General features: G+C 33.9%; 12 protein-coding genes, 1 long non-coding RNA gene and 2 other non-coding genes across 17 annotated transcripts; 6 read left to right on the top strand and 9 right to left on the bottom strand.

The window, feature by feature from the left end:
- Nucleotides 1-11,837: 11,837 nt before the first annotated feature.
- Nucleotides 11,838-13,395, bottom strand: LOC131607685 (uncharacterized). The gene is made up of 3 exons (XR_009285380.1): nt 13,181-13,395; nt 13,017-13,072; nt 11,838-12,301 (listed from the first exon to the last, which is right to left on the bottom strand). It is a non-coding gene; the product is annotated as an uncharacterized LOC131607685 (long non-coding RNA).
- Nucleotides 13,396-39,638: 26,243 nt separating this feature from the next.
- Nucleotides 39,639-45,119, top strand: LOC131603032 (copper-transporting ATPase RAN1-like). Its single transcript, XM_058875272.1, has 9 exons — nt 39,639-40,071; nt 40,187-40,807; nt 41,297-41,726; nt 41,899-42,224; nt 42,559-42,617; nt 42,723-43,065; nt 43,291-43,488; nt 43,715-43,972; nt 44,450-45,119. Exons 1-9 carry the CDS (start codon nt 39,802-39,804, stop codon nt 44,924-44,926), a joined length of 2,982 nt encoding a protein of 993 aa, XP_058731255.1. The 5' UTR covers nt 39,639-39,801; the 3' UTR covers nt 44,927-45,119.
- Nucleotides 45,120-52,440: 7,321 nt separating this feature from the next.
- On the top strand, nt 52,441-70,581 carry LOC131603030 (E3 ubiquitin-protein ligase UPL1-like). Of its 3 annotated transcripts, none has more exons than XM_058875271.1 (15): nt 52,441-52,701; nt 54,120-54,215; nt 54,322-54,528; nt 54,784-62,751; nt 62,850-63,161; nt 63,682-63,883; nt 63,981-64,539; nt 64,719-65,856; nt 66,045-66,191; nt 67,324-67,404; nt 67,598-67,823; nt 67,901-68,040; nt 69,632-69,738; nt 69,845-70,016; nt 70,102-70,581. In XM_058875271.1, the coding sequence occupies exons 1-14, from the start codon at nt 52,669-52,671 to the stop codon at nt 69,945-69,947; spliced, it is 11,319 nt and encodes a 3,772-aa protein (XP_058731254.1). In that variant the 5' UTR covers nt 52,441-52,668; the 3' UTR covers nt 69,948-70,016; nt 70,102-70,581. The 3 variants fall into 3 exon arrangements, with proteins under 3 accessions (XP_058731254.1, XP_058731253.1, XP_058731252.1); XM_058875270.1 differs by having other exon boundaries at nt 63,978-64,539; nt 70,105-70,581; XM_058875269.1 differs by having other exon boundaries at nt 63,978-64,539.
- Nucleotides 70,582-75,383: 4,802 nt separating this feature from the next.
- LOC131603029 (uncharacterized) lies at nt 75,384-78,664 on the top strand. Its single transcript, XM_058875268.1, has 8 exons — nt 75,384-75,745; nt 75,827-76,038; nt 76,131-76,560; nt 76,635-76,842; nt 77,152-77,259; nt 77,332-77,481; nt 77,569-77,638; nt 77,986-78,664. The coding sequence occupies exons 1-8, from the start codon at nt 75,513-75,515 to the stop codon at nt 78,054-78,056; spliced, it is 1,482 nt and encodes a 493-aa protein (XP_058731251.1). The 5' UTR covers nt 75,384-75,512; the 3' UTR covers nt 78,057-78,664.
- Nucleotides 78,665-83,446: 4,782 nt separating this feature from the next.
- Nucleotides 83,447-86,439, top strand: LOC131603027 (polygalacturonase At1g48100-like). The gene is made up of 6 exons (XM_058875266.1): nt 83,447-84,417; nt 84,505-84,672; nt 84,909-84,953; nt 85,060-85,267; nt 85,390-85,471; nt 85,632-86,439. Exons 1-6 carry the CDS (start codon nt 84,031-84,033, stop codon nt 86,137-86,139), a joined length of 1,398 nt encoding a protein of 465 aa, XP_058731249.1. The 5' UTR covers nt 83,447-84,030; the 3' UTR covers nt 86,140-86,439.
- A 2,453-nt stretch (nt 86,440-88,892) lies between these two features.
- On the bottom strand, nt 88,893-90,012 carry LOC131603028 (1-Cys peroxiredoxin). Its single transcript, XM_058875267.1, has 3 exons — nt 89,698-90,012; nt 89,474-89,617; nt 88,893-89,389 (listed from the first exon to the last, which is right to left on the bottom strand). The coding sequence occupies exons 1-3, from the start codon at nt 89,962-89,964 to the stop codon at nt 89,144-89,146; spliced, it is 657 nt and encodes a 218-aa protein (XP_058731250.1). The 5' UTR covers nt 89,965-90,012; the 3' UTR covers nt 88,893-89,143.
- A 344-nt stretch (nt 90,013-90,356) lies between these two features.
- TRNAE-CUC (transfer RNA glutamic acid (anticodon CUC)) lies at nt 90,357-90,429 on the bottom strand. The gene has a single exon. It is a non-coding gene; the product is annotated as a tRNA-Glu (tRNA).
- Nucleotides 90,430-92,083: 1,654 nt separating this feature from the next.
- On the bottom strand, nt 92,084-92,533 carry LOC131605678 (RING-H2 finger protein ATL73-like). Its single transcript, XM_058878007.1, has one exon. The coding sequence runs from the start codon at nt 92,531-92,533 to the stop codon at nt 92,084-92,086; it is 450 nt and encodes a 149-aa protein (XP_058733990.1).
- Nucleotides 92,534-95,225: 2,692 nt separating this feature from the next.
- LOC131603026 (lysM domain-containing GPI-anchored protein 2) lies at nt 95,226-97,127 on the top strand. The gene is made up of 3 exons (XM_058875265.1): nt 95,226-96,087; nt 96,339-96,665; nt 96,762-97,127. Exons 1-3 carry the CDS (start codon nt 95,415-95,417, stop codon nt 96,890-96,892), a joined length of 1,131 nt encoding a protein of 376 aa, XP_058731248.1. The 5' UTR covers nt 95,226-95,414; the 3' UTR covers nt 96,893-97,127.
- A 114-nt stretch (nt 97,128-97,241) lies between these two features.
- Nucleotides 97,242-99,987, bottom strand: LOC131603025 (polygalacturonase QRT3). The gene is made up of 3 exons (XM_058875264.1): nt 99,679-99,987; nt 99,365-99,589; nt 97,242-98,713 (listed from the first exon to the last, which is right to left on the bottom strand). Exons 1-3 carry the CDS (start codon nt 99,847-99,849, stop codon nt 97,664-97,666), a joined length of 1,446 nt encoding a protein of 481 aa, XP_058731247.1. The 5' UTR covers nt 99,850-99,987; the 3' UTR covers nt 97,242-97,663.
- A 4,783-nt stretch (nt 99,988-104,770) lies between these two features.
- Nucleotides 104,771-108,068, top strand: LOC131603021 (UDP-D-xylose:L-fucose alpha-1,3-D-xylosyltransferase MGP4-like). The gene is made up of 4 exons (XM_058875262.1): nt 104,771-105,462; nt 105,754-105,915; nt 107,204-107,419; nt 107,516-108,068. The coding sequence occupies exons 1-4, from the start codon at nt 104,980-104,982 to the stop codon at nt 107,723-107,725; spliced, it is 1,071 nt and encodes a 356-aa protein (XP_058731245.1). The 5' UTR covers nt 104,771-104,979; the 3' UTR covers nt 107,726-108,068.
- Nucleotides 108,069-108,193: 125 nt separating this feature from the next.
- Nucleotides 108,194-108,265, bottom strand: TRNAG-UCC (transfer RNA glycine (anticodon UCC)). The gene has a single exon. It is a non-coding gene; the product is annotated as a tRNA-Gly (tRNA).
- A 152-nt stretch (nt 108,266-108,417) lies between these two features.
- LOC131603022 (uncharacterized) lies at nt 108,418-110,793 on the bottom strand. The gene is made up of 7 exons (XM_058875263.1): nt 110,424-110,793; nt 110,094-110,266; nt 109,676-109,769; nt 109,381-109,491; nt 109,102-109,277; nt 108,939-109,003; nt 108,418-108,766 (listed from the first exon to the last, which is right to left on the bottom strand). The coding sequence occupies exons 1-7, from the start codon at nt 110,679-110,681 to the stop codon at nt 108,660-108,662; spliced, it is 984 nt and encodes a 327-aa protein (XP_058731246.1). The 5' UTR covers nt 110,682-110,793; the 3' UTR covers nt 108,418-108,659.
- A 5,570-nt stretch (nt 110,794-116,363) lies between these two features.
- LOC131607684 (protein UNUSUAL FLORAL ORGANS) lies at nt 116,364-117,886 on the bottom strand. The gene has a single exon (XM_058879663.1). The coding sequence runs from the start codon at nt 117,873-117,875 to the stop codon at nt 116,544-116,546; it is 1,332 nt and encodes a 443-aa protein (XP_058735646.1). The 5' UTR covers nt 117,876-117,886; the 3' UTR covers nt 116,364-116,543.
- Nucleotides 117,887-127,675: 9,789 nt separating this feature from the next.
- LOC131605677 (uncharacterized) lies at nt 127,676-128,644 on the bottom strand. Its single transcript, XM_058878006.1, has 2 exons — nt 128,318-128,644; nt 127,676-128,215 (listed from the first exon to the last, which is right to left on the bottom strand). Exons 1-2 carry the CDS (start codon nt 128,642-128,644, stop codon nt 127,676-127,678), a joined length of 867 nt encoding a protein of 288 aa, XP_058733989.1.
- Between the last annotated feature and the right edge of the window lie 14,984 nt (nt 128,645-143,628).

The raw sequence follows: 143,628 nt of genomic DNA, 5'->3' as shown, positions 1-143,628 counted from the left end.
CATTTTTTGAAATAAATTTTTTAGTTAAGCTTGAAATTACACTAAAGTTTGGAGAATTCCTAATTAATCTGAATGACCAAGAATCAATCAATCGATCGATTTCGCCTCTTGTTCTTCACTCGAGTGAATCAACAAACCTTAATTACAAGATAATTCTACTCACAATCGACAATAGAAGAAGACCGAAAATATGAATTGAAAAAAAAAGAAAGAAGAATATAATATCTGCAAAGTTTCTCTCACCTCTCAAAACTGAAACTTATTAATTATACATTTGCATTAGTATATTATAATGATATAAATTAGGCTTAAATGCAGTTTGCCCCTCAAATTTCTCAATTGCTTGATTTTGGTCTTTCATGTTTCAATTACTTGATTTTGGTCCCCTAAGTTTTTTAATTGCTTAATTTTGGCCCCCAAATTTTCAATTGCTTGATTTTGTCACCCCTTTTATATTTGATAGTCTCCTAATGACATGTAGACTAAATTTCTTTTTTTTTCTTTCTTTTTTTTTAAAAAATTTTCTTCTTTACAATTATATTTTTCTTTTCTTTTTAATAGTTAAGTTTTCAATGTAATATTTTGAAAATCTTAAATACTTTATTCAACTTAGAATATACGGACAAACATGTAATATCCCTTATAAAAATTGGAATTCTAAATGTTTGATAGGATTGCTAGACTTTGAGACTTTTTGCTTAACTATGAGGGAGTTATTGGCCAAAGAGTTTGTTGTTTTAATTAGGTAGTGGTCTATTTTATTTTATTAAAATAATTTTCCATTACGCATAAGTTGAATGAAATATTTAGGCTATGTTTGGGAGTTTGGAGGGGAAGAGAGGGGAGAGTTTTGAAAAATATGAAGAATTGGGTGAAAAGGATAAAAGGATTTTGGGTAGGAGGGTTTTGGAGGGTTTGAATTTATTCATAACACCAAAAACCCCATAAAATGGAGGAACTCAAAAATTGTATTGAAGGAGGGTTTTGAAGGGTTTTGAAGGGCTTACATAAATTTTCCAAATATCTTTTAGGTTGTTATAGTATTTTGAAAATTAAAAATTTAGTAATGATAATGACTCTTTTATCATTCTAAACAAAATCATTTTTTCAAAAATGTCAAATATTTTTCTATATTTTTTTTAAAATGTTGTTTTTGGAAGCCTTCCCCTCCCCTCCCCTCCAAACTCCCAAACATAGCCTTAAGATTTCATTCGAAATTTAACTATTAAAAAGAGAAGATAAATGAAATTGTAGAGAAGAAAATAAAAAATAATAATAATAAAAAGCAAAAAAAAAAATTAATCCACACGTCATTAGGGACTATCAAATATAAAAGAGGACAAATTTGAGGAGTCATAATCAAACAATTGGAATTTAGGAGGCCAAAATTAAACAATTAAAATATGGGAGGACTAAAATCAAACAATTAAAAATTTGAGGGTCTGAAATTACATTTAAACCTATAAATTACTCTCTATTTATAGGATGAGTTTGCTTGCTACCTAAACAAACTTCCAAATAACTTAATTCTTCTAATATTATAAAATAAAACTAAATCAAAATTCTTCTCTAGACTAACTCCTTCGATATTTCACCATCTACGCAACTTCTATATACTAACTATTTCAATATATAATATAATTTCAAGTTTTCAACACATGAAATTACATTTTCAACTTTTCAACTGTTACCTATTTTACTTTTTCTTTTTGTTGTTTTCCACCACTTTTTATTTTGTAACTTCATTATTGATGATGCAGCATCAATCTATATTTTTGTGGTCCCATTTTCCCATTTATTTCGTATTGGAGTTCTTGTAAATCCAACATAAAAATGGAATTAAAATAATGCAAGTGGATTGGAAAGTCATGGTGAGAAAAAGTTGTTTTCGTGGATACCACATCTGATGGTAGTACACAGTATTGTTTTCAGTGGAAAATACCTTAGATAAGATAGCCCATCGTTTTTAAAAAAAAAAAAACTAAATAATACCCTCTCCGTCATAAGCAGAAATAAATATAAGGAAATATTAACTTATTATTGTTATAAAAAAAATACTTTTACGTTAACTATTAATGTTGTAGGGAAATAACTTTTAATAGTGAAAATATCTTTGATCATGATGGACATTTTTAATAGATAATAAGGATTTGTTTGAATTAATGGAATCGGATGGAGCGGAGTAAAATGAAATGTAATAAAATGATATTTTATTGTTTGAATGATTTAAAAATGGATGGGACAGAATGGAATTGAGTTATATATATTTCATTCTATTCCATCATTTATTATTATTTTTCTTTCCCTCAAATTTGGACGGAATGAACAACTTACTTTATTCCGTCCTTAAATTTCTATACAATGAAATGATATCTTCGTTGCTCTCCACTCCATTCCGCTTCATCTCCCTCTGCTCCGCTCCATTCCGATCCGTTAATTTTATGATATCTAAACATAACTTAAGAGTGTGTTTGGATGAGGCAATTAAGAATTTTCAAGAAATTTAAAATTCTAATCAATTCAAATGATTCAATTGAAATTCATTCAATTTTAAATTCTTTTGTTTGGATAAAGTATTAAAAAGATTCATTGTTGAATTTTTTGGTCATTTTCATCAATCTTAAAACTTTTGGGCTAAATTTGAAATATAAAAAATAGGGACTAATTTGCAATTTTTGAAAATTTTAAGGGACTATTTTGTAAATTTGGAAAGTTATTAGGGACTTATTTGCAATTTTATGAAATTTTTGGGATAAATTTATAATTTTAAGAAAATATTGGACCATTTTGCAAATTTAGAAAAATTAATAATAAACAATTTAACATCTAAGTTATGGAGCAATTTCAAATTTTTAAATTTAGAGTGTGTTTGGATGAAGTAATTGGAAATTTTAAAGGAATTTAAAATTCAAAGCAATTCAAATGATTCAATTGAAATCCATTCATTTTAAATTATTTTGTTTGGATGAAGTAATAAGGTAATTCATTGTTAGATTTTTGGGGTCATTTTTTATAAAATATAAATTTTTTGGACCAAATTTAAAAAATTGAAAAATAGGGACCAAATTGTAATTTTTAAAAATTTGAAGGACCAAATTGTAAATTTAAAAATTATTAAGGACCAATTTGCAATTTTTGAAAAAATTAGAGTCAATTTTGTAATTTTGGAAAATATGAGGACCAATTTGCAAAATTTAAAGAAATAATAGTAATAAATACATTTTATGGAGTATGAAGGAATTTCAAATTTTTTGGTTTTTAGTGTCATTACAAAATGATTACATTTAACTTAGATAAAATACTCCATAAATTTCCATCATTTTAACAACTCTTCATTTTATATCCGAAAATAAATTTTGTCCAAATTATTTTGAATTCCCTCAAAACATTACATTACCTCATTAAAATGCTTTATCCAAACACACTCTAAAGGGTTTTAATTTTATAGTATTATGTACTTACAATAATACAATAATATACTTAGATACTTATTTGGTCGTATGGGGTTCGGTCAAAAGTGGTTATCTTGGATGGAAGGAACTGTTTTCTCTAGTTCTCTTTCTATTTTGGTCAACGGTAGTCCTACTGCTGATTTTACGGTTTCTAGAGGGCTCAGACAAGGTGATCCACTTTCCCCTTTCTTATTCTTGTTGGTTGCAGAGGGTTTATCTGGTCTTATGAGGAATGTTGTGTCTTTTGGTGGTTTCCGTGGTTTCCATTTTTCTGATTCTATTCACTATGAGTTGCTTCAATTTGCCGATGATACGGTCATTATTTGTGATGGTTCATGGAATAATTTATGGTGCATCAAGGCTATTTTGAGGGGGTTCGAACTGGTTTCGGGTCTTTGTATCAATTTTCTCAAGAGTAAGGTTTTTGGAATTCATGTTAATGAAGACTTTTTGAATGCGGCGTCTGTTTTCTTGCCTTGTGATATTGGGGCTCTTCCGTTTTCCTTCCTTGGTATTCCGGTGGGTGCTAATCACAGAAGGAAGGACGTTTGGTCTCCTATTTTGTTAAGGCTCAAGAATAAACTTGCTTCTTGGCGTGGCAAGAATCTCTCTATTGGTGGTAAAGTTACGCTTTTGAATTCTGTTCTTAATAATATTCCTATCTTTATGCTTTCTTTTTTCAAAGCTCCTCGAGTCGTGTTGGATGAGATGATTAGAATTCAGAAGAATTTTCTGTGGGGCAAAGGAGATGAGAAGAGAAATATGTGTTGGGTTAGTTGGGACAAAGTGTGTTTGGCTAAGGAGGATGGTGGTCTAGGTGTAAGGAATTTGGAGTTGGTTAACCTTGCTTTGGTTAGTAAATGGGGTTGGCGTTGTCTTATGGAGCGTGAAGTTATTTGGTCGGAGTTGATGTTGTTTAGGTATGGCGATCCATTGGTTAATCTTCATAAGGATTTGTCTGTGAATGTCTTGAAAAAGGCATCTTTGTGGTGGGGAGATGTGAGGATTGTTTGTAATTTCAAGTTTAATGGTCAGCCTTGGTTCTCTAGCAGTTTAGCTTACAAGTTGGGCTCGGGGCGGAGATTGGAGTTTTGGAATCATTGCTGGATAGGCACTTCGCCTTTGAAGTGTTTATTTCCGACCCTGTTTGATAGTTTTTCTTTGAAGGATTGTAAAGTGGCGGATATGGGTTATTGGAATGGTGATAAATGGATGTGGGATTTTGGGCCGGTTCCTGTTGATCCGTTTGGAGGCTCTAGTGATGCTTGGCTTGAGTTATTCTCGTTCTTGGTGGGTGTTGCTCCCTCTCAGAATATGGGAGATTCGGTTGTGTGGTGGCGTAACCAAGATGGGTTTTCAGTTAGAAATGGGTTTAAAAGATTGTATGGTTTGAAGGTGGAGAGTATTTTGGTGGATAGTGACCGGCTTCTGACGCTCAGTAGCATGTGGAAGGCAAAAGTTCCGTATAAAGTTAAAATTTTTGGGTGGCGTTTCATTCTGAATAGCTTGCCTTCCAAAGTGGAATTATTTCGGAGATGTGTCATTCGAGATGGTTCTCTTTTATGGTGTCCGGTGTGTGCTTTGGCTAACGAAGATTTGAAGCATCTTTTCTTTAGTTGTGTTGGTGCTAAGCAGGTTTGGGAAGCGGTGGTTATTTGGCTTGGAGGTGACTTCACGGTGTTTAGTAATATAGATCCGGATCTTTCTCTGGTTGATCAGGTTTGTTGTAGACTTTCTATTTTTGTCCATCCTTCCTACTCCATGTTCTTCTGGCTTTTGGTGTCCTGGTGTATTTGGCGGAGCCGGAATTATTTAGTTTTTTGTAATAAGAGTTGGATAGTTCAGGATATCCTTAGTTGCATTAAATCTTTTGGGTGGGATTGGTTTTCGATCATTGCCAATAGAGGTTTAGATTTGGATAAGGATAAGTGGTGGTCTCGGCCGTTTGAGTTGGTCGGTGTTTAATTGTTCTACTGTAGGTGTGTTGCTTTTTGCTTTTGTCGTTTTTGTATTGGGTTAGCACCCCTTGTGCTGTTTAATACAAAGTTGCTTATCAAAAAAAAAAATTATAAATATATGCAATATAAAATTTTGAGTATTATTTAATTTGTGGTTTAAAAGTATGATAATGATTAAATTATTGTCCTCGAACTCCATACCCCTATAATATTGGTAGAGTAAGGGGTGACCCCAAAGAGGAATTTATCCAACGATATTGAAATCGTTATCAAGTAATAATAACTTTTTTCAATAATATAATTTGGATCATTTTAAAATTTAGATATTTTTTAAAATTACAAAAATGAATATTTCTAATTTTATTAAAAAAAATACTTATTTTTATGGACTTATTTAAATAAATATTAATCAATCAAATTCATCCTATATATCAAACTGATTTTCATCAGTCAAAATTAGACCTTTAAAATAAAATTGTTGTTTGCATAGAATCTAAATTTTGAGTCTAATATTAATATGAATCAACCGATTATTCAATCCTAATTGAGTATGAACTCTCGTAAGAAAAAAATGTTTATATCATATTTATAGTATGTTATAAAATTATTTTTAGGTTTCAAAAAATCTATTTAAAATGTTAACAAATTTAAAAAATTATTTTATTTAAAAAATTAAATACTTAATCTTATTCATGTTCAAATAAATTAGCAAATTAAAAGAATAATAAGAATAGAAATATATTTAAATTAAATTATTTAAATTTATCTAATAACATAATTTTGTTGGTTATTTGTTCAAACAACATAGGCTGTGTTTGGCTTGTTAGTTTTTGAGCTTATAACTTATAAATTCATATGACAATAAAAATTTTGTTTGGTAACCGTCTTTTTATCACGAGCCTATAGTTTATTTAACTAACTTTTAGCTTATAACTTATCATTTTTTATTTCACTTTTGTCCTTACTATTTTAATTAAAATCCACCACAATTCTTTATAGTTTATTTTAAATTAAAATAAAATAACTATATATTAAATATATTTTATGTCATTTTAATTTATCAACTAATTGAACCGCAAATTTTCCCAAACACTTCAATTAGCTTATCATGTATAGGCTATATAAGCTATGAGTCATCAGCCATCAGTCATAAGCTATCATTTAGCTTATTATTTAACCGCTATTTTTACCAAATAGAGCGTTAGTTGTTATTTATGTTTTTTATTTTTTTTCATAATTTTTAAGAAAATTTAAATATATTTAAATATTTTATTAAATCCAATTATACAAAATATATTTCTATTTTAATTTATAATAATATGTTTAAATATAAAAAAAATGTCAATGTAGGTTAATAACTTAAATTATTAAAAAAATTAATAAACTTATAATTTAATTTAGAGATTAAAATAGTATAATAAAAGTAGTTATAAAATACTTTGACATTCGTGCAAATAAGTCGATATGATAATACACGTATCATGATTAATTTTATTAGTTAATGTTCTAGTAAAACTCAAGTTTGCACCACTACGGTTACAACGTATTATCTATTTTTGGTGTGAGAATCATTAAGGCTTTGTCCTTTAGAAAAGAAGTCTCGTTAAGTTGAGGTGTATGAATGTTATATATTAACTACTTTCAACCCCAATTCTCAAGCAATATGAGATTATTTTGGCCGGATCATAACAGCTTCCCCTAATCGATACTAATATGCATGTTGAGATCTTTGAATTCCCACAAATAATGTTAGCTAATGTTTATGTGGATCTCAAGTCCGCGCCAATGCGACTACGAGGTATTATCTGCTTTAGATGTGAGAATCCTCACGATTTTGTCTTTTAGAAAAGGTGCCTCGTTGGTTTGAGGTGTATGGATGTTGTATATAAACTGCCCTTAGTCTCGATTCCCAAGCATTGTGGGACTATTTTGGCCAACTCAAAACACTTGCCCCTAATTGAGACTAAAAGGCAGGACGTGAACTTCGAATCCCCATAAACGACGCCAATATATTTGGTCGACCTCAAGTCTGCACCACTGCGACAATGATGTATTGTTCGCTTTGGATGTGAGAACCCTTTAGTCTTTGTCCTTTAGAAAGATGCCCTGTTAGATTAAGGTGTATGAGTTTTATATATAAATTACCCTTAGACTCGATTTCTAAGCAATGTGAGACTAACTTGGCAATCATGAAACTGTTGCCCCTAGTTTAGGCTATGGGTATGGTGTGAACTTTGAGATCCCACATACAGCCCCAATGTTCTGGTAGACCTCAAGTCGGCACCACAACAACTATGAGGTATTGTCTGATTTGGGTGTAAGAAACCTCGCAGATCTGTCCTTTAGAAAAGATGTCATGTTGGATTGAGATGTATAGGTGTTGTATATAAAATACTTTTAACCTCAATTTTTAAGCAACGTGGGACCATTTTGGTCAGTCCATCACAACTGCCCCCCAATTGAGATTAACGGGCACATTGCGAACTTCGAGTTCCCATAGACGGAGACACTATTGCGATAGGGAACCAAAAATGTATGGTGAGGTGATGGAGTAGAGTCTTGGTGCAGTGGAACAAGTTTTTGGTACGAATAAGAAGGGTGGACATGTAATATTAGTAATTCAACGCTCACCTCAGTGTGTGAATGACAAAAAGAGAAAAGTAAATTATGGTTTGAATGTATCTCAGATCTCGTGTAGGATACCTTACATATGAGGGACATCTAGAGATGCCTCTTGCTTCCCTGCGTGAGATACGGAGATCGTTAGATAATATCCAAAAAATGAATAATCATTTGTGGCATGAATTGAGTATGAGTCTCAACATTATGGGTGCATTGTACTTTCTCCACTTTATGAACTTGGACTGATGACTAGGCGTCCTCTTGATTGGAGTTTTGGTCGACCTGGAATAATTTTATATATAAAAATAAATTGACTAAACTTTTCCTAATTAATGGTACGCGAATTTGAATATTTGATATTTCACTTTTTCTTCTTTATAATTTTAAAGAGCCGTCAAATTTTCTAATTCTTATTAAGAGTGAAAATGAGTCGGAAGGTTTTATACCTTAGTCTACATCAAATGTAACTCAAGTTAAATTTTATTTAAAAATAAATATTATAGCGTGAGTTTGAATCCGCACGCATTTGTGGTGGAATGTGTATTCACATCTACATTATATATGAGAACCTTAGTCAACTCATTTGTTTAAAAATGAAATCAATATAATTAAATGACATACTTAACGTATCATTATCATTATTATTTTTAATAATGTAAATTGATTTATTTAAGTATAATTAAGGTCAGTTGTTTTGGTTTACCTCGGTGGAGTGTGTTTTCATCCTATTTTGTGATAAGGTATTTAGTGGAAGAAAATGTCATATTTCCAACAACATTTGTCTCGTACGATAAAAGTATTTGGCTTTAGTTCAGCTTTCCCAATTTGACCAAAATATACAAGTTTCTTGAGTTATTTATTATGATTCTTTACTCTCAATAACAATTTCAATTGTTGATGGAACTTTCAATAAAAGTTTGAATACGATTGTACACGAAATAAAATGAAGACCGTTGACGTAAAAGGATAGATTGAAAAAGATATAAAGTTTTTCTTCATATAATAAAGGTTGTTAGATCAAATTTATGCTTCATTTTATTTTATTTTTAGAGTGAAGACCCATTTTGGTCCCTCACAAATATTACACGAGTCAAATTAGTCCTTCACAATAAAATAGACTCAATTTAATCTCTTATAAAATTTAACCGGATCATATAAGTCCTTCTGTTAATATTTTTTTCAAACCAGTTTTTTCCTAGTTTTAAACCGTGACTGGATTGCCACGTTGGATTTTATTTAATTTTCATTTTTTAATTTCATTTTTAAACAATTATAAATTAATAATATAAAAAAGCCAAAATTGTTTCTTATAAGGAGTTCAGGCTCATGTGGTTAATCTTAAACAATTCTAAATTTAAAATAAAAAATACAAAATTTGTATCAATATGGTCTCGAACCTAAGTCTCTTTAGATTAAATGACAGTCAATTATTTAATAAAATAAAAATTGATTTGTCTATTTGTAAATGATAGTCACTTTACTAACAATAGAAATTGATTTGTCTAGTTGTTATTGATAGTCACTTTACTAACCGTAGAAATTGATTTGTCTAATTGTAAATGATAATCACTTTATTAACAATAGAAATTGATTTATCTAGTTGTAAATGATAGTCACTTTACTAACAATAGAAATTGATTTGTCTTGTTGTAAATAATAGTCACTTCACTAATAGAAATTGATTTTTCTAGTTGTAAATGATAGTCACTTTATTAACGATAGAAATTGATTTGTCTACTTGTAAAGTGAAAATCATTTAACTTGAAGGGACTTGGATTTGAGACCTCATAGATAAAAATTTATGTATAAAATTTGTTAATATTAGTAGAAATCATGAAAATTACTTATTTAAAATTACTTTATAAGAAATAATTGTGGCTTTTTTGATATTATTCATTGATAACTGTTTAAAAATGAAATTAAAAATAAAAATTAATTTAGTATTTAAAAAATAAATAAATAAAATTCCAACGAGTCAGTCTAGTCACGGTTTAAAAGTATGAAAAGAACCGGTTTAGAAGTAGGAAAAAACCAATTTGAGAAAAATATTAGCATAAGGACTAATATGATCCGGTTAAATTTTGTAAGGGATTAAGTTGGGTCAATTTTTTTGTGAGGGACTAATTTGACTCATGTAATATTTGTGAGGGACCAAAATGGGTCTTCACTCTTATTTTTATAAGTAATTTACTATATTTTCCTTCTATTATTGTTGCACATATCAATTTGTATACGCCATTACAAACATATACAGTTTGTATACGTCGCATTATTAACATTTTCTGAAACCATTTTAAAAAACATTTTCTGAAACAAATCACAATTATTTTCTTTAGTCAAAATTTATTTTGGTATTCTCCAAAAGTTACATAATCAAACAGAGACAAAGACTTATATCTATTATTAATCCCATTTTGTTCTAGAACAAGTAGTATTCACAAAAAACTCAAAAATTTGTAGAATGCGCCAAAAAATTCAACGAGAAACGATCAAACTAAAAACGAAACGAACCATCCTTTTCTTTGTGAGGAGGATAAAATTAAAATATTCATCTTGATGTTTCACGTTACAGTCACGTGGGTCACGGAACAAAATGTTTTAACTTAAGAAACATGCATAAATATAAAAATAATAATTTTTTAAAAAAATTAGTAGAAGAACCGTGCGTCTGCACGGGTGCCGTCATTTATATCTTAGATAATTTGACAAGGTTTGATCGCTTCAAAAAAATAAGTATTATGGTGATAGTGACCTATGAGCTGCACTGAAAAATTCGTTCATATCTTTCATTTGATAAGGCTTGATCACTTAAAAAATTAAGTATTATGGTGTTAGTGACCCGTGAAATTAAAAGTTTAACTAAATTTGAATGAGTGAGGTTGAAATTTATTAGACAAATGTAAACTTGAAATGAATGATTTCATTATAAATAAATAATAATCATATAAATTTTACTGTATTAAATAATCATATAAAAAAGGACATAAAATATATCTATGCTTAAATAATCATAGTTTTTTTTTTTTAACAAATGCAAAGTTTTAGATATAAATATCTTAGAAATGAACTTGAAAAAAAACTCAATTGCCAAAACAAAAACATTTTAAAAATTATCTATGTAAGAACCAAACCTTACTCCAAGTGGAGACACGTTAGAGTATAAATTCAAGTATGTGGTAATATTAGAGTATAAATTCAAATGGAGAAATCTTCAAAATAAAATGAAACACTTTTAGTCATTTGTATAAGTGTAAAAATAGTAATATATAATGAAAAATAGTCATTTCAATAAAATTTAATTAAAATATTTATGTTTGATAGGATGATAGTGACCCGTAAAATAGAAAATTAATTGTTTGCATGACTATTTAGTATTATTTAATTTGATAATTTTTTTTAATTTTATTAATATTAAAAAATAGATTAATTAACATTTATAGTGATATTAAACAAATAGAATTGGTTAAATATGTTATAAATTTTTTTTAAAATCATAGTTATTTAAGTGTAAAAATAGTAATATATAAAAAAATATTTTAATTTTTCTAAAAAGTAGTGGACACTTATTTATCAATCTTCAATTTACCAATAAAAGTTTAAATCATTAAAATGATTTTTGAACGCCAACTTCATATTTAAAAAACACATCTACCATGTTTTAAAAACAGTTGGTTGACTTCATAGAGAAAGGCATCCAAGTTATCAAATGAGTGTAACCTTAAAACAACTAAAAACGAAACATGCATTAGCAACAATCTACAAAAGAATGTGCAATCAAGACAAAATTTATAACATTGTAGCCCACTTTCTCTCTAGATACATTGCATCACCACTATTTCAAAAACGAAATATACAATTTAGGTAAGATTGGTGTCTAATCTAAGTTCTTATAATTGTTATAAACCTGTCAACAATAAATTTCATAATGCATTTAGAACAACAGCAGCTAATCCAATAGGATTAGAAATCCGAAATATAACTTTGTCCATATATTTATTATCTATAATGCATTTATAATAGCTCCGGTTAGATCGATCCACCATATGTACTTGACAATTAGAACAACAGCAGCTAATCCAACAGGATTAGTAATGACATTTAGTGTTGATGCACGAGTTCCAAAAGATAATCAGGTGTTGATGCAATGATTGCAAATGATCTCACTCGATCGCCAAGATCCTGCAAACAACACCAGGTTACATGTAGTTGACACATGAACCAACATCCACCCCCTCTTTAGAAGTTGCTTCATTTCATCCTTAGTGAGACCTGTAGGGTAAAAAATAGTTTCATGCATAGCCTCTATTTCGTTAATCTTGATTGAAGGAATAGGCATAGTTAAGCACACCATTGACATGGACAATTGTATTACAATGAAAAAGTTAATCAATATAGAATATAGGATACAATGATAATGCAGAAGATGCAAGACATAACAGTAACAGACATAGTTAAAAGTAAAAAAACATGTTATTTACGCATAATCATATCACAAACATAACAAAAGAGAGTACAGAAAAATGAAGAAACGCAAAAAGCAGAAAGGATGAGCATCATTGGTCACAAACACGAAAAGAGAAAAGTGGAAGAAACAAAGAACATAAATTTAGAAAAGATAGATAAAGCAGATTTCATGAATACAACCAGAAAAGGAAAATCACAGTTAATTAATCGCGTAACATTGTCACGCACAATATAATAAACTAATTAACCCGTAATTTGTTGGAGCCCTGCTACGGATGCCTGTCTAGCAGCAGTGACACACAAATATTGATGAGAGTGATAACAAAATGCTGCCTAAAATTTTTAATGAGCAACATTTATCCACCTTTGATTTCACATATCAAAGGATCATGTTCTCTACGGGAACATGCAGACAAAGAATCTACAAATTGCCAATGTAAGTAAATAAAAAATAAAACCATGAATGAACCAAAGTAATAATGACTGAATTTAATTTCCCTATATCAGTCAAATGATTTACCTCTTATAAAGGAGATTGAATTTTAGGAGGCACTTTTGAATGCTCTTTAGTGTACACTGCAAAATGGCCCAATGCAGACAAAAGAGTTTGGTTATCACATTTAATGTTCAAGTATTTCTAGAAAACATATCCAAGAAGTAATTAACAAAGTAACAATCACCCACCAGATTATTATGTCAATAAAAGTACAAATGCATATAGACATATAGGTTCACGGTCAGTTGCAGGGAAAAGAAGTGACTTTATATGATTCTTTCTCTTCTCTTGACTGTTTTATCTTATATGAAGATCCTTTTGATGTCTAAGCCTTTTATCTACCTACAGCCAGCAGAAAGAGAGGAATATTGATTTTGCAATCACCCATAAAACAGCTTATTCACACAAGTCTTGACCTGCACACAAGAAATCATACCACAACATCATAATAAACTCAAACATATGTGAGATAGAAAATAGTGAAGATCTTCAAATTTACTTTTCTTAGTATTATACTAAATCAAGGGCTTGACCTATGAGTTAATTTTGAAAAGATACCACTCATGAAGGATCGAAACTGGAAACACGACACTGACACGTCGACACCGATAAAAATAAGTTCTTCGACATAAAAGCTTATTCCATTTCATAAGTGATTGTTAAAGCAAAAAATCTACATTAAAAAATGAAAATTCAGTAGGTTAAATGTTTCTCCAAATGTCAGTAGTAGATATTTCAACTCACCAAACTACGACGTCTTTGTAGATCAAGGCACGGTCAAGTTTCCAATCTCAAGTTGCATTCCATTTTATCCATGTTTCCATGATAAAATTGCATTCCTGTAAAAAAAAGCAAAGTAATGTAAACATTGAAATATATATTTAGTTATACTATAATAAACAACACACATTATGTAAAGCATAACCTAGAGCTCAAGACAATAGTAATGAAATTGTAGCTCTCAAAAAAATCAAAAATAACTAAGGGATCTTTAAACATGTAGATTCAAAATCACCAACACCTGAATAACTGCAGGTAACTGTAAACCTGCTGAAAATATACACAAACCATTAGGAGACACATCACATAATCAGAATCTGGAAAATAGTGAAATGCCGAAAACAACATAAAATTGCTCCAAAATAAAAGATGTTTGGGTCTCTAAAGAGAGCATTCGGAGAAGAGAAGGGAAAATGTTTTCTTTTTCTGTTTCGAGCTATGAGGATCGGAGAATGAAAATGGGTGCTCGAAGACAAGGTTCGCCGAAACAAAATACTATTCGATTTATCAAGAAGGTCGTGAGATGGGAAGAACGGATATGCGTTTGGTTTTGCAATCGGGGGTGGTGATGGGGTGGAGAAAGGGCGACGGCGGGCTAGGGTTTAGAGGAGGGAAAGAGAGACGTGAACAGAAGGGGTTGTATGGAGAGAGAAGTAGAAAATGAAGTACAATGAGAGAGAATAGGATTTGAGTCTGAACAATGAATAACAATGATGCCACCTTGCAAAAGCATTTAGTGTGATAGGTCAAGAAGTTCTTATTTAGTTAATTACTATAATGTCCTTTTGGTAGTGTAATTTTTATTTTAGGAAAGGGCACTATTGGTAGTTTGCTCAATTGATTAGTAATGGGTAGATAGTTGATATCTTGACGTATTCACAATTACTATAGACATCAAATAGAAGATATTAATTAGAAATGATGGAAATAATATTCACAATACATTTTTGTTCCATTCCAGACAACTCATATATATTATACAGGTGTAAAAGTATTTTTGACTCGTATAGACCAAATATACAACTTCAAAACCATATTAAGTTTTTTTTTTTGACAAAAAAACCATAATAAGTTAAGAACTCAAACATTGGACACATTTTCTAACCCTAAATTGTATTATTTTTTTATAATTATTAACTTGAGTGTTAAAATATATTTACATTCTTAGCGTGTACAATCACTCAGTCATTCTTAGCTCAGTTCCCCATCAACAATGTGAATTCGAATTATTCATCTCAACACTTTTTATAAAAAATAATTTTATATTTGAAATAAAAATTAACACTTATTTCTTCTTCTTCTTCTCGATCATGGAATAATTAGTAATAATTTCATGTCCATATTTTATTCAAACTCAACTAAACCTACTCATGTATTGATCACAATTGAATAACCATCTTCTCTAGAAAAAAACATTTTGTGATTAACAATATTTGTGATATCCCTTGTTGTCAGATTCCCCAATCAATTATAAAAGGGGATATAATAGCTATAACAACTCTTGAAGACGGATATTTGACCGATCTAGAAAATTGAAAGCATAATCTTCACAGGAGAATCATCTAGCCTAAAGGGTCGGTGCCCTTGAAGGTTAATGCCTTGAGGTTAAAGATATTTTCAATATGGAAATCCTTAGGCAAATGGAGGCTTATTTCTTTGGGAAAATGTTTCTAAGAGTTCTCCTTTTCAAATATTGAAGACTTACAAAGAGTTAGATTCAGAAACTCATGGAGCTTAAACCCCAAACTTTTACAATAATTTGCTTGGGAAAATAATTTTAATCCCAATGAGCAACATCATTTCCCTGCCCAAATTTGGATCAAAATCTCTAAACTTTCTCTGAAGTATTGGAGATCTAAGATCCGATATGCAATTGCAAGCGCTATTGGTAGCCATGTTTGTATGGATGATACTACAACCAAATTCATATTTTACAAATCTTTTGATCATTTTATCCACATTTCAGTGGACTGGCCTGACAAGGGAAATTAGGAAATAACATCCTCGTTGAAAAGAGGAGCTTTGCTCTTTTTTGTGGAAGTCTCCTATGAAAATATACTTGATTTTTTAACCTTTGTAGATTCATATGCCATAATATAGGTGTAGTGTTATACTTGTAAGAATCTCAAATAGGGACGACTCTAGGGTCTTTCTCCGGTAAAGCATCTCCTAGGCGCTACCTTTACATAGTCACTGCAAGAAAATAAATTTTTAGCTTCGGCCAAAAGCCCTCGCTAAAGGAAGAAAAACCGACGCTAAAGGGTGTTAGCGTCGGTCTAGCGTTGAGGTCAGGACAAACTCCTCAAGGCCGAAAACTAAGCATATTGTTGAGCCGACGCTAAACCTGTGTCGGTTTTAATGAACACTAGATGGAAGCTAATTAATGGATGAAGACACTAAATAATTAATAATATTATGTATTAACGTTGGTCTTAGACGACGCGAGTTGGTACACGTGTTTCGATCACGTCGGTTGGATGCAAGGCTAGCTTGTTACATGTGTTTATGTAGCGTCGGTCGTTTGTGACGCTTGAATGTTCCACATGTTTAAATAGCGTCGGTTTCCTGCGCCGCCAACTTGTTATGTATTTATTTAACGTCGATATTGGCCGACGCTAGATTCAAATTTTTTTTATGAATCAATTCTTGGAATATTTCGCTACTTATTTAAAAGCCTGTTTTCACATATTTATACATAAACAAATATTGGTCTAACATACTAGTCTATCCATTTACAGTTAGAACAACATAATTCTAACTACAATTCAACTAATACATATGTCTCCATAAATTATATGTTGGTCATAATAGTTAAGAATTTAAAATCCTCAAATAATATCAAATATAGAAACACCAATGTTTTTTTGATCGATGAGCTTGGTAATCAATGCTCTTCTGACCAATGTCTTTTCTAGAGGTCCATCCGGAACCGTAATACTTTGGTGATCTGTTTACTCCTGCAACCATAATTCAAGGCAGATTTATGAGAAATTTATGACAAACCCATAGTATGGGGTCTCGCCTTTGGGGGACAGGTTACATGTATATAATATTATCTCCCTCACTAAGTCATCTACCCTTGTAAGGGTACCACACACATCTGTACTTTTTGACCAGTACAATGTCGTTCACTGTGGCCCCCCGATAAAACTAACCTAGGCCATACCTTCTTCATTACAATCACCATACTTGTTGTTATTCTCCGCTCCTATGCCTAGCCATCTTCACCCATGGTTAACAAGAGAGCTTCATCCCTTACACTAGAGGATATTAGTGGTAGCGATGATGCCAACACTCTAGTTGAGATGTGTGCTGCCATGCACGAACTACATTGTCAAAATCAAACACTTGAGTGCAACATCCACAATATTAATTAGCGCAAAAAAGAGACCAATCCCCTAGGGAAAATGGAAGTGTTAGATCTTAAAACACTCTTAGAGAAAATATGCATGGGAAGCATTTGTCCTTGAAGGAATCAAACATCCTTCTCTAGCCAAGTTTGATATACGTATAGTTGTATATGTGGTACCTTGAAGTTTATACAGCTTAATTTATTGGTGTGAATTCTCACCCCTTTGTTGTTGTTATTGTTGTTGTTGTTGTTGTTGTGGTTTGTGCTCATCTTTGGAGTACATACAAGCAGGTAGTTGAGTAGATGCATAGAGCTAGATGATGGCATTGAAGTTGTTCTTCTCTTTTCTTTTGCTTACGCTCTTAGAATTACATTGCTCGGATATGTAACACTGGGTGAGGTGAACGATGATTATCATTTATGTTTATGTTGATTAGAGAGTCGGATGTTATACTCTCACCGTTGTAACACTCATGTTATTTTGTGACGTCTTTCACAGTATTTGTTTAGTTTTAGTAAAGTATTTTCATGAGACTTATATGATTTGTGAAGCATGCTTATTTGTAAAATTCCAATGCGATGATGCCCTAAGTGAAGATGAGTATGCGATGACAGGTGTTGACTGTTTTATTTTAAAATATGTGTTATAGACCAGGTAGTGATTTAAGATGTGTGACATCCTAATGTGAAATATGTGATATATTCTTGGTTTATTTTGTTATATTACGTGCGGGTAAATTAGGGTGTTACATATTGGTATTATAGCAAATCGGTCCATTCGGCCAGGTTTTTGTATGATTTCCTATTATGTAGTATGCGGAATATGTATGAAACACAATCGGTACTCGCTGCTTTTCTAACTGTTTATCTCCAAAAGTGGGAATGAAATAAGTGGGGGAGAAGCTTTTGCTATTATGAGATGTTTTAGTTGTCGAGTGTTAGTTCAATGTGGTGTTGATTGCAAGAGTGCAAGTGTTGTTGAGGTGGTGTTATTTCTCGAACCCGAAGAGAGTATGAATTCAAGATTAATGTCTATTGGTTAAGTTTAAGAGTTCTTGAGAGGGGATGATCAGGTACTTGTGTGGTTCGCATCTCTAAGAGTGGAGAGCAATGTTGTGGCTATTTATATGCTTGTTGTGTGTGAGTTTCCTGATGTTTTCCTGAGGATATTTGGGACTTGCTGCCAGAGCGAGAAGTTGAATCAACTTGATGATATCATTGAGATGAACTGGTTGGAGTTCAACCACATTCATATCAACTGATATGCGAAGACGGTGATGTTTCTAGAGTTCGTGGAAGTTATATATGCTAAGTAAGTGAATGAGTCTATGAAATATAATGTTCTCGTGTTTATGATGTTAGCTCCATTGGATGCAAAGAGTGAAGGAGTAATTGGTGATCTACCTATTATTTACAATCTTCCAGATGTCTTCCCTGATGATATCAGTTACCTGCCGCCAGAGTGTGAGGTGGATTTTTTTATAGACTTGGTACCCGGTACTAGTCCTGTTTCGATGGCTGCGTATCAAATGTCTGCTTTAGAGTTAAGTGAACTGGAGAAACAACATGAGAATTTTCTTGAGAATATATTTGTTCAACCGAGCGTTTCTCCACAGGGTGTGCCAATTCTCTTAGTAAAGAATAGAGATGGTAGTATGCTTACGTGTGTTAACTATCGATAGCTGAACAAAGTAACTATAAAGAACAAGTATCCACTCTTGAGGATTGATGATTTAATGGATCCGTTAGTAGGTGTGTGTGTGTGTGTGTGTGTGTGTGTGCGCGCGCGTGTGTGTGTGTATGTGTGTGTGTTTTCAGTAAGATTGACTTGAGGTATGAGTGTCATCAGATTTGTGTGAAGGATGAAGATATTTCGAAGACAGTTTTTATGACACGGTATGGTCAATACGAGTATTCAGTAATGTCATTCGATGTGTCTAGTAACGCGCCTGAAATGCTCATGGAGTATATGAACATAAATTTTCATCAGTGTTTGGATAATTTTGTGGTGGTGTTTACTGATGACATTCTGGTTTATTCAAAGACAAACGAAAAGCATGTAGATCATTTGAGAGTTATGTTAAAGGTTTTACAAGAGAAACATTTGTACACCAAATTGCCTAAGTGCATATTCTGGTTAATAGAAGTGAGTTTTCTTAGCCAAGTGACTTCTAGTGGAGGTATTGTTGTAGATCCGTTGAAGGTAAAGCTTTGATGCAGTGGGAGACTTTGAAGTTTGTCACTAAAATTTGAAGTTTTTTGGGCCAGGTGGTTATTATCGCATGTTTATGGAAGGCTTTTCTAAGTTAGCTTTATCGTTGACTCAACTAACTAGGAAGGTGTGGCAACTGGCTTAAAATTTAAGGAAAAGAGTCGCCACCATTAATTTAATCCTAAGGGGAGGGAATGAAATTGATTACCCTAAGTTCAGAGATTCTACATTCGCGAGTCGGTTAGACGGAGGAAAGGTGTTAGGCACCCTTCATCTCCCTTGTATTCAAGGCGGGCCCTTCTAGGTTTAGGCTTCTTATAAGTTTTAAATTTGAGATACGGTAAACGTAAGTCTACCTATATCCTAAAAAGGTTTTTTTATTGATATTTTAAGAGAATTAAGTTAAATGTTAGTTTTTTATGGTTTTACTTGCTAGGGTTTCAAAATCCTGTGTCTACGTATCCTCTAGTGCAATAAAGAATTCAGAGTACCGTAGTTCATAATTATTGTTTGGTTCGTTGTTTTTATGAATTGTATAAATATTTTAGAAATCTCCTTTAATTTTGTTTGGGTTTGAAAATAGCGTAATCGTAGACGAGATTCGTAGTTGATTTAAAAAAATAGATCACAATCCTTTTTATGAAAATGATATTGATTTGTGTTATGTTAGTAAAAAGATTTTTAATTGGTTAGTTATTTTAAATGTGTGACGTAATTTTAGAAAATAATTGGATGATGTTTATTAAAGAAATTAGAAAATAGATATTAGAAGTTAAAAAAATGGTTAGTAATTATTTTATATTATTTGTTCCTAAAGAAGATAAATTATACATAAAACAATGGATAACTTACTTAAAAAATAAATAAAAACAAACATGCTAAAATAGCGGGTAAATTTATTGAATAAAATTGAAAAATAAAAATGATTAATTAAATCAATTAAATAAATGATAATAAGTTAAATAGATAACTTAAATATATAAATATGAATTATGTTAAATAATGATTTAATTATAGGCATATGGGTGTATTTTATCCAAGAGTAAGTAAAATCAGGGTATAACTAGTAAAAATCCTGGCCCAAATGTATATTTGGGGTCCAATGGCGTTGGGGGTGCATTCTCATAAGAGATAGTAAAAGAAAATGGGCTGGGGTGCCTATAGAAGGATCTTGACCCAAAAGAAATTCCCTGATCTGTTTGGATCAGATGAACATGTGGCATACAATTTTGGGGTGTGCTAGCGTGGGGCATGACCATCATATCTAAATTAGAAGGCTCGTATTGAACTAATCATAGGCGTTGGCTAAGGTTGACCTCCAAGACGGGTGAGATTGAATGTTGACTAAGGAATATGGTGGAATACACGCATGGGATTGAAAACGGAAAGAGTAAATGTGTTTCCTCTTTTTACTCTTCCCACTTTCCTTTCTTCTTTCTCTCTCTTGCTCTCTGTTTTCTCTCATCTCTCTCTACTCTCCGTTTTCTCTCATATCTCTCTACACTCTCCATCCTCTCTAAACGACACCACCAAAAACAACTCATCCCCACCATGAAAACGTAGGTTCCGATTGAATATCAACCGTGAACCTCAACAGAACCCAAAAACCACCGTCCTTTTTCCAGATTCCGGTTGAATGTCAGCTGGAAAACCCAAATATTCAAACATTTAATCCATAACCCCTTAGAACCTTAACCCCATATAAGAACTGCAACATCCCTATTTTATTAGTTATTTTTATTAATTAATTATTTTGGTGTTTTTATTAATTATTTATTTTAATTAATTACTATGTGGTATAATGATTATTTAAATATTTAATTATGTGTGTATTTGTACTATTTGGGTTAATTGAGTTATTAGGGATATATATCTAATTGGACCTAAGTGGTAGAAATATAACTCTAAGAGGGTTAATAGGTTATTCCCAAGTTAGAGAGAAAAGAGTAGTATGTGGGTTAGGTCATTTTCATAACATAACTTTAGTAAGAGAAAAGGAGAGTAGAGAAAGAAGAGAATATAAGAGGATTTGAGGGATTCTTGAAGATAGAAGGATATTAATCTAAGGTAAGGGGGAGAATTCCATTATCTTATTTGTATGTATGCAATGTATGATAGTATATTAGATAATCATCTCTCAATTTCATAAATTTGGAAAAGGCTAGGGTTTATGTTAAATCAATGAGATTTTGTGATTTATTCATGTTTAATGTGTCATATGGATGACCCATAACTAGAAATATGAATAGGAACCCATACCATGTGATAAATTGCTATTTGAAATGAGTGTGGTTGGTTAAAAACCGGATTTGGTTAGGTGTTGGGATGCTGATTTCGCATCAGCATTTTTTCTGTTTCTGGTGTGCTTCGTCGGGCGAGTCGATCCTTTCATCGGGCGAGTGCGCATTTTGTGACCTTCGCCGGGCGAGACCAGCGGGTGAGAGGGTGGCCAAGTTTCTGCCTTGGAGCGTCGGGCGAGACAATTCTTCCGCCGGGCGAAAGTGTCCTATTTTGCCTAACTTCTAAACTTCAAAATTTTTATCTGTAACTCCTTTTTACATGTTGTTCGAAGCATTGGGAATCTAAAGTAATTATCTATATGATAGGATTGGATTGGGTAGAATTTTATGGATTAATTATGATGTTGTTGTGTGAATAATATGTAATTATGTGTTTGTGCGTTATGACTTTATAAGACGTGAATAACAATTGTTTGCATAATATGTGGTATAATATTCATGATGAATGTGAAATAAATATATGCTAATTGTGGTGCATTGTTATGATTGTTATATGATAAGTGTATTGTACAATTTGTGGATAATTTATTGTGGAATTATTGTGATATGCGGTATGTTAAAATTGTATGATTAATCTTAATTGCATACGTGTGTGATAATTGTACATGCATTCACGGGGAGTTGGAACTCCGGTTAGCTTTGATCCTTGTGTGGAAACATGAGCGACTTTGTTCCCTTTTGCGGATTCAAAAGCAGTGAACTATTGTTCATATTTTGAGGGCTTTAATTTTGTCCGAATCAGAAGCACGACTCTGGTTTTTAATTGGGAGCAGTGAGCTTGATACTCACAATGATACCACATGCATAGAGTCACATTTATTACATTCGAGTCACGTTGTGTGCTAAATGTGATACAGGAACTCTAACCGGAAACCACCATGGACGGCCGTTGAAGCCGTCGTCAGAGATGAACCCTATGAACCCTAACCCTAAGTCTGAAGAACCATTACCTTACTCTGATGAATCCTAACCCTAACGTTGCCCAGATCGACCCCAAAAGCTACATGCAAGCACAAATCACGACATAATTTTAAGAGCTAGGTGTGGTACCAACCTTCCTTTGCCTTGAATCTTTATGTGAATCTCTCCTCTTCCTTTTTATGCTACGATCTAATCTCTCTCTCTTTCTCCTTTGTTTTGCAGGTACTAAAGGATGGAGGCCAAGTTGAAGACAATTAGGGTTTCAACGTGAAACCTTAATTACTTTTGGATGAATAACTTTTTATTAAGGATTTGGATTCATGGCTTCAAGCAAGGATTTCTATCTCAGAATTTTCCATCCTCTTTCAATTAGTTTTAGGTTTAATTCATAGATTAGAATAGATTTTTATTAGGAAATTTTAGATGTAGTTCTATTACAAAATTGATTGAGATTTGATCTTGTTTTAAGGTTTGATTCGATTTCGTTGTAAATTGATTTATTTGTAATGTTTTGTTCCGATTTGCACTTGATTAAATAAAAAAAATCTTTTTTCATACTTGTTTGTTCATTTTTTGTGGGCTTGGATTTGAGAAAAATTTAGAGTTTGTGAGTTTGGGGATGGAGGCGCCGTTTGGGGAGGAGCAAGAAAACCCTAGTTGACTAAGTCAACTAATTCTAAAAATATTAATTAATAAAATAATGAATAATAATAATAATATTAATAATAATAATCAGAATAATTAATGATGATAACTTTCTAATAATATTGACAATGTTTTAAAAACCGGACCGGACATCAAACCGGTGAGGGTACTGGGTCACTGGTTTATTGGTCGAACCACTGGGTCACTGGTCGAACCGCATGACTAAACCGGGTTAAACCGGATAACTCGGTTGAATAGACCGGTCGTTATAACAAAATTATATAGGAAATATAACTAGTACTTGTATTTTTTTGGAAATATCATATTATAAAAAATTTCACAAATTCATAATCTAAATGTACATAATTATAAAATATAAACAAAAGTTTAATCGCAACATAATTTAATTGAATAATTTATAACAAAATAATTCCATTGTCTACTAAATTTAATTTCAATAAAAGAAAATTTGTTTCAATGTTGGGATCTCCTTTTTCAATATCAAAATCATCTGTAACAAAATCAACCGCATCTACAATCATTTTTTTTAATTTTTTTATATATTTTTTAATTTTTTTAATTTTAATTTTTAATTAAAATAGTCAAAATAACATTGTTTTAATTTTTTAAAATAAAAAAATAAAACAAAAATGAAAAAATGCATTTAAACCACCGGTTCACAAAAACCACCGGTTTTCCCGGTTTTAACGGTTTACACCGGTGTTGACCGGTTCACACCGGTTCAATGACATTCCCGATCCAGCTATTGAACCAGACCGGTTACCTGTCCGGTTCCCGGTTCGACCGGTCCGACCGGCCGGTCCGGTTTTTAAAACACTGAATATTGGTAATGATAATTAGAATAAAAAATATTAAAATTGTTAAATACTTATAATACTAATAGCTGTATAATTTGATGAATAAATAATATTAAACAAAAATATAACAATAATTATAATGATAACAATAATATAAATAATTATGAGAAAAACACGTTGACCTCGGTCAAGCTCTCTATTTAATTGGCCTAAAATCTTAATGGATCACTTGGATTCAATTTTAAAGATAACAGATCTCTCTAAAGAAACTACACCCCTCTTGGTTACAAAATTAAATTGGCCTCTTAATACAAATTGGACCTACATACCTCTTTTATAAATTGATAAATACACCCCTTCTTCTAAACTTAAAAAGACCAATGATTTAAAGATAATGAAAGTTTAATATTATGACTTTAAACAAATGTGTAGTGACGCATCAAAGCTTAATAGAAGTAAGAAGATTAAATAAAATATATTGAAACATTAGTGGGAAAAATTTGGGGTATGACATAAGGGTTAAGCTTTTATTTATGATATTAAGTGTGAAGAGAGTTTCCAAGAACTTAAGAAGAAATTGACGTCGACTTCAGTGTCGATTTAACTGAGTCCAACTGAATTGTTTGTTGTTTATTGCAATGCTTCTAATATGAGTTTAGGAGGTGCATTGATGCAAAATGGACAGACTGTGACTTATGCGTCGAGGCAACTTGAGGTTCATGAGCGGAATTTCCCCATGCATGACTTAGAGTTGGCTGTTGTTGTGTTTAGATTTAAGATTTGGAGACATTATCTGTTTGACTCTAGATTTGAATTATCTAGTGATCATAAAAGTTCGAAGTACATGTTCGATTATAACGAGTTGAATATGAGGCAGATGAGATGATTAGAGCTGCTAAAGGATTATAATTCTGGCTTGAATTACCATCCTGATAAGGGCAATGTCGTAGCTGACGCGCTAAGTCATAAGAGATTGCTTTGATGGTTCGAGAGATGGAATTAATTAGCAGTTTAGAGATATGAGTTTGATATGCGATACAACTCTTAACAACGTGAAGCTGGGTACGCTAAAGCTAACTAGTGTTACTCTTGACGATATTAGAGAAGGTTAGAAGATTGAATTGGGATTGGTTGATCGATTGACTTTAATCAATAAAGGTCTAGGTCGCAACTTCAGAATAGATGAGAACGGTGTTACGAGATTTCGTGACCGTGTGTGTGTTCCAAATGTGCCTAAGCTTAAGGAGAATATTCTCGAGTAGGGTCACAGGAGAGGTTTAATATTAATTCTGGTGCTTCTAAAATGTATCAAGACTTTAAAAAATATTTTATTGGCCATGAATGAAGAAATATATTGGTAAACTTGTGTGTCCGTGCTTGACTTTCCAAAAGTCAAAGATCGAGCTTCAGAAGTCATTGAGTTTGATGCAGCCGTTGTCTATTCCTAAGTGAAAATGCGATAGTATTTCGATGGACTTTGTGTTTGGGTTGCCGAGGACAGTGAAGAGTTGTGATAATATTTGGGTTATTATGGATATGTTTATTAAATTGGCTTATTTCATTCTGATTCAACTTAACTATCCGTTGGAAAAACTAGTCGAGCTGTATATTGAGAAAATCGTCAGTCTACATGGGATTTCATCCAGTATTGTGTCTGACATAGATTTGAGGTTCATGTTGAGGTTTTGGGAGGGTTTGCATAAATATTTAGGTACGAAGTTGCATTTTAGTTGTGCTTATCATTTGCAGATAAATGGTCAGACTGAGAGGACTATCCAATCCTTAGAAGACTTATTGAGTGCTTGTGTTTTAGAACAAGGAGGTGCTTGGGATATCTTTTTATTGTTGATTAATTTTACCTACAACAACAGTTTCTATTCGAGCATTCAGATGACACCTTTTGAAGCTTTGTATGGTGGAAGATGTAAGACACCTTTATGTTGATATGAGTCAGGAGAAGTTGTTTTGATTGGTAAGATTGTCCAATAGACCACAGAGAAGATCAAAGTGATCTAGGTGAATATAAGAGCTTTGCAGAGTATCTAGAAGATCTACCATGATAAGCAAAGGAAAGCACTTGAGTTCCAGGAGGGAGATCATGTGTGTTTTAAGAGCTACTCTGGTAATTGTTGCTGATCGAGCTTTGAAGTCTAGGAAGCTCACACTGAGTTCCATTAGTCCATACCAAATTTTGTAGAGGATATGAGAAGTGGTCTATCATATTGCTTTGCCACCATCGCTTTCTAATCTTCATGATGTGTTTCATGTGTCTTAGTTAAGGAGATACATTCAAGTGATCTAAGTGGACGATGTGCATGTGAGAGATAACCTGGTTGTTGAGGCATTACCCACACAGATAAAGGATCAAGAAGTGAAGCAATTGTGTGGTAAGAATATTATCTTACTGAAGGTAACTTGGGGAGGACCAACTGATGGGAAGATGACTTGAGAGTTTGAGAGCTAGATGAGATAGTTGTATTTGACTCTGTTTACTTAATATAATTTTCAAGAGTGGGAATTCTTTATGTGGGGAAGAGTTGTAACACCATAGTTTTCATTTGATTATTTGTTTACATTATATTGTATGGTTATATGACTTTATATGTTTTATTTAAAACAAGTGAATAATTGTTTTATGCTATGTAAGGTGTAGTGAGTAATTGTAGGGTACTTAGAGAGTAAAATAGTTGTGATAATTATTTAGAATAATTAAAAAAATTAGTAATAAAATAAAATAATATGAGGAGTAATATATTATTATTATATATTATTATTAAAATTAAAATAATAAAAGTAGAATAGAAGAAAAAAAATAGAAGAGGAATCATGATGTTGAAATTTTGTGAATAAGTGTGGGTAGAAGGGAGAAATCTAATATAAGTATTTTTTTTAGTTATTATAAGAAGGAAAGTTAGAGGTTAGAGGGGATTTTTTCATAGTATGTGAAAGTAGAGAAAAAGGCTAGATGGAAGAATAATACAAGAGAAGACAAGAGGTTGGGGAGAGGAGAACATCAAACTAGGATCATTCAACAGCAGCTAGGATAACTAGGTAAGGGGAGAATTGATTCATTAACAAGTATATGCATGAGGGGTAGAATGAGAAGTCATTAACATCCGGTAGGACATTTGAGATTTTGCTTAAATATGATATTTTGATTATATTTTGACGTTACATGCTGTCAATGATGATGAATTTTGTGTGCCTATATGAGTGATGATTATGTTTTTGGCTGTTGATATGTTGTCCATCATTGTTGAGGGTTTTGAAGGCTTGGAGCCAATCTTGATTTTGAGGGATTGATTGATTAAATATGTAAATGTATTAATTTGTTGTTTTAATTATTGGATAATTTTCTATGTTGAATTTTGAGACCAGCTTTTTACGGAATCGAAATCAGAATTCTGGAAGGCCTCAAATGGTGGAAAGTTGCATTCTGAGTTGTGTAAGTTTGAGCGTTTTTTCCCGGCGACACCAGAGACTTGCTTGATGATTTATACAAGTAAAAAGGGGGTTCTAGGGTTGAAACCTCTCTGGGAGAGCAAGATTCTCGCACGACGAAGCTGACAGCACATCATTTCTTGAAAATATCGTAACTGGGACTCCTTAACTTCGTTTGACCTGCGGTTTGAAGCATTGGAAAGATAACGCGTACAACTATCTCATGGTGATGCCTTAAGAGGCTGAATGTGATGTATTAACTTTGAATTATTTGATAATGTATTGATTGTTGTAGATGTCTTAGTTGTTTATATGGGACTTGTTTATACGAAGTTGCAATTGTCGATTTCTTGATTTTTGTTGGTTGTTTGGCTACTGTTTGGGATTGTTTTAATGTAATTGATGATTAAAATTTAATTTAATTATTTTTTTGAAATATTTGACGAATGATGAATAGGTGAAAATGTGTTGATAATGTCATGTTGAGTTGTTATGGGTTTTGTCGAGTACTTATTGCTGTGTGAGCGTAATTTTGTTGTGTTGTTGTTGTTGGTGGTGGTGATTGTTGAATAATAATTCGGTGCAAAATTATTATACTATTGTCAATACATGTTATCTACAATCAATGTGGACTTTAAACGTTGTAGTTATTGTTGAATTGTATTGACATTGTATAACATGTATCATATGTCGTTGTTGTTGTGAAAGAGGCGAGTTTGTTAGAACAAGATTTGTTCTTATCAATTATCTTAGTTTTGATGATAACAATAATATGAATTTTGCTTAAGATAATATGGTACTCTAATCCAATGCAATTTCCCTTTCAGGAAATATATAAAGAGTACGCATAATTCAGCGCTCAGAAGATGTGTCTCAAATGGTTCAGCATGCAACATCAGAACATGGTCTGGCAAGACATCAGAAGATGGTCGAAGCAGAATCAGAACATGGGTCTATGGAAGCATCAGAAGAACATGAGATCAGAAGCACTGAAGATCAGAAGATGGTATCACGCTCAGAAGCACTTCAAGGTCAGAAGATCAGAAGATGCTATGCACCAAGCTGTTTGACTCTGATGATATTCAAACGTCGTATTCACAAACATCAGATCAGAAGGAAGTACACGTGGCAGACTACGCTGACTGACAAAAGGAACGTTAAAAGCTACTAAAGGCTACGTCAGTAGACACAGCGTGAACAAGGCTCGAGGTAGTTGACAAAAGCGTATAACATTAAATGCAAAGCTGTACGGAACACGCAAAGCATTAAATGCATTCAACGGTCATCTTCTCAACGCCTATAAATATGAAGTTCTGATGAGAAGCAAGGTTAACGATCCTGAACAAAAACAACTTATATCAAACTTGCTGAAACGCTGTTCAAATCAAAACTCAGAATCTTCATCTTCATCAAAGCTCACTACATTGTTGTTGTAATATATTAGTGAGATTAAGCTTAAACTGTAAGAGAAATATCACAGTTGTGATTATCGCTTTTAAGAAGCATTTGTAAACTCTTGAATAGATTACATTAAGTTGTAAGGAACTAGAGTGATCAGTGTGATCAGTATACTCTAGGAAGTCTTGGCAGTTGGCTGAGCAGTTTGTAACTAGAGTGATCAGGTTGATCAGAATACTCTAGAGGAAGTCTTAGGAGTGAACTAAGCCTAGAGTGATCGTGTTGATCAGTAGACTCTAGAAAAGTCTTAGGAGTGAACTAAGCAGTTGTTCCTGGAGTGATCAGTGTGTGATCAGAAGACTCTGGAAGACTTAGTTGCGGCTAAGTAGAAAACCATTGTAATCCGTGCGATTAGTGGATTAAATCCTCAGTTGAGGTAAATCATCTCTGCGGGGGTGGACTGGAGTAGCTTCGTTAACAGCGAACCAGGATAAAAATAATTGTGCAATTTATTTTTATCGTCCAAGATTTAAAGTCACACTTATTCAATCCCCCCCCTTTCTAAGTGTTTTTCTATCCTTCAATTGGCATCAGAGCGCCGGTTCTAAGGTGCAAGCACTTAACCGTGTTTAGAAAAGATTCAGGAAGAGAAAAACGCTTCATTTAAAAGATGGTTGATGAAAGTGAAAAGTCTACACCTACACCTGCATCTACATCTGGCTCTGCTGAGCAATACAACGGTAACAATGGTTATACTAGACCGCCGGTATTTGATGGTGAAAACTTTGAATACTGGAAAGATAAACTGGAAAGTTACTTTCTGGGTCTAGATGGTGATCTATGGGATCTTCTAATGGATGGTTACAAACATCCAGTAAATGCCAGTGGCGCAAAGCTGTCAAGGCAAGAAATGAATGATGATCAAAAGAAGCTTTTCAGGAATCATCATAAATGCAGAACTGTTTTGCTGAATGCTATCTCTCATGCTGAGTATGAGAAGATATCTAACAGGGAAACGGCCTATGACATATATGAGTCCTTGAAAATGACTCATGAAGGAAATGCTCAAGTCAAGGAGACTAAAGCTCTAGCCTTAATCCAGAAGTATGAAGCCTTCAAGATGGAGGATGATGAAGACATTGAAAAGATGTTTTCAAGATTTCAAACTCTTACTGCTGGATTGAGAGTTCTTGACAAAGGATACACCAAGGCTGATCATGTAAAGAAGATCATCAGAAGCTTACCCAGAAGATGGGGTCCGATGGTGACTGCATTCAAGATTGCGAAGAATCTGAATGAAGTTTCTCTGGAAGAGCTTATCAGCGCCTTGAGAAGTCATGAGATTGAGCTGGACGCAAATGAGCCTCAAAAGAAAGGTAAGTCTATTGCATTAAAATCAAATATCAAGAAATGCACTAACGCTTTTCAGGCCAAAGAAGAAGATCCTGAAGAATCAGAATCTGAAGAAGAAGATGAACTGTCCATGATCTCCAGAAGGCTAAATCAACTCTGGAAGACCAAGCAAAGGAAGTTCAGAGGCTTCAGAAGTTCAAGGAAATTTGAACGTGGAGAATCTTCTGATGAAAGAAGATTTGACAAGAAGAAGGTCATGTGCTATGAATGCAATGAGCCTGGACACTACAAGAATGAATGTCCAAATCTTCAGAAGGAAAGTCCCAAGAAAAAGTTTCATAAGAAGAAAGGTCTTATGGCAACCTGGGATGAGTCAGAAGATGATTCAGAAGATGAGCAGGCCAACTGTGCGCTGATGGCGACAGAAGATGACGGATCAGAATCTACATCAGAATCAGATTCTGAAGAGGTATTTTCTGAACTTACTAGAGATGAGTTGGTTTCCGGTCTAACTGAACTTCTGGAACTCAAGTCTCAAATTAGTCTCAAATACAAAAAGCTGAAAAAGCAATTTGAATTTGAAACAAAGAAGCTTGAGTTGGAAAATTCTGAATTAAGAGAAAAACTTTTAAAATTATCCAATAATGTTGGATCTCCTTCTGATTCAGAAAAATCCACTCCTAGTCTAAACCATATTCTGAAAGAATATGATTTAAGTTTCAGGAAGTTCTTATCTAGAAGTATTGGCAGAAGTCAGCTAGCTTCTATGATATATGCCGTATCTGGAAACAAAAGAGTTGGCATTGGTTATGAGGGTGAAACCCCATACAAACTTGAACCTGTTGATGAGATGAAAATCACATACAAGCCATTGTATGATCAGTTCAAGTATGGCCACTCACATGATATTAGGCACACCTCACATGCACAAAGTTTTCACATAACACACACTAAGAAGCATGTGACACAACCTAGGAAATATCATGAAACTCACATTAAGAATTATCATGCTGTTCCTCCTATTACTTACAATGTTAAATCCAAGTTCAATCAGAACTTGAGAAAATCTAACAAGAAAGGACCCAAGAAAATGTGGGTACCTAAGGATAAGATTATTCCTATTGCAGATATCCTTGGCTGCAAGAAGGACAAAGCACAACATGTCATGGTACCTGGACTCTGGATGCTCGCGACACATGACAGGAAGAAGGTCTATGTTCCAAGACCTGGTGCTTAAGTCTGGAGGAGAAGTCAAGTTCGGAGGAGATCAGAAGGGCAAGATAATTGGCTCTGGAACTATAAAGTCTGGTAACTCTCCTTCCATCTCTAATGTACTTTTTGTAGAAGGATTAACACATAACCTCTTATCTATTAGTCAATTGAGTGACAATGGTTATGATATAATCTTTAATCAAGAGTCTTGCAAGGCTGTAAATCAGAAGGATGGCTCAATCCTATTTACAGGCAAGAGGAAGAACAACATTTATAAGACAGATCTGCAAGATCTTATGAGTCAGAAGGTGACTTGTCTTATGTCTGTTTCTGAAGAGCAGTGGGTCTGGCACAGGAGATTAGGTCATGCTAGTTTGAGAAAGATTTCTCAGATTAACAAACTGAATCTGGTCAGAGGACTCCCTAATCTAAAATTCAAATCAGATGCTCTTTGTGAAGCATGTCAGAAGGGCAAGTTCTCCAAACCTGCATTCAAGTCCAAGAATGTTGTTTCTACCTCAAGGCCATTAGAACTCTTGCACATTGATCTGTTTGGCCCAGTCAAAACAGCATCTGTCAGAGGAAAGAAATATGGATTAGTCATCGTAGATGATTATAGTCGCTGGACGTGGGTAAAATTCTTGAAACACAAGGATGAGACTCATTCAGTGTTCTTTGATTTCTGCATTCAGATTCAATCTGAAAAAGAGTGTAAAATCATAAAGGTCAGAAGTGATCATGGTGGTGAATTTGAGAACAAATCCTTTGAAGAATTCTTCAAAGAAAATGGTATTGCCCATGATTTCTCTTGTCCTAGAACTCCACAGCAAAATGGGGTTGTAGAACGAAAGAATAGGACTCTGCAAGAAATGGCCAGAACCATGATCAATGAAACCAATATGGCTAAGCATTTCTGGGCAGAAGCAATAAACACTGCATGCTATATTCAGAATAGAATCTCTATCAGACCTATTCTTAATAAGACTCCCTATGAATTGTGGAAGAATAAAAAGCCCAACATTTCATATTTCCATCCTTTTGGATGTGTATGCTTTATTCTGAACACTAAAGATCATCTTGGTAAGTTTGATTCCAAAGCACAAAAGTGTTTTCTTCTTGGATATTCTGAACGCTCAAAAGGCTACAGAGTATACAATACTGAAACATTGGTTGTAGAAGAATCAATCAACATCAGGTTTGATGATAAGCTTGGTTCTGAAAAACCAAAGCAGGTTGATAATTTTGCAGGTTATGATATTGACATATCGGAAGTTGTTGAGCCAAGAAGCAACGCATCAGAAGCAGAGCTCCTCAGAAGCAAAGAACCAGAAGATCAAGTATCAGCTTCTCTGGAGGATCTAAGCATATCTGAAGAACCATCTGTCAGAAGATCATCCAGACTCATCTCTGGTCATTCAGAAGATGTCATTCTTGGAAAGAAGGATGATCCAATCAGAACAAGAGCATTCCTTAAGAACAATGCAGACTGTCAATTAGGTCTTGTATCTTTGATCGAGCCAACTTCTGTTGATCATGCTCTAGAAGATCCAGACTGGATAATTGCTATGCAAGAAGAATTGAATCAGTTTACAAGGAATGATGTTTGGAATCTTGTTCCTAGACCAGATGGATTCAATATAATTGGTACAAAATGGGTCTTCAGAAACAAGCTCAGTGAGAAAGGCGAAGTGGTAAGGAACAAAGCCAGACTGGTGGCTCAGGGTTATAGTCAGCAAGAAGGGATTGACTACACAGAAACCTTTGCACCAGTGGCCAGGTTAGAATCTATTCGTCTATTAATTTCTTTTGCCACTCAACATAACATCACTCTCTATCAAATGGATGTTAAGAGTGCCTTCTTAAATGGTTATATAGATGAAGAAGTTTATGTCCATCAACCTCCTGGTTTTGAAGACTCTATGTCTCCTAATCATGTTTTTAAACTAAAGAAATCATTGTATGGATTGAAACAGGCTCCCAGAGCTTGGTATGAACGCTTAAGTTCTTTCCTTCTAGATAATGGTTTCACTAGAGGAAAAGTGGACACTACTCTCTTTTGTAAAACCTTTAAAAGGGATATTTTAATTTGTCAAATATATGTAGATGATATTATTTTTGGAACATCTAATGCTACACTTGGAAAGGAGTTTGCTAAGTCTATGCAGGCTGAGTTTGAAATGAGCATGATGGGAGAACTCAAGTACTTCCTTGGAATACAAATAAATCAAACATCAGAAGGAACGTACGTTCACCAAACCAAGTATGTGAAGGAACTTCTGAAGAAGTTTAATCTTCTGGACTGCAAAGAAGCCAAAACTCCTATGCATCCAACATGCATCCTAGGTAAGGATGAGGTAAGTAAGAAGGTAGATCAGAAGTTATACAGAGGTATGATTGGATCTCTTCTATATCTGACTGCTTCTAGACCTGACATTCTGTTCAGTGTTTGTTTGTGTGCTAGATTCCAATCAGATCCTAGAGAATCTCATTTAACTGCTGTTAAGAGAATTCTAAGGTATCTGAAAGGTACTACTAATGTTGGCTTAGTTTACAGAAAATCTAAAGAATACAACTTAGTAGGATTCTGTGATGCTGATTATGCTGGAGACAGAATTGAAAGAAAAAGTACTTCAGGAAGTTGCCAATTTCTTGGAAGTCATTTGATCTCCTGGTACAGCAAGAAGCAAGCAACTATTGCTCTATCAACGACAGAAGCAGAATATGTCGCTGCTGCTGGTTGTAGTACACAGATGCTCTGGATGAAGAGTCAGTTAGAAGATTATCAGATATTTGAGAGTAACATTCCTATATTCTGTGATAATACTTCTGCTATATGTTTATTTAAGAATCCTATTCTTCATTCAAAAGCTAAACATATTGAGATAAAACATCATTTCATAAGGGACTATGTTCAGAAGGGTGTTATTTCTTTAAACTTTGTTGATACAGACCATCAATGGGCTGATATCTTTACAAAACCCCTGGCTGAAGATAGGTTTAAGTTCATTCTGAAAAACATCAGTATGGACTTATGCCCAGAATGAGAAGATGAGAAGTTCTCATGTATGAGTATCTTCTGAAATGAATGTGGAACTTTTCTTTTAATCAGAAGTTCTGATTGAATTCTTTTAGAAATTATGATTCGGTTATTACTAACGTTTCATTGTCTAAGTTGATTCAGAACCTCTTTTAAAGCAAAACAGCTGTTACGTTTTATCTCGGGATGGTAAACCTGTCGTTACTATTCATGGATAAGCGCGCGTGCAGTTGAAGGGACGCCGACCATAGGTAACTGTGCCAGTCACCTCATTTGTCTTTATTATCTCTCCTCTTTTCACGCAACATTAAATGTTTTTCTTAAATTGCTTCACTTTATTTTCTTTTAAATACTCTTCAAAATGGTTTTTGGTTTCCTATCTCTTTGTTTTTCATCTTAAAAATTTTTTTTCTTCTCTCTCTCTCTCTCTCGTTTTTCATTTCTTCTCTCAACCTAGCGTTCACCCTAAGCCTGTTGAAGCTCCATGACTCAAAGGCGACAGATCTCTGTGCATCTCGGGATGGCTCTTCTAATACCTCTCAAGTCAGACTCTTCTTTGATGTTGTTATCAACTTTCATCCAAAGACAGAAGACTTTCTTGAGTTGTGGGAAGATATACTCAACTTCTATGTTGAGTTTCTTGACCGAATGTTGTATTTTTTAATTTTTGTAGTCATTTCCTCTTTGGAAATTCTACTTTGTAGTTTTCTTTTCCTTGTTGCTTCTGCTTGTTAAACATAGGAACCTTTTGTTATATCTTTTGCTTATCAATGAAAAAGTTTCTTTGTTTTACATTCCAGTAAATGCTTTCTTTTGTCGTTTTATACATCTGAATCTTTTTAAATATTCTTTTTGATGTTATGACAAAAAGGGGGAGAAAGATAAATGATAAATGATTTGATTAATCTATCAGTTGCTGGGTAAAGGCTCCCACACATTCACTAACAAGAACTGCAAGTTCTATATGGTTTAAGTGTTTTGCAGGTACAAAGAAGTGGAGTGAATCTTCAAAAGCAAACACAAGAAGCAAAACCATGGAAACTGAAGCAAGCTGAGTGCTGTCAAGCTTTAGAAATCAGAAGCAAGAAAGAAGAATGAATCAGAAGCACTGATAATAGAATTTGAATATCATTGTCTATCCTGTTCTGACAAAATTCTATTTGCTCTGATACATATAATGTTATGGCTCTGATACATTATTTGCTCTGATACATTAATTTCAGCCTATATGGCTCTGATACATATAATGTGGTCAAACATACATTTTATGTTCTAACTCGCTCATGCTGACTTTTGTCGTTTAGTTTTTGTTCTGTAACATTTCAGGATGTAGAGATGCTCAGATGATGCTCTGGTACATTCAACAATGTTCTGATACAAATCTAGCATGAAGTGATGTTGGTAGACATTCAAAGTTCTGAAGCTATCCGAGGGAAGCAGAAATCAGAAGATGTGAATGTTCTAAAAGATCCAGAAATTCAAGTTCTGAAGCTGTCCTGAATGGAAGCAGAAGTCAGAAGCTGTGAATGTTTTGAAGATCAAAGAAATTCAAGTTCTGAAGCTGTCCTGAATGGAAGCAGAAGTCAGAAGCTGTGAGTGTTCTAAGGATCTAAAGAAATTCAAGTTCTGAAGCTGTCCAATGGAAGCAGAAGTCAGAAGCTATGAATTCTCTGAAGACAAAAGCTTATATGATCGTCTCTAACCGAAATAATCAGGGAAGTCTTTTATCAAAGTTCTTCGAGTATTTATTTCAGGGGGAGATTATTTATCTCAGGGGGAGATTGTTAATCTCAGGGGGAGACATATTCATATGCTTATGCCATAGCTGTGTAATTTGTCTTTTGCCGTCTACTCTTTCTGATCGCAAATTCATATCATTTATATATGTTTTTGTCATCATCAAAAAGGGGGAGATTGTTAGAACAAGATTTGTTCTTATCAATTATCTTAGTTTTGATGATAACAATAATATGAATTTTGCTTAAGATAATATGGTACTCTAATCCAATGCAATTTCCCTTTCAGGAAATATATAAAGAGTACGCATAATTCAGCGCTCAGAAGATGTGTCTCAAATGGTTCAGCATGCAACATCAGAACATGGTCTGGCAAGACATCAGAAGATGGTCGAAGCAGAATCAGAACATGGGTCTATGGAAGCATCAGAAGAACATGAGATCAGAAGCACTGAAGATCAGAAGATGGTATCACGCTCAGAAGCACTTCAAGGTCAGAAGATCAGAAGATGCTATGCACCAAGCTGTTTGACTCTGATGATATTCAAACGTCGTATTCACAAACATCAGATCAGAAGGAAGTACACGTGGCAGACTACGCTGACTGACAAAAGGAACGTTAAAAGCTACTAAAGGCTACGTCAGTAGACACAGCGTGAACAAGGCTCGAGGTAGTTGACAAAAGCGTATAACATTAAATGCAAAGCTGTACGGAACACGCAAAGCATTAAATGCATTCAACGGTCATCTTCTCAACGCCTATAAATATGAAGTTCTGATGAGAAGCAAGGTTAACGATCCTGAACAAAAACAACTTATATCAAACTTGCTGAAACGCTGTTCAAATCAAAACTCAGAATCTTCATCTTCATCAAAGCTCACTACATTGCTGTTGTAATATATTAGTGAGATTAAGCTTAAACTGTAAGAGAAATATCACAGTTGTGATTATCGCTTTTAAGAAGCATTTGTAAACTCTTGAATAGATTACATTAAGTTGTAAGGAACTAGAGTGATCAGTGTGATCAGTATACTCTAGGAAGTCTTGGCAGTTGGCTGAGCAGTTTGTAACTAGAGTGATCAGGTTGATCAGAATACTCTAGAGGAAGTCTTAGGAGTGAACTAAGCCTAGAGTGATCGTGTTGATCAGTAGACTCTAGAAAAGTCTTAGGAGTGAACTAAGCAGTTATTCCTGGAGTGATCAGTGTGTGATCAGAAGACTCTGGAAGACTTAGTTGCGGCTAAGTGGAAAACCATTGTAATCCGTGCGATTAGTGGATTAAATCCTCAGTTGAGGTAAATCATCTCTGCGGGGGTGGACTGGAGTAGCTTCGTTAACAGCGAACCAGGATAAAAATAATTGTGCAATTTATTTTTATCGTCCAAGATTTAAAGTCACACTTATTCAATCCCCCCCTTTCTAAGTGTTTTTCTATCCTTCAGAGTTCACAGGTTCGGCGAGGGATTTTGTGACATGTCCAAAGCTCAGTGTTGCGGCTTGGAGTTCGTCGCGGAGCTCGGGATTCGATGCAGGACTCATTTCAAACGAGAAACCAATTGGTGAGTTGGTACCACATGCATATGCATCAAGTTGCATAGTTGAGTCACATTGCAAAATGAGTTGTATGTTCAATCATGATTGTGTATGATGTTGAGTTGGATGTGAGAATGTGATTGTGTGATTGTGTGATTGTTGTGAAATATATGTAGTTGTATATGTTCCACCTTGCAATTTATACCGCTTAATTTATTGATGTGAATTTTTACCCATTTGTTGTTGTTATGGTCTATGCTCCTCTTTAGAGTACATACTAGCAGGTCGTTGAGTAGTTGCATAAAGATGGAGGATAGCATTGACGTTGTTCTTCTCTTTTCTTTTGCTTACGCTCTTAGAATTACGTTGCTATGATCTGTAACACTTGGCGGGATAACCGATGATTATCATTTATGTTTATATTAATTAGAGAGTTGGATGTTTATACTCTCATCATTGTGACATTTATGTTGATTTGTGAAGACTTTCACCGTATTTGTTTAGTTTTAGTAAAGTATTTCGTGAGACTTATATGATTTGTGAAGCATGCTTATTTACTAAATTCTGATGCGATGATATCCTAAGTGAAGGGGATCATAATGTGAAATATGTGATATTTTTTATTTATTTCGTTATATTATACATCGTACATAGCATGCCAAGCATCATAGATAGAGATGTTGCTAGAAGAGTTAAAGATCAAGGAACCTGGGAGAATTAAGCTATTTGTCGACAATAAGTCAGCTATCGACCTAGCCAATTATCCTATGTGTAATGGTCGAAGTAAACACATAAATGATATATCATTTTCTCTGGGATCAAGTAAACAAAGAACGACACGAACTTGAGCATTGCAAGACAAAATGACAACTAAATGATATACTCACCAAACCTCTGAAAAAAGTCAGGTTCAATGAGTTAAAGAGAAGCACCACGATGAGAAGTCTTAAAAACATGAATTAAGAGGTGTATTAAAAGCTATAATTCAAAGTTTTATATACAAGATAATATTCGAAAATCAAAACGTTCAATTGTGTCGAAGAAATTATAGTTAATTAATATAATTGCATTATCTACTTAGTGTTTTGGATTTTATATTTTGTTTGTTTTAGGACTAGGCTTTAGGTGCCTATTAAAAACATTGCATGATGTAAATAATAACTTATTTACTACTTATTACAAATCTTATATTTTTTTTTTTAAATTCAGTTTTTCTCTTTTTTTTAGTCTTCTTTAATCTTTTTTGAAAATCTTAATTATTTCAATAAATAGAATACATGATTGTCATTGATTAATAATATAAAATTCATTGATTAATAATATAAAATTAATTTATAATGTTTGTACATAATTTCTCAAAAATAAACTAATATCCACTTATAGCATGAGTCACAATCTACTTTAAAATTGGTTTCAATTAGGTATTGAAAAATTAAACCACAAATAGATTTGTTTAAATGAATAGTTAAAAAATAAATATAAAACTATGAGTAAAACTTACACCAAAATAATAAAAATTGACCATTCCCTGACCAGCCGAAACCTTTCAAAAGAAAAGACGTAACTCGACACGCATTTCATATTTTCATGCCGAACAAGTCAGACAACGCCAATACGCTTCTTCGTCTTCCAGAAAAACGAGAAACGCGTCCCATAGCTAACCAAACACGACCTCCATGCCATGCAGTACAATTTCCCAACTTATGAAGTACAAAGGACCCATCAGTCATTTCCACCAATATCACAAGGGCATAATAGTAAACGCAATACCACAAATCTCCCTCCAACCCCAATGATCCAATCTATTGCACCTTCCACTTTGGTTAAAATATTGCTGTCTCCACCAAATACAATAATAAAAATAAAATTAAAAATTAAAAATATTTTTCTCACCATCTCCATCGGAAATTGTTTTTTTTTTCGTTCTTTTTTTCACATTCTTCTTCCTTTTCTCACATTTCTTTCGTTTATTCATTTTTTTCATTTATCTTTTTCCTTCTTTATATATATCTTTCGTTTTTCTTTTCTCGCATTCACCTCTCAACATTCCATAATATTCTCTCTCTAATAATGGCGCCGAGTATTCAACTAACTTCCGCCGGCGCCGGTGAAGACTCCGACTCCGGCGACCTCGAAGATGTTCGCCTCCTAGACTCCTACGATAAACGCGAGGTTCACGATGAAACAAAACGGATTCAGGTTAGAATTTCCGGCATGACCTGCGCCGCCTGTTCTAACTCCGTTGAGGCGGCTCTCAAGTCCGTTGACGGCGTAATCGAGGCTTCCGTTGCTTTACTTCAGAATAAAGCCGACGTCGTTTTTAACCAAAACCTCGCCAAGGTTTTTACTCTTTTTTTTTTTTTTTTGTAATTTTGTTTTCAGCTTGTTCGTGATTCTTTCATTGAAAGTGTTTCGCAACTGATTTTAGAAAGTGTTGAATGTTTGTGAACCCTAGGAGGACGATATTAAGAATGCGATTGAAGATGCAGGTTTTGAAGCTGAGATCTTACATGAACCCGGTTCGACCGGGACGAAACCGGTTGGGGATAATACGGTGGTTGGACAGTTCACGATCGGTGGTATGACGTGTGCGGCGTGTGTGAATTCCGTTGAGGGAATTTTGAAAAACATCACCGGAGTTAAAAAAGCGGTGGTGGCTTTAGCTACTTCGTTGGGTGAAGTTGAGTTTGATCCAAACGTGATTAGCAAAGAAGATATTGTTAGTGCGATTGAAGATGCTGGTTTTGAGGCCATGTTTGTGCAGAGTACTAGTCAAGATGAGATTGTTTTAGGGGTTGTCGGAGCGTGTTCTTTGGTGGATGCTCGGGTTTTGGAAAGCATGCTTAGTGGTATGAAAGGGGTAAGGCAGTTTCGGTTTGATCCTTTGATGAGTGAACTTAATGTTGTTTTTGATCCTCAAGTTCTCAATTCTAGATCAGTGGTGGATGGGATCCGTGTGGTTAGTAATGGCAAATTTAAGTTGCATGTTAGAAGCCCTTATGCGAGAATGGCTTCTAAAGATGTCTCAGAGAGTTCAACTATGTTCCGACTTTTTATTTCCAGCTTGGTTCTTAGTGTAAGTATCTCTTTATTATACCCCCATATTTTTTGTTGTTGTTTGTTTGGTTTCATTTTGTTTCTTTATCTGTTTGATCGCATTATTTGGCTTCTTAGTTGGAGTATCTATTAAATGGCATGTGTAGATATAGAGAGATAGTTAGTGAGGGTAAGGAATTTTGTAGTTAGTATCTGCTGTATGCTCAAATTCAAACGTTACGGTGCTAGTGTAGAATGAGCCATCCTTTCAGATTCTGCTGATATTAGATCCCCATTAATGTATGCGGCATAAAGGTTTTATTAGGCCATACAGAAATTTCATCTAAAGGAAGTGGCATCCTTTTCTTCATAGAAGCATGTAACTGAAGCAAAATAAGACTCTTGATATTGGTACAGAAACAGATCATATTTAGAATTGGAGTGTCTGTGTAATATTGTCGCCCCTTGTTTTTGCTTAGATTCTTGTTTATTCTTTTGCATTGATTTTTGCTTGATGCATTTGTTTCAGATTCCTCTTTTCTTCATGGGGGTAATTTGTCCTCATATCCCATTCATATACTCCTTATTACTCTGGAGATGCGGGCCCTTCCTCATGGATGATTGGTTGAAGTGGGCATTGGTGAGTGTCATCCAATTTGTGATTGGAAAGCGCTTCTACATAGCAGCTATCAGAGCTCTTAGAAATGGTTCAACAAACATGGATGTCTTGGTTGCTTTGGGAACTACAGCATCATATGTTTATTCTGTTTGTGCTCTTCTGTATGGTGCCCTTTCTGGATTTTGGTCTACAACATACTTTGAAACCAGTGCTATGCTTATAACATTTGTATTGTTGGGCAAGTATTTGGAATGTCTTGCCAAGGGAAAGACATCTGATGCCATTAAGAAGTTAGTAGAACTCACTCCTCCAACAGCTTTATTGGTTGTTAAAGACAAAGGTGCGTGACTTTGATTTTATGTGCTTTGTTTTCTTAAGAAAATGGAGGTGAAACAGCTAATGAAATGATTATCATATATTTAGGTTGAAATTAGTGAGGATTATTTCATTTATCATCGAGATTTCATCATAACATCAAATTATAACTCGTCAATAATTGTTTTCTTTTCTAGATGGTAGAACTATTGAAGAAAGAGAAATAGATTCCTTGCTCATTCAACCTAGTGACACATTAAAAGTTCTTCCTGGTACAAAGATTCCTGCTGATGGAATTGTTACTTGGGGCTCAAGTTATGTGAATGAGAGTATGGTGACTGGTGAATCTCTACCTGTTTTGAAGGAAATCAATGCATCTGTTATTGGAGGTACAATCAATTTTCATGGCGTCCTTCACATTCAAGCTACCAAAGTAGGATCCGATACAGTTTTGAGTCAGATAATTAATTTGGTGGAGACAGCCCAAATGTCCAAAGCTCCCATTCAAAAGTTTGCTGATTATGTAAGTATTCTGGCCGTAGTCTTGGATAGTTTAATGTTCTGCAAGTGTTTAATAATAGTGTACGCGTTTTTATGCACTGCCTGCGTCATATTATATGGCCAATCCAATTCTTGGAGAAAGAGGAGGGCTGCGATCAAGTCTGCGTCCAATATTAAACTGTTGAACACTTGTGGCATGGACTGGCAATGCGACAATGTTCCTCACTTGTGTTTTTTTGCTTTCACATGATATTCTAATAGTAGTCAGTACTTTAACTTTATAAACTGGCTAGTTGATTGGCACAAATGACTGAAGATATATTAATAAACTCAGGTACCATTCTTTTGGTTTGCAGGTAGCAAGCATATTTGTTCCTACAATTGTAGCTCTATCAATATTGACACTATTGTGTTGGTAAGGTTACCTTGACTAGTTTTGGCATATTGATCAAATTTGATTTCTACTGCGTGATTGAAATGCTTATCCCTACTTTTGTGTACATATTTTGTATAACTCTAGGTATGCTGCCGGGGCTCTTGGAGCTTACCCAGACGAATGGCTGCCGAAAAATGGAAATCACTTTGTTTTTGCCCTTATGTTTTCTATATCTGTTGTGGTGATTGCATGCCCATGTGCACTTGGTTTGGCAACACCAACTGCTGTCATGGTGGCCACAGGAGTTGGGGCTAACAATGGTGTGTTAATTAAAGGAGGAGATTCCTTAGAAAGAGCTCAGATGGTGAAATATGTTATATTTGATAAAACAGGAACTCTAACTCAGGGGAAAGCCAATGTCTCGGTTGCCAAGGTTTTTGCCGGAATGGATCGTGGAGAATTTCTTAAACTGGTGGCTTCTGCTGAGGTGACTCATTGTTTCTCTTTGGTATTGTCACATATACACATAGTTTGAACCTTTTGGCATTCTGAAATAGGACCAGGGCTGATTATGAAGAAGATTAATTATTTTTTCTCTGTGATTGTCTGTTAGAAAATTTCAATCTTCCTCCTATTCTTATGATGCATATTAGATGAATCAATTGGATTTTTGTCATTTTTTTTAAAACTTATTTAATTTATTTTAATTCAGGCTAGCAGTGAACACCCGCTGGCAAAAGCAATATTACAATACGCACGCCATTTTCACTTCTTTGATGAGTCCTCTCTTACCAATGGTTCCCAAAATGATGCCATTGAAATAAAATCAGGGTGGCTTTATGATGCCTCAGATTTCTCTGCTATTCCAGGAAAGGGCGTGCAGTGCATTATAGATGGACAACGTGTTCTGGTAATGTTTTTTGACCATTCTTGTATGACTGTCATTATCTTTTTAATGAATGGAATTTGCAGTGCACCGTGCAAAAACATTGTTCTTGTGAACATAAAAATGTAGGAATGTGTTTTCTGGAGAGAGGGACATGTGTCTCATTAGGAGAAGATTTTTCTTAGCATAGATAAATGTGTTATATATTTGTCCAAATAGTTGCTTATTTGAGGCAGTATGTTCTGATCAGGTTGGTAACAGGAAGCTGCTGGTGGAAAGTGGTATAAACATTTCTACTGAAGTGGAAAATTTTGTTGTAGAGCTTGAAGAAAGTGCCAAGACAGGGATCCTTGTAGCATGTGATGGTATATTGATTGGAGTTTTGGGGGTTTCAGACTCACTTAAACGAGAGGCTTCTGTTGTTATAGAGGGTCTCCAGAAAATGGGAATCACGCCTGTAATGGTTACAGGAGATAACTGGAGAACAGCTCGAGCTGTAGCCAAGGAGGTTTGTATATATTTCTATAATATTTTCTTTTTGATTGGAAAGTTTGGTATTGTGATAACTTTGAGTGCGGTTCCAAGGCTATGCTTTCTAGTTTATGCATTTAACCTATGGAATTTTACTAGTTCCAAGAAAACCAACATCTTTTGCATGGAACATGATAGTGTTATAGTGTGTAATATAAAAAACTTAATTGAACTGTGGATAGGGATAGTTGTAAACTATAAATGAAAGAAAAGTATGATTTAAACCATAATTGATCTCGTTTTCAAGCTGACCGTTAGTTTTCTTGTGCACAAATGCAACAGTAATATTTTGAAAGAAATGCTATGCTTTTAAATTTATTAGGAAAAATGTTTGAATCTTCTTTCTTATAAACCATACCAAATATTTGCTACTTCATGACACAGTTATAACATGAATTTTGGTCAGAAATTATGTTATAATCAAACTTGGCTGAAAAAAATTCGTTTATGACAGGTTGGCATTCTAGATGTTAGAGCAGAGGTTATGCCTGCAGGAAAGGCTGATGTTGTTCGATCATTCCAAAAAGATGGAAGTATAGTTGCAATGGTAGGTGATGGTATAAATGACTCTCCTGCTTTAGCTGCTGCAGATGTTGGCATGGCAATTGGGGCTGGGACAGATATTGCCATAGAAGCTGCTAACTATGTTTTGATGAGAGATAATTTGGAAGACGTGATCACAGCAATTGATCTTTCTAAAAAGACCTTTTCTCGCATTCGATTGAATTATGTATTCGCAATGGCCTACAATATTATAGCCGTACCAGTGGCTGCCGGAGTTTTGTTTCCTTCACTGGGAATCAAGCTTCCACCATGGGTTGCTGGTGCATGCATGGCTCTCTCGTCTGTGAGTGTTGTATGTTCTTCTTTGCTTCTTAGAAGATATAGAAAACCCAGACTTACTACAATACTTGAAATAGTTGTAAATTAAAGAAAAATAAAAAAAATGAGTTGGACCCTTGTAGTTCCAATTTTGTGCATTTTCATTAGGATCTTTTCACCTGCACTCATTGTGCAATTGTAATTGTAGATGCCAATTAATTGTAAATGTACTTGTAATTGCATAGCACTCTCGAGCTCTCTCCAAGAACAGGTTCACGCCTCTCTTCATGACTTCAAAATAACCGTCCATGAGTATCTCTCTGAAAATACATGCGAGACTTGGGTTTGCATATTTTAACTACCCTGTAGGTTCTTACAATTCTTAAATTTAATAATGAATTTTTCGAAGAAGCACCCTGCTTTGTGAATTACTAGTGGGAAAATGCTTGTTGATCATTACCCATCATAGGGTAGAATGAATAAGGTGGTGTGTAAAACGTTCAAATGAATGTTTGGATTTGCCTTGAAAGGAAACAAATGCACGATGATATAGAAGCTATGGGTTGTAGCTTCCAGCTTGAAACATATTTGAACTCGTTTCAAATATGCTGTAGAGTCTCCTGGTTACCGTAATGACATATAAGGTGTTTGGACGCGTTTTAAACACGCTGTAGAGTCTATCGGTTACCGTAATGACATATAAGGTGTTCTAATATTGGTGTGACTTGTGAGTACAAGAATAACTTTCCCATGTTGATGTTATTTTTTCATTTGTTCCATATTTTGAGAAATTTTTATCAATTTTGACCACCCTCAAAAGCTGATCTCCTTGAAGCAAGGTCACAAAATATTTGAAGTATATATGGAAAGCTTCAAAGGATTCAAGGATAAATACTATTTTGTTGCCCCTTAACCACACAGTTCATGAAAGTCTATGCAAGATTCTATAAGGGGCCTTTGATGGTAGAGAAAGGCAAATGGTTAACTCTGAACACATAATTTATAACTATGGGTAGAAATAGGTCAGATCAATAATAGGGGATCCTAAAGCCTAGCCTACATAGGCGCAGGCCAGGCCAGACTATTTTTTTAAATAGAAAAGGCTCAGGGTTTTTGATAAGCCTATTTAATTACGGTAACCGAGTATGGGGGCTCGTCCTCATAATAAGACACATACATAATGCCAATATCCTTCCACCGGTTATGCAGACCAAGTCATACCACGACTTCATGAAGAATAGGGAGTCAACAACCCCTCAATCAAAGGGGAGCGATTACCACCTTTTAGAGTTTCCTAAGTCTTTGGCCTAAGGGCCTCTATATCATTCATACCCTAAGCACAACACTTACATACAGAGTCTCAAACTTCACGTGAGTTGGCCCTCTAAAACCACCCTAAAAATTGTAACACCATCATACAAGGCCTCTTGCCTCCGTAGGGAAACCCTAACTCTTATAAATCTACTAAGCTCTCTTAGTATCCCCTACACCTGTAATAATATCATGCACATATGTACTTTTTGATCAATACAGTGGTGCCCGCTATGGGGCCTTGATAAAACTAACATGGACCACACATTTCTTTACAAACATCATACTCATTGTCACCCCCACTCTTTACCAAAAAATTCTAATCCATGATCAACAGAAGAACACCTTCCCAAATGCCGAAGGACACAAATGGAAGTTGTGATGCCGACAACAATGCCATGACGGAGATGCGTGCCGCCATGGACGAACTACGTCGTTAGAATCAAAGTCTGGAGGACTGCGTCATGAATATCTAACAATACCAACAAGAGACCAATCCTCCAGAGGAGATGGAAGTACTAGATCTCCTACCACTTTCATATGAAATATGGGAAACACATGTCTCTGAAGGATTAAAGCCTCCCTCTTTGGCCAAGTTTAACGAATGCAATGATTCTTACTAATATGTTGCCTCTGTCAACACACATATGACCATCATCAGAGCGCCTGACTCCCTGAAGTGCAAATTGTTGTCTGGTACCTTCAGGGATGCAACCCTGCGATGATACATAGGTCTGCTCCAAACTAGTAGATGTTCACCACCAGCCTGTTTAACAAACAACAGGGTCCATCAGAGACGCTGAGGGACTTTCTTGCCCAGTTCAATAAAGCCACCATCATACTCATTGTGGGGATGTTCCAAAATAGACTAAAGGCGAGACACTTCAATGAGTCTATCGCTCGAAATCCTGCACTTTTGTTAGCAAAGATGGTCACCAATGTGGAATGTTACATTAAAGGCGAAGAGAGTAACACTAAGAAGATAATGTGGGACGTTAAAGAGCTTGTTCCTAACGCCAAAGGTTCGCACCACTAAAGGAAGAGTAATTGTACCTTTCCTATCAAGGACAAGACTATATTTAAGAGAGTAAGAAAAACTGCGGAGAGCTTCATGCCTCTGGACATTTGTTGTGCATAGTTCTCCGCGAGGTTCTTCACCTATAAAACATCCTTACGCCCCCAGCTCCAAAAGCAGATGTAATGGGTTCTAAACCAGGTAGATGGTGCAAGTTTCATAGAGTCAAAGGACACCATAATGAGGAGTGTTACCAAATTAAGGAAGAGATCGAAAGGCTGGTCCAGAAGGGACACCTTAAGAAGTATGTAAAGGGTGATTCTTCTTGTGAGACAAACAAGACCAACTCACAAGGGAGAGATGACGCGGGAAATGCATAGCCCAATAAATTAAATGAGACATCGATAATATAGAATAGCAAAGTCGTGCGCCACATACTCAATACTATTGCTGGAGGTTCGCCGTAGGCGGGGAGACTAGCTTTGCCCATGAAAGGTACACTCGCCAAATTTTGAATATATAAGACCTCCCTAATGTTGAAGGCGAAGGTGAGCCAAATACGCCAAAAGCAACAATCACCTTCTTTAATAAGGATGCAACTGACTTTCACCCTCACAATATGACTCCATGGTCAAAACCATTATGTGTGAGGAGTGGGAGATCAAAAAAATCTCGTATTCCAAGGAATTTTTGTAAATATTCTATATTGGGATGCATTCGAAAGATTCCGCCTCGACCCAAATGACCTAAAACTCTTTAAAGGCTTGCTAGTTGTATTCTCTAGGGAGCAAGTGCAAGTGAAAGGTTAAATACTACCTTTGTATAGCAAGATCAAGCCAAATAAATTAAGGTTAAGTGTTTGGTTATTGATGTTTGACTTCTTACAATATGATTATAGGGCGACCAATTTTTAAGCAGTTGAACACTGCCTTGTCCCCTTTGTATTTGTGCGTGAGATATCCGCTTTCAAATGGGCGGGTAGGATTCTTCCAAGGAGATCAACAAATTTCCAGGAAGTTCTACGTAGAGAGCCTAAAGCTAAAAAGGGTATGCACTCTAGGCGTGACCATTAACAAATTGAGTTTAGGGTTAAATCCGCCATGAGAGGTTTGCAAAGGCGAGGAGGCTAACCCTATAACCAGTTAGGAGTTTGAATATTAGAACCCCATAAGGAATGCCCTCGGGTGCCACTTGAAGGATAGAAAAACATTTAGAAAGGGGGGGGGGGTTTGAATAAGTGTAGTTTTAAAACTTGTAAGATAAAAACAGTTTGCACAATGATTTTTATCCTGGTTCGTTGTTAACTAAACTACTCCAGTCCACCCCCTTGGAGTGATTTACCTCACCTGAGGATTTAATCCACTAATCACACGAGATTACAATGGTTTTCCACTTAGACAACTTCTAAGTCTTCTAGAGTATACTGATCACAACCTGATCACTCTAGGAACAATCTGCTTAGATACCCTCTAAGACTTTCTAGAGTATTCTGATCAACAACCTGATCACTCTAGTTCTTACAACTTAATGTAGACAAATTCTAAGAGTTACAATGCTTCTTATAAAGCTATTATCACAACTGTGATTTTCTCTTAAGTTTAAGCTTAATCTCACTAATATATTACAACAGCAATGTAGTGAGTTTGATGAAGTTTGAGAGCTTTTGATTTGAACAGCGTTTCAGCAAGTTGGTTCAGAGTTCGTGATTCGTAATTCGTAACATAGCTTCTCATCAGAACTTCATATTTATAGACGTTTGAGAAGATGACCGTTGGGAGCATTTAATGCTTTGCGTATTCCGTACAACATTGCATTTAATGTTACACTCTTTTGTCAACTACCTCGAGCCTTGCTTTCACTGTGTCTACTGACGTTGCCTTTAATAGATTTCAACGTTCCTTTTGTCAGTCAGCGTAGCCTGCCAGCTAGTACTTGCTTCTGATCTGATGTTTGTGTGAACAACGTTTGAATATCATCAGAGTCAAACAGCTTGGTGCAGAGCATCTTCTTGTCTTCTGACCTTGAAGTGCTTCTGAGCGTGATACCATGAGAACTTCAGTGCTTCTGCTTCTGATCTCAAGTCCTTCTGATGCTTCCATAGACCATGTTCTGATTCTGCTTAACCATCTTCTGATGTCTTGCCAGACCATGTTCTGATGTTGCATGCTGAACCTTCTGAGTCAGTGCTTCTTGTGCTGATTTTGTGCATACTCTTTATATAATTCCTGAAATGGAAATTGCTTAGTATTAGAGTACCACATTATCTCATACAAAATTCATATACATTGTTATCATCAAAACTAAGAATATTGATCAGAACAAATCTTGTTCTAACACCACTTCCCTATTATATTTTATTTGCTTTCTTTACCATCATTTAGTCCTTTTGTTGTTAGTTTTGATATGTGAGTATTACATCTCGGGAGTTGTTAAAGACATGTTGTTGTAAGGGGTGCACTATTTGATATTTGTATCTTGCATGGGCAAGGGTTTTTAATAAGGCCCCTCATGTTATTGTTCCAAAGAATATGTTCTTGTTGGCTATTCCCTTTTTGCAAGAAACCTAAAAGTTGGGAGGAGATCGTCCGTAAGAGGGGATCAAAATTCTGGATCACTAAGAGAGATCCTTGTTGCCCTACGAGGCAACCAAAAGGTGGATCCTTAAGAGGGATCCTTGTCGACCTAAGAGGCGATTGAAATGTTGGATCCTTATGAGAGTATCCTTACCTCCATAAGAGGCGATCAAAGTTCTAGATCCCTAAAAGGGATCTTTGCGCCTTAAGAGACGTTCAAAATGTCAGATTCTAAGAGGGATCCTTGTCGTCCAAAGAGGCGATCAAAATGTCGGATCCATAAGAGGGATCCTTGCCGCCCTAAATGGCGATCAAAATGCTTAATCCCTAAGAGAGACCATTTCCACCCAAAGAGGCAATCAAAATTTTGTATCCCTAAAAGTGATCCTTGCTACCCTTAGAGGCGACCAAAATGCTGGTGCCTAAGAGGGATCCTTGTAGCCAAAGAGGCAATCAAAATGATGGATCCCTAAGAGGGATCTTTGCCTCTCCGAGAGACAATCAATATGTTGGATTCCTAAGAGGGATAATTGCCTCCTTTAGTAGCGACCAAAATGTTGGACTCCTAAGAGGGATCCTTGTTGCCTTTAGAGGTGATCAAAATGTTGAATCCCTAAAGGGAATTCTGGCCTTCCCCAAAAGGTTGTCTAGATGCGAGAGGAATCCTTACCATATTTATGGACCATCAATGGATCCTCATGTAAGACCCCACCAACATGAGGGAGATTTAGATCACCCAACGTTATTGGCAATGATAATAGAGAACTAGGGTAAACCTCATATGTTGACTGATACCCTGGCCCCTAACATAATAAAGCATTCCTTACATCAGCCAATAATAAGATACAAGCACAAAAATGGGGCTATACTAATAACATCAATAAACATAAACCAAAAAACCATTAAGTATTACAAAAAAGGTCCAAACACGAGGGATCACTCGTCATTCATCAATAGACCATCTCGAACCACCTGAAAAAGGTCCATGAGTCTCAAGTATAGGTTGGGATAGAAGAAAGTGGTATGTCTCTCCGCCCTTTTAAAATGCTGGGCGGATGTTGCTACAACCTCGTCTTTGAGCGACAAAGCCTTTTCCTCCAAGATTTTTGTGGAAATATGAGCTTCCTTGAGTGATTTATCTCAATGCTCTAACCGTTTTCTGGCCTTCGTTAACAATTTTCAAAGCCAAGTTTGTCTTAGACTGTAAATCTTAGATAATGCCAGAATGTTTCTCCCTTTGAGCTTCCCCAATAGAATAATTTACAACTTTTTATTAACTTATTTTATTTTGTGCTTGGAGGTTAGTGAATCAACCTTTTTGTGCATATATTTCAAAAAGGTAAGCTTAATCCTCATATTTGATGTTAGTGAATCACATTTCGGTTCATTTCTTTAAGAAGAGTGTCTACATATTAGATGTTTGCTATCAAAATACACTAAAATTTCCAAATTTGAAAATATTACAAATTTGAAGCAGGATATGAATGAGAGTTAGGACAAGCACGACTAATAAAGTACAAAAAAAAACCCTTGAGATGGATCCTTATGAATAGTCATGAGTCACATATCGATTGAATATCTCATGTAGTTTAGAACCCTTGATCGTCGAAATAGATTGATCACAAACATAACACAAACAACATTGCCTCTACTTGATTCACTTGAACATAATTTGCAATGAGGGATTCTTCCACCAGTAATTCTAGTTGTAACCGAATGAAAGGTTTAGAAAAAACACAAACTCAAAAATCTAGTGCAACTAGGGTTTTCATAATACATAAATAAGTGGCTTTCACTTTAGTATAAAAGTTTTATTTGTAAAACCAATTATATGCACCAAAACTTACAATGTATTGTGTTTCTCTAATTAGTGTGCATGCAACACAAGAATGCACCACTAAACTACTGAAATAAAATGATTATCAATAATTAAAAATAAATTTTTGAAATAAAAAATAGAAAAAACATGACTTGGCTGCGTAGTGCTTATGCCACGTCATTAATGAAGCAGCCATGTGGAGGGGGACTAAGAAAATCCCAAGTGAGGCAAAGTTTGGGGACTGGAAAACTTGGTAGTATACATTCAAACCATCTTTAATACCTTTAAAATCTATTGATATTACTGAACACAATTTTAATTTTTCTTACTTATAGAGGGCCCAAGTCTAAAAAAAAAACTAAACAAAGATTACACTTGAGATAATAATCTCTAAAACATCATTAGAGATCAAAGTAATCAGTTCTATCGGCAATCTTCATAGTGACGTGGTCCTGGATCATGATTTACCCAGATTCTCCAAAGCATCAACACAAAGATTTGCTACCTGATACTCATGTGTAACTCGCATTTCCAAATCCTTATTAATTGAAAGTCTGATTTGCTAGACGAGACTTCACCATGGACCCAGATTAACCTTTCTGCTATCTGATTAAAGCTCTACCTTTTTATACCCTCATTCAAGCGCAAACTTGAATCCCTCATACACAACACATAACTTCGCAACTTCAGTATTACATCTCAATTCTAATATATGTCTGAAGAACCCTCCATAATCATAATTTTAATAATTAAACTATAATGCAAATCTATCAATGTATCTCTACCATGGAATACAAAATCAATACAAATTAAAATTTTCAAGTAATCTTGTCATGTATAAAATAATATTTTAATTTTAATTTTTTAACTTGTAAAAATTGTAGTATATACACTTCTTCATTGTACTTTTTTTTGTAGTGATTTTGTGTACTTGTTTCTCCTCTTCAGTTGGGTTTTCTCTCTTTTCTCTCTCGCTCGCTCTCTACTCCAATCAATCCTTTCATTCTCTTCCAGACTTGTGATTATTCCTTCTATCTGATCGAAGGATCAATTCTCGATTCTAGGTTTAGGGAATTGATCCATTCTCCCAATCCTTTCCTCTCATAATCTGCGATGCTCTTGCTTCCCCAATTATGAAGTTGAGAAGAAAGCGAACTCTCGAAGTGGTTAGTTTTCTCATCCACGCGTATTTCAATTCCCCGATCAATTTTTCTGTTGCAATTTTCCCCTTTTATTTTCAATTGTGTTTTTTTTTCATGTTATGGGGGTTTATGTTTTTTTCTTCCGATTTTATTGGGGGTTTGCGAGTTTTAATTGTTGTAGAAAGTGATTTTCATGGTTGATGAAGTTGTAATATGATGATCAATTGCCAATTGGTGTGATGATGTGACTTACTTTGTTGTTCCTTCTGTTGCACGGATAAATGGACTCTTTTTTGATTATTTTACGTTGCATTCTATGAAGCACGCACATATCTGGGTTATACTTGTTATTTTCTGACACCTTATAAGACATGTATCCGAAAAAGCTTTTTATTTTTTTTATAATTTGCTTTAACACACCTTAAACACTTATTGGATAGATATCTACTGGTTTAAAGATTTATGGTGATCAATGAGGGGTTATCGATATTAAATTTGATTACATCATTTTTAGCTTTTCGGAGTTTGTGAATGAACCGGAATGACTATCTATCTATCTTATATTGTTTTCAAGGTTTTAAAAAACGGTAACGGTCGCGTCGCGGTCGCGTAAAGGTTTTTGCGATTTCGGTCGGTACATGTGTGATTGCGGTCGTTGTGGTGTGAACTAACTATAATTTGTTCTTTAATATAAAATACGATGATAACGTATCGGTATCGGCACTTACAAAAACCATTTTGTCTCAGCCGTTTTCATGGTTGCGGACCATTTTTTAAAACCCTGATTGTTTTAGAATTTTCGTATTGAAACAAATTGTTCAACTTAAACGCACGGACGCCCGCCCACAGACATTATTAATGATAAAATAATGTTCATATTTTTTAAATATAATAAATTGATATATGTCTATCAGGATCATATGTTTTTTTACGTCAGCAGCGTGTCTGTGTCGTGCCAGGTGTATGAGTACGAGTATGTGCTTTATAGGTTGCTTTACGGCTTGGTTGTTATTGATGCATGTTGTTATTGTAGTATTTTATCTCATCCCTGTGATATTGACAAAAACTCATTGACAATGTAATATTCATCATTTACAAATGGATTAAAATTTTGAGAGGTTTGCTTTTCGACCTAGCACTCAAACATTGAATGATTTTTTTTTAATTAAGTTTGTGTTTCAATATTGAAGAATATTTAACATTTATTGTATTGTGAGCTGGAAGTCAGTTTCAGTTGGTTGTAGATGGTTACTAGCTTAATTTATTGTTTTATTTTATGTACTCTTTCGGCTTTTAATTTGTATGCGGTATAATTTAGTCATTTGCACTTTTACTTCACCAGTTGTGTTTTTTTAGGTGGTTATTGTAATGTTACCACAATATAAGAGATTTTAGCTGATTCCTTTTAGCTGATTGATCAATCTGTGCTTGATTTGTTGCAGCCTCCAAAAATTAGATGCTCCATCAACTCTGTTACTGCAGTTCCACTTGAGAACATACAAGAACCTTTAAAAAGCTTCACATGGGAGTTTGATAAGGTGGCTTTGTGGTCCTTTTCTTTTTAGCTTAGTAACTCATGTTTTTTGAATGTGTTTGATTCATTGGTATGTGTTTGATTCATTGGTATTTCTGTTCTCTGAACAGGGAGACTTTCATCACTGGGTTGATCTTTTTAACCATTTTGATTCATTCTTTGAGAAGTATGTAAAACCAAGGAAGGATCTGCAAATTGATGACGATTTTCTGGACTCAGATCCTCCTTTTCCAAGAGAAGCTGTTCTTCAAATTCTTCGCGTCATTAGAATAATTTTGGATAATTGCACAAATAAGCATTTCTACAGTTCATACGAGGTATGGCATCTTTCCTACAATCATCTTTTTCCACTCTGGTCAACTTAGTAAGACGAGAGCCACCAATGTTTTGATGCCTTTCTGTATCTGGGTGTGTTTCTAATTTTCCCTTTTCTCTGCAATTTGGTGACTGGGATATTTATGTTTCCATTAATTATAAAGTTTAAATTGTGTTACTATTAGGCCTTTATATTTTGCTTATTTATCTTTTAGTGACCAGCATTGATACTTATACTGTTTTCTTTGAATCTGCAGCAACATCTTTCATCATTGCTTGCTTCTACTGATCCGGATGTGGTTGAGGCTACCCTGGATACTTTGGCTACTTTTTTGAAAAAAACAATTGGAAAGTACTCCATAAGAGACACTTCTTTGAATTCAAAACTGTTTGCTCTTGCACAAGGATGGGGTGGAAAAGAAGAGGGACTCGGACTAATTACATCAGCTGTGCCTAATGGCTGCGACCCTATTGCGAATGAATTGGGTTGTGCCCTTCATTTTGAGTTTTATGCAGTAACTGAGTCAGAAAATGACATCAAAGAGGCTGAACCCCTGATCGAAGGGTTGCAAATCATTCACATAAGTGATGTCCACAAATGTGTGGAAACTGATCTTGAACTCTTGCACAAGTTGGTTACAGAATATAAAGTACCTTCCAGTTTACGATTTTCTTTGTTGACAAGATTGCGGTTCGCTAGGGCTTTTGGTTCTTTCGGTTCTAGACAGCAATACACATGCATTCGCTTGTATGCTTTTATAGTTCTGATTCTAGCGAGTGGTGATGCTGATGACCTGGTTTCATTCTTCAATGCTGAGCCTGGATTTATCAACGAATTGGTCTCACTGCTGAGCTATGAAGATGCAGTTTTGGAAAAAATCCGGGTTTTGTGTTTGCATTCATTAGCTGCTCTTTGCCAAGATCGTTCCCGTCAACCTTCAGTATTGACTGCTCTTACATCTGGTGGGCACCGTGGCATTTTACCTAGCCTGATGCAGAAATCTGTTGATTTTGTTATTAATGATACATCGAAGTGGTCAGTTCAGTTTGCTGAAGCTCTTATATCTCTTGTAACCGTATTGGTTTCGTCGTCATCAGGATGTTCTGCCATGCGTGAAGCAGGATTCATTCCTACTCTTCTACCTCTACTGAAAGATACAAATCCGCAACACTTGCATCTGATTGAAAAAGCTGTGCGTATTTTAGAAGCTTTTATGGATTTCAGTAATCCAGCTGCTGCATTGTTCAGAGATTTGGGAGGTTTAGATGATACCATCTCTCGTCTGAAGATTGAAGTCTCTCATGTTGAAAATGGTGGAAAGCAGCCAGATGAAAATTTTGAATCTAGTACAAGTGCTCATATGGTTGGAGGTTCTTCAGTTTGTCTAGATGACATGCAGCCATTGTATTCTGAACCACTAATTTCTTATCACCGGAAATTGCTGATGAAAGCTTTGTTGCGTGCTATATCCCTTGGAACCTATGCCCCTGGAAATACTTTTCGTATATTTGGATCTGAAGAGAACGTGTTGCCTCAGTGCTTATGTATCATTTTCAGAAGGGCAAAAGTTTTTGGTGGTGGAGTTTTCTCGCTTGCGGCTACTGTCCTGAGTGATTTAATACAAAAAGATCCTACTTGTTTTCCTATTTTAGATGCAGCTGGTCTTCCGTCTGCCTTCTTGGATGCTATAATGGACGACGTTCTCAACTCTTCAGAAGCCATTGCATGCATTCCCCAGTGTTTGGATGCTTTATGCTTAAACAGTAATGGCCTTCAGGCTGTGAAGGATAGAAATTCATTGAGGTGTTTTGTGAAAGTATTTACATCTAGAACATATTTGCGTGCTCTTACAGGGGACACACCTGCATCTTTATCTAGTGGACTAGATGAATTAATGCGACACGCTTCTTCGTTACGTGGACCTGGTGTGGATATGTTAGTTGAGATTCTGGAAACCATCTCAAAAATTGGTTCTGCCATAGATCCCCTGTCATTGTCTCCTGAACCTTGCTCTTCAAGCTCTACTCCTATGGAAATGGATGGTGGGGACAAGAATTTGATCTTGCCCGATAGTAAGGAGTCATTAAAGCCAGATAACACTGACCAGATCGATGAGCCATCTCTTGATGCGTCAACAATGAATATTGAATCTTATCTTCCAGATTGTGTGAACAATGTTGCTCGTCTGCTTGAGACAGTTCTTCAGAATGCCGACACATGTCGAATATTTGTTGAGAAAAAGGGGATTGAAGCTATTCTCCAGTTATTTACACTGTCTTTAATGCCTCCTTCCATTTCTGTTGGTCAGACCATCTCTGTTGCCTTCAAGAACTTTTCCCCACAACATTATGTTTCTCTTGCCCGAGATGTATGCTCGTTCTTAAGGGAACATTTGAAATCTACCAACGAGGTCTTAGATTCTGTTGGGGGGACTCAGATTGCTCTAGTTGAATCTGCTAAACAGTCAAAGGTGTTGAAGTACCTCTCTAGTCTTGAAGGTATCCTGGCTCTCTCTGTGTTCTTGTTGAAGGGAACAACTGCTGTAGTCTCTGAACTAAGCACTTCTGATGCTGATGTGTTAAAAGATATTGGGAGAACATACAAAGAAATAATTTGGCAAATATCTTTGTGTAATGACTCCAAGACAGATGAAAAAAAGAATAATGATCAAGAACCCGATATTTCACAAGCACCTTCATCTACTGTTGTTGAAAGAGAGAGTGATGATGACACAAATATGCAGACAGTTAGATACACAAACCCAGTTTTTGCTAGGACTGGTTCACATTCCTTGTGGAGTGGAGAGCGTGATTTTGCTTCTGTAGTTCGTTCTGGAGAAGGTTTGCACCGCCGTACTCGGCATGGGATATCTCGCATGAGAGGTGGAAGAACTGCTCGTCGCTTGGAAGCTTTAAACATTGATTCTGAACCAACTTCTAGTGCACCGGAAGCGTCTTCGTCCCAAGATTTGAAAAAGAAAAGCCCGGACGATCTTGCCTTAGAGATTCTTAACAAGCTGGCTTCAACAATGCGCTCTTTCTTCACTGCTCTTGTGAAAGGGTTTACTTCACCAAATCGTCGTCGAGCTGACTCAGGTTCACTTGGCTCAGCTTCAAAGGCCCTTGGAACTGTTTTGGCTACAAATTTTCTTGAGGCCCTGAGTTTTTCTGGACATTCTACTTATGCTGGACTTGAAACTTCACTTTCTGTAAAATGTAGATATCTTGGGAAGGTTGTTGATGATATGGCAGCTCTCATATTTGACAGCAGGCGCAGAAGTTGTTATACGGCCATGGTCAATAACTTTTATGTACACGGAACTTTTAAAGAGCTACTGACAACATACGAAGCTACTAGTCAGTTGCTATGGACTCTTCCGTACTCATTCCCCTCATCAGATATTGATCTGGGAAAGAAAGGAGAAGGAGTCAAATTGTCCCACAACACATGGCTACTTTACACATTACAAAGCTATTGTCGCTTGCTTGAGTACTTTGTAAACTCTTCTATGCTTTTGTCCCCAACGTCAGCATCTCAGGCAGAACTTCTTGTTCAACCAGTTGCTGTTGGCCTCTCAATTGGGCTCTTTCCAGTTCCTAGAGATCCAGAAGTTTTTGTGCGTATGCTGCAATCTCAGGTTCTAGATGTGATCCTACCAGTCTGGAATCATCCCATGTTTTATAGTTGTAGTCCCGGTTTCATTGCATCAATTATTTCACTTGTTACACATGTATATTCTGGTGTTGGAGATGTGAAGCGAAATCGAAATAACATTTTGGGAAGCACAAACCAACGTTTCATGCCCCCTCCACCTGATGAGGCAACCATTGCAACTATTGTTGAGATGGGTTTTTCAAGGGCAAGGGCTGAAGAAGCACTGAGAAGAGTGGAAACAAATAGTGTTGAAATGGCTATGGAGTGGCTATTTAGTCATGCTGATGATCCTGTCCAGGAGGATGATGAACTTGCACAAGCCCTCGCCCTTTCCCTAGGAAATAGTTCCGAAACTACTAAAGTTGACAATGTCGAGAAGACTATTGACGTGCCAAATGAAGAGGGACACATGAAGAAACCTCCAGTTGATGATATACTTGCTGCATCTGTGAGGTTGTTTCAGAGTAGTGATTCAGTGGCATTTCAGCTGTCAGATTTGCTTGTAACACTTTGCAACCGAAACAAAGGTGAAGATCGTCCAAAAGTAATATCTTATCTTCTGCAGCAGCTTAAACTTTGTCCATTGGACTTTTCTACAAATAACTGTGCATTAGGTATGATAGCACATGTTATAACATTACTTCTTTTTGAGGATGGCAGTACAAGGGATGTTGCAGCTCAGAATGGAATTATATCCACTATCATAGATATCTTGACAAACTTGAAAGGCAGATCCGAGTTAGGGAAAGAATTACCGCTCTCTAAATGCATGAGTGCTTTACTACTTATATTGGATCAGATGTTGCAGTCAAGGCCAAAGACTGAAAATATGGAAGCAGGAACACAAACTGGTTTCATGCCTGACTCATCTGGGGAACATGGTTCCCTGCAATTTCCTGTCACAGTTGAACAGGAGGAAAAAGAAATAGATGGGAGGGAAAAAGAACCTGGCATGGCTTTTGAAAATGCACTAGGCAAATCGACTGGCTTTGCAACTATTGATGAGAGTCATAAGTTGTTGGATATTACATGTGATTTGATAAAACAACATGTCCCGGCTGTGGTCATGCAGGCTGTTCTACAGTTATGTGCTCGGTTAACAAAAACACATGCTTTGGCTATGAAGTTCCTTGAAAATGGAGGTCTGACTGCTCTTTTTAGTCTTCCAAGGAATTCTTTTTTCCCTGGATATGACACTGTTGTCTCGGCTATAGTTAGGCATCTTCTTGAAGATCCTCAAACATTACAATCAGCCATGGAGTTGGAGATACGACAAACTTTAAGTGGAAATCGTCATTCAGGGCGTGTTTCTCCCCGATCATTTTTGACTTCTTTGGCACCTGTTATATCTAGAGATCCTACTGTTTTCATGAAAGCTGCAGCTGCAGCTTGTCAGTTAGAGACGTCAGGGGGAAGGACAATAGTTGTGTTATCAAAGGAGAAAGAAAAGGAAAAGTCAAAATCATCGAGTGTTGATGCTACAAATGAATGTCTCAGAATATCTGAAAGCCGGCCACAAGATGGAACTGGAAAATATCTGAAAAGCCACAAAAAGGTTCCAGTAAATCTCACTCTAGTAGTTGATCAACTTCTTGAGATTGTGCTGAAGTACCCACCGATGAAAGGCAGGGAAGATTTTGAGGGCGACTCTACTTTAATGGATATAGATGAACCTACTATGAAGGTAAAGGGAAAATCGAAGGTTGCAGAGGCAGTGATAGTAGGGTCTGAGTCTCAAAGGTCTGCAGAATTGGTGAAGGTGACTTTTGTCCTTAAGTTATTGAGTGACATTGTTCTAATGTATGGACATGCAGTTGGTGTCATACTCAGACGCGACTCTGAAATGTGTCAATTTCGTGGATCTAATCAACCACCTGGACATAATGGAATTATTCATCATGTATTACATTGCTTGCTACCGCTTTCTGCTGACAAATCTGCAGGACCTGATGATTGGAGAGGTAAGTTGTCTGAAAAGGCTTCATGGTTCCTGGTAGTTTTATGTGGTCGGTCTAGTGAAGGTCGTAAGCGAGTGACAAACGAACTTGTTAAAGAAGTGATGTCCTTTTCAAACTTCGAAAGCAATTCTATGAAAAGCAGCTTATCCCCAGATAAAAGGCTTTTTACTTTTGTTGATCTTGTATATTCTATTTTATCGAAAAATTCGTCATCTGGTAGCTTACCTGGTTCTGGATATTCACCTGATATTGCAAAAAGCTTGATCGATGGTGGAATAATTAAATGTTTAACTAGCATCCTGCAAGTGGTTGATTTGGATCATCCCGATGCACCCAAATTTGCAACTCTTGTACTCAAAGGTTTAGAATGTCTTTCAAGAGCTGCTAATGCTAGTGAGCAAATCTTTAAATCTGACGGGGCTGAAAAGAGAAGATCTAGTAGTTTGAATGAAAGATCTGATGATCAAATGACAACACCTTCTGTAGTTGAAACCGTGGCCCATGATCCGAATGCGGGAAGTCAAGAAGCACTCAGAGAAACTATTGATAATGCACATCATCAAAGAACCTCTGAAGGTGATCATCATGCTGATAATCCAAATCAGTCAGGAGAGCAAGATATGAGAGTAGAAGAGGAAGTAATAGCCCAAAATCCACAAGTGGAACTAGGAATGGACTTTATGCATGAAGAGATGGGTGAGGACGGTGTCTTGCGCAACCCAGAGCAAATCGAGATGACTTTTCATGTTGAGAATAGGTTAGATGATGATATGGGTGATGAAGATGATGGTATGGGTGATGATCGTGACAACGGTGACGATGATGAAGATGATGACGGGGATGGAGTGGATGAAGATGAGGATATAGCAGAAGATGGAGGAGGCCTGATGTCTATGGCTGATACTGACGCAGAGGATCACGATGACGCCGATTTGGGAGATGAATACAATGATGAAATGATTGATGAAGACGACGATGATTTTCATGAAAATCGCGTCATAGAGGTGAGATGGAGGGAAGCTCTAGATGGATTGGATCACTTGCAGATACTTGGGCAACCTGGAACAGCTGGTGTTATAGATGTGGCTTCTGACCCTTTTGATGGGGTTAATGTGGATGACCTTTTTCGTCTTCAGAGCTTTGAACGTCGTCGCCAAACAGGTAGATCTTCCTTCGAGAGGCCTGCTTCTGAAGTAAATGGTTTTCAACATCCTCTTTTTGTAAGGCCACCACAATCTGGCGATTTTGTCTCTATGTGGTCAACGGGTGGTAATTCTGCATCCCGGGATTCAGAAACCCTGTCATCTGGGAATCTTGACGTGGCCCATTTCTACATGTTTGATGGACCTACTCTTCCATATGATCACATGCCAAGTAGTCTGTTTGGAGAACATCTGGGTAGTGTAGCACCACCACCTCTCACAGATTATTCTCTGGGTATGAGCTCATCGCACCTACATGGAAGAAGAGTGTTAGGTAATGGTAGATGGACTGATGATGGTCAACCCCAAGGAGGCGCTCAAGCAGCTGCCATTGCACAAGCCGTGGAGGCACACTTTTTAGCTCAGATGGTTACCATAGATCCTGCAAGCAATCCTACAGATCGACAACTACATGATTCTGAAGAAAAAGAGAAACAGTCGGATGCTCTTCCATCACACGATGATCCATCATTGAATGTTGGGGCTGACTCTACTTCTCAGCAATTTGCAGGTTTGGAGCAGGAAAATGGTGCTGAAACCATAGTTCAGCAAATAAACCTTTCAGTTGATGGTGCTACTTGTGAGGAAGAGAGAAATGTAGACTCTGGTGGTCAAGATACAGGTGAAGAAAGCCAGCGTACTAATGAGCTTATGTCTGTTCAACCACTTTCACTGAACATCATGCCAAATGGTCTTGATTGCACTGTAAATGAAATAAATGTTACTCCCAGTGATAATGTAGTAATACCCCAGGAATTTGTAAACTCATCTATTGAGTCTAGTGCTGATGTACAATGCGGAGGGGCTGCTAATGAACTTACTAACAACCAAAATGTGCCAGTTATACCATTGGTTTGCAATGGAACATCAAATGTTGCCGGACAGTCTTCTAATCTTGAGTTACCGGGCTCTGGTTTGGAGACTCCTAATCCAAGTGATTGCCCTGCATCATCAATAAATGCTAATGTCGATGTTGATATGGGTGGTGTTGATGCTGAAAGAAATCAGTCTGGGCAACCAACAGTTTTTGTAGACAGGAGGGACGCGTTGTTATCAACTCAGAACACTGAGGTTACTCTGGATGATACTCAGGCTGACCAAACTAGTGCAAATAATGAAGCTTCTGGAACTAGTACGATTGACCCTACATTTTTGGAGGCTCTTCCTGAAGATCTACGGGCAGAAGTTTTGGCATCCCAACAAGCTCAATCTATTCAACCTTCAGTTTATGCTCCACCTTCTGGAGAAGATATTGATCCTGAGTTTTTAGCTGCTCTTCCTCCTGATATTCAAGCAGAGGTTTTGGCCCAACAAAGAGCCCAAAGGGTTGCCCAGGAGGCTGAAGGACATCCAGTTGATATGGATAATGCATCTATAATTGCTACTTTTCCTGCTGATTTGCGTGAAGAGGTTTAAATGTTTGCTTTTCTGTTATGCAACATATTGAGTGATTTCTATTTAGCGGAAATATGACATGATTGTAATGCTTGTACTTTGCTCTATACTAGGTGCTTTTAACTTCTTCTGAAGCAGTTTTGTCTGCACTTCCCGCTCCGTTGCTTGCTGAAGCTCAAATATTGAGGGACCGGGCAATGAGTCATTATCAAGCTCGCAGCCTTTTTGGGAGCAGTCACAGGCTTAACAATAGAAGAAATGGCCTGGGATTTGTTCGAAGGCCTGTGATGGATCGAGGTGTTGGTGTTACGATAGACAGGCTGTCTGCTCTTACTGATACCTTGAAGGTGAAAGAGATTGAAGGTGAGCCACTACTTAATGCAAATGCATTAAAAGCTTTGATCCGGCTTCTACGTTTGGCGCAAGTAAGTTTGATTCTCTTTATGACTATAGTCTTAAGTAACAAGCCTTTCTTGCTTTGTGTGAAGGCACATTCCTAATTTTCCTAATTGTTTGGGGCATTGAATACTATGTAGTTTTTCATGTAATAAGATTCACATTGTGTTTTAGTACATACTCTCTCTTTTCAAAATGAGTATTGTTTAAAGTGTTTGCATACAAATTAAGAAAAACAATGAAGTTGTCAAAAGAAATGATATTTTTGCTAAACCAACCTTATTATTGTTGGCGTATTTTCACCATCATAATGTAAAGTGGAATATAATGCTTTGGAAGTAGTGTTCATATTATTAATTAGCTGACACAATTAGGAAAAAAAATTGATTCTTCATTGAAACGTGAGAATGAAATTCATTTTGAAACTTTTTTTTTGTTTCTAAAATGACATTCATTATGAAATCGAAGGAGTATATATTTTATTGAAATGTGTATTATGGTATCTTTCTGATTATAATAACATGCTCGGTTTTTGGATCATTATGTCAGCCCCTTGGAAAAGGCCTTCTGCAGAGACTCCTTTTAAACTTATGTGCACATAGTGTAACAAGGGCCACTCTTATTTATATTTTGCTTGAGATGATTAAGCCGGAAACTGAAGTTTCTGAAAGCAGAGCAGTGACATTAAATTCCCAGAGGCTTTATGGTTGTCATTCAAACACAGTATATGGCCGATCTCAATTGTTGGACGGTAATTGTTTGCACTTAAGGCTTAACATAGTTTTCATGTTTATCTCAATATTATAGTATATTGCATGCTGATCTCGCCTTTCATTTTCTCATAGCAGGACTTCCTCCCCTAGTGTTCCGCCGAATCCTTGAGATTCTGACTTACTTGGCCACAAATCATTCGGCCGTTGCCAAAATGTTGTTTCACTATGACCAATCAATTGCAGATTCTTCAAATTCATCTATCACACCTATGAATGGGAAAGGGAAGGAAAAGGTTATTGAAGGGGGACCTTCATCAAAACCCTTTGAAACTCATGTTGGGGATGTTCCCCTGGTTCTCTTTTTAAAGCTCTTGAACCGACCCTTATTTTTACGTAGCACTGCTCATCTTGAGCAGGTCATGGGTCTCATTCAAGTTGTAGTTGAAACTGCTGCAGCAAAATTAGCAAGTCTATCTCAATCTGAAAAAGAAATAGCAGATACCCAAAATTTGTCTGTTAATGAAGCTGAGAAGGATCCTCCTTTAGTGGAGTTAGACTCTAATAAACAAGATAAGCACGCTGATACAAAACCATGTCATTCCAATGGAAAGAAGAATGTAGATATGTACAATATCTTCTTACAGTTGCCTCAATCTGATTTGCGGAATGTGTGCAGTATTCTTGGCCGTGAAGGGTACTGCTCATAACATTCTTGTATCTCTCTTTTCTTTTTGTTAAGTATGCTAATCATGAACATGTAATTTGAAAATTTGTTTCAGTACTGTCTCACTCGTTAGTTTTTAGTTCCATGTCAGCATTTTTGTAACCTTTTCAGCTGTGATTTAACAAAAGTGACTAATCTGATATTTTTAGGCTTTCGGATAAAATGTACATGCTTGCTGGTGAAGTGCTGAAGAAGTTGGCCTTCATTGTTCCCACTCATAGGAAGTTCTTTATTTTAGAGCTTTCGGAATCATCTCATGCATTGACAGGTTCAGCTGTCAGTGAGCTTGTTACCCTGCAGCAAACAAATATGCTTGGCTTGAGTGCTGGTTCAATGGCTGGTGCAGCCATTCTACGAGTGCTGCAAGCTCTAAGTTCCCTCATTTCACTTGATACTTCAGAAAATATGGATATGGAAAGTGATGTAGATCTAGATCAGCATGGCGACAAAGCAATTATTTGGAATTTGAATACTGCACTCGAGCCACTGTGGCAAGAACTGAGTAATTGTATTAGTGCAGCTGAGATGCAACTTGGCCAGAGCTCTTTCTCTCCTAACATGCCAAACATAAATGTTGCTGAGAATTTACATGGTTCCTCTACTTCACCACCACTTCCTCCTGGGACACAAAGACTCCTGCCTTTCATTGAGGCTTTCTTTGTTTTGTGTGAAAAGCTACAAGCAAATGAATCTATCATGCCGCATGACCATGATAATGCGACTGCTAGAGAAGTCAAGGAGTCTGCTGGTTGTTCAGCTTCAGCAAGTGGAAAATTTTGTGGAGACTCACAGCGAAAGCTGGATGGTGCTGTTACATTTACAAGGTTTGCTGAGAAGCATCGCCGACTTGCGAATGCTTTCATCCGACAGAATCCGGGTCTGTTGGAGAAATCTTTGTCCATGATGCTTAAGGCACCAAGATTGATTGACTTTGATAACAAGAGAGCCCATTTTCGCTCTAGAATCAGGCAACAACATGACCACCAATTGTCTGGGCCGCTGCGTATAAGTGTAAGGCGAGCTTACATTTTAGAGGACTCGTATAATCAATTAAGGATGCGTCCTACTCAGGATCTTAAGGGGCGATTAAATGTGCAATTTCAAGGTGAAGAGGGTATTGATGCTGGTGGTTTGACCAGAGAATGGTATCAGCTACTATCAAGAGTCGTATTTGACAAGGGTGCTTTACTTTTCACAACAGTGGGTAACAATGCAACGTTCCAACCAAACCCAAACTCTGTTTACCAGACCGAACACCTCTCATACTTCAAGTTTGTGGGCCGAGTGGTATGCACTTTAACTATTGGGGTTGTTTGTATTTAGACCCAAAATAATAAATATTCCCCCTACTTCTTCAAAAACATATGGGGGTAGATTCAGAAATATAATGAAAGCAACCTCTTGCAGTTTCATTACATCCTGTGTTTTCAGGTTTAGCTATTCTTTGACAGTTGTCTTTATGATCTTACATGCAGGTGGGAAAGGCATTGTTTGATGGACAACTATTGGATGTTTACTTTACCCGGTCTTTCTATAAGCATATACTTGGTGTTAAGGTTACATACCATGACATTGAAGCGGTTGATCCTGATTACTATAAGAATTTGAAATGGATGTTGGAGGTGAGTACTGATTTACAATATTGACCCCTTATTCTCGTTTCACCTTAAGCACTGTTTGGTGCACTTCGTATAGTTTTAGGTTGTATAGGATATAATGGTTAATGAATATGGTAAAATAATTGTCTTCGGTATTGGATAATCATTTTGTGCTGTCTGTCTTGCTGCATCAATATATAACCTTCTGGATCGTAAAGCCTTATCCTATGCTGTATCTTTCTGCAGACTTTATTAGATTGTTTAATATAAAATTAAAATTCCACTGCTAAGAAGCCAATATACCCTGACATAAAAAGCAATACAAAATTTATTTAAAATAGTTATTTTTTTAAATGCATTTTGTTAAAAATGAAAACACCTAAATATATCAAATTAGACCTATGGCTTAGGTTTGATTCTTACTGTTTGGTTCCCCTTGATAGATGATTTTCTGTACCACTATAAGCTGGCTTGTGGCATTACCCTGGCAGTGGAACGACTTAGCCTCCCTTATCCCTGAAAATTTTCATTAACCTCCATAGTTTCCCCTGGCTTGTGTCATATTATATCTCTTTTTTTGAGAGGTTGTAGATTTAATCAAGTAGGAAGAGGAAGCATGAGAAAATAAATAGAATACATGTTAGGAATTATTAGGACTTACTTGGAATGAAACATATTATCTGTATACGAGAAGAGGTGTTTTGTGAGTGGAGAGGGCTTTGGAGCAGACTGACATAAGGGGAGGGCTGTGTGCACTACTGTTGTGGCAGCATGGGTTTGTTTCATTTGCTTAACCTGCTCTTTGTACTGCCCAAGCTTTATGCACTGCTTTGGAGCAGATTGACTTAAAGGGAAGGGTGTGTGCACTTTTGTTATGACAACATGGGCTTGTTTCATTTGTTTAACCCGCACTTTTGTTATCTTGAATTCACATGTATTATATAATTATATCACAATCACTGTATTGAGCGGTGCTTTTATCCTCCGTGGTATGGATACTAATATTATTTATTACTATAAGCAGTATAAACTCTGTTTGGTACTCTCTTCAACGGTGCGCTGAAAATGGCCATAAAATTTGATTTGTGAGTTCATGGTGCACTTATTTTCTGCACGTATTGCTTATGGTCTAAATTTGTTTTTTTTTATGTACCAGAATGATGTGAGTGATATTCCTGACTTGACATTTAGCATGGACGCTGATGAAGAAAAACTCATACTTTATGAGAAGAATGAGGTAAGTGAACATTTTATTTTGGTCTTTCTTGTCTTTGTGTAAAAGTAAAACTTACAACAAAAAGCTTCTGAAAACTTTAATGTGACCATTTAGTTTTTTTTTTTTTGAGGTGCTTGAAATGTATTTGCCCGTGATAAATTCTTATGAGTTATCCTTACTAGCTTTTTCCATCCCTCCTTGAATTGTTAAACAGGTCACTGATTATGAGCTTAAACCTGGAGGAAGGAACATACGGGTTACAGAAGAAACAAAGCATGAGTATGTTGACCTTGTTGCTGAACATCTCCTGACTAATGCCATCCGTCCTCAAATCAATTCATTTCTAGAAGGTTTTAATGAAATGGTACCACGAGAACTAATATCAATCTTTAATGACAAAGAGCTTGAGCTACTCATAAGTGGTCTTCCAGAAATTGATTGTGAGTTGGTTTCTTAATTAGTTAAAGTAAGTTCTAATTTTCTGCGAAGCATCTGAATAATGTCATTCTCCTTGTAGTGGACGATTTGAAAGCCAACACCGAGTATACAGGCTACACTGTGGCATCAAATGTTGTTCAATGGTTTTGGGAGGTGGTCAAATCTTTCAACAAGGAAGACATGGCCAGATTACTGCAATTTGTGACTGGAACGTCAAAGGTAGTTTTCTCAGAAATTTGTAGTGATACTAATATGACTTATTTTTTATAAGCTTCTACTTTTGCTCAATATTGCCAATTGATGATTTTTTAATTTATATTGAAATAGTGTAATTATAGTAGTCAATAGCGGCTCTATCCCACTATAGTGAGCGGAGCGGAAGTCGACCGCTATGGGAAGAGCCTTAGTGGTGCACAACACTATAGCGGCCGCTATAGAGTAAATAACGGGATAGCAGAGTAGAGCGGTTCCCACTTCCCAGCCTGATGCGGTTTCTGGCCCGCTATCCTTTTCAAATCTAAAAAACCGAAATTTCCCCTTAAATTTAGAGTGTTTTAAGGATAATTTTGGGTTTTTTCAATCAAATTTGAGTTGAGACTCAACCAACCTTAACCTTCCTTCATAGTCGTCAAATTTGAATTGAGACTCATCCTTAACCTTCCTTCATCCCGCGTTTTAAGGATAATTACTATATGTAATTTGTCCCGAAAATGATCAAATAGAGAGATCATCCCGCTGTGACTACTCTGTGTTTGACATATCTACCTATAATTGTATTGTATGAAGCAAGTGTTGTTAAAATTAGACCAGAGATCAAGCCTGCGAGACTTCTGGTCATGGTTCAATTGGTTCAACTATGGTTGAACCTGATGACAATAAATAAATAAAATAAATAAAATATTTAGAAGTTTTTTTTAAAGAAAAAAAACGGTTGAACTGCTGTTCAAGCCAATTCTAAAGAACACTGAATCAACTGTCATCAAACTAATTGGAAAGTTGGCTAGTTTTTGGGTCAACCAATTGAACTAATTGGTCCCGTTTTGGCAACATTGGAATGAAGAATTAAAGTAAATGGGTGAAGAAGTTACTCTAGACTGAATTGTTGTCTTAATTACTCACTATATTATATGTCCAATTTTAGTTGTTTAATGAAGTATGAAATAGTTTTAAAATTTTATGAAAAATTGTGGAGTTAATCTACTCAATAAATACTTTAAGTTTTAGTTTGCCGATTGGATTGTTAAAATCCATGCATGTAATAAGTTATTTAGATAAGTAGCTATGCCAGAGTTACATCTGAGTAACCCTCCCAAAATAAATTAACTGACATTGTATATTATTTTTAAAATTATTTAACAAATTGATTGTAATAGAAGAAACATTTTAAAGTTTTGGCTAGTACTCAATTTATTACTTCCTTCATCTCAAAATAAGCGTCATGTTTAGAAAAATTCCAAGAAAAAATTCCAAGAATAAGCGTCACTTTTAGTTTTCAGTCCAACTTTAATTTTTATCTTTCAACTGTACCCTCTAATTAATACTCTCTATTATTATTCTCTCATGAAAGTCGTGAATGATATATGTGATGTGCTACATATATCCTCAGATGCATGAAATTTACCATTTAGTTAGCAGTAAATGGTTGTCATGTTGTATACTTGAGGGGTTTTTTTTCCCATTAATTTTTGCTAACACATGTTCTAGAGTTATGTTGGTCAGTTTTTCGGTAAAAATACAAGCCTTGTTGAGTATTTAATATCTTTTGAATGCACTTGGTAACAACTGTGGCCTTCTTAATTTGTTTTTTCAGGTTCCTTTGGAGGGTTTTAAAGCCTTGCAAGGTATCTCTGGTCCCCAAAGGTTTCAGATTCACAAGGCATATGGGGCTCCGGATCGACTTCCATCAGCTCATACTTGGTGAGATTTTATATTTCCATATTAAAATGGTTACTTACTACAACATTAGCCCGGCACATTGAATTTCATTCATCCTAATACCTTATCTCGTTTTATTGCTCTTCAGCTTCAATCAACTAGATCTTCCTGAATACACCTCTAAGGAACAGCTTCAAGACCGTTTGTTACTTGCCATCCATGAGGCTAGTGAAGGGTTTGGTTTTGGCTGACCCATATTTTTATATGATGTTTTTGTACAGCAGTTCTGCGCGCTCATGACTTTGACTTGTCATCTATAGGTCAGCCATGCCTTATAAATCTATGCTTTTGTTCAAGTAATCTTAGTGCTTAAAATCTCACTTAGTCTTCTCTTTGTTTGTTTAGAAGATGGAAAATCATCCGGGCTCGGGCTGTTATCCTGTCGAGGAAAGGCTCTATTGGTAGCATAGCATTACAATGAGACATTCTCTGATGCAGAAGGTTTATTTATTCAGATGAAATGGCTAGAATTTTGCTTTTTTCTTGTATAATTCTGCCATGCCTAGATTTAGAGCTTTCGAATGGAGCACAGCGGTGAGCTGTTGAAATATGCACCAATATTAATTTATATGTATTTTGTAGGGCCAAATAGCCTTAAGTAGTAGGTCAATAAGATTGAGAATGTACATATTCTGGAGTACACAATTTACACAATTGATGTTTTTCTCCGGAAAGAAATGGTTTCTATAATCATAGAGGAGTTTAAAAGATGCCGTATTTAGTGCATATAGAACCAGTGATGGCATGATAGAACAGTCACATAGTTGTTGCATCGCTGCAATACAGCCATAATAATATTCAAATAACTTGATTCATTATTTATAATGTGCTTATAATACTCCATTTTTCATCATCTTTTGTATGAATCTATATCAACAAGTAAGGCTTGCGATTATATCACGGTGCCATCAAGTAATTAGCATCATGGACGATTATGAATCATGATGCATCAATTTAACATGCCATTTCCCCTTGGAGTAATAAATCATGTCAGTATTCTGAATTTGCAGTAAAATGGGTGCCTGATTTAATTTAATATTGATTAAGCTCTTTGAATTAAAACAGGTGAGGACATAGATGTTTTTTTTTTAATCTTCTTTTAGCAGAGCTTGAATTTTTACATCGCATTCTGTACTTGTTGATTCACCTCCATATACTTTTGAGGTTTTTCGTGGGAGATTGTAATTAATGGTTGAGATATTAATTAGAAAGTATTTATAGGTGACAAAAAATAAATAAGGGTGTTGTTCACTGCTCCCTATGTAGTGATGAAACACACCCTATAAAAATTTCAAATATTTCTTTCTTATCGTTTTGATTTTGAAATTCGGACGAGCATATTATACAATAAAATTATTTCATCATTGAGACATTCATTTTTGCCAAAAAAAAGTAGTATGGATTCCAATATTCAAGTTAACCTTATATGTGTATTTTCAGTGTTTCCTTATAATTGGGATTACACAATTTGAGATTTTAATCTCCATATTAATCCCATAATAGTATTTTACACCCTTAGATTTTAAGTTAGGAGAATTTTGATATTATTTTAATAAATCCTACGTTATAAACTATTTACAAGTCAATTTTACAATAAATCACATATTGGTCATTCAATAATCAGATCAAAATAGAAGAATTATTGCGCATATCTGAATGTCAAAATATCAAATATAAAATTTCAAAATGCCATACTCTATCTTACAATAAACCATAATACAAAATGTCCCAATATCAAAATATACAAAGTAAAAGACAACTATTGCATAAATCTAAAGCCCATATTCTCTCTATCGTTTGTAATGCAACACATGTCGCATTTATGCTAAGATGACATGTAGAGTGGCCGTATGAGGAGTGCCTTCTTCAAACTCGTCCTTAACTATGACCTATCTTCCAATAACCATAATACAATGGCAGATCAACAACATATCAACAAGATCCGCCCTTGCTTGCTCCTCCTCTAAGATCTTCTTATGGGTTGGTCTTAGAAGATCTCCTTCTACATCTGGTGTCATGTACAAATATGACACTATAATACCATTGAACGTAGCCATATACTGTACTCCACAGACAAGGAGCTGACACACGACGTACATCCTCTAAGATTAGATTATTATAGTACTCTGCAAAAGTCTCATCAACAGCCATGCAGAGGATATTGGAAGGAGCAACATCAACGAGGTCTCTAGGTATACTCTACATATACATAACTGTCACAAGACTCACTCAAGTAAATGTGGGTATATAAGTCGAGGCTCTCTTGTCAGTAATCTAAAGTACAAGGTATTACCCACATGTCTAAAAACATGATATAAAAATATAGGAAGCGGTGAAAGGTCTGAGGTGCTTCCCGAGAAATCACCAGGCATAACAATGTATAGTGCAGCATGAGACATATGCATCCAAGAAAACGATATCGGAGACATATGAACCCGAAAAAATGTTCCATCACTAGCAAATAAAGTCTCTTCAGCAGCATGTCGCGAGGGTCTAATTTTATCCCTACAAACAAAAGTATGTATGTCTCAGTCTTTTTTGGTTATCAACCATTTTTTTTACAATAAAACAAGAAAAATCATGTCTTAACAATGTACATAAAAAAAATTAACAAAGTAGAACCAACACATAAGCAAATCAATCCAAAAACAGATAACAGGTAACTCCGAATTTTATTCTCTGGACTATGGGTCCAATTTTCAAAATTCAGACTGCATTGAACCAGAAAACACGAAGTAGAAATAGAGCATGCACGAACCTTAAACTCTAATGTTTAAAATATCAAAGCAGGGCAAATCAAGACAAACAAAAATGACATATCTATTGCATTTAAGCCTAACGTATCATACCTAAAAACTTTGTAGGTATTACATGCATGTGAAATCAAAAAAGGAAAAGAGAATGAGTAGCTTGCCAATGCAATGAAGTAGAACTTTAGAGAGGTGCAATGTAATAGAGTAGAACTTCAGAGACATGCTAAGCTTAAATGGAATGGAGTAGAAGTTCTAAGAATGCTTGAAAAATGATGGAACAAGCTCTGAGAATGCAAACGATGATAAGCTCTAGTTTTTCTCTGTCTGCATAAATGAAAATGGGAAGGGAGAGGGAAAGACACAAATACTTAAACAAACGTGCCAGGACTCCAATCTTCGTAGGAAATCTAGACAATAGAATCCATAATATTTTAGAATTGCGGGTTCTGAGATTAAGCATATGTGTGATGTGTTGAGGCACGTATGGAGTTCAATCTTCGTAACTTACTAATATGAATTCTAAAATTCGTTTTTTTTAACTTTAGCTTTTCCATGTTTCAGAAAGGGCTTGTCGTGTATTAAGTATGTCCGAATTTTAGAATATGAATTTGAGGGTTATTTTTGTAATGTCGTCGAGATGTGTGAGTAACTTATAAGGTGTATCAACCAATCCTCTAAAATAAAAAATATTGGCCCTATAAACACATTACTCTCGGGGTTGCTCATTGCACCCTTGATAATGATCTTAAACCTTATGGAAACTTGAAAATATTTCTTGTGTATCATCCAAAACAAACCACATGCTACAACAAATAAAGTTCATCATAAACGCATCAAATACAAAAAATATGTTCAAATTCCATCTCTGGATACACCTTTCAAAAATAAAAATCTAGAAACACACTTTAGAAGCCAAACTGTCATATTTTCGGCATAATCCTTTGTTAAACTCTTATACTCATGATCATAAATGTTTTTCTATGTATCATTCCAAAATTTATTGAATTCCTATTCATTAATTTCACATGCATACACAATTTTAGTGTATATCGACATCAAAAGGCTGAAAATCGCCTGAAATTTCAAGTAATGTAAATATTTATCATTATTAAGAATTGAAATAATCTGTTTTTTTGGCATCATGAATGCAACCTAGAGATTGAATTCCGGATCCATTGAATCATGATTGTAAGGATTTACCCGAAGATTAAATTTTGGATCAATTGAATGGTGATTTAAATTGTCTTATTTTTTTTTATTGGTTGTAGGCATGGTACAACCTCAAGCTATGTTTGAATAATTTAAAACTATTGAAGCGGAATATAACAAAATAGAATTGAGCATAATGGAACCGAATATAAACTTATTTTCATTGTTTGAATATTTTATGACGGAACAAACTAATATCTCATTTTAATGTTTGAAAAGTGGAAAGTGGAATGCATTATAATTTTTTTTATTTCATATTTATCTTTTACTTAAAAAACTAATTAATTTACCTTTTACTTCAAAAACTAATTATAACTATCAAATATAGGTTATTAAAAAACCAATAGCTGCCGTTACATTCTAAGGGAACTACCAACAATTATATGCAATATAAGTTTAGAATATTAACAAGGGAAACCACCACTTATTAATTTTTTTTAATGAATGTCCACGATAGTCCCTCACAAAAATGGGAGAGGTTAGATAAGTCGTTGGAAAAAAAGTCCCCATTAAATCTTTTATAAAATTTAACTAAGTTATTTATTCTCTCTACTAATATTTTTTTCTCACTTCTCAACCGTGACTAGACTGCCAATAAAGACCTATTTTAGTCCATAAAAAAAAAGAGTCTAAATTAGTCCATAAGAAAAAATAGTCCCTATTTAATTCTTACAAAATATAAATGAGTCATGTTAATTCCTCTTTTAATATTACCGTGATTGAACTCTTATTTTACGACGGTTGATTCGAAATTATTTGTGAAAGGGTTGTAGATAAATCATCGTAATACCACAATGTTCTTTTTTTGAGTTTATTATCAAACTTATGGGTGGGTGACTACGGTTTTTCTTGTTATGTATTCTTGTGTTGTTATTGTTTTAGTTGTTAATGATCTTTTAGGAAAGTTTAGTTCTGCTAATAATACTTGTAGTGGAAATAATACACATGATATGTTGAAAGAAAATTGGTTTATACCATATTCCTTAGATTGTGATGATAACAAAATATTTAATGAACAATTACGTATACTGACATATGTTCAAGCGTGCAGGATCATTAGTCAAAAAATTTATCGGCTTTGACTCCGATTGGAACATATGAAGAGACGTTCGAGACTTAATTATAAAAGATGATGATTCAAATTCTAAAAAAATAGAAAAAAATCATTTGAAAAAGAATATTAAAAAAGGACTAATATGCTCACTGAAATTTTGTAAGGATTAAATAAGGATTTTTTTTGGTAGGAACTAATTTGAATTTTTTTTTTTGTGATGAACTATAATGGGTCTTTATTGATAGTTTAATCACGGTTCAAAAATAAATAAAAGAACCAATTTAAAAAAAAATTAGTAGAAGGACTAACATAGTTCTGTTAAATTTTGTAAGAAATTAAATAGAATATTTTTTCTCAAGACGAATTTAAACCTTTTTTTTAGGTATTAAAATGGGTCTTTAGTTCAATTACAGTTGAAAAAATCGATTTGAAAAAAAATAATAATATAGAGACTAACATGATTAAATTCTATAAGAGATTTAATAGAGATTTTTTTTTAGACTAATTTGATGTCTCTGATTGTTGTGAGAGACTAAAATAGAGCTATCTTTTAAAAAAAAAAAAAATATTGTTTTGGTGTAAAAAATATATGTATATTCGTTTTAATCTCTACCCTCCCAGTGTTGCCGGTTCCATTTGCGACCAATTTTCACCTTCTCCTGGTGGTGGACGATCTCACTCACCAAACGCCTCTGCTTTTCCCCTACTCTAATCATCCAAAAAAGCTTCAACTTTGAGAAATGGGTGGCAAAAACAAGAAGAGAAAGAGAGAACAAAACCGACCCACCATTCACCCCAACAACAAGTACTCCGAAAACCCACCTGATTTCACTCATTTAGCTTCTCTCTACCCTTCCTTCCAACCATTTGTTCAATACTCCCATAACGGATACCCTAGAATCGACTGGACCGATTTCAACGCCACTCGCGAACTCACCCGTGTCTTACTCCTCCATGATCACTCTCTCAACTGGTATTTTTCCATTTCATAGCTTTTTCTGATTCTTCTTAACTTCTAAATCTATTTACAGTCGTTGTATTTGCATTTTACCAGGTGGATTCCTGATGGGCAACTCTGTCCCACTGTACCCAATAGGTCTAATTACATTCATTGGCTTCAAGATCTTCTCTCATCTAACATCATTCCAAATACCATTTCATGTAGTGAGAATTGTAAGGTTAGAGGATTTGATATTGGAACTGGAGCTAATTGCATTTATCCACTTCTTGGTTCATCCCTTTTGGGATGGAGTTTTGTAGGCTCAGGTGTGTGTTGTTGTTTTAGTTTTTATCTTGTGGGTGCTGTGAAAATATAATAAAAATGATTTTTTTTTTGAGGTTTGCTTAATTGGGTGCAGATGTAACTGATGTTGCCATTGAGTGGGCCGAAAGAAATGTTAATAGTAATCCGAGTGTTTCTGAGTTGATTGAAATTAGGAGGGTACAAAGCAATGCAACTACTTCCTCTGTGGAAGGGTTGTTGCAGGATGAAGAGACGGTTCTTAGTGGTACGGAGGTAGAGAATTTACCGAAATTGCTTCTTGATTTGAATGCATGTGAGAATAGGAATTATAATGGACCTCCTGTACTTGTTGGTGTAGTGAGGGATGATGAGAAGTTTGATTTTTGTATGTGTAATCCTCCGTTTTTTGAAAGCTTGGAGGAAGCGGGACTTAATCCCAAAACTGCTTGTGGTGGCACTTCTGAAGAAATGGTTTGCGCTGGTGGTGAGAAGGCCTTCATTACTCGCATTATTGAAGATAGTACTCAACTCAAGCATAATTTTAGGTATAGTTTTTTTTGTATATGGGTAGCATTTCCGCTTCTCATGTTTATGTGTTGATATTGATTTGTGTTCATAGGTGGTTCACTTCAATGATAGGTAGAAAATCAAACCTCAAGTGTCTTACATCGAAACTTTGGGAAGTTGGAGTCACTGTAGTGAAGACAACTGAATTTGTCCAGGGTAGGACATCCCGATGGGGGCTTGCTTGGTCTTTCTTGCCTATTGTGCAACAGAAGTCATCGATTTCTTTTCCGAACAAGAATACCATGTCCTTCATGCTTGAGGTTTAGTATCTAGCAACTGTACTGATTTAATATGACATGACACAGCTCTTTTTTTCCTTAAAAAACTTACTCTTATCACATATCAGTGAAAATTGGTATGTTATTTTCGGAGCAATCCTGGTTCCTGGCATTATGTGTCATACTAAGTTATTGGCCCTCAATAGAATTGTTGAAAGCATAATCTATATATTTATTTTTATACTAAGGCTTGAAGTAAGTATCACGAATTGTGACGACTAAGAATCTTTAGTTCCAAAACTCTATCAATGATCCCATTGATTAATGTTATTATACAAATTTACTTTGCAGGGTCTTCAACGCAAGGATGGGGCCATTAATGTGTTGGAAGATGTCAAGTCTTACTTTTCCTTGCGCGGTCTCTCCTGCACAATGAATACCTCCTCTTTCACGGTGGATGTAAGTCTAGTTTTTCACATTCTTATCTAATTTCATTGTGATGGCTGTTAAGCGTGATTGCAATTTTGATAGGTTGTGGCAACAAAAGATGACTGCAATTCAATCTTGAAGAATGAAATGCCCATTATCAATCAATCCACTGATTATCAACCTACTGAGAAGAATACATCTAATGGATCAAGTGTTAATCTCTCTTGTGATAGATCAGGCCTTCGTATATCGGTATGCTTGCACTTTTTGCCAGCTTGAAAAATAATTTTAATCGGCAGATTCATGTTGATCTTAGGTGGTTTTCTTTCCAAGCTGCAGGTTTTTCAGCAAATCCCTGGGACACTGTTGGTGAAAGGTTCAGTACAAGATAAGAATAGCCCATTATCAGGTTTTCTCCAAACTGCTTTTCCCAACTGTTTTTTTTCTTCATTATTTTAGCAGCATTTTAGAGTACAACTAATTCTGGAAATAGCTCTGGAGGAATGTGTTATTACGATATGTTTGCTGAATTGTCCTTCTTGGCTAAGTGAAATGATTAATCTTTCGAACAAGCATTAAAAAATGTTGGTCTGATTGTTTATAACCAATTCATTGGAATTTTCTGTTTTGTGCTCATGCATATTGACTCCATTGTGTTTTCACCTTTGTAAATTAGTCTCTCGGATTGATAAATTGATATTTACCTCCTCTAGAATGAGCGAATAAATTATTTGTTGTGTGTTGTTCTGTTTGCAGGAGCATTCTCAGTGATTTTCCAGAAACTGGAAGAAACATTACGGAATAAATTTTGTACCAGATCAGTATAGAGTTCTTGATTATTCGATTTATCATTTGGCATGGTGACTGGATGTGTTGCATGATTCTGAGAAGTTCACAATTGCTAATTTTTGGGGTCAGGATTTATAGAAATCAAGTGAAGGTGTTGGTGTAAAATAAGGAAATAGAAGCAACAATAATTTCAGGAGGCACTATTGCTCGTTGAGAAATTTGTACGATAATAAACCTTAAATGAACCATTTTAGTTGGTAGGAGAATTGTACTTAACAGGATTTGCATTTTAAATGTCAAACGTATCGTCATTTTCTACTTAATACACAATACTACATGCTTAGCAGGTTTAGTATTTGCTGCTACAATGGCTTAGTTTTGTGGTAAGGGAATAAAAAGGAATAGCCTCTGTCTACCATCATATGCAGTGTCCAAGAGCTGTCATTATTGGAATACTAAGGATCTTAACTTTAGGACGTCCTATACACACCAAAACACTTCGTAAGGGATCCACTTCTATTTTGTTGAAAATTAATATGAAAGTTAATCGCTCTATTGATGGATGAGTGAGTCGGTAGGTTAAGTTCCGGACTTACACTTAGACATATTTTGAATTTATGATAGGGTTTATTTCACAACTATCAATGGGTATTAACCCTCAAGACAATAAGTTGTACTCTTCAATAGTAATTATGTTATAAATTTGATATATTTCACTAAACCTTATATTTTAAATCATTTATACAAAATATACACAATTATTGTTTAATTAAATCTTGCACTTATGTAATTCAATCAAAATATTATATATTAAGTCAAAATTCAAACAAATACATTATTCACAAAATACAAACACAAATACAAATGATCAAAATACAAAGAAAAAGTCAACTACTAGGTATATCTGATCCCATGGTTTCTCTTTTATTTCCTATACTGCAAGACATTCATGAAACTCTCATCTCTCTATGTTTGCTTTCCTAAAAGCCATAACACGTTGACAGATCGATAGTACATCAACGACATGTTATGCCATAGTCTGCTCCTCTTCTAATATATCCTTATGAGTTGACCTAGGCGACTCTTCCTCTGCATACGATGTCATGTAAGGAAGTAACACTCTAAAAAACTATTGGATGTAGTCGTATGCAGTACTCTATGACTGAGGAGCTGACACACTACATACATCCTCTAGGAATGGATAATCATGGTACTCTGCGAATATCTCATCAACATCTCTACGGCAGAGTGTGGGAAAAACAACAACAGAGGCTCTAAGAATAACTTGCAAATATCAGAACTGAAGAATGAATCACTTAGGGAGATGTTGATACATCAGCCGTGACCCACAAGCCAACCATTAGGAGTATAAGAATATGTCATTCGAAGTGGTGTGTCTCACGGTGGTCGTCGTACGATGTGAAGTATATATCATATGCTGTGATGCGATCGAGATAAACTTGAAACGACTCAGTCGAATGATTCCCTCTGAACGGGATGAAGGAGCAAACACGTGGAAAAGCCTCGCCGTAGTCATCCACATATGCCCAGTCGGAGAGACGTGAAAAGTGATGGAGGATCCATGGCTAAAAATGGTTCAGATAAAATATTAGTAACGACGTAGCACAAATGCTATGAAATATTAGTAACAGTAAATGTGCAAATATAATACTGTAAATATGGTGCTGCTTGCTGTCATCTGTATAATCTTTCATAAACAAGCTTCACCTAATTTTGAGTAGAGGTAAACCAAACAAGACGTCCCCTAATTGTACTCATGAATCCTTTCAAGTCAATGAATCCTCTTCGATTCTAAGATTTGTTTATGTTATGAATTTTTTAAATAAATAAGATCGATTTGTGAACAATGTCGCGGAAATGAATCCCGTATGAGGAAAGAACAATGCCTTGACTATAAACTATACGTGGAAAATAAGCTGCAATAAAAGCGTAAAAAGAACCACAATTATGACGACTAAAGTGAAAGTAAGAAATTCAAATTGGGAGCTCATGATACCATGCATAAAAGTATTTCAATATATTTCAAAATTGTGATTACAATATTAGAGTTAAACTTACTTAAATAGAGATAAATTTAAACTTAATTAACCTTTTACTAATAAGACAAAAATAATTATAAATGTTACTATTTACAATCTAATATTTACAAAAAAAAAATTTAATATAAAATAGTTTACATTTAGATACATTCACTTAGAAAATGAATTCAACAATAAGTTTTAATGTTAAAATCATGTGTAAATTTAAAAAATTCAATTTTAATTTAAAAAATTAGAATCAATTTTAGAAGAAAATTTATTTTTAACTTAAAAATAATTAAATATTCCTAATCCTATACATGTATTTGACCAAAAATTAAATTTCCAAAGAATATTATATAAAACTTGATTGAATAATTCTTTTTCTGAACATAACTCTCATAGATTTATTGTAGAAAAGGCATAATAACATCTTGCACATTGAAACAAAATTAAAATATAATTGAAAAATATATGATACAATAACACAACATGTGAATAGAATCTATAAAAAATCAAACTTAAAATATTTTTAGTGAAGAAAATCTATAAAGAAGAAAGAATGGGAGCATGTGAATGTACCAAAAAGAATATGAGCCTGTGAAGGTAGACCAACCGTCAAAATATAAACCAGCCAATGCAGCTGTGTGTGTAATAATAGTAACAAGTAATTGATTAAGACAATATATTGAACCAATAATTAAGCATATATTAAAATAATAGGTGGTGAACAAGATGGTTTAATGACAGATCTGTTTTATTCTTTATAATTCACTTCATGCATACACTGTCTTCATCACTGTCTCACTCCAAATAACAGTGATTACAAAGAACACCCAAAATAAATCTACTCATAACATAAACCAATTCTTTTTTAATCACTCTCCTCCTATAGCCCGTGACACACACAAAAACAACAAATAAGATACCACGTGAACCAAAGTTTTGGCAATACAACAATAATTAGTAGTTGTCATATTGACCCGGGATTCTTAATTATGATTATAACTTTGACTGACTATACAACAATAATAACAATTAATAAAACAAACTTACTTAAGCGATATTAATGACACTGGTGTATTTGTTATGTCAATCACAATTATGCAGATTAATACGAAATATTTGCATATATATTATATCTTCAAGTATTTCCTCTATGATATATATAAATATTGTATAACTAAACAAGGATAGAAATTAATGTATATGAGAAATTGTTGTTTCACGATTTTGAAAAATTGTCATTAATGAAATTATTGAGTCAAGTTGCAAACTAAGTCGATTTTGATAGAGAATTGAATAGAAATCATAATAATAAAAAAAGAAATTATGTAATAATGGGTGTTGTGAGAATATATGAGAAATTAGTGGAATGAGAATATATGGTAAATTAGTGAAATATTAGTTGGCAAGTTTGTTATGTCTCAGTAGTGAGGGAAGTTTGTTAGGCAGAGAGAACTTTATCAGCTTAAATAATATGACATTTTGGGTCGTTTTCTCCTTCTTCGTTGACGCAACGTCCATTGTTGCAACTCTCTTCAACGCTTATAACCAACTTTACTGAATTAGTAGGACTTTCATCTTCAAGCGCCACAGACCAAAATGATTCACAAACTTTTCAATCTCATATTTTGTTGACGACATTCTTCTCCATGCTCACCGCACCAATTTGTTGTGAAAACAATGCTAGAATAATAAAGTATAATTGGTTTCTTTATCAACAAGAAACCCACAAGGATAAAAAAGAAGGAAGGAAGAAGAACATGATAAATAGGTTATAAACTGTTATTCTTTATTTTCTCTTTCAAAAAAAATTACAAGTGCTACAGAATAACAAACAATCTCTCTCACCCTACTTCGGATTTGCACCGTACAATAATGAGAAACTAGTATGCTATGTATAAGAAAACTAACACACTAAACTAATGAACTTTTTCACACAAGCCTATTACACAAACTAACTTAGAGAACAAGCTAACTTAAATAATTGTGCATAACAAACAAACTCAATTCAATATGCTAACAATCCTAACATATTTCGACTCCAGCATGAGAACATACTTCGATGACATACTATGATCCTGTCGAATTGTCGAATCAAGAAATTATCCTTTAATCATACTAGAGTTCGTTCCAATATCTCACATTAATATATTAAATAAATTAGATAGGTTGATTATTTAATAAATATTACTCCTTTTATTTTTATAAATTATTATATGGTGAGAGATGCATGAAGAGTTTGAATGACACTTGTCTAAGATGAGAACCGCACACTCTAACTAGTGTCAGAGACACACAAACAACGTTCGTCGCGTCGCATATTAATAAGTTTCATTCTTATGCCAATTTTTCTTCTCTTCATAACTTAACCTTGCGATTTATGTTTGATTAACTACGCACGTGACAAGTTAAGACAAACACGCACTCATGCATTTCTCTCTTTCGAAAACAAACCCCAACTCATTCTATTTGCACCACACACACAAACACCAACTCGCAATTTCCACCTCAATTACTCACACTACCTTTGCATGCTTACAAAAACATAGCAAAAACAATTTAACTATACTTTTTCAATTAATATCTCTATTATTTGTTATCCAAAGATAACGTATAGATAGAGACTAAAGAATTAGAGCGCAGGGGTTTAATTGGTCTCTATTTAGAGCTAGGGTCACTCACTCACTCATTCATTCATCATTTTTTATTTTTTATTTTATTTATTTTATACTAGAACATATATTTTGGCATTTATTAAAAAATATTCTAGCCCGTGAATGATTCATTTTGTTGTCTCCCACCTAATATATGATGCCTTTTACCATTCCTTGCCCACACCACATCAAGCTAAACAACAACAAACACTCACGAGATCGACATCATTTTTGGACTTGTTTTTTTAATTCACACCTCTTCACTTGTCACTCAAAGTTAAGTAACTTCATATATTATCACAACAGTACTACCCATTGTATTATAGGATATACTTCAATTATTTGTACCATCATGATGCTCTTATATCTACCTTCTTTGCTGCTTAATCACTAAATCTGATACTGTACGTAGAAAACAAACATTTGGTCCTTAGTTTCAACCAACACATGCAGTGTTATGAATATATAGTTGAATTTTGTTTTTCTGAACCTGCATGTGTCCGTGTTGGCCATGGATGGTATCTCCGCAGTGAAAACAACAGAAAAATCAACATGTTACATGATTATTAATGAACTAAATTGGTACTATTGTCACCATTTTTTTAAAATGGTTTTCTTTTGCTTATTTTTCACAGTACTATATTCACATGTCGTGTTTATTAAGTTATCCTTGAAACTAAACATATAAATTCTATGTTTAATTAAAAGAGAAAACTAGTATATAGTTTGTGTTAAGCTCAATTTTTTAGATACATTATTATACCTCATGAAGTGATTTGGAATTTTCTGTAAACATAAGATTCACGGATATAGGAATATATATATGGGAGAGACAATAATAGAAAATGTATATTGTATTGAAGTAGAAGAGAAAACCAACTAAGAATGCATCACAAGAGGGACCATAACAAAAGTGAACATTGTAATAGATACAAAGAAAAATAATGGCGTTTAAACCAAAATTTGCTAGACCTCAAAAACCAAAAGTGCTTTTAAAAGCCTCCAATCGTATCCTTGACACCTCACATCCTTATACTTCTAATCAACACAAAACTGACACGTGGCAACATTATTATGCTTTCAGAATCCATTTCTCAACAATCATATAAGCTTTTTTTAGTATAAATAAGAGATGATTCTTCCTAGACCAATGTGCTATGAGTCTTATGTATGTTAACATTTTACCTTAGCTACTTTCTTCAAATTCATTCTCCTCCAATTATCTTTATGAAACAGATAATTTTGTCTATATATATTGAAACAACAATTTAGTACTAACATTTTTGTTGTTTCATATTGTCACATACATAAACATGGATTTTATTCATGGATTGTTTATTCTATGGATTACCTTAATACTTATCAACCATAATTTGAAAAATGTGGAAGGAAGGAGCCACTTTCACAAGGAAAAGAAAGTAACTTCCGCTAATCCTTCCGAGTCTTCCAATTCTTCCCCTAGTGTTCCTTCTGATCCTTATCCGAACGATCCTCGCGACTCGTCTTCAGACTGTGTTTTCGATGTGAGAGACTTTGGAGCGGTTGGAGATGGTTTAGCTGATGACACACCTGCATTCAAGAAAGCATGGAAAGAAGCTTGTGTTGTAGAGTCAGGGGTTATGCTTGTTCCGGAAAATTACACATTTAAAATCACTTCAGTTATTTTTTCAGGTCCATGCAAACCAGGATTAGTATTTCAAGTAAGATTAGTACTTTTTCAATTTCAAATTTCATCACATGATTTATTATGATAAGTAACAGTGTTAACAAAGTTGAAATGAAATCAGGTGGATGGTGTGCTAATAGCACCAGATGGACCTGATTCATGGCCAGAAGCAGATAGCAGAAATCAATGGCTAGTATTCTATAAACTTGACCAAATGAGTCTTAATGGTACAGGAACCATAGAAGGCAATGGAGATCAATGGTGGGATCTTCCCTGCAAACCTCATAGGGTAAACTTTTTTACACATACATACCATCAATCATATCTCACATTATCTTTTATTACAGACCCGTTTTGAAGGTGTACAAGACAGACTACTACGCATGCACATGACCTAAAAACCGCGACTAACCTACCCAGAGTCTCTAAAAATTTACGAGGCTATGTATTTGAATAAATATTTTAAGAACTAATATAACAAACTGAAGTTATAGCTTAATTTGATTAGATACTTGGCATTTTCAGGGTCCAGATGGAAAAACTTTATCAGGACCATGTGGTAGTCCAGCTGTGAGTAAAAACTATTCATCTTAGTCATTAACTAACTTACTATGTAAATATTATATATTATATATTACTAGTGACTTATAGTTTTTTATTTATATGTATTTTGTAGATGATTCGGTTCTTCATGAGCTCCAATTTGATGGTGAGTGGACTGCAAATTCAAAACAGTCCTCAATTCCACATGAAATTTGATGGCTGTCAAGGTGTAATGATTGATAGGTTATCCATTTCTGCACCTAAACTTAGCCCAAACACTGATGGAATCCATGTTGAAAACTCACAAGATGTTGGGATATACAACTCCTTAATAAGCAATGGTAATTAAACTAGCTTAATTAATATAAGCAACTTGCCTAAACCAAAACTACTTTGTTTCTATATTAATTTCACTGTTTTTATTATAAGCAACTAGCTTAATACAATAACATGATTTGAACAGGTGATGATTGTATCTCAATAGGACCCGGGACTTCAAATATTGAAATAGCTGGTGTGACTTGTGGTCCTAGCCATGGGATTAGGTACATTTCATAGTCATTTTTTTATTTTAGTGTTTAGTAAAAATAGCGTCACGTCCGCAAATTCTAGTTGAACTGACAGAAGTCAATACTGCTACGTTTGACGCAATCATCAGAGTGAGTTTGAACCCTGATACTCACAATTGTGTAATTTTTTTTACAGCATTGGAAGCCTAGGTGTACACAACTCACAAGCATGTGTGTCAAACTTAACAGTCCGTGACACGGTGATAAGAGAATCAGACAATGGACTAAGAATAAAGACATGGCAAGGTGGAATGGGATCAGTGTCAAATTTAAAATTCGAGAACATACAAATGGAAAATGTAGGAAACTGCATCCTTATAGACCAATACTATTGTTTGACAAAGGAATGTCTAAACCAAACTTCAGCTGTTCATGTGAATGATGTGTCCTATAAAAACATTAAGGGTACTTATGATGTTAGAACTGCTCCTATTCATTTTGCTTGCAGTGACACTGTTGCTTGCACAAACATAACACTTTCTGAGGTTGAGCTTTTACCATTTGAAGGTGAGTTGTTGGATGACCCTTTTTGTTGGAATGCGTATGGTTTTCAAGAGACATTGACTATACCTCCAATTGGTTGTTTAAGGGAAGGTGAACCTGAGGCTGTGGGTGATCTTTCTACCTATCAATGTAGTAATTAGTTAATCATATTGCTCTATATTTGGTGTCTTAGGTACAAGATATATTATAGTGTTACATAGGTATAGAGTGTCTTATAATATGATATCCATTACATGTTTTGATGGTTTTGGTTTTGATGTATGCCTCTTAGGATTCGTCCCTATTTGGGTGTATTTTCCCATAGTGAGTGATGAGATTGTGAATTGGTTCAATTATTTGGACCTAGATTGTGACAACCTGATTCAACATTTATATATATTGTTGGCTGAAATTGTTTACGTTTTTTCAATACTAACATGTATGAAGTGGATAGGCATTTAATATAACTTGAGTAAAATATAACATTTGGCTTAGCCATCTATTAAACAAATACAAAGTATATATACAAGGTAGATTACTTGGGGCTCAAGTAACAAAACAAACAAACCTAAATAACTAGCTAACTGAAAATAACATACGGGACCAAAAAAGATGTTTTGCCAATGATTTAATACCCTCGTCAAGTTGGAGCATAATTATTGGAGATGCTAAGCTTGGACAAAACGAAAGAAAAAGGTTGGGGATCGAGAGATCTGGTGAAAATACGGGCCAGGTGTGCTGAGGTCGGAATTGGCAATAATTGAAACAGTTTGGCAACAAGGTTTTCTCGTACAACATGGTAGTCGATTTCAATACGTTTTTTCCTTTCATAGAATGTTGCATTTGCAACAATGAGTCTAGCGGATTGATAATTGCCACAATATAAAGGCGCAGGTGTGATAAACTCAACATGGAAGTCACTCAGCTAGGGAGTGAGCTATTGTAACTCATAAACAATTGAAGCAAGGGTATGATACTTTTCCTCAGAGGAGTATCGAGAAATTGTAATTTGCTTCTTTGATTTCCACGATATGAGAGAATATCCTAAGAAAATGCAGAAGCCTGTAATTGATCACCTTGTATCACTGCATGAGGCCCAATCCCAATCACTAAAAGCCTTAAGTTGAAGAGTGGATGTGGATGAGAAGAACAATCCTTGAGATGGAGATTGCTTTATGCATTTGAGGACTCTATAAGCAGCCTGTAGGTGGAGAGTTGTAGGAGAGGGCATGAATTGACTTAGTTGTTGGAGTGAAAAACTTAAGTCGGGTCTTGTGGTGCACAAATAAATTAACCGTCCAATGAGCCTTCTATAAGTGGTGGGATCAGTTGGAGGAGAATCATCATTGGTAGTGTGCTTGTGAGATCTTGTCATTGGAGTAGGTGTAGGCTTGGAACTAGGAGACTTGTGTCATGTAATAATTCGAGGGAATATTTGCGTTGACAAATGGAAATCCCTTGAGAAGATCGAACAACTTCAATGCCAAGGAAGAACTGTAAGTTTCCAAGGTCCTTGATTTTCAAATTGGTGTCAAGCTTTAATTTTAAACTTTGGATTTCATCAATATCATTTCCTGATATGATGAGGTCATCAACATAAATGAGCAGAATCGTGTTTTTTATCAACAAGCTTAGTAAAAAGAGAGTGGTCTGCTTGAGATTGCTTGTAAGGGAAGGAAGTAAGTAAGGATGATAACTTTGCAAACTATTATCTACTAGCCTGTTTCAATCCATATAGATTTTGCAAGTTGTAAACCTGATTAGGAACTGATGGAATCAATCTAGGAGGTGGTGCCATGTAGACTTCCTCATCTAGGTCACCATGGAAGAAGGCATTACTGGCATCAAGTTGAATGAGATGTCAATGCTTTGAAGCAGCAGTTGTCAATAACAGTCTGACACTTGTCATTTTTTCAACAAGTAAGAATGTATCCATATAGTCAATGCTCTCAGTTTGTGTGTAATCCTTTGCAACCAATCGTGCTTTGTACCTCTCAATGGAGCCATCAACATGTCTCTTGATCTTGATCTTATAAACCCATTTAGACCCTGTAGGTTTCTTGTTGGGGGAAGAGAGGTCATGGTCCAAGTGTTGTTTTGTTTTAAGGCTTGAAGTTTAGTGGTTATGGCTTGATTCTATCATTCATGTTAAGAAGCTTGTTTGTAGGTTGTAGGTTCAATTTGTAAAGTGGTATTAGAAATGTAGTGATTGGATGCTGTGAATAAGTGAGAATTGTTGAGGTAAAGTGGTATTAGAAATGTAGACTGAATGACTGATAGCAAAGTTCCAAAAAAGCTTTGGTAGGTTGGATTGAAACATGATGGCTCTGGCAACGTTGAGAATATGCATGTGTTTTCTTTCTGCAACAAAATTTTGTTGATGAGTTATTATGCTGGTCCTTTGATGAATGCTATTTTTTATTTGAAATAATCACTCATTAATAACTCTATGCCATGATCTGATATGATCTTCTTGATGGTCTTCCCAAATTGAGTATGAGCCAAGCTGATGAATTGCATGATCATGGTTCATGTCTGATATTTAATTTTTATGAGCAAAGCCCAAATATGTCTTGTGAAGTTATCTACAATTGTTAAAGAGTAAGAGTGACCATAGACAAATGAGGGTGTGAAAGGGCCCCAAATGTCCAAGTGGATTAGTTCAAAAGAAGGTGTAGTTTGAATATTGCTCAAGGAAAAGAAATTTTTGTTTTCTTGGCACAGTGGTAACAATCATAGATAGAATCAACATTATCACACATAATGAAAAATCTTTGTTGAATTGTTTTTAATACATCGTGAGAAGGATGTCCAAGTCTATGATGGCAATGACTAAACTTATTGGGAGCATCAGAATTACACTGATTTGCATTTACAACAGTATTATAGGAAAAACCATAGGACAACACACAGATTTGAAATTAATAGGCTACTTGTTCCTTAAACATAAGGCATAGAGTCCACATTTAAGGATTTTTACAGCATGAAAACCATTGACAGAGAGTCCACAGTTAACAAAATGATACATAAACTTTGCTTATATTTGTCCATATATAACTTTTTAACAAAACAAGCCAATACATATATACTAGATAACTATAGGCTTCTATAGTTTCATAGGATAGATATTATATGCTTCACTTCATATGGCAGCAACCAACCACATCAAACATTGGTGAACCTAAGATATTCCTTCTTTGATGGAAGATCAGCAGTCTCAAAACCTTGAGGAAACATCTCCTTAGCTTGTTCATTAGTCACATCAGGCGAAATCACAACAGGGTCCCCAACCTTCCAGTTAGCAGGAGTTGCAATCTTGAACTTTGATGCCTTCTGCAATGAATCCACCACCCTCATCACTTCATCTAGGTTCCTCCCAGTTGTTGCAGGGTACAGAAAAGTCAACTTAATCTACAACAAATATCAAATAACCCATCATCATTTAAGGATGAAAAAGATTAGTAAAAAGTAAACATATATTTTCTTATTTTGCACCTTCTTATCTGGGCCAACAATATGAAGAGCCCTTGATGGTAAATTCCCATTGGAATCTTTCTCATCAGGATCAACCATGTTGAGTTGCTTGATGATTTCCCTTTTGGGATCAGAAATTATTGGATAGTTCACCTTTGCACCTGGCTGCATTCATCAAATACATGCATCAATATAGAAACAAACATAAACATGCATGCATGTGAAAAATAGTAAAAGAAACTCACAGTGTGGGCTTCAATGTCTTTGATCCACTCCTTGTGTGACTCTAAGTCATCGCAAGACAATCCTAAAAGTAAAACTCCTCGTTTGTTAAACTCAGAAGCATACTGAGCAATCTTACCAAGCTCAGTGGTGCAAACTGGGGTGAAATCACCAGGATGAGAGAAGAGAATGGTCCATTTATCAGAAAAGAACTGGTGAAGCTTGATTTTGCCTTGTGTGGTATCAACTTGAAGATCAGGAATAGTGTCTCCAATAGTAAGGCCAGGCATTTTTTTCCTGAGAATTTGAAACAGTTTCTTTTTTTTTTTTTTTTATGTTTTTGAGATGAATGAGAATGTGGTTTTTATAGATGATAGATGAGGACAGTTGTTTGCATGAAGAGAACGTGGCAAGGTGGTGAGGTGAACATGACTGTGCTGTTGCTTGTATATAATCCCACGTATACACTCCTAGTTTTCTTTGAAATTGTTGTAATTTTCTTATCAGACTAAAAACATATTAATTTCGTATTAACTGTTCTTGAAGTTCGAACTTTCTTTGTCATAATTACCTATAAAAAAGAAAGAAAGATTAAAAGTTAAAACACATCAAGTTCATTTCAATGTTTGCTACTATATTAAAATGGAAAGCCAAGAGAAATAAATGGAAAAAACAAAAAGAATTCCGTTGCCGGGACTTGAACCCGGGTCTCTCGGGTGAGAGCCGAGTATCCTGACCAACTAGACTACAACGGATGATGATTTTTATCCTCAGGAATTACAAATTTATCATTCGATATATCATCTACTTAATGTATAAGATTAAAAAATTTCTACCAGAGTTTACGAATAATAAATAAATTGTTATAGTTTTTGTAAAAATTATTTGGTAGCTTTTAATATTCCTTCCTGAAAATAATCTAATTTAAATTAACAAACTAAAATTGAAAATTAATCTTATAATTATATGCAAAGGAGTAATGGACATAACTAAAATTGACATTAGATCAAGCTCACATCTAATTTTAATTGGGTTAAAATATGCAAAGTAGTTGCTTCAATTCAGTCTCAATATGAACTAGCTTGTTGTTGGGTATAGTAGTAAAAAAAAAACAATTTGCAATTTCTAAACTTATTGAGCTTGGTTTAGTATTTCCCCTGCACCATTCTAGTTTCTTCCTTACCGTCTTCATCTTTCTCGTTCAAAAAACTTTTCAAATTTTAAAAAATTGTCTAAAAAATCATCTCAATAAGTTTGAAATATTTGAGTTTGTCAAATTGGATTACTTCTTATACAAGGTTTTAAAAAAATCCACGACCGCAAAAACGACTGTGACAAAACGATTTTGATAGATGCCGATATCAATACCGCTATCATTGTTTACTATATTGAAGAATAAATTGCGGCAAATTCACACTGCAACGACTGCAGTCAGTGTTGCGCACCAAAATCGCAAAAAACTTTATGCAACGATGTTGTGACCGCGACTGTTTTTTAAAACCCTGTCCTATATATTGAATTCAGTGGCTCAAGCAAAGACATTTGTCTACATAAAAAAATATGTTGAATTAGGTTCAATATGTTAAAACGCAAGCCAATAGGGACACCATGAAAACAAGAATCATATTGAGCAGGGAAGTAGATGAAAATTCAGTGGACCCAACATTGTATAAAGAAATCATTGACTCGCTAAGTTGGTGCAATACTAAACATGATATAACCTATAATGTAGGAATAGCGAGCGGATTCATGGAAAAACGTAAGGAAGCAAGAAGTAGTGGCACTTTGATCATGCAAAGCTGAGTAAGTTGCAGCATCATTTGCAACATGTCATGGTCTATGGCTTCAAATGCTCATGAAAGAACTCAAATTGGACAAAAGAGAGTTAATGAAGCTACTTGTGAACAACACTTATGCAATAAACTTAATCAAGCACCCAATAACACATGGTAGAAGTAAGCATATAGAGAGAAAATACCATTTTCTTCATCATCAAATAAACAAAAAGAATATGAAACTTGATTACTCAAAACCGAGAATCAATTGGCTAACTTGCTAACAAAACTATTGATGAAAAGTAGTCTTAAAAATTTCAAGAACAAGATAGGAATGAAATTTTATCTAGTATGAATTAGGTAATTTGTTAACCGTAATTCATATTAGTGTGATGATGGTAGTTACAGAGTTAGTTAATTGTGTAAGTTTGTTAGCAATCAAAAAGAAACTTGCTATTCCCTCTTCTCAATTCCAAAACACACTCATTCACTCTTTCAACTAATTGCTTAAATAAATTTTGTTCCAACCGTACTAACCTTATACAAATAAGAGATTAATCTGCATAAAACTATTAACTAGATACAGCTCTATATGCAGTATAATAATTTTTAAGCTATTATGATAACATAATTACTAGACTCGAGTGAGATTCCTGCAAGTAGGGCAAGAAGAATGAGACAACAACCACTTATCAATACAAACCACATGGAAATGATGATTGCATTTTGGCAGGAACCTTATTTGGTCACCATTACAGAATTCAGCCAAACAAATGACACAACTAGAAGCTGAAGATGGAGAACCTGAGTCATGAGAACTATATGTTGAAGTTGGCAAAGCTACCGTGTCTTTTTCCTTGATTCCGGTATTCAACCTCCTAGAAGAAATCCATTGCACAGGCTCTGTAAGTACACGACCAACACATTGAAAAACACATTGTAACATAGTATTAAGACCAAGAGCACAAACAATAGCACATAAAATAGCTGCCACTAGAACCATCCAATCAAAACCAGCTACTTGTTCGTGATCATGACATGGTATAGGAGATTGAGAGTGAGAATGGGAATGGTTTTCAGCCATGGAGATGGAAAAATAATGAGTAATGAGGGAAACATGGGAGAGGGTGACACATATATGAAGAAACTAATTTGGTACGAGATAAATATAACCACTAATATAAAGAGAATGTTTTAATTCATTGATTGTAATCAAAATGGGTGATTAAATAGATATGGTGGAGAAATTAATTGGTGGCGTTGGCATCTTTGGACATGAAAGATGCTTATTTGATAATCCACTCTTTTGTTCAAAATAATGAAGCTAATAGTAACCTTGTGAAGGAGCATGATGTGATGGATGTTGAATGATTGAATCCACTAACAAGTTATCACGTTCTTTTGCCTTCCACTTCTAAGTAATGGTGCGGCGTGGGGTTGCCGCAAAATATACTTGTCATGTACTAGAAGAACTAGTAGTAACATCTCACTATGTACTTCTTCATTGTAAGAGAAAATTGTTTGTGATCACAAAACATTTTGTATGATCGCAACACTTTGAGCTTGTCACATAAGTACATGCATATAAAAGAAAAAGCTAAAGAACTAAAAGAAAGAAAAAAAAGAGAAATAAAATAAAATGCTTCGTTAGAAAGAAAAAATTTATTTTTCATCTTTAAAATAATCTCTCACCGTGATGTCAAAATTAGAGATTTTCAATTGGACATGCTTAAATTCTTCTTTGAAATTAAAGATTCATGTTCAAGTCATTGATACAGAGAGATATAACTTTGCAAGAATGAATCAAAAGGTACTTGATATGACACATAGAAGAGCTTTTATATGATAGACCGTTAAAATAACTCATGTTTGCCCTGGTGTGGAATGTTTAGACCGTATGATTATATCCTAACAATCTATGATGGATACGCGGTCTCAATCTAATGTATGATCCTCTAAAAAGGGCTATCTATCCTCACTCGGTACAAAAATATTTTAGATTGATCTTTTTAGTTAATTCGCAAAATCTCTAAGGGTGTGTTTGGTATAGGTGAAATAAGGGAGAGAGAAGTTGAGTGGAGAGAAGTTGAAGAGAAATAGTAAAGTTTGTTTGTTTGGTTTGAAAGAGAGAAATTGAGTAGATACATAAATGTGTGGGACCCATGGTTTATTCTAATCTTCTCAGCATAGCAAGAAAGTGAAAAGAGGTGAGTATATTTTCTAAGATGACACTGCTACCCCTTTTGTATCATTTATCTATATTTATTTCATGATTTTTTTGGTGCTATATTCTGTTATTTTTATAGTTGTTCTAATGAAACATCGTTTTAAAACATAAAGAACTACTAACAATTACAAAAATTGTTTTAAAGTTATTTGTAAATTTATTCTATTCACTAATAAATGTTTATAATAAAAAATTAACAAAATTTTTAACTTAAAATTATTAAATTAAAATAAGAATGTTAAAAATCAAATCCACTAATTTATTTAACATAAATTTATTATTTCCAGATATATTGAAAAGATTAAGAAAAAAATCAACAATAAAATTAAAAAATTATTTTAATTTTACTAAGGGTATTTATGTCTTTGTCATAACATAAGACACTTTTATCTCTTCTATTTCTCTCTTCTTTCTCTTATACCAAACAATATATCAAATCTACTCTATTTCTATTCGTTTTCTCTCTTTACACACTCTTTCTCACTTCTTTCTCTCTTAATTTGTAAACGATCTTAATTTGACAGACTTCTCCAAGGATTTCATTACAACAGTTTTTCTATTTGGCATTAGCCTTGACCTGTGCTCGATTTTAATATTTTGATATAATACTATTGATTTCTCATCTATTTTGGACACTTGTAACTGTTGTTGGAGTACTCAAGTCAATTATATTGTTGTTATTGTCATTAGTCATGTTGTTTGGATCAGGTGGCATGTGATAGATCAATCTTGTTTTAATATTAGAAAACATATATTTTAGGATAGGTGATAAGAATATGCAAGGTGGCTATATCGCGTGATTGAATACCACATTTTTAAATATAAAGTTTATACTTTGTTAACCAATGCTCGTTTTCCTTTTATTTTCTCTCTCCCTATTTTGTCTTCTTCCACATTTCTAAGGTGTTCTACTTCTATCTATGGAGGTGTGTCACGCCTTTTTTTTAATAATCCGCTCACTCGTGTCTTTGTCTTATGATTATTTTTTGTTAAGAGATTTGGTTAAGTTAAAATTTCAGCCAAAGTTTCCTTAAGACAGTGCAAACTTAAAATTTCGTACTTGAATTTTCTAAGCTTTTGACGTGAGCAAACACGCAAGAAAAGAAGAAGAAAAATATACTAGTCTAGTCAGCTCTCCATGTGATATACAAGTCCTCGAAAGGGACGTTACTCTTTTTTTTCGCCATCAATTATAGTACTAATTTATATTATTCATAATTTTAGACCATTAAATAATATTAACTATTTTTTTCTATAATATAAGTTTGTTGTATGTCGACTTAGCTCATTATAATTAACAAAGACATTAAGTAAATTAAACTCATTTATATTTATATAATCTATTTTTTTTAAAGTCCTTAATTACCTAAAAAAATTAAATATATTAAAGACAAGTTTGAAACAAGTCATAGAAAATTAAGTACAAGCAATTGACCAAGTCATGTAATAATAATCCATGAGCAATAATTACGCAGTTTCCATGAAATTTTCCTATCCATCCACAAAAGCTGTCAAGAATGAAGACTAAAAAACAACTCATGTGAATGCTAACATAGTCAATGCTGACATTACAAACCCCTTCTACACAGAGCTATTGTACTGCTTTGTGACCAAACCAAAAAACCTCTAATGTGAATTGAATGAATCCCAACGCCCCCACTTAGTTACACCCTCCCCTATAAAAAACAACACAACACAAGATAAGAAAAACCAAAAGTAAACACAACCAAAACAGGAAATGAGTGAAACGAACAAGATGGTTCCTGTCTGGTTACTCACCGTTACAGTAGCGACTTTACTGTTAACAACACAAACATATGCTCAACCAGAAGCAAATTTCAAATGCGCCACCGAAAGCGCCACGTGCCGCAGTCTAGCCGACTACTCTTCCACCAACACAACAACCTTAAAAGAAATCGCAACCCTGTTCGGCGTGAAACACTTCCTCGACCTCCTCGGAGCCAACAACCTCCCATCCAACACCAAAAACACTTACCCACTAACCGCCAAACAATCCATCAAGGTTCCATTTCCCTGCAAATGCGGTAACTTAACCGGTAAATCCAACAACATACCGCGGTACAAGATAAAACCAGGTGACACGTTAAGCCAAATAGCGAATGTTCGTTTTGCTGGTTTGGTCAAGTATCAACAGATCCAAACCGCTAATAAGATACCAGATGCTAACAATATAACCGCCGGTGATACACTTTGGATCCCTTTGCCTTGTAGCTGTGATAAAGTGGGTGGGAGCAGTGTGATGCACTATGCACATCTTGTGGAATCTGGTAGTAGCATTGATGCTATTGCTCAAGAATATGGCACAACATCACAAACGCTACTCACTATCAATGGTATTGATGATCCTAAAAAACTTCAAGCCGGTCAAGTTCTAGATGTTCCTCTTCCAGGTAAAATCTTTGTCTATCTATTACGCACTATCTTTGAGGGCATGCAAGGCAGACTATCCCACCAGACTCAAAATTTGTCACAGTTAAACTCAGGTTAAATAGCCGAGGTTAAATAGTGCCTTTATTTGTTGTATCAAGGTTAAATTACGATTAATCTATACGGGGTCTAAAAAAACTTGAGACGGCTATGTATGTGGTTTTAATTTGAACTAATGAATGAATGAACTTATGTGTTTGTTTGATTTGTGCAGTTTGTAACACAAATGTGAGGAATGATTCGGTGGATTTTCCATTGCTTGTACCAAATGGGACTTATTACTATACTGCCAATAATTGTGTCAAATGTAAATGTGACTCTGCTGGTAGTAGTAACAACAGCAATTCTATGTTACAATGTGAGGAGTCGGGACTAAAACCGATAAATCAGTGGTCAGTTTGTCCGTCTGCGAAATGCTCCAAGAATGTGTTGATTGGGAACATTACGTCTACTGATTCGTGTAACCGGACGTTTTGTGATTATGTGGGTTATACTTCTCGCAATATCTCTGTCGATCTTGTAACTCAAAACACTTGCGCTGGTTAGTTAGTTAGTTAGTTACGGATTGTGTTTTTGGTTTGTGAAATTGTTTGTTGGTTGCTAATGATGTTTTTGTTTGTTTCTGATTTGTTTTCAGTGGCACCAAGTGGTTCAGGTGGTTCGGGTTCAGGTGGATCAGGGGCATCTAGGAGCATCTTGAATGGCTTGGCTTGGAATAAGCTTCTTATTCTCATTCACTTCCTTCTGTTTTTTGTTTATCTTTTGTAGTACAAACCCTGCATCTTTGTTCTTTTCTTTCTATGAGTTCATTGTTTAGTATTGTGTATTGTGAGTGTTGCCACTTAATTGAAAATTTTCATGTTATTTTTTTCTTCTATTTAGTGTATATTTGGCTTGATTGTGAGTTAGGATTAATCAGAGTGCTACCATGACTTTGTCATACTCACATTGATTTCAAAGATACATTTACAATATTTGTAATATAGCATGTTTGGAAGAATAAGAGTATTGTCTGAACTACAATAATGTGTATCTTTAGACTTTCCATGCCATATTCAATTCCACTCTTTGGACTTCAAAGGCTTTTGATGGAAGACTACAATTGTTGACTTACCTAATATTAAATTATTCTTATTGTCTATAGTCAATTTTCTCATTATCATACCATTTAGCCAATAGTTTTGAAGACAAATATGTGTAGTTTTAGATGATGTGCAAGTTGCTTATGCACAATGCCTAGTGGGATGACTATGATTAAGCCAACTTCTTTCCTCCATTATCTTTTCATTTTCTACATTTCCAACCATAAAGAATAGACTAGATATAAGATAGTAGTTTAATAATCATCATAAAAATAGTAAATCTAGCCATTAAGTAAGAATTCAATTTATATAATATATCATTCACTGTTATGTTTTGTATGAATACTTGCAAACTTATAAGACATTCAATTTCTGCAGCAATAAGCTATACTAGTGAAGCAAAATATTACTTTAGAAGAACTCTTCCATTTATTTATGAACACAGTTATCTTTTTTCTTATTGTTCAACTCTGAAGAAGACCGATCCTTTAGCTTCTTTCTCACTCTCCACAACTACAACATTATCCGACACATTCGTAACAGAATGTGCCACAAATTTTGGCTCCCCTTGAGCATAAAATGAATACTGAACATGATTAATCCGATTAGGAAATACCAAAACTGATGAAAAATCAGCCTCCCATTTTGTGCCGTTACCGCTCACAGTTAACTTCCCAACGGTTGATCTCAGCCCCATACCGTTTACATTGTTTCTATCAATCATTACTTGATCAACATTACTAAATTGCCCGTCGAGACTTACAATCGGAACCTTCTTATTAGGATCGCCGTTGAACATATTATCAACTATATTCAAGCCCAAAATCTGACCTTTAACCGACTTTACTAAAATATTAGCATCCCCGAGAAACAGGCCATTAGTGACATGAACTTGAACAGGGTCTTCCATTACTATACCAGTATAATCCATATAACAGTTGTCTATTCTAGTTAAAGAATTTCCTGCTAATTTCACTAAGATACCTATACCGCCAAATCCTGTTGCTTTGTTATAACAATGCACCCCTGATAGAATATTAGCTTGGCCCCTTAGCACAATACCAATGGCTGCTGAGAAAATCGCGACATCCGTGACAGCATTATCGTTACTAGCAAGATCAATAGCGACCCCCGAAAAGTCCTTCTCAGTGCGGTCACCACCAACTGTTGAGTGTTGTCCAAGAAAACAACTTGATATGAATGTCTCGTGTCCTTTCTGTACTAGGATTCCTTCTGTGGTGAAATGTAAGAAGAAACAGTTGTTGATTCGGATTCTAGCGGAATCAACAATGAATATTCCTCCTCCTCTGTAGCTTGAATCAAACAGGATGTCCCTGAAAGTTATGTCTTCATAGTAAATGCCATTGTTTTGTGTCTTTATGTCACTGAGGTTACCACTTTGCATAGATTCTGCTGTCTTGAGTTTGTTGGAATTTGATGAGCTCAGCTCAACTAGATGTCGGTCACCAGGAAAAGTATCAGATGCTCTCAAGGTTCCTCCTTTAACCTGTTCATGATCATACTTTTCATAAAGTTTTTGTTGTGTTGTTGAGGCAATTCATAAAGTTAAGATGCAAAGAAGTGATTAACTTCATTTCTGCCATATCAATAATATATGAAAAAATATATGTTTTTTAACTAAATGCGTAAAACTGGATAGTTGGTAACTTGGTATAAACAAAAATTAAAAAAAAAACCAATCTAGTATAATTAATTAAATAAAAACGAAGATATTTAAATATTTTGCCCCTAAAAAGCTCGAACCTAAACTTTTTGTAAAGAGAAAAGTGATATACAGGTAAACACGCGGCATGTCCTGCATGTTCTGTCGTGTAAGCCTAGCTGAAAAGTTGAAAAAAGGACATCTACAAAAATTAAATACAATTAATTCTTTTAAATTTTATGGAAAATACAAGTTATATTTATCAAAATTTCTATCCCAACATTTAATAGATTAAAATATCTGCATAAAATATTTTTTAAATTTAATAAAAGTATAAAAAAATTAAAAGTTGATCAAAATTTCCTTTATAATATTTTGAATTCATGATGTTATGTTAAAACAAAATTTCAAAATTTCCTCCACATGCAACAACAACATTAAATTTACATTAAATGAAAATGTATGTTTGAGAAAGATAATGAAGGAGATACTTACCACAACATTGCCACCACCTGGTGCAAAAGTAATTGGTTTACTGATTTTGTAATCCCCACCTTGCAAATCAATAACAACACCCCCCAAATCTTTCACGCCTGCTACCAATTCCAGACCCTTTTGCAACTTAAATGCATCCTCCACAGCTTTCAATATCGCATCACTACTCTCTTCTGATCCTGTTGGGTCTGCACCATATTCACTCAGGTACAATACCCTCTTACTCTATCAATGCACAACAACAAAAGTCACAAATTGGTATAAAACACTAATAATAGTTCAATCACTTCAATGTACGTAGCTAAAATGCTTACCGTGTTTGTTTGTGAAGACGATGCCAAAGGTGGTGAAGCATTAGCCAATGTTTGATCAAGTTTGTGTTTGAACTCTGATAGCTTTTCCTCTCTGGTGAAAAATTTGGAACATGTTGATGCTTCTATTACCAACACCAATGAGAAAACAAAATACACAGTTGAGAATCTCATGTTTTTTGGTTTGGAAAACAGTGCAATGTTTGTTTTTTATATGAGTTAAAGTGAAAGTAAAGGTAAGAACATTTGTGTTAGGCTTTTAAGATCATTGAATTCAACTGTTGGCATTGTTCATCTTTGCTAAGGTAAGGACACCAAATACAGTTGTGGACATTTATTATAGGATTGGACGGTTTCGTACCCTCAGGGTTTGCTGACCAATACAAATAATAATTTATTTTGTACCAAAAACAAGGAAAATATTTCTTTATAAATGCAGAATCAAACTCAAAACTTTTGCATCTAATGTTAGTATTTTGATCAAAAGTAGTATTTTTAGTTCGTAAAATTAGTTCATTATACAAAAAAAGGTGATGTAACAAATGTTAGGCCATGTGACTTGTCTACATTATTAATCAATTTTCCTCCATCTCATTCTGACTTTTTTTTAAAATGTCATTATTTGATCAATTAAAATTGCAAATTTTACAAAAACAATTAATATAATTTTTTGTCTATTCCATAAAGTTCAATACTTTTGAATTATATATTGGATTTGTTTATAAAACTATTTATGTAAAATTTTAAACATATTTTAAATATTATTGTTATCTTTTGTATTTTATATATTTATATGTATTAGAACCCTTGATTAATGATTCATTTGGATAATTACTTGTTTTAATAGACAATAGATTCATATAATACATATATGAAAAAATTCAGTCAACATTATAAATATCTATTTATTGTTTAGTCAACAATTTAAAAAATTTTAAAAATAACTTAAATTTAAACTACATGAATATCATTTACAATATCAATTTTAAAAAATGAAATAATATATGCATTATCTTTTTATCTTTTTCATTTATTGTATAATATATATATATATATATATATATATATATATATATATATATATATATATATACATTCATTGACAGAGTTACCAGCGAACCCGTACACGCGCACGGGCTTAACCCCTCCTTTTGTTGTATACTCCCCATATTAATAGTCAGTTTTTAGACAACATCAGGGAAAAAACTAATAATTTTTAGACAAAATTTATAAAAATAGGGTGTAAAATTTTTAGACAAAATCAAAAACAAAATTAGTAAAAACAAGGTGTAAAATTAATAAAAACAGTGTGTAAAACTTTGGCCCTAACTCCCTAAAATTTTAGAGTTCGCCATTAATAATAGTTGCATGTGTTTTAGTTTTTATAGTAGTAACATGGTATGAATTCATAAATTTAAATTAAAAAATAAAATTAATTACTAGTTAAAGATATTAATTAAGATAGTTAAATCGAAAATGAAAGAATGGAAGTATAAGATTTGAAATAAATATTTCAATTAGTACTGATATTTTAAAATAATTAAATATTATTATATTATTAATAAAATAAGACATAAAGTAGATTATTAATAAAATAAACCTCAACTATTTTTTCTTTTGTAAAGATTCCAAAAATTTAAGTCAATAGGGTTGTCATAAGAAATTATAGTCTACTATTTTTTTTTTTAACTTTTTAGATATTGTTCAAATAATTTTCACTTTTATAAATAAAAAAGAAAAATTTAATTGAACTTTTTTTAAAATAAAATAAAAGTCTTTAATCTATTTTCTTTTTTTGGAAAAAAAAGAGGGCCTAAGCCCAAGTCTTTAATCTATTTTTTCATCCTTATAGATATTATCCAAAAAGAATTATATATAGTCAAAAATCCATTTATTACAAAAGTTAAAAGTATAAAACGCTTATTCTAATTTTCTTTTTTGTAAATATATATATATATATATATATATATATATATATATATATATATATATATATATATATACACGTGCACAATCTCTATTTTTTAGTAGCATGTGATAATTATTTAAAAAAAAAATTAGAAGTTCATCAGATAATAATTTTATAATTTTTAACGAATAATTAAAATATATATTTTTAAATATCAAGCAAGTATATAATTAGCATCATAGAAATAACATGGTGAATAGAGGTCCAAGATCCGAATCGCAATAATTTTTGAAACTTTTGAATGAAAACCACTATGTTTTTAGATACATAATATGTGATGATAAAGCCACTGTTCGTGATATTTTCTAGACTCATCCCAAGAGTTGTTCGACATATTTTCCAATGTCCTCATTATTGATGCAACGTACAAGACCAAAAGTATAGGTTTCCGCCTCTTGAAATGGTTGGTGTTACTTCTGTGGAGAAGACTTTTTCAGTGGGATTTGTATTATTGGAATTCGAAAAAGAGGCGAATGTTACATGTGCACAGTTAAGAAGACTTATGATATTTCATGTGTTTGCCTCATTGCAAAAAAAATAAAGATTAATTATCCGATACCTGTGGATGAAGTGTACAGTCACTGAAAAAGACTCTGGTTTGATGATGATGTTGTGCTGAAGGATGATAAATCCGATATAAACATCCAAACCGAGTGAGAAATAATCCAGGATAGATTTGCGATCACACCATGAAATTGCACATCAAAGAGCAATTGAGGAAGATTGCATATCCGGAAACCACAGATTTGAAACCTCCTTCACAACTGGTTAAAACCAAAAGTTCCCCCAAAAAAGGTAGAAACGACTTAAGATGAAAATTCAACAAAACGGTCTCCATCGTACTTTAAACATGTAGATTCATATTTCCCGAATTCTCTAACTCTAAAATCTCAAAAAGGGTTGAAAAGGGTGCTAGCATTAGTGATAAGTACATTTTTGTAGTTATTTTGGTTAATAGTTTTGGTGCACTTATCTACTTTTTTTCCTCAATTTGTGCGTGTTTTAGTGTATATTATATAATACGTATATTTTATGTTTAATCGAGTTTTTGATTCCTTTATGTACCGATTAATAGTTTTCCATTTATTTTGTAGGTATTTGAGCATGTATAGAGCATTCAGGAATAGAGCTCCAAGGATGCATTTTTTGTCAATAAAGAAATAAGGCAAGGAAGAAAGTCAGTGGCTTGAAGAAATTAAGAAGTTGCATACTGGTGTCATTCGCTGAGAGAAGCTGCTTTCGTTGGGTGAATTTGTGGCTTCTAATGTGACTCGTCGGGCGAATCTTTAATTTGTCAGGCGAACGTGAAGATGAAATTTGGGCTGGCTTCTGTCCTGGAAGATTTATGGTTTTTTCTTTACTTTATGTTAGAAATAACTTAGGGTTTGAGTGATGCTGGATGATACTGACGAGTATTGTAGGTTGAGTATAATTGGTCGATAAGTTTAATTTTATGAGAAGTAAATTATATGAAATGTCTGATAAGTTGCTTCTATCTGAGGAATGAATTCTTTTTGTGTTAATATTTACTTTTCTATTTTTATGCTTTAACTATTCAAACCTAAACTCATAACCGCGGAAACCATTGAATGACAGTGCACGCACTGATCCCTGTGGAGATGATAATTTCCCGGATAAATATTTCCAAAATTTTTGTTGCTTGCCGCTAAATTGCTTCAACAATTAAAAAACCACCACCACCGATGCCCGAAATTGAATTCATTCATGAAATGTCGCTTTTTATGCACAAGCACATTGAACGGATTGGGAATATTGGGGATGATGGTAATTGTGGTTATCGGATTTATCTGGATTGTTTGGTAAATTAGAGGAGGATCACCCACTTGTCCGCGTCACACTTTTGAAAGAGTTGACGATGCATAGGGAATTGTACATGAGGTTATAAGGTCCTAAAAAAATTGATTGAATTCAAAGTGCACTTGTTCCTTGTCGTAGTGGTAAGGCGACGTTTTAAAAATGGACGCGCTTCCCTCAAATGGGTCACTTGATAGCAAGTGTGTATGAAAGAGTGTGTATTGATCTAACAAGACATGGGTTATTAGAGACATTTTTTCATTACGTAGTGGTCCGCCTAAAAACGGTGACAGACGCATCATGTGCATAAGATTTCTTTCAAAGGGTCTACATTTTGTTCAGGTTGATTTGAAACCTAGGTGTCCAATTTCGGCTACATCAATCAAGTGGACGACACATTCAACAATTGAGGCGGAAACTTGGTCAGATCAATTTACGGAGAGGATGATAGAGTTCACGAACTTGATGAAGCTTGAAAGAGAATCAAATAAGGATGCGTCGAAAGCAACCAATTGTAGATTTTTGTGGTACTGGATTATTTGATGCATTTTAGATTGTAATCGATACACTTTTTGTATGTATTAATTTTGATACGATTTAATACATATTAATTTTATGGTCTTCTTTTGGTTTACAGTGCATGTTTACAAAGATTCTAGATTTTTTTCTAATTCAGTGAAGTTTTCGAAAATGTGTCTCCAAAGTCACCCTTTTTATAATTAAATGTGTGGTTTATTCAGATATGTGACTTCAAACTCATTCTTTTTGTAATAAAACATCTTGCTTATTCGGACATGAATTTTCGAATTTTTACCTAATAAGTGATAAAAAAATTGCGGTCCAAAGTTACCCAGTACTTGTATAAATCGGGTGTGTCTCAACCCTTATTTGCTCTACCAAAACACTAAATTTAGAGAGATGACTTCATATCTCCACATTGTGTTTGTGTATTTCAATGGTCAGAAACCACCGCTTTCATTTAGGGTCACCGAAGAAATATCCCTCGCAGATCTGATATCCAAACTGAATACTCTGATGTGCTTTCTAGAAAATCGCAGAGTTGTCAAGCATAAATATCGTTCATTCACCCTCATTTGACAGCAAAAGGAATGTCCATTTCACTAACCTTAATCTAAAATCGGATGTAGATCTAAAGATTAAGTGGAGTATTTTCTCTGTTATATATCAAAGAGTCCTACTAAAGTGGATATTAAGATTCAAAGTTGTTTCAATGATATAATCATTGCAAAATTGTTAACAAGTCCATCACATCCACTTAACAATTTTATAAATTCTTTTTTTGTTACATTTAAAAGAATAAATAAGTTAAAAATAATAATCTGAGGAAGAATGAATTTCTATTGAACCGGAGCACCATTCCGATAACGCTAGTCCCCGGAAAATCAAATCACCGACATCCCTGATCTAAATTCCCAATTTTCAAAACCCTAACAACAACATCAAACTTCCAATCTCATCTCGTTTCATCTCAACTAGATCTCATTCCCCAAAATTCAAAAATGTCATCAGGGTTTCTCCACCAAAGAACTCTCCACAACCCTTTCTCAACTCAATTCTACACTTCACCTTCATCTTCAACAAACACCAAAAAACCCCTTTCGATTCTATCTCCCACAGTTCTCCTTCCCCTATTATCCCTCATTGTGGTGCTGGGTGTTTTCTCCCCATGGCTAGGAGTGCCTCAAAATCTCTTCTTTACTTCAAACCCTGAAATTTCCAAATGGGGTCACTATACATTGGATCAAGCACTCACCTTTGTGGCTAGAAATGGGACTGTGATTGTTTGTATTGTTAGCCAACCTTACTTGCCTTTTCTCAATAACTGGTTGATAAGTGTTGCTATGCAGAAGCGGCAAGATATGGTTCTTGTTATTGCTGAGGATTATCATTCGCTTTATAAGGTTAATGAACTTTGGCCGGGTCATGCTGTTCTTATTCCTCCTGTGCTTGATGTTGAAGCTTCTCACAAGTTCGGTTCTATGGTTTGTCTCTTTTTGCAAATAATTCTTTTGATTCTTGATTTCATAACTATGAATATGATTTCATTATAGGCTTGTAACTACATAATGTGATTTAGTTATCTGGTGTGTGTATTGAGTTTTGGTTATTATCTTGAATGCTTTTTGGATATGTAACATGTTTTGATATCATGGGTGGTTTTTCTTTTTTTTTTTAGCTTATCTTTTATGTGGTATTATTAGTTTTTGGATCCATTTCTTTCACTTGTGTGATGCTGAATTTTAGAATCCATGCTTGTTTATTTCACTGTGTAGGGTTTCTTCAACTTTACAGCCAGGAGGCCGAGCCATCTGCTGAAGATTTTGGAGCTTGGATACAGCGTAATGTATAATGACGTCGACATGGTTTGGTTAGCTGATCCATTTCCTTATCTGCAAGGGAGTCACGATGTGTACTTTACAGATGATATGACTGCGGTAAGTACTCTCATGTAGTTTCTTTTTCTGCACCATTTTAGTTATTATATTATAACTTCAAGCTCCGTCGATCCTAGAAACTTGTTGTCTACACCCATGCTTTCAGTGTGTGTGTAATATATATAATTCTGTTTGATAACCATATTAGTAGTTGGTTAGTTAGTTGCAGTTAGTTTCTTAGTTGCCGATGCGATTAGAAAAGATAGGATATTAAAATCTATATAAATAATAGAAGGAGAAAACCTTCAAAGCAGTATTATCAATGGTAGATGGTCATGGAAGAATATGGCTGCCAGCCAAAAGTCCGCCATAGAACATGGTGTTGCGGTTGGCACAAAATCCACCATGCCACAAAATGTGCTGCCGTGGCGGAAATTTGTCAATACTGTTTCAAAATTGTGTAAGTCTGTAATTTGTAGCTATTTCAGGGGAGACTTTCCTTATTCCTTCTAATAAAGTATCAAGTATCTAATGAATTCGTATTGGCTCTATCAGTTTGAAGTGAAATGCTAGCTACACATTTTTCACGCATTATTATTGGATAAATTTTATGTAGGTTTCACTAAATAGTCTAAGCCCTTCCCAAAACTTGCTCTATTTGTCCGTCATATATTGCGATTCTTACATTTCTCTCAAATTGAAAACCTTTGCAAAATATTAATACTGGGATTTGTGTTCCAGCTAAAATAATTTAATAACATGATGCAGTATATCTGTTTTATCATCTTACAATTTTTTTGGGTAAAAAAAATGAACATAAGAATTGGGAGGATGATTGATCTTGCTTAGTTGCTTTATCCTCCTATCCGTCAACTTTGTTACTTATAACTAGCAAATAGATAGGTAGCTGATGCTTGTTGTGGCAATAGTTTTAATTCAAAAAAATATTATCCATAGTTTGTACCTTTGCTTAAACTCCATTTTGTGAATCTGTGAAACAACTATGCAGAGGAAACATCCTGAAATTCATGACAGTACTTAGTGAACATTTAGAAGTTCAACGATATTAGTGTTCTCCTTGTTCTCATGATCCTTTTAGATTTTCTTTTCAATCATGAAAAAAAATTATTATAAATGTATTCACTTCACATGATACCAAGGAAGATTACATTTCAATCTACTCACAGACAATGCTAATGTACCCGAAGGTACATCCACAAGTTATAGTAAAGCAGGCTCCAATTCTTTTTATTTTCTTTGTCTGAATATGTATTGCATTTCTAGTGTGATTCTGTTTTTGTTCTTATATAGTTGCCTTCTTTTTCTTTCTATTTCTTCGTGAGTGCAGATCAAGCCATTGAACCATTCTCACGATTTACCACCACCGGGAAAAAAGGGACGGCCTTATATATGTAGTTGCATGATTTTCCTCCGGCCTACAGATGGAGCAAAGCTAATTTTGAAAAAGTGGTTAGAGGAACTTCAGATGGAGCCATGGTCTAGAACCAAGAAATCTAATGATCAACCTGCTTTTAACTGGGCTTTAATGAAGAATGCTAAAGAGGTATGTTGCAGTTTTCTCACTTCCTTCTAGTTCACTTCTGTTCGCAAATGTTCTGCTTCAATTGTCCTAAAGACATCATGATTTTCCTCATTGCAGGCCGATTTGTACCTGCTTCCTCAAGAAGCATTTCCTACAGGCGGTTTATATTTCAAGAACAAAACATGGGTCAAGGAAACTAAAGGAAAGCATGTCATAATTCACAACAATTATATAGTTGGTTTTGAGAAAAAGATAAAGCGATTTCGTGACTATGGTTTCTGGTTGGTGGATGACCATAAACAAGAGTCGCCTCTGGGTGGATTATGACGCTACCTTGTTACAAGTTTATCTTCGGCCTAATTTGGTCCCTAAGCATTTGGATTCAGAACATGCCTTCTGCCAAACTGTTCAGCCTGACTTGCTTGATTGATATTTTTTCTGAAGATGTTTCAAGTGCTTGTATCAACACACAGGGTGAGGGAAGAAAAATGTGTCCTGTTTTGAATTTGTGATCAAGAAAGGTGCTTACATATGGATACATTTTATTTAAGGGTACAAACAAGATGAGGGTAGTTTTTATTTGGTTCTTAGTGCTGTACCTCCTATGTTACAAATATTAAATTAGCATATGTATGAAATATTTACAAGTATTATGAAATATAATTTTTTATAGTATGAAACATTCAATTTAGCATATACCTTCTTGAAGCATATTTCTATGTTATGCCAATGCAGGGAGGTAAAGTACCAAAAGCTACGTTGGGTATCATGAAAAATTAATTGACAAAATAATAATGCGTTTGCCGGGAGTCGAACCCGGGTCTATTGCTTGGAAGGCAATTATCCTGACCGTTGAACTACAAACGCATGTTGTTGATGACCCTTGTCCTGGTTATATTATATATTAAAATTTTAAAGCAACAACACAAACATGTTAACTATTTATTGAGGTGTGTTGAATACATTAAGTTACATCCATAAAATATATGAAGGTGAATTAACAATGTAGCTACACTCACTAAAGAGACCTAAGGTAAACATTTAACTTGAACTGTTCTTGTAATGAAACACAAAAATTGTTATATGTAAAGAATTTATTACGACTACACGGTTCGATGTAGTAGAGTCAACATAAAAATACAAATATTTAGATTTTAGGCGTGTATAAACTTTCTGTCTGCAGCAAGCATTCTCTAAAACCTCTCTGTTCTTTTTTCCCCCATTTATTATAGCCAACAGCAAAGATGCAGTTAGGAATCTGTCACATCCTCGATAGAAAATCAGCAAAACTAGGGTACTTAGGCTCCCAACTGACTTCCTGACGAGTTCTTGTGTTGTTTAATTTCTTTCCTAGAGGGCCATCAGTTACTGCAAAAGCAAACATAAAATGTAAGATGGTCTTAGAATCATACACGTACTTCTGTGGTTATCATGTTTACCTGGATTGCTACATGATAATCACAGAAATCAACTCAACTTCCAATGGAGTAATGATAGTATCAGTTGGAGATGTATGCTTTACTAACAAACATGAACTTACCACTAAACTTATCAAACTTTTTACTGAATTTACCACTTCTATTAACCAGATCCATCATTTCTTGCCTGCAAAAGTTTTGAAAAATGTAAGATTCTTATGGTATATCAACATTAGAAATTCAGGGAGGAACACATATTCTGACAACTTAGAGAGAGCGCCCAACCTAGACAAAGGATGATTATCACAACCCAAGAAAATCTGTTTGCGAAATTTTTTCTTCAAGATTGCAACTAAGAGGGAGGCTGCATCCTCGTAATGTATAAGATTCAAGATGTGATCAGGACGACTGTCAACAACGCCCTTTTCTAAGTAATAGTTGTGTGCACCTCTTTCTGCTTTGTGATATTAGTCAAGGATTACCATGACATAAAAGCAATAATCACTCAGATTAAGATTATTTTTCTTTTTGCATTTCTAATAATTTGAATCTTATAAAGGATATATAAAGGCCTGCCAATCTTAGAACACACCCGCCAAACTCCAGTACCACATTTTCAGCTTTTAGAAGGGTGTCGACCCTGGGGCTTCTCCCAATTGGCACAGATGGAGTATCCTAAAACAAGATCCATAGGAGTAGAAGTATACAATTGTACAAGTTAAGCAATTAAAACAATCTGCGAACATGCTAATCTTTGGAAAAGAAGCGTGTATATCAATGTAGAATGGAAATATGGAATATCATCATCTCTTAAAACACAAGAAAAACAATAATATGACAGTCTGGATGTATGTCCCACCTCATCACACGGTCCGTTATCATTGCGGTCATATGGAGCACTGCTTGACGTAAATACGAAAGAACCTTCACCATTCCAGCTTAATGCAGCTAGCCTGATTTGTTCAAAATTCACATCAACTTATAAGAAGGCAACTAGTAACTACTAGTAGTCTAGTACTCATACTCATGAAATAGCATTGGAACTTCCAAGTTGATCCGACCAACAAACCCCTTCAAAATTACTAAATATTGGTGTCAACAAATCAAAAGCAGAACAAGTTATGTGGTAATTCATTAGTTCCTCGTGCTCCACTTATAAACATCGGCTAATAAGTACTAGAAGTAGAAACTCACAAAAACAACCGTGGTTGGAACTTCGGTGATGACGATACTACTAAATAGTACAAAATAATGGAATCAATACCAAGATTTTTTACCTAACATTATCAGCATAGTCTGTGGTCCGGGATGGAGGAGCACAATATAAGACATTTGGAAATTTCTGAGTAGCTTCAGTCCATTTCAAAGATGGATTAATCCCCATTTGAATCAACTCATTGTGATGATCAACAGTCATTGTCTGTCCATAAACTTGACAACCCGGAATTTCCTACATACAACAACGCACACATGTAGAATAACCACTTATAATAATGTAATTGCCAGAAAATCATAAACAAATTACAAAAAGAAAAACAAAACTCACAATCAAAATCACAACATTCCACATATATAATTGAGAGTGTTACAAGAAAATAAGAGAGGACCTGTTGCCATTTGTGAGCTACTAAGCGACCAAGAACACCGGGACCCACAATGAGCAAGTCGTCTTGTAGTGAGGAAGAACGTGATTCTTGAGTGGGTGTGAGTGAATTCTGCGAAACCTTCAAATGGGTTGGTCTAGACATGGATAAAGATTGCAACTTTACTCTGGTTTTCAAATTCGGTAGTGTGAGATGGAGAGGCCTAGGAGTGAGGAACCCCAAATTGGGAGGGTTGAGAACAACATTTGTAGTTGTTGCCATTGTAGAGGAAGTGGAAGATTCAGTTTGGTCTGACCTTTTGGAGTGGGAAACTGGGAATGATATAAGCTGGTGCTTGCCGTTGGGAGAGGGGTGTAAGAGTAAGAAGCATAGCAATAAGGAAATTGGATAGCGGCTAGATATTCAATTCAAATTAATTAGTAAATTGATTTTGTGTTTCGATTCAAATCAATTAAACTCAAATTTCATTGCTTCTTATCTATTTTACATAATTTATAATCCATTATTCGTTAATCAAATTTTTATTGCACAAAATATTACAATTGTCATTTTAAATAATATGGTGTGTTCATTTTCTTCTTTTTATTGTAGTTTAAACAAATTTTGGAGAATAAAAAATGCATAATCACCATAGAATAGAATAAACCATATAGAGAATCAAAATGTATAACTATACTAAAATAGAATAATATAGAGAATTGAAATATTGTTTGAAAAAGTGAAGGTTGAAGTCTTAATAAATGAGATGGCACCAATATAAAATGTTTTAAAATTTTGGATTAATATTTTGTGTGTCTCTCACTTGTCTCGTTAATCTTGATTCAATGTGGATGCTCCCTCATGACTCATTAGTGATATCAAAGTCAATGGTTCAACTAACTGATTGACTTCTTGTATCAAAATTCTACTTAACAAAATGATGGTTAGGTATTGTGTTCTGTTGAAGAGTCTGTGATGTGGTAAGAGTGTCAATAACGATAAAAATGTATATTGATAAAAGAGATTTTGCTTTAAGAGGAGCATATAAGTGGGCGACGTGTTTTTTTCAAGTGCATGTGACTTCAACAATGAAGAAGAGCTTTCACTTGATGCGAAACATAAAAGTGGACGACGTGGCTTGTTGAAGTTTTTGTGACGTGGTAAGGATGGGGATGAAAGAGCTTTTGCTTGAGGTGGAGCATTTAAGTAGGCGATATGTCTTGTTGAAGTGCATGTGACGTGGTAATATGGTTGAAAGAGCTCTCACTTGAGGGGAATCATATATGTGTATGAACTCACACTTGAGGGTTAGATTATTATGATACAAATCAGAGTTAGAAGTTTTATATTGCTTGTAAGAGTGAAGGATTAACACTTTATAAATCAGAAGATCCAAATACCTAATGCCTTAAGGTTTTCGATAAATATGTTGTGTGTAAAACCCTAAAACCCGAAACTTATATACAAATGATTACTTGACAATTCAAGGTGTCACCAATGATAATCATTCAACAAAACATAGAAATTTAAAAAACATGTAGTGGAAATATAAACAACATTGAACCCATGTCATAGCATGTTCATCTTCACTTAGGGCATCATTGTAGCGAAATCATATTAAATTCAGTAATAAAACATAACAACTTCAACTTGGACTTATAAATAGTTAACTTTCATAAAATGATTTAAATGGAGTTGTAAAAATCAACTCATAGCATTTCAAATCAGTTCAACATAAACAATATTACACATTCAACGAAATAGAGCAATCAACTTCAAACATAATAAAAATGCCTCATTTCTGATGTTATAGAATCAGAGCACTAAACCACAAAGAAAATATTAGACCTCTAACCCACCTTCTAGATTCGTAACACGCATCTTTCACAACGACGAGACAAATAATGTATGGCATATACACTATTATAGAAAATCCATTACACAACAGTTGAAAAATGGGTACCATCACACGTGCCATACCGTTGATGAGTAAGGTGTCGTTGTAAGTTCGTTGTTTCCAGCATAGTCTGAAAACTATTATTGTAAGGCAGGGCACGCGCCACATATCACATTGGTTATCCCTATAAAGCATTGTGATATATACACGTAGGTACTAGAACCTATCGTACGTGGAACATGAATCTATTATGAGGTTCATCTAGGTTGTGAAGCTATGAAAAAGAAATATAAGGAGTAAGAAGTTTACACAACAACTTCATAATTTTTATATTTCTTCTCATAGTTTCTCAAACTAGATGAAGTTTGTTGTTGTTGTTGTTTATTCATTTTCTTTTCTTGTGACTTAACAATGTATTATTCTTGTTATGAGTCCTACAAACACACTGAAAGTTGTCAAGATGTGAAACCGCAAACTTAATTTTCAACAGCAAATACATGCAAAAAAAACACTAACAACTTATATAATCAATGGATATACATGAAGTCGTGGAACTGTAACAGAGTATGAAGTTCATATTGTTTGTGAAGATATGAAGAAGAAGTAGAAGGTAGATGAAGTTTTTAACATAGCTTCATACTTCTTGTACTTTATTCCTATTAAGGTCGTGAAAACGAATCTAAAAAAGGAGAATATTCAACAAGATACAACAAAAGAGATAATCAGGAACTATCTAACAAGAAGATAGAAGAGGAATAATACCTTATGTAGGAAGAACAAGAATCACGGCTAATGACGAAGGAACATGCTTATGTTCCCCATTCGAAACATAACCTTCATTCAACACGTAGTTCCCCCTTCAAAACTACCTCCACAAAAATAAAAATTATGCATATTCACATAATTATCCACAAGACATCAACATATGCTTCCATACAATGAATAAAAAAATCGACATTCATATTCAGATTAAACTACAACACCAAACACAGGCACAAAGTAGCCTAATCATTAGGATTCAGACTCAGCAATATAGAACAACACAATTGATTCATGATTATTTCACCTTTATAATAACATGACAATGCGTCGCACATATTCATGCAATTTCATCTCCATTTATCATATATACATATTTAAACTCTTAAACTATCACAATAGGATATATCTTCCTATTAGCTTTCTGACACTTCAAATTGTGCCTCATTTGGAGTCACATAGCTCAAGTTATGGTCAAAACAACAAGTGAACCAATAGATTACGCTCTGGGAAATAATCGGTTACACCTTACTTCCTATTACTGATTTTTCACGTTTTAAGGGTGAACTAGTCGATTTCACCCCTTGGGCCAATTGATTGCACTAAGCTTTCTGTCCAAATATTTGCTATTTTTAAAGGAACCAATCAATTACATGGGAAGTCTAATTGATTACATGCAGTATCAGTTCCCGAATTTTATGTTTTAACAACTTTTAAACCAAATCCAAACACACCTTAACATACCAAAAGAACTTATTTCAAAAATCAAACTTTATACACCAGTTAATCCACTATTACCACATAATATACACTAATTAACATTTTCTTTTATGTTTATTTTTAAAAGCTTCGAGAACACATTCATGGAAGAACAATCAAACAGAATAAAACAGGTTATTACACGGATCAATTAACACACATTCATCCATGAAAATAGAATTATGATCACAATCAATCATCAAACTTCATATTGACACATAATAACAACAAATCATGATAGATTCACATAAATATTATTGGAGGTAGGGCTGGAAATGAGTCGTTTGGAGTCGAACTCGCCTTAACTCAGTTTGACTCGTTAAGAATTGGTCGAGTTCAAGTTCGAGTTCAAATTCATCACAAAAAAAAATTCAGCTCAAATTCGACTCGTTAAGAATTGGTCGAGTTCGAGTTCATCACGAACTTTTTTGTCTCAAACTCGACTCGTTAGAAGTTGACAAACAACTGGGTTCAACTCGTTATGTTTATCTCGTTAGTTTCAACTCTCGCTTGTTTCACGTAATTTTTAAAGTCTATTTTTTATATATATTTGACATTCTAAATTAATATTTTTTAAATAAAAATTATTAGATTGGAATTTATACGATGTTGATTTTTTAATAAAATTATTAACTTATATTCAGCTCATTTGGTTCATGAACCTAGTTCAACGATTTAATTTTTTAATCGAATTTTGAACTATTTTCGATTTAGTTAGAATTGGTGTGGTTGAATTCTCCCTTCAACCTTGTACTCTTAGTTTTTACCTGTTTGCTCTCTAAACCAAGTTTTTCACGTACTGACAACAATTCTCTCAATTTTAGATTTACTTTCGAAGTTTATATTTAAGGTAAATATTTTCAAAATTACACACTTAATCCAAGTTACATATTTCTTACTCCTTCCTCCTCATAATTTTCTGTAATCCTCACATTTGGTCCAAGTCATCTATTTCTCATTTTAATTAAATAAATCAAAATAAACATTTATTATTTTAATTATTGAATAATTCTATATAAAATCTACCAACTTTTAGTTTATTTCTACACTCTCCTCTCAATGTCACACACCCCTATTTCCCAAATTAATTTAACTATCACCACATAATAATTAATAAAATACATAAAAATTATAATAAATTGGAATAAGTAAAATAAAATAATTTACTAAAACTAGCGTATTACATATGTCATTATCATCCCATGCTATTTATGTCATCTTTGTTTCTACGAGGTATTTTAAAATTTCCAGCTCTCTTGTGCTTTTGAGGGCAAATTAGCTTTATATGACTGTTCTTTTTGCATTTGAAGCGAGCTGGTGTGAACGAAGATCATTCTTCATTTTTATGTTGAACGCTTTGAGGTTTGTTATTGTGCCTTATGAACTTCGTGATATTTCAAACTAATAGATTCATGTCTTCACCAGCTTCTAAATTTTTTGCTTCTTCGAATTTGAGTGTAAGATTTTTCTTCTTTTGTACGGCTAGCTTCTTCGTTTCTAGCCAACCTTTTTAGCTTTATTTCATGTTCTTGTAATTTTTCAAACAATGTAGTCAAACTCATAGAAGATAAGTCGTTAGATTCAGAAATCACAGTGACTTTAGGTCACCAATTGTGATTTACACATGCAATTTTTCAAATAATATAGTCAAATTCATAGAAGATAAGTCGTTAAATTTAGAAATCATAACGACTTTAGGTCACCAACTACGATTTAAGCATATTAAAACTTTGTTAATTAAATCTCATCATCAAAGTCACATACTCATAATTAGTCCGACAAGTTTGCCATGTTTTTTAAGGTAAACTTTATGTTTGAGATTTGTTGATCAAGGGTTGCTCGCCCAAAGAATTTATCCTGAATTTAGGCCTTCATGTTTTTGTTCCGTAGTTCCATATTGCTTGACTTTTGATCCTTTCTTCATGGTTTTGCATCCATCAAATATATTATCTTTAAATGATTATAAATTATGATCAATTAATTATTCCATAGACAAAGACAAGGATCTTTGTGTGCATAAATTAGGAATCTTCTGAATTACTTTGTGTACAAGCAACTGAATAAAATTAGCAATTTTCTATATTACTTCATACGCAAGCAACTGAACAAATAAGCAAGTGAACAAGTGTGACATCAACAATGAAAAAATCATGTAATTTACAAATTAGACTTATCAATTACACATCACTCCACTATTACACCTATATGTATACCCCAAAGTTTTCCTTTAGCATCAAAATGTCTTTCCCCGTGCATCCATCAAATAGAGATGACAAGAAAGTGCATAAATCAAAACACCACTTTGAGATTCACCTCCACCGTCACCAATCCAAATGATTCTCTTTGTAAGTTCTCATCCAAAGAACTGAATTTATAGAAAATATATATAAGTTATAGCATTCTGATTCTGTAATCTGTTAGTTTAGTTTCCGTTATTTCTAGCTAAAGTTGTAATGGGCTAGTATTCATCAAATTCTCTTAACTGTGACACACACATACATTAGATAAACTGCAAATGGAGGATACTTATAAAATCATATTACATCAAGATTCATAACCACAAAGATGAACAGTTTAAGTTATTAAACTGAAAACAACTAATACAAATTACAGCCAGTTACACTGAAGATGTACTTTTCATTACTAGCTAGCCATGATCACAACTTCACAAGACATTCATAGAAAGACATATTAATCACCATACATACCCTACCATCATTAATCAAACATTAAAACTGAGGAAGAGGCATTGCCAACTGATCAAGTAGAGCAGTAACAGGTGTAGCCAACCTAGGATCATAAGCAAAACCATGCAACTCAAACCCATCATAACCAGCATAAGGACATGGTGGCATCCACTGCCACCTCTTCCTTCCTATATCATACACCAAACCCTTATCACTCCCTTTTATCATTATCACAATAAACTCACCATTCCCAACACACTCAAATCCATTCCCGTTTTCCATCTCAGCAAACTGAACATAAAGTTGTTGTGGCATTCTCTCAGTTTCCACCCACACACTTCCACAGCCTTGCAAACTCCAAACCCTCAGACTCTTTGGAACATTCAGCTTACTCTTCTCAACCGCAGCAACAAGTAACAGCTTTCCTTTGCATTCAACCAGATTAGGTGACCTTAAAAACCTCCTCATAGGAGCTTGAATTTTGAACCAAGTGTTTGTAGCTATATCATAGGCTAAAACACTAAAAGGACTACAGTTCATGCAGTAAAATTTCCCTTGTGAATAAACCATTCTACCTGATTCAAGACTACATAGTCTTGGTAATGAAGAGGTTGTTCCCCAAATGGAATAAAACCCACTTGCATCGATGTGAAAGCTTTCAGATGAAAGGTTTTTGACTGCATAAGGTGATATCATGTCATCACCTGCAGCAGTAACATCTATGGAAGATGGAGTAATGGTTAAACCTATTGAAGGGAAGAGTCTTGGTCTTAATGTTGGTGGTAACTGAGTAATGGAACCGAGTATAGGGTTTGAGAGAAGCATTGTTTTTGGACCGGACTCATCAGAAACCCAGCATAGTAAACCGGCAGATGAAGAAGATGGTGAGAAACCAGAAGGGATTAAAGCAAAGGAAATACGGTACCATGTCACTTCATTAGGATCAAAGATGTAGCCTTCAAAGGAATTATCATCAGTGATGGTGTTGTTGCTGTTTTTGTAGATGTGTGTTTTTGATCTGGTTTTATGTTTGAAGAAAATGAACCAGTGGAAACGAGGTGAAACTTGAAGGTATAACTCAAGGAAAGAGTTGGAAAAGAGAAGAGAGTAAAATCTCTTGCAAACAGCACGTGCACGAAAGAAAGCAGGTGGAGGAAGGAAAGCAATGATGCGATCAAGGAGTCTTTGAGGAAGCTTACTCCATATCCTGCTGTTCATCCATGGAGTAGTACTGGTAGTGTTGTAAGTGGCGGTAGTAGTAGTAGTAGTGATATTGGTGATAGCACCAGAAGCAGTAGCAGTGATAGGGAAAGTGTATGAAAAAGAAGGGTTCATGCTCATACTCATATTCATAGATGGGTGAAAACCTTCCATAAATATGTATATATGGTTCTTTCTGTGGCTAGGGTTTTGCTGAGAAAGAAAATATTGTGGAAAAGAACGCTATTAGGGAAGCACCTAAGAGGGGAAAGAAGTGTAGTATATAGGGTTTGAAGGGTGAAAAAGGTGGTTTTTGGAAGGATAGTTGGTGGTGAATGCTAAAAATCACCTGGGAGGAGATGGTAGATTATATTCCTCATTTTCAGTGGGATTTGGAGAGAGGAGGGAGAGGGATATGCAAGAAGAGATCAAAGTGTGATTTATTTCATAACCAGAAATGGAACAAAGGACGTGTGTTAGAAAGAAGCAATGAAATGGGTAGTGGTAGTGGGTAGGGAAACTGTATATATAGGCTAATATATATATAGAAGAATAGATAATGAGGTTTTGTTTTACATGTTTATAGAAATGAAAATGTTTATTTATTCTGTTTATTCACCCTAGGTTCATGGTTTGTTTCTGATGTATGCATCTATCATTTCAGTGTTGTTTTGTCAAAGCCGAGGTTGGAAGCAAGGACACATATTTGCAGAAGAGAGACTCAGCTCCACGCTAGCTAGTAGTACAAAACTACTACAGCGTCAATGTGGCGTCAAGGTTTATTATAGTTTCCAACATTAGCCTATTCTTGATTCTAACTCTCCCTTATTCTAACTATCCCTTACACTCTCCTACACTTGGTGGAGTGGCGAGTATTTGAATATTTGTATTGAAGTGAGGAGACCGTTCAGCTGAATTGTTTGTATTGATGATGGGAAGGCGAAGTCAAAGGTAGAAGGTGTTAGAATTTGAAATCATTAAGTTGATCAAAATGAGAGAGATAATTGAGATCCAGAAGGTGAATTATTATTTATAACTCAAAAAGTTGTGTAACGTTACCTTTAGTGTAAAATGCATTGAAAATATCAAATAATTATTCTATATAATAAATAATTAAATACATAAAAATTAAATGGTATTATCTGATTGGTGGAATGTACACTACCCATCTTTTTGTGATGGGTAAAGAAGTTGTCCCCTACCGAGAATATTTTTCATTAATATTGATAATAATGCAAGTGGATTGAGAAGAGCTGAACAGAAACGCTCCCCCAGCCCTTTAGGGTTTGGCGGCTACTCCCCATATGGTGGTTTCCCTTTCTCACATTTATGGTTGTCTCCTCCTCTCCTCTATGGAGAGTATCCATCCCTTTCATCCGTTAACCCCATCCATCGACTTTCACCTTTCATTATCTCAAACCACTGTCAAATCCCTCTTTCTTTTGAAGCGGCCACCACCGGAGCCACCACCAACAGTTGTTTCCCCATCTTCAAAGCTGTTAACCGATGGCCCTTTCCCAAAGTTCATTCTGCTCATGTGGGTACCATCGAAGTCACCATCGGCCTCTCCCACAACTTCGACGGAGTTCATCGTTCGCCCAACTCCAAAGCCACCATGGTTTAGATCCGGTTTTCGTTTTCTTGCTCCTTTCTATTTAACTAATTTTAGTTTTGTGGTTACTGTTTTGTGTTGTTGTCTTTTGGAACCCATGTTTGTTCCTTTTGGTGTCTCGCATCAGTATTGTGTGTTTTGCTTTAGTTTGTTCTATTTTCAGTGGGCCTTCAAGGTGCTTGATCTTTTGCTCCAAAGAGGCTTGGTTGAGGATAATGGGTTTTGGAGTAATAGCTTATGGGTGATTTCTATTCAACTTCTTTCTTCCTTCCAACAAAGACTTCTTCCAGAGATGATGAGTTTTTTCAAGAAAAAGAACCTGTATAATCGAACTGCGCGTGATAAAGCCAAAAAAATGATCCTTAATTGGATAGATTTAAAGATTTTGGTTCCTAAACTCATTTATATCTTATGGAAGGTTGTTGCTTGGTTGCTAGGTTTAAGAGCTTGGATTGATTTTACACTTTTAGGTTCTATTCTCTCACAGTTTATCTTTTTCCAACTCTTTGTAAGCTTAGCTATTAGTGTTGATTTTAGTTTGAGGATGGGAAATGCCCTCACTCAATGGTTATCATCTTGCTTGTATCACTGGTTTCTCTGTTGAATGAATTTGTGTTTCTGTCAAAAAAAAATGCAAGTGGATTGAAACTAAAATTACAATATCAAATATCTAAAAAAATAAATTTCTCAGATATGTAATCGATTACACAAAACTTGTAATTGTTTACAGCTGAAAGAAAAACAAATCCATAACGATGGTACCAATTACCTCAACCAGTTACGGTAACCGATTACTGTGAATACGTAGCCGGTTACACCATCTCCTGAATCACTTTTTCTAAGTTCATTTGATTTTTTCACATACATGTAACCGATGACACCCTCATGTGCAATTGAGTTCTTAGCAAAGTTTATAGCATCGGATCAGTTGGAGTAATGGTCACATCACAATGCTCCATTTGAAACTTCTTCAAAATCTCAATCGCATACCTTCTTTGGTGCATGAACAATCTCTTTTTAGACTTGTGAAACTCAATACCAAAGAAGTATGCCAAGAGGTCAAGGTCAGTCATCTCAAACTCCTTCATAAGCTCACAATTAGACTTATAAATGCACTTTTAAGCAAAGAATTATCACCCCTTCATTTGTATCCCTCTTAACCTACACACCACACCATATTCGCATACACACTTTTTAAAGTCAATCTCTTTAAAGAAATCATTTATCCTCTTTTTTTCAAACTCTTGAAACTTATTCAAAACTTATAAAATTTTAACTCTTTATTTCTTCAACTTATATATATATAGGGCATATCATATGAGAATGATATATTTATATGAGAATGTGAGAATGAATCTGAACCATTGAATTTTAAAATAAATGGTGGAGATTATGAGTGAATCTTTTTTCTCTCTCTCCTACTTCATTTATTTCAAGATACAGGAGAGAGAGAAAAAAGATTCACTCATAATCTCCACCATTTATTTTAAAATCCAATGGTTCGGATTCATTCTCATATTCTCATATAAATATGTCATTCTCATATGATATGCCCTATATATATATATATATATATATATATATATATATATATATATATATATATATGTATAGGACGACTCAAGTGAGAACACTTGGTTATTATGAGAAATGAGAACAACGAATCACGACCATTAAATTTTGATTTTGTTGATTTTAATGGACTGGATTGGTTTATCTTTCTATATTGATTTAAAATAAATATTAAGAATCATAGAAAGAGAAACCAATTCAATCCATTAAAATCAACAAAATCAAAATTTAATGGTCGTGATTCGTTGTTCTCATTTCTCATAATAACTAAGTGTTCTCACTTGAGTCGTCCCCATATATATATATATATATATATATATATATATATATATATATATATATATATATATATATATATATATATATATATATATATATATATATATATATATATATTCCACTTTTAACCTTTAATAATGAATAAAGGATCAATACTTTCTAAATTAATAGTAATAACAATGCATTATATAATTTTTAAAAAAAAAAATCATTGTCATCATTTACACCAAAACCAAATCAATTTCTGAAAAGAAAGATATATGCAGTGCATGGTGTGTTTTTTTCTCTTGTCGTCGTCATGTTCAAACGCACGTTAGTCACTCGCAAAGCAACAAAAAATACCATCTGCCACTAGAATCCATACGTGTGTATGATGACAATTCTAGTAGCAACACAGGAAGCACATGAAAACTCAATAAAACAAGTGTTTTCTCTGGAATTAATAAAAAGGTTATTGTGTTCGTGATACCTTCTCACTGAGTTGTGCATATATTTTTTATTATTTAATTAGCATAAAAGGTACTAGTATATGCCTAGTGATACCTAGGGGTGCTCGCGGTGCGGTTTGCGCGGTTTTGACGAAAAAAATCATTCGAAGCGTAAGAGAAAAAATAGTGCGGTTTGGTTTGGTTCGGTTGGCTTTTAAAAAAAATCCAAACCAAACTAATGCGGTTTGGTTCGGCTCGGTTGGTTCGGTTTTTTACAAATATTTTATTGAGCCATACATACACATATATATGACAATATAATTTTGTATTTAGACATTCATACACTATCAAATAACAACAAAACTCGTCATATTTTAACAACAATTTTCCATTTAATATGTAAAAATTAAATTAGACAAAAGTGGAATATTAAACATAAAATAATAGCATAAAATAATATAAAAATTATTATAATGAAACAAAAAATTGAAGAGACGAAAGATTAGTGAAGGTGAAAAAGAAAAAAAAAAGTGTTGAGAGATTAGATAAAAAGATGTGCGATAAAAATGAAACTGAAATACAGAACATTTACATAAAAATAGAAGTTGAAAAAGAAAGAATATAAAAGAGTACAGAGACTATAGAAGAAGAGAGAAGATGTATGTAGCAAAGAAGGTGCGATAATGTTATTAGAGATTTGAGAAGATCAGGACTGAAATTATATGTGTAAGAATGAGAAAATTGTTCGTAATCATAAGGCTAATGTATAATAGGTTTAAGTTTGGGTTGGATGTGAGTTAAGTAAATTTTAGGTTGTAACATAATGCGGTTTGATTCGGTGTGGTTCGGTTTACAAAATACAAACCGCAAACCGAACCGAACCATGCGGTTTTGTTAAAAAATGACCCAAACTAATCCAAACCAAATGCAGTTTTTTGCGGTTTTGGTTTGGTTTAGTTTGGTTTGCGGTTTTCTATTGGGTTGGTTTGGTTTTGAGCACCCCTAGTGATACCTTCTCATTCGAGGATTTTACATCTCATCCCTAAATTATATATAGTATTCCGTATTTTTTATTGACAAAAATATCATTGATATTATATATTTTTTGTTAAAAAAAATTACTTTTTAAAATTAGTAAAAATTGAAATTTTTGGTAGACTCTTAGAAATTTTCGATACGCGGAAATTATTTGTATTTCGCAAATTTTGGGTAACAATTTATCAAAATTTGTGAAATTTTCGGTGCGGAAACTGAATATCAGAGTAACTTACCGGAATGCTTGAAAGTTCCGGTTTGGCACAAAATCTTCCAAAAATTTTGAAATTTTTGGTACTGTCGGAAGTTTTGAAATTGCATGAAATTTCTGATATGTCTCCAGATCGTGTTCTTTTCTTGTATGGTTCAGAGCTGACAGCTTCTTCGACGGATTCCTGTAGAGATTTTACGGAGTTCACATATACCATATATTTCTTATTCAACTAACACAATTTTGAATTATTTTCCTGAATTTATGAAAGTGATAGTTTAATATTTATGTGTTGTAATTGACAGATATTTAAATCTCAATATGAAGTTTTAGCATGGACACAGGCTACTGGTAAAGGACATGACATTATTGTTGTCACTATTCGTTCAGATGCTGCTAATGGAATACCATGGAAGAAGGATAAATAGATTATGGGTTATGAGAGAGGAGGAAATTATATAATAAGGAGTAAATCCGCGGAAAGCACTAACTTCTCAGGTTTTTATAGTATGAAAGTCAAATGTTCGATTAGGCTGAGATATGTTCCAAGTGGTATCTGTTTGAAGGTAATGGTTAGATGCGGGATGCTCAATCATAAACTATAGAAGAATTTGAAAGGCCATGATATATTGGGTCGTCTAAAAGATCATGAAAGAAAGTTTGTGAATGATATGACAAAATACAATTAATATGGCTCCAAGGTACATAGTTGTTGCTTTGAAAGATAAAGAATCATAAAACTTCACGAGTGTTACTCAGGTGTATACAGCTAGAACTACATACATAATGGGCAAGAAATGTGCATTGACATAAATGCAGATGTTGTAGAGCCTTATTCATAAAGAGAAATACATTTGTTGGACTAGAAATATAGACAACTCATGTGTTGTAGCTGATATTTTTTGGACACATCTTGATTCTGTGAAGTTGCTGAATATGTTTCATTTGGTGTTGATTTTTGATTGCTCATACAAGACAAATAGGTAATAAATTTTGAGTGCACATCCTGATATTTGTTGTAGATGTTGAGTTGAGTTTGATTAAGTGTATTTTCATGTGCAGGTATCGGATACCACTACTTGAGATTGCTGGTGTTACGTCAACAAAGTTGACATTTTCAGTTGCCTTTACGTATTTGGAACATGAAAGGGAGGAGAATTTCACATGGGCACTGGAGGCACTCTTCGGAAAAATTGCTACCAAAGGTTGTGGTGACAAATTGAGAACTTGCTTTGATGAATGTCATAGAATATGTGTTCCCAAATGCAACACATATGTTGAGTTCGTTCCATATTTCAAAAAACGTGAGCATGAAATGTAGAGAGTGCGTCAAATCAAAAAGACAAGAACATCTCATGGATCTATGGAACAACGTCGTGTATTCAAATACAGAAGTTGAGTATGTCGAACACATGAAGCACTTTGAGACTGTTTGTGTTGATATTCTGTTATTTGTTAAATATGTGAATGAAACATGGTTGACACCTTATAAAGAAAGTTTTATTGTTGCTTCAACTAACAGAGTCACTCATTTAAGAAACACAACAACAAACATGTACACAGAACATGAATGTTTTATGTTATTACATAACTAGTCATAATATAACATATATTTCTTTTTATGTTTTTAGGGTGGAATCTACTCATTGAAGACTAAAAAACATGTCGACTACAAGCCATGGAGATTTATGCCAAAGTTGAGATGTTATTAACAAGATGTTGAAGTTGCAGCTCAGTTCAATTAGAATTCCATTTTAAAAATTATTTTCTACATTGAGCATCAGTATAACACTCATTTATATTTAAGGTTGCACAGTTTTGTCTCAAGACATTGTACAACTCATTGTACAGGAACTAAAAAGGGTGAAATTTGTTGGTTCTAGCCAAGAAAGATGTGGTTACTTCATCAGAACAACACATGGGTAACCGTCTACATGTTAGCTTACCACTTTCCAAATATTAGACAATCATGTTCTTTTAGACTCGATTCATGAATTTTGGACGAAAATGCACATTGTGGAGCATAGGGTCAGTCATGATAAGAGTTGTACAAAGTGGGATTTAGAAGCTGAGTGAGAAGATTTGAAGATATATTTCTGCTCATTGGATATTGTAGGCCATGTTGAAGAAAAAGGTTCGGGAACTAATACATTCATTCACAACTTTTATATGTCCATCGTCAGTGAAGTACAAGCCAAAAAGGGGTGTTAAGAAGAGTAGAAAGAGTCAAGAGAGCGATGTGCATCATGATGCTATCCAGTGGGAGAATGCAAAAGGCTTTCAAGGGAGTCAGACTACGAAGAGATCGTGCACAAACACAACACCAAGTCAACCGTTATGTACGTCGATTGACAGCCAACCCGTTCACCAAATCTTCAAGACATCTCTACTTGTCGCAGTTCCCTACTTTTTTTACTTCCATACATTGATGACATTATTGATATTGGTGATATATATTATATTATAATTAGATTTCTTATAATAAACCAAAATTATTAAAGTATAATTATTTCAATTTTATTTAATAGGCATTAAAAAATACGAAATTTAATTAATTAATATAAATATTTATCTTATGCATGAATTGTTTGTGTTTACCATTTCATTTCATCTCATATATATCACTCCATTTCATTGTATTCCATCAATTTCGATAAAATATCATTGACTCATTTCCCAATTATAATGATAAAATTATATTTAATGTATTTTCTTATAATAAACTAAAATTAGTAAAGTATAATTATTTCAATTTTATTTAATAGGCATACAAATTATAAAATTGAATTAATTAATCAGTGAAAGATAAATATCTAAATTGTGCAAGAATTGTTCATTTTTACCATTTCATCTCATACCACTGAATTTCATTGTACTCCATCAATTTAAATAAAATCTCATTGACTCATTTTCCAAATGTAATGATAAAATTTTATTAATTAAAGTTGTTAAGTCTCTTCATAATTTTGGAGGCAAAATTGAGGTTAACTTTATAATTTTATAATTTTAATTTATATTTATTTTTTTATTAATTTATTAATTTATTTATTATGTTATTATATATGTTATTATGTTATTAGCAATTTTTCTCTCCCACTTTCTTTCCTTCAATAATTTTATTATATAAATAATTATAATTAAATAAAAATAAAAAATTAAATAGCGTCACTCAACTAGTCAACTATAATTAAGGAATATCTTCTCTCTCTAACTTCTCTTTCCATTTTCTCTCTATTTAATTATTAATAAATTAAATCAATTAATTATTATTTATTTATTTTAATTCTAATAACCCACTCACTAATGAAAAAACCAACCCCTATCCTATTGGAAATTTCTTTACCCACCTCCCTCTTTTCTTAGTCACCTCTGGTGAAAAACCCAAAATACCCTCACTTCGGAAATGCATTTCCGAAACGCTTATTTTTTTTTCAAAATTTGTCTTATTTCGGAAATACACTTCCGAAAATACGAAAAAAAGGTGTTTTCGGAGATGCATTTCCGAAAACACCCCCTTTTTTGAGTTTTCGGAAATGCATTTCCGAAAACACCTTTTTTTTGGGAGGGGGTGTCTTCGTATATACACTTCCGAATTTTTTTTGGAAGGGGGTGTCTTCGGATATACACTTCCGAAATATTCCAAGACCAAATTGGTCTTGGAATGTTTCGGATATACACTTCCGAAAGAATTCAATAATTATTAAAAAATTAAAATCAAGGTGAATCAATACAATTAATAGGTATAAAATCAAGGTGAATCAATACAATTAATAGGTATAAAATTTCCTAAATAATTTTAAAGTTAAAAATTATTTTACTAACTTATATAAATCAAAAACATCTTAATTTCATAAGTAAATTTTGAATTATTTAAAATTAAATATAATATATAAATATAAATATAATATATATTATAAATTAAAACACTCATTGTTTTAATTTTTATAATTATTATATAAATGTATAAATATATTTATAATTAATATATAATAATTATTATATAAATATATAATAATTTTTATAAATATATAATAATTATTATAATTATTATATAAATATATAAATATATAAATTAAAACACTCATTTTTTAAAATTATTTTTGTAAATATATAAATATATAATAATTATTATAAATATATAAATATATAAATAAAAAATTATAACTCATTTTGTAAGTGAAATTATTTTAATTATTTTAATTAAACTTATTTTAAATTTTAAAATATGAATCAAAATAGAAATATATAATAATTATTATTCATAACTCATAAATTATATCAAAATATATAATTATTATTATTCATTACTCATAAATTATATCAAATTTATGATAATTGAATTAATTAGTATCCTAAAATTAATTTTTGTGATTTTTTTAGATTTTTTTTTTGTTGTTTCGGAGATGCATCTCCGAATTAGTCAAAATCCCAATTTTTAGGATTTTTTCGGAAATGCACTTCCGAAGTCTGGAAAAATTTAGAAAAAAAAATATTTCGGAAATGCATTTCCGAAGCGGGGTAAAATGGGGTTTTCGCTGGGGGTGACCCCTATAGGGAGGTGTGTAAAGAAAAAATCTTAAAAGAAATCTCCCACTAACCTCTTATATTACTTATAAAATTGGCATACAACACAATTCATTTCTACATGATATCGAGGAGAAGAAGAGTACACATGCAACTCACCAACATTCTTTAATGGAGGCCACTCGTCAATTGCTCTTCTTTTTAATGTATTAGCATTTGTATAGACGTTTTGTACATAAATTATCTCTACCTCTACTTTTCATATGACGATTTTATTGTCGCCAATTTATTTTATTTTTTGACAAAAGCAAACTTAACTTTTTTCATTATTCAAATGAGAGAAAATACAAGGAGGAATTTCGTCAAATAACATGCGTCGAGTCCATGAATTGGCCGCCTTAGCTAAAGTATGAGCAACCAAGTTCGCTTGACGCTTTACAAACTTAACCTCAAAGTGGGGAAAATCTAGTAACAACAATTTAATAGAAGAAATAATAAAATTAAACTCTGAAGTGCCATGAGCATTGGATCTTAAACTCTGGACAACCAACTGAGAATCACTTTCAAACAAAACATGGCCAAGGTGTTGGGTGATCACCCCTTGGATAGCTTCCTTAAGGGCTAAGGCCCCCGCTTCTAGAATAGATAAAGTGCCACCATCCCAAGCTGTACCAGCAATAATAAAATCTCCATGATCATCCCGAAGGCACCACCCACGTTTCGTAGTACCTAACTGACGGTTAAAACCCGCATCCACGTTACACTTAAAGAACCCATTCGGCGGTGGATTCCACTGTAACGGATTCTCATGATTGCCGTCAGTGTGTCGGACCTGTTGAGCAGAAAACCATTCCTGCCACTTGTGCAAGGCTAGCCAACCAAGTCTAGTAGCTTCTTCTTTCTCATTATTCCAAACTCAATCATTCCTATTCTTCCACAAGCCCTCTATCATTACAGCTACTCTACCAGCAAGATTTCTATCTTCCTTGCTACAAATATCAATAATAACAGATTTAGCATCCGAAAAAGAGTGGAGACGGGGAAATATAACATCATACAAACCTGCTGCCCGCCAAGAGGAAATTGCATCCAAACAACCAAAAAAGACATGCCAATCATCTTCAAAGTCATTATCACAAAACGGACAATTAGGAACACAAGGAACATGACGTTGGCGGAGTCGCACCCTCGTCGGAAGACAATCCCGACAAATTCTCCAAAGGAGATGTTTTACTCTAGCCGGAGCCGATATCTTCCATAAACTATTCCAATTACCATTCATAGCCACCCCCTATTTATGTTCCTCGCCAATTTACTTTGACCTACACTAAAAGTATTTGTTCATAGCGATGTAATATCATTTGTAGTGCCCGAAATTGATGTATCTCAGAGCATCCACATCCATACCACTCAATTTGGTGGCATAAATGGACCCCACTTAATATATTATATTATTTTATAGTTTTTAGTTATTTAATTGATTAAAATACATCTCTCAAATATCCATACCACTTATTTAAAATTTTAAATTGGGTCCCATTAATACTACAATTTACTTCAAATCAATTTGTGATTGGTTAAAAGGAAAAAAGTTTCCCAAAACCTGCCAAAGCCACGGTGCCACAAAAGGCAACGGTGGTTTATTGATAACTGATCCATTACATTTAAATATTATTATTTTCTGACATTGGGTGGCTTTATATTGTTAAGCTACCACCGATATTCATGCTCTCATGGTATTTTTTAAGAACTAATCATGACATTGAATATGAAATACCAATACATCTTCAAATGATGCAGCATGTTGCATCTACAATGTTTGTGGGTATAAGCATGTTAAGGACGAAGAAAATGCACAGGAAAACAAAATATTCTTTAATTATGTTGTTTAATTTTTCTATTTTATTACTTTATCATTTTATTATATGTTTTAATATTTTTTAATTATGCTGTTTAATTTTTCTATTTTATTAATTTTTTTATATTATTATATATTTTTTCTTTTATTATTTGTGTTAATTTTTCTATATTTATTTTGTACGTATATATTTTGAAACATTGCAAAATATATATATTTTAAAAGTATTATTTAAAAGTTGAGTCGTAAAAGAGGGTGTGCTAAAAGATTTATATTTTTTGTTTTTTTATTATTTTTATTTTCTATTTTTCTATTTACGTTTTCGTTTGCATCAAAATTTTATATATTTATTATGATATATAACATTTACTATAAATAATTAACAAATAAACTATTAAAATTAGCTTTTGTTATTGCTAATATTTTATATACAAAAGGATAATAACCCATATAAATTCTACCCATATAATAAATATATAAATTATACCCATAGGATAATAACAATCTTTAATAATTTATTTGTAGAAAATATCATGAAAATACTAATGTAACATATAAAAATTGAATTTATAAATAACAATGTATTAAAATAAGTTTAACCCAAAAGTATGTGTTAAAATTTTCAATAGCATTACAATCTGAAACAGAGAGTAAAAGATTCAATACATATAACAATTGCAATGTCTTAAAAAATTCGCAAGTGATATCCCTACCATATTAAAGTAATGTATCCGATGCTTAGATCATTTATAATGGGGGTGTTGAAAAAATTATTCAATAGTTGAATGTCTACAATGGTTTGTTGAATGAGGTGTTTAATGTGATGTGGATTAATTGGTGTTGAAAAGATTCAACATGTTGAATGAGAAAAAAGTGGGGTCACATGCAACACTTTACACAATTTTATTGGTTGTTGTGATTATTTAGATTTTATTTTCTTTTAATCATTTAAAATTAATTATTTCATAGTAAATAAATTTTTTATTTATTTTTATTTTTATCAAAATTCATTATTTTTTTTCCTCTATAAATAGAGACTTGATTCATTTGATTTGGACTTATAAAAAAAATTCACTTTTTTCTCTCAATTTTTTTTCTATTTAGCCTTAAAAAAATCATTGTTTGTAGCTCTAAACATCCTTGTAGTGAAATGGATCCCAACAATAACCCTTTTAACACCCTGAGGCAAGTGAGTCTAGTACACCGGAGTCATTCTCGACCGAGGTGCTACCTGCATTTGCGAATCACGTGCGTGCTAGATCTGTGATGCGTGATTCAAATGTACATCACGAATTGCAAGCAGATCTAGTCAAACACATATGGGAAAAGTTCGGAATATTTCATAATTAAATAAATTGTTTGTGAGCCGAGTCTATTGTACTAATTAAATTATGTGTGTTTCATTTTTTGTGTGTTTCTTTTTTAGTGTGTTGTGTGTTTAGTGTATTTATTGCATTTTTAAGTTTTTTTATAATTTTATTTTTTTAAAAAATAACTATTTTTACATCTCTTATTTATTACTTGCAAGAAAAAAAATTAAGAATAGAAAATTAGAAAAAATAAATAAATTATTAAATTTAAAAAAAAAAGTTTAAATATTAATTATTTTAATTTAATTTTAATTAATAATAGATATTAATATATAATCATAAAAACAAAACTTTAAAAGAAAATAAGAATATGATGTGGGGTAGGGTGTTGAATTTTATTAAACAAAACCATTGTAGTGAAAAAAAATTGAATAGGTGTTGAATTATTAGGTGGAAGAGAGAGAAGATGATGTGGAAGATAAAAAATGAAAAAGTAGGGTGTTGAATAATGTAACCATTGTACATAGTTTTAGATTTTGTGTACATAAAGCATTTTGCATATGAAGATACTGTAGATAAGTTGATAGTAAATAAAAAAAAGAATGATAGAAAGAGTTTGTCAGATGATAGATAAGTCCAATCCCATCGAAGTGATGATAGGTTTCTTTGCACAGCAAGAGGCGTGAAGTACTAGTGTACTAGAAAAAAAGCTTTTTTGATGGGGCTGCATTGCTTTGAATTGAAGGATTCATATATTCAGAACTCAAAAGCAATATCAATAGCAAAGCTAGTTTTATCAGTAGTCATACACTACTACTACTACTACTATAGTACTTGTTCAGTCTATTCTATAAACTCTCTGACTATTCTTTTCTTCTTTGTATGAGTCATAATATTCTCTTTCTCATAGGTTATTGGTTTTTGTTTGGTTTTGTTAAGGGAAGCAAATCTCAGTCAGAAAAGAAAAGCCCCCCATCCTTCCCCCCCTGTGACTGCTTTCTTCAATCACGCTGTCTTGTTCATGTCAATCTCTCTCTCTCTCTCTCACCATTCAACACTCCTTCTATCATTTTTGGAAAAAGTTTGATTACTCATCTTTGGAAATCTTTGTCTTCCTTCAAGAAATCTCCTTATTTAGAAAAAGTGTAACTAAACTTTTTTAGTATATTGTTTTCATTCCCAAGCAATCCCTCCTACATTTTCATATGCACTTTTTTTATTTATTTCCACCGAGTCAAACAACCAAGCTTTAGTTTTCACTTTTTTTCTTTCTGTTATATTTATTTTCATAAAATAAAATTTTCAAAATATATCATCATCAATTAAAACTAAAATACTACACTTTCATATGAGTTTGTTACTTTGACACACATATTTGACATTAATGAATATAATTAATAAGATATTGTAGTAACTCATTAGTTAATTTGACATTAATGAATATAATTAGGTTTAATTGTAAATTTGGTCCCACTATTATCCATTTTTTTGGGGGTTTGGTCCCCCTATTTTAAAATCTAGAATTTTAGTCCTTTTACTTTAGTTTTTTGAGGATTTTGGTCCTCTTGCAAATTCGAAGGCAATTTTTAATTAAATGGAACTTACATTGATGACATGTTAGACATAAATCTTAAATAAAATTAGTTTTTTTTAACATTTCAATGCTGAACGGATACAGACACATCATCAATGTGAACGTCATTTCATTTAAAATTACCTTCGAATTTGCAGGGGGACCAAAATCCTCAAAAAACTAAAATATAGAGACTAAAATTCCAGATTTTAAAATAGGGGGACCAAAACCCAAAAAAATAGATAATAGGGGGACTAAAATTGCAATTAAGCCATATAATTATTATTCACCTTGACACACATGAGTTTGTTTGGTAAAAATAGCGGTTGACTGATAAACTAGCTGATAACTTATAGTTGATGACTGATGGCTTATAACTTATAGCAGATTGTTGAGACTGATAGCTTATAAGTTAATCGAAGTGTTTGGTAAAATTAGCGGTTCAATTAACTTATAAATGTAAAATGACATAAAAAAAATATTTAATATATAATTATTTTATTTTAAATTAAAATAAATCATAAGGGTTAAAAATGAATTTTAATTAAAATAATAAGGATAAAAAAGGATGAAAAAATAATAAGTTATAAGATATAAGCTAAAACGCTATTTGAAATAGCGTCTGAAAAATAAGCTATAAGCTAGTAAAATAAGCTATAAGCTTGTGATGAAAAGACCGTTACCAAACAGATCTAAATTATCATATGAGCTTATAAGACATAAGACATAAGCTATAAGCTCGAAAACATGTCTTACCAAAGAGAGTCATAATTGATAGGGAGGTGAATGACTAAAAGCAAATTTAATTTCTTTAAATTTTTAAATTTTTTATTTATAATTTATAATTTATGTAATGTATTAATTTTTAAATTGATACAAATATTAGATAAGATGGGAAAAGTAGATAAATTTATATTAGTTAATAAGTGATAGTCAATTTAAAAAATATTGAGAATTTTTAACCTCACCCTATACATCTCTCATGCATATCTAAATTGGCAAAAATATCCTCCAGTTTTTTAGATGAATTTCACCGGCAGATCAAACATAAATATTTTCGTAGATAAATTCGCAAGTAACACTAAATTCGCAGGTAACTTAAAAATTTAAAAAAAAAAATAGGAGGCACCATAAGGGATGACGCCTATATAAAAAACACCCCCAATTAGTAGGATATTTTTTTTAAAATATTAGTTTGTTTGATTTTTTAAAAAAAAACTTGATTATTAAAAAAAAATCTTTCTGTATTAATATACATAATAGATTTATTACATATATATATATATATATATATATATATATATATATATATATATATATAATGTCACATTTAAAAAAGTTCTTTGTTTAAATTTTGATTTCAAAAATGTGTATTTGTTGAATTTGAAAAAAGGGTTAGAGATTGACATAATTCTTAGTGGTGATTTATTTTAGTGATTGACTTACAGCTTTTAGCATATAGACCAAGAAGGATTGTTTTATTTTTAAAATCGATTTAAAAAGACTTATGATTCTCTCAATTGATTATTTTATTTTTTTTTTGGATTATATGCTTGTGTAATTTGGTTTTTCTAACAAGTGGCACGCTTGGATGTGTGCTTGTGTGTATTTTTAAAAACTTAGTTATATTGGTTAATGGGTGTCTGGCTAAAGAGATTAATATTAAGAGGGGTTTGAAACAAGGAGGTATGTTAGCACCCTTTTTCTTTTGGATGCGGAAGGACTTAATGGCCTTTATTCCATATTGGGGATTTAGATCATTTAAATAGTTTTAGGATCGGCTCTTCAAACTTAGTTGTCTCTCATTTGTAGTATGTCAATGATATTCTAATCCTGATTGAGGAATTGATTATGAATCTTTTTTATTAAAGTAATTTTCAGGGATTTTTCAGCTTTCTTATGGTCTTTTAGTTAATTTTTTAAAAAATAGCCTTATTGGTGTTAATGTCGACTCATTCTTCTTGGAGTTAGTTAGATGTACTATCCAAAAAAGTACAGGTGTGTGTTTGCTCCCTGCAAGGGCAGAGAGACTCAGAGGCTTTAGTAGGTATATTAGTTTGAGGGTGAAGGCTAACTCACGGCGGCGAGTAGCCTTGTACGGTGTTTTTTAAGGTTATTTGAGGGACCAGCTCACGTGAGACGATATGCCCTACTAGTGGTCGGCGCTGCTAGGTTGCAGACTTGCAGGTAGATGGTTTGATTTATGTGGTTAAGGTTACTTGGAACGAAATGTTCTCTGAGTAGTGTTTGAATGTATGTAAGTATGTGTTATCCGAGAATCCCTTATCCCTTGGAGGGATAATGTATTTATAGGAGTTTTCTGAGGCCCGGGGTTTATGGCCCCCTGGACGTGGTCTTAATCGCTCCCTTTTATTAAGGAGACATTTGACCGTTTATATTTCTGGAGTCAACAAGGACTTTCTTTTATTTGACTATCGTGTTGGGCAGACGCACGAGCTGCTCCATTGGATTCCGTCCAGACGGCCCATTTGCTAGGCGATAGGCACCTTAATCTAGGACTTTTCCAAATAGAACACTACACAATACCTCAAGTACAATTACTTTTATGTTAAAGGGCGAAATGTTTTAGACGATTCTCCTTTCCTAAAGGCGCCCTTCGCCTTGCCGATGATTCCCCTGGGTGAGGACGACGTTGTGGGGACATGTCTTCTTTCTGGAGAGTCCCTCAGTGTAGGGCAACTAAAATGGTAGATGAGTCCCTCAATGCGGAATGCACGGGTTTGTAGATGCATGTGCGGCTTAGGCATTTTAAAAGGTATGGGGAAACGTATCGATATTTATGTGGCGTCGAGTGTAACACCCTTCTAACCCACAATCATTTCGTATATATTTTTATGAAAAATAAAATCAAATAAAATCCCTAGATGGGCATTACATCTTCAGATAAGCATCATACAACAAATAGTCTTGCTTCGTAACATAGGTTGCAAACACTTAAAACATATATTATTTTTACTATCATCATTTAATAACTTAACTTATCGTAGCGGATTCATAATCTCAAAACATACTTATTATTAAAGTACTTCATAACAATCCTCATAATTCAAAATGGTTTACAATGCCATAAATAGGCAAGTCATAGGTCTCGTGATAAACCAAAAGAACATAAAGTTCACAATCAAACAATCTCAACCCCGATGTTATATATCAGAGCAAGACTCCCTTTATTCTTACGGAGAGCAAATAAACACACGTTGAAGCTATATTCTAAGCTTCCAGCACTAATCTTGATCACCTGCAAGTTACCCACGTTTCGAGGCAACGCTTCCAAGTAGAAAGGGTGAGTGAACCACAATCATTATAAAATACATAAGAAGTAGATATAGCAGTTATATCATGGGAAATACCAACAAACATAACGTCATATAATACATCTAGAGCATAACAGTCATTACTAGTCTTTAATGTCAAAACATCATAATTCACGAATTAAATAAAACATATCACTTAATTCAAATATTGTGCAATAACATAAATAATGAAATGCAACTTCACTAGACTCGTACATGTGGTACCAAAACATCACTAATGACTTAGTCATTGTTATTCTCCAAAGATCACCACCAATATGATTGATTCCTGATTAGAACCTAAGCACATCACAAATTGCACTTAATCCACACTATGGGATTAAGGCCATCACTGGACCGAAGCGTCATACATCCTTCAGTGGATTATTACCCTGCAAATCTTCACTATAGTACTTGTCTTGACAAATGCTATGAATGCATGATGTGCAATAGCACATAAAACTACGACCACTGCTAGTCAAACCACATCATCATTCCTCATAGTAAATACATCATCATATCATCATAGGGAAAACACGCATGAAGTTATAACAAGGCATGGTTACATCAATTCATAACAAAGAACATACATACTATGTTATCCCTACGTAGTTCATCATTTCATATTAGCTCAACCTCTATAAACTACATCCTATGATTCATTTTATTCTATTATGGTATAGTTTGTTGCGTTAGCTTTCCAACACTTCGAACGGCCCGTCAAACAGAGTCTAGAACCTCAAGTATAACCTTTACAAAAATTCTAATTCTGGATCTATTTGCCCGGCGAATCAAGTCAATAGCCTTTCCTCCACTCGCCTCTTCTTTTGCCTAGTGCGTCTTGGGCGAGCTCGTTCGCCCGGCAAACGGGCCGATTTTCCCCGCGAATCTGTGCAAACAAGGTTTTCTTGTTGCGATTTCTTGCAGAAAATCATACCCTATTGTACTCGAATCCATCACAGAGCAGACCCCAAATAATGATAATTTCATAGGTTTTCATCACATTACACCAACACCTAATGTTACACTTCATATGCACCAAAAGTTCACAGACTACAATTACATTTTCGTCAATTTCACCAAAACACCGTAGTATCATTAATAAAACAAAACCCCAACAAAACCTACAACTATCTAAGTCCTAAATCAATTATAATAACAATGATAAACTCCTCTTACCTTAGATTAGTGCTAGTTTCTGATTTCTCTCAGTGTTCTACAGGTTCCTCTTTGAGTTCCTCGGTGCCCTAACTTTCTCCTTTGTGTTCTTCTCACTTTCATGATCGAATGAATATCTCTCTTCCCTCTTTTCTCCTTTTACCCATATGACCCCTAATATGGCTTTCCTCTTTTTGCCCTCACTTAGCCCCTTGAATTGACTATCTTGCCCTTATCAATTGTAACTTATGTTATTAATACTATAAGGGAAGATTTGGTGCATTGGATAACTAAAGAATTCAAAATGGTTTATCTAAAAGTTTTGGTAATGTTCTTCTTAAATTGAAGATTGGTGGATTTTGTGTTAAACATAAGCTAGTTGTGTAAGCAAAGTGTGAAAATGTATGTCATCAAGGATGAATGTCTTATATCTAATGAGATATATAAAGTTCTTATGAGGATTTAAAAACAATTTCTATTTGTGGCCACTACAAGTATTTAATTGTTCATTCTCTTACTTGGTGTTCAAGGAAGATCAAGTCAAGATGTGACACCAAAAGGTGCAACATTAGACAATTGCAGAAGGTCTAGAACCTGTTGTGTGGATCTGATTAGTCCAATGTAAGGTGAGTGTCATGGTGGATAGATACAAATATATTATTTTATTTTGTATGCTTAACAAGGTAAATCTATTATTTGAGAAGTATTAAAAGGTTCTTATCTGTCCTTGAATGAGAACATGGTATGTTTCTGAGTTACCCTATTGAGAGAAGTTAGTTTAGTAATGTTGACTTCAGGACCAAAATTAGTGATGTGTTCATTAAGAAAGGTACTGATGTTCAACCAGATGTTGGAACATCATCACAATGGCTTGTTACTTCAGTGTTTGTGAAGATTTTAAGGGCCTAGGAGACACTGAATATGAAAGCTCTCAAGAAAGCATTTTAAGAGGGAGTTCATTATTTGGAGTTGTTTTGGTCTGTAATCATCAGGTGTTTTAGAAATGAAATATTAAGTGATTTTAAGTCTTGGAGTAAAAGCAATTGGCCAAGTCTAAAGAAGATTGTATTATTGGAGGATATTTTGATCACTCGGATTGGAATTAATTGAATCCTAGGCGAGAAGTGATTAGGCGAGAAGTTGTAATACTGCTAATAGTGAATTTCCTTTCTGACTTGGTAGCCCCTAGATTAGATGTTGTTGCACTGAATTTGGTTAACATTTCTATGTGTTATTTATCATTCTGCAATTTTTATTTCAGTATCAAATAGAACTTGATGAATCTGTTCAGTTTGGAGACAGATGTCGTAACATCTGTCTTGACATTATTCTAATGTAAAGACATCAATATTAACATGTTTTGCATGTACCAAAAATTTCAAGTTGGAAGTGGCTGCTTCAGAGACTATGGCTCCAGAAGCTGATATGAAAAGTGAGATAGAAGATGAAGCTTTGAAGGCTACCAAAGAAACTTTTGTTGGTGAGGTTCATCAACTGCCTTTAGTTGCAATAGAGTCTAAGGTTGCAAAAGATGTTGTGGAGGAAGAGATATCTGCAAAAGCTACTCCAAATGTTGCAGAATCTCAAATCATAGAAATAGGAAACTATCTTAATCCTAACTTTGATCTCGTTTTAGATTCTTCCAGTCCCCCGCCTGAAACTAAAACACCAACCCTTCACCAATCACCTACATTATTGTCTGAACACAAACCTTCATCCATTCGTGACATGACTCTACCCTTAAAATCTATCATGAATTACCTTAAACCTTTTTTAACGTCTGAGTCCCCAAACATGATTCAGATACTAGAAAATGTTCTTAATTCTTCTCTCATAGATGAATTACAAAGACACCTAGTTGGTGAGTTCACTTTTGAACAAAACCAACTAGAACTTGTTCTAGTATCTGAAGATCCCTCTCCTACATACATCATGAATGATAATGATTAGTTCATGGAAACCTAACCTAAAGAAAAACCTAAATAAACCTCTCATATATATCAAATTATTTCATCTTCAGGCCCTACATCTTTATCATCCTCATGTTCCAATTTTAATGAATCAGAGTTTAAGTCTTTGGATGTTACACCCCTCCAATCCACCCATCCATTCCCTTGAAAACTACAACTTCTGAGCCTATAGCTTTTTCTATCGGAAGCAAGAGCAATTAAAGGCTAAACTGGCCTCTGTTGCTGCTAACCAATAAGCTATATGAGCTTAGCTTTAGTCTGTGGTTGCTCATCAGGGTTCTTTAGTCAACAAGCACGAAGAGATGAATGCTCAATTGAATATAGGGGCTGAAAGACAGAATGACATGGGTTCTGATATCAAGGCCACCCTTGAGCTTCTGAAGAAATCCTAGGCCTGAGGATTTAGAACCTTATGTTATTTTTACTTTCTTTAAAAATACTTTGCTTGTGAACATCACTTTTCATTGGTTTAATGATATTTCTCTTCAATCTCTTTTCTTAATTCCTTTACTTTTTGTTTTTTTGTTGATGACAAAAGGGGGAGTAAGATAATAAGTATTTAAGCTCTAGAACCTGACAGTTTAATTTGTGCTTAAATTCTGAAGAGTTATTTATTGTTCTTTAAAGTTCATTTTTAATTAACCTTGATTGAACTTAGGGTGAGCTTACAAATCTCACCCTTATTATTAGACTCAATTGAATTCCTTTGTATATCATCCTTAAATCATCTTTGATATTTGTGAAGTGATTAAGTGTTAACATGATCAAGTTTCGATAAAAGTATAATTCTCATATTTTCGCTCTAAATCTTCACCCACAAACTCTAAAAAACCTCTGATAATCCATGTTGGAAAATCGATTGAATTTTTTGTTTTAAGTCTATTCACCCCCCTCCCTCTAGATTTTTTTTGTTACAAACTGAATTGATTCATTAATGTCGAACAAACTAAATTGCTGAAATAGACTTCGTTCATTAATCAAATGTATTACAACATTATTGATAACTTGTTACAACATAAACCTAAAACCTAATTACCTAAAATCTAGCTAACACATTATTTTAACAAAAAAACTCCTAAAACTTATTTCATTAATGTTGAACCAACTAAAGAAAACAAAATAATGAAGATGGTTATCCAAATGAACTTCAATTGCTTCTTCAATATCTTTATTTTAATCTTCATATCTTCATATTTTGCTTTGTAGCAATTAACATTTTCATTCTCTTCATTTAGATTCTTTAGTAATGAAGAGATTAACTCCTTTGCCCTATGATTCATTTCGTCATCCAATCAAATAAAATGGATACATTTTTAGTAATCTTGAACTTGGAAACATGAATGGAGACGAAGGAAGTTGAATAAATGACAGCTTGTGAACTGGGTAAAACAAAACAACATCAAAACATTGCAGAAATTAAAACATACCTTATACATCCCACATCCATAGAAATTTTGTCATGTATTCACATTTGTCCATGTCGTCATCAAAGGAGCATCAAGACCATATTTACACTCATACCTCAAACGATTTAATCTATTTCTATGGCTGGAAACCAACTACTGCGACATCTTACAATCAAGGTACAACGAAAATGAGCGGAGAAGATGCGAAGAACATGAACAATCAAGGTAGAAGAACATGAACATGAACAAGATGAATGATGAAGATAAATGAGTCTGAAAACGTGAAGAGAGATTAGTTTTTTGCAATTTTTAACCTTAAATAAACCTATTTTTAATTGTATTAAATGTTTTTTTTCAAAAAATTAATAATTTATTTTAAAAATAAGTCAAAATGCTAACATGGAGCCACAGTCAAATTGCCACGTCAAAAGTGAGAAGGTCACATGTACAAAAGTCAATGGAGCAAAAAAAACTCAAGAAAGTGAACTATAAAAACCAAAAAGTTGGGTTTTAAAATGAAATACCAAAGTTAAAATCATCTAAGTGTATGTTTGGTTTGACTTTCGGAAGAGGCAAAAATAATTTTAGTGTTGTAGAATTGATTTTGCAATGATTTTGAGGTGTTGTGTTCTTTTAAAATAGAATTGATTATACCTCAAAAATTGAGTCTACTTGAAGATGGAGGACCTGTTTGTTTTGGGTTTTTTTTTTTTTAAACAATTTTTATGGTGTAACATAATTTTGTGTAAAAAAAATTTATTAAGAAACTTTTCATAAAAGCTTGAAATGAAATTTTGGTTTGAATAGTTATTCTTGAAATGTTATTTTAGATATTTCATCATTTTATTAAAATTTTAGTTGGATATCAAAATTTCAAAAAAAAATCACTCAATTTTGAAGCTTTAAATAGTTTTTCATAAAAATCATTTTTAAGATACAACATTTTGAAAAAATTATGATTTCGACTATATTTTAATCTTCAATAATATGTATTTATATTATAGTATGTCAAAATTAGTCTTTCAATTTTTTTTAAAAAAAACGAGTTTAAAAAAACTTGTAATATTTTGAAAAACAATTTTATAAAATTAAAATACAAAAGAAAACTCTATTTTTTTAAAGTTAAAACAAGCGGACCCTAAATTTGTAACTTCTGAGTTTAAACATGGCTTAAATGCGTTGTTCAAACTCAATTATGTTAGAAATCAATTTTACCAAATTCAATTTTATTAAAATCAACTATATCCACTCTCAATTCAAATACACACTAAATAACCCTAAACAGCAGGATCATATAAAACTAAGACCATTTACAATGGAGGTGTTGAAAAAATTATTCAATAGTTAAACAGGTGCAATGAGGTGTTGAATAAAGAGTTGAAAGTGATGTGGATTAATATGTGTTGAAAACATTCAACATGTTGAATGAGAAACTGTGGGCCCACATATATTACTTTGCAAAATTTTATTGGTTGTTGTGATTGTTTAAAATGGTGGGATTGAGTGTTGAATTTATACTATCTAGTCTAGCCATTAATGGAAGATATCACCATTCTACCAAAAATGACCTTCACTCATTTAAAATTTACAAAGCAAAAAGGGTTATTTTGTCTTTTCATAATCAAGTATATATTCTAACATTTCAAACAAATGCCCAAGTGACATGTGTATTGACCATTGGATTTTACTTTGTCTCACCTTTATTTCACATGTTCTCTCTCCAATATTTTTACTTTCATTTTAATTTTTCCCCCTCAATTTCTTTTTCCCTTTTTATTTTTCTAAACATAAATAAATTAACAAATTTAATCTTTCTTAATAGACGAAAAGGAACACGTAAAAATTCACTCAACGAAAACATAATTATTTTATGATTATTAAAAAATTATCCATAATTATTAAAAAAAATCAAATTTTTACTTTACTGACGGACCACTATCAACAAAATACATTTTTCATTTTAGGTAACAATTGTCTTTATTTGAGACACAAAATTCTTATTTTCAAATATCAAAATTTTTATTTTTCTCATGGGGCATTATCAGCAAAATATCTATTTTATTTTAATTACCAATTGTCTTTATTTGAGACACAAAATTCTTATTTCCAAATGTCAAATTTTTTATTTTTATTACGGGGCACTATCAACACGATACCTATTTTATTTTTATTAACAATTTATATAAATACACAAATGAATGACAATTCTATATATTTTCATTTCTACATAAGATTATTATTTAAATTTATTATGATTTTTATAATATCTATCTCAAAATCATATTATATAAAGTGTCACGGGACACAACCAATTAAATTCTAATTAGCTAAACATACATAAATCTAACTCTTAATTTACAGTATAATTTTACACTACTAAATAATTTTTACCCGTGCGGACGCACGGGTATATTACTAGTTAGACCATTTACAATGGGGTGTTGAATAATTTTTTCAATAGTTAAATATTTTCAATGGTGTGTTGAATTGAATGACATGTTGAATATGATGTGGATTAATTGGTGTTGAATATATTCAACATGTTGAATGAGAAGGGAGTGGGGACCACATCATATACTTTGCAAAAATTTATTGGTTGTTTTTTTTATTTAGATTTTTATTTTATCATAATTATTTAGAACAATATTTTATAATAAATTAACTTATTTATTTATTTTTATTTTCACCAAAATTCATAAATTTTTTTTGTCTAAGACTTGGTTAATTTGATTTGGAAACAAAAAAATTCGATCTTTTTCTCTCTAGTTTTTTTTATTTAGCCTCCAATAAATTCTTGTTTGTAGTTCTAAACATCTTTTTAGTGAAATGATCCAAACAATAACCCTTTTAACATTCAAAATTCTATTTTACTGTAATTTTAAATTTTGTAACTTTATTTGTTTTAGTAATGATTATCCCTATATCTCGTCTTTATTACTTGCAAGAAAAAAATTAATTAAAAATACACAATTAAAAAAATAAAATTCAAATAAGTCATTAAAATAGAAAAAAAATTAAAATAAATTTAATTAACTTTTCATTATTTTAATTTAATTTCATTCAATAATTATTAATATATAATCACAAAAAACAAAATATAAAAGAAAGATAGAATATGAAATAAAAGTGATGGGGTAGGGTGTTGAATTAAACAAAACCATTGTAGTGAATTAAAGTTGAATGAGTGTTGAATTATTAGGTGGAAGAGAGAGAAGATGATGTGGAGTGTAAAAAGTGAAAAAGAATAGTGTTGAATCCATAAATCATTGTTCATAGCCTTATTAAACAAAACTATTGTAGTGAGTAAAAATTAAATGACTGTTGAATTATTATGCGGAAGAAATAGAAGATAATGTGGAAAATAAAAAGTGAAAAAAGAGGGTGTTCAATATACATAGCTTAAAACCCTTAAATTATACATACACTGATTTCTATTTAATCATATACATCTCTCAGCATCCTTTGTTCCATAGTCCATACAAGTGGTGGTGTTAAACACAATTAATGGCATAGATTTATTTGGTGTCATCAAGGTAGAGTAGGGCTGGGGGAGAGACACCAAGGGACTACTTTTAACTTTTTGTCAGCTCAATGGTTCCTATGTAGGAACAATTCTCTTCTGCTGCTCTACTTGCACACCAGACGCAAAACTTTTAATGCAGTTTGCCTCGGTAAAA

This window comes from Vicia villosa, linkage group LG5 (assembly GCF_029867415.1).
Source record: "Vicia villosa cultivar HV-30 ecotype Madison, WI linkage group LG5, Vvil1.0, whole genome shotgun sequence".
Taxonomy (NCBI): Eukaryota; Viridiplantae; Streptophyta; class Magnoliopsida; order Fabales; family Fabaceae; genus Vicia; species Vicia villosa.
This window is presented reverse-complemented; position numbering and strand designations above follow the sequence as displayed.

What these genes read in the sequence shown, in the direction of transcription:
- LOC131603025 (XM_058875264.1), bottom strand. Translation starts at nt 99,849, where the DNA reads ATGAGATTCTCAACTGTGTATTTTGTTTTCTCATTGGTGTTGGTAATA. An exon ending in CGTCTTCACAAACAAACACG is followed by an intron (nt 99,590 to 99,678) that starts GTAAGCATTTTA and finishes GTGCATTGATAG; the next exon opens with AGTAAGAGGGTATTGTACCT. An exon ending in CAGGTGGTGGCAATGTTGTG is followed by an intron (nt 98,714 to 99,364) that starts GTAAGTATCTCC and finishes GATCATGAACAG; the next exon opens with GTTAAAGGAGGAACCTTGAG.
- LOC131605678 (XM_058878007.1), bottom strand. Translation starts at nt 92,533, where the DNA reads ATGGCTGAAAACCATTCCCATTCTCACTCTCAATCTCCTATACCATGT.
- LOC131603021 (XM_058875262.1), top strand. Translation starts at nt 104,980, where the DNA reads ATGTCATCAGGGTTTCTCCACCAAAGAACTCTCCACAACCCTTTCTCA. An exon ending in CTCACAAGTTCGGTTCTATG is followed by an intron (nt 105,463 to 105,753) that starts GTTTGTCTCTTT and finishes TTCACTGTGTAG; the next exon opens with GGTTTCTTCAACTTTACAGC. An exon ending in TAATGAAGAATGCTAAAGAG is followed by an intron (nt 107,420 to 107,515) that starts GTATGTTGCAGT and finishes TCCTCATTGCAG; the next exon opens with GCCGATTTGTACCTGCTTCC.
- LOC131603030 (XM_058875270.1), top strand. Translation starts at nt 52,669, where the DNA reads ATGAAGTTGAGAAGAAAGCGAACTCTCGAAGTG. An exon ending in ATTTGAAATGGATGTTGGAG is followed by an intron (nt 66,192 to 67,323) that starts GTGAGTACTGAT and finishes TTTATGTACCAG; the next exon opens with AATGATGTGAGTGATATTCC. An exon ending in TGGTCTTCCAGAAATTGATT is followed by an intron (nt 67,824 to 67,900) that starts GTGAGTTGGTTT and finishes TTCTCCTTGTAG; the next exon opens with TGGACGATTTGAAAGCCAAC.
- LOC131603032 (XM_058875272.1), top strand. Translation starts at nt 39,802, where the DNA reads ATGGCGCCGAGTATTCAACTAACTTCCGCCGGCGCCGGTGAAGACTCC. An exon ending in ATATTGACACTATTGTGTTG is followed by an intron (nt 42,618 to 42,722) that starts GTAAGGTTACCT and finishes GTATAACTCTAG; the next exon opens with GTATGCTGCCGGGGCTCTTG. An exon ending in CTCGAGCTGTAGCCAAGGAG is followed by an intron (nt 43,973 to 44,449) that starts GTTTGTATATAT and finishes CGTTTATGACAG; the next exon opens with GTTGGCATTCTAGATGTTAG.
- LOC131603027 (XM_058875266.1), top strand. Translation starts at nt 84,031, where the DNA reads ATGGATTTTATTCATGGATTGTTTATTCTATGGATTACCTTAATACTT. An exon ending in TTCCCTGCAAACCTCATAGG is followed by an intron (nt 84,673 to 84,908) that starts GTAAACTTTTTT and finishes TGGCATTTTCAG; the next exon opens with GGTCCAGATGGAAAAACTTT. An exon ending in GGTCCTAGCCATGGGATTAG is followed by an intron (nt 85,472 to 85,631) that starts GTACATTTCATA and finishes TTTTTTTTACAG; the next exon opens with CATTGGAAGCCTAGGTGTAC.
- LOC131603022 (XM_058875263.1), bottom strand. Translation starts at nt 110,681, where the DNA reads ATGGCAACAACTACAAATGTTGTTCTCAACCCTCCCAATTTGGGGTTC. An exon ending in TAGCTCACAAATGGCAACAG is followed by an intron (nt 110,267 to 110,423) that starts GTCCTCTCTTAT and finishes TGTTGTATGTAG; the next exon opens with GAAATTCCGGGTTGTCAAGT. An exon ending in GATAATCATCCTTTGTCTAG is followed by an intron (nt 109,004 to 109,101) that starts GTTGGGCGCTCT and finishes AAACTTTTGCAG; the next exon opens with GCAAGAAATGATGGATCTGG.
- LOC131603026 (XM_058875265.1), top strand. Translation starts at nt 95,415, where the DNA reads ATGAGTGAAACGAACAAGATGGTTCCTGTCTGGTTACTCACCGTTACA. An exon ending in TCTAGATGTTCCTCTTCCAG is followed by an intron (nt 96,088 to 96,338) that starts GTAAAATCTTTG and finishes TGATTTGTGCAG; the next exon opens with TTTGTAACACAAATGTGAGG. An exon ending in AACTCAAAACACTTGCGCTG is followed by an intron (nt 96,666 to 96,761) that starts GTTAGTTAGTTA and finishes ATTTGTTTTCAG; the next exon opens with TGGCACCAAGTGGTTCAGGT.
- LOC131603028 (XM_058875267.1), bottom strand. Translation starts at nt 89,964, where the DNA reads ATGCCTGGCCTTACTATTGGAGACACTATTCCTGATCTTCAAGTTGAT. An exon ending in AAGACATTGAAGCCCACACT is followed by an intron (nt 89,618 to 89,697) that starts GTGAGTTTCTTT and finishes TGATGAATGCAG; the next exon opens with CCAGGTGCAAAGGTGAACTA. An exon ending in TTGTTGGCCCAGATAAGAAG is followed by an intron (nt 89,390 to 89,473) that starts GTGCAAAATAAG and finishes TATTTGTTGTAG; the next exon opens with ATTAAGTTGACTTTTCTGTA.
- LOC131603029 (XM_058875268.1), top strand. Translation starts at nt 75,513, where the DNA reads ATGGGTGGCAAAAACAAGAAGAGAAAGAGAGAACAAAACCGACCCACC. An exon ending in CCATGTCCTTCATGCTTGAG is followed by an intron (nt 76,843 to 77,151) that starts GTTTAGTATCTA and finishes TTTACTTTGCAG; the next exon opens with GGTCTTCAACGCAAGGATGG. An exon ending in CCTCCTCTTTCACGGTGGAT is followed by an intron (nt 77,260 to 77,331) that starts GTAAGTCTAGTT and finishes CAATTTTGATAG; the next exon opens with GTTGTGGCAACAAAAGATGA.
- LOC131607684 (XM_058879663.1), bottom strand. Translation starts at nt 117,875, where the DNA reads ATGGAAGGTTTTCACCCATCTATGAATATGAGTATGAGCATGAACCCT.
- LOC131605677 (XM_058878006.1), bottom strand. Translation starts at nt 128,644, where the DNA reads ATGAATGGTAATTGGAATAGTTTATGGAAGATATCGGCTCCGGCTAGA. An exon ending in ATCTTGCTGGTAGAGTAGCT is followed by an intron (nt 128,216 to 128,317) that starts GTAATGATAGAG and finishes CACAAGTGGCAG; the next exon opens with GAATGGTTTTCTGCTCAACA.